Source organism: Rhinolophus sinicus, linkage group LG07, assembly GCF_036562045.2.
Source record: "Rhinolophus sinicus isolate RSC01 linkage group LG07, ASM3656204v1, whole genome shotgun sequence".
NCBI lineage: Eukaryota > Metazoa > Chordata > Mammalia > Chiroptera > Rhinolophidae > Rhinolophus > Rhinolophus sinicus.
The window spans coordinates 95,705,586-95,849,764 of NC_133757.1; the positions used below are offsets into that span (position 1 = coordinate 95,705,586).

At 41.4% G+C, this 144,179-nt stretch overlaps 4 protein-coding genes, 3 long non-coding RNA genes and 1 pseudogene across 25 annotated transcripts in view; 4 read left to right on the top strand and 4 right to left on the bottom strand.

Moving 5' to 3' along the window:
- The first annotated feature begins 209 nt into the window (after nt 1–209).
- Nucleotides 210–109,800, top strand: SAP30 (Sin3A associated protein 30). 18 transcript variants are annotated; one of them, XM_074338320.1, is made up of 8 exons: nt 210–1,416; nt 3,077–3,202; nt 3,606–3,704; nt 30,173–30,261; nt 87,213–87,269; nt 89,825–89,929; nt 104,765–104,974; nt 109,552–109,666. In XM_074338320.1, the coding sequence occupies exons 1-7, from the start codon at nt 1,099–1,101 to the stop codon at nt 104,928–104,930; spliced, it is 960 nt and encodes a 319-aa protein (XP_074194421.1). In that variant the 5' UTR covers nt 210–1,098; the 3' UTR covers nt 104,931–104,974; nt 109,552–109,666. The 18 variants fall into 18 exon arrangements, 14 of the variants coding, with proteins under 14 accessions (XP_074194421.1, XP_074194422.1, XP_074194423.1 ...); XM_074338321.1 differs by lacking the exon at nt 109,552–109,666 and adding an exon at nt 107,873–107,977; XR_012498127.1 differs by lacking the exon at nt 109,552–109,666 and adding an exon at nt 97,898–98,066 and having other exon boundaries at nt 214–1,416; nt 104,765–104,853.
- Nucleotides 16,278–26,643, bottom strand: SCRG1 (stimulator of chondrogenesis 1). Its single transcript, XM_019733179.2, has 3 exons — nt 26,485–26,643; nt 18,902–19,157; nt 16,278–16,511 (listed from the first exon to the last, which is right to left on the bottom strand). Exons 2-3 carry the CDS (start codon nt 19,141–19,143, stop codon nt 16,457–16,459), a joined length of 297 nt encoding a protein of 98 aa, XP_019588738.2. The 5' UTR covers nt 19,144–19,157; nt 26,485–26,643; the 3' UTR covers nt 16,278–16,456.
- On the bottom strand, nt 62,080–104,765 carry LOC109448162 (uncharacterized). 2 transcript variants are annotated; one of them, XR_012498129.1, is made up of 7 exons: nt 104,670–104,765; nt 92,801–92,872; nt 84,802–84,947; nt 83,535–83,677; nt 80,776–80,888; nt 64,759–64,849; nt 62,080–64,067 (listed from the first exon to the last, which is right to left on the bottom strand). It is a non-coding gene; the product is annotated as an uncharacterized LOC109448162 (long non-coding RNA). The 2 variants fall into 2 exon arrangements; XR_012498130.1 differs by lacking the exon at nt 84,802–84,947.
- Nucleotides 67,207–67,907, top strand: LOC109448105 (large ribosomal subunit protein eL38; annotated as a pseudogene).
- Nucleotides 109,801–118,415: 8,615 nt separating the features above from the next.
- Nucleotides 118,416–130,721, bottom strand: LOC109448106 (uncharacterized). Its single transcript, XM_074338722.1, has 4 exons — nt 130,667–130,721; nt 128,044–128,169; nt 127,672–127,761; nt 118,416–119,426 (listed from the first exon to the last, which is right to left on the bottom strand). The coding sequence occupies exons 1-4, from the start codon at nt 130,719–130,721 to the stop codon at nt 118,783–118,785; spliced, it is 915 nt and encodes a 304-aa protein (XP_074194823.1). The 3' UTR covers nt 118,416–118,782.
- On the top strand, nt 120,308–127,247 carry LOC141572721 (uncharacterized). Its single transcript, XR_012498131.1, has 2 exons — nt 120,308–125,768; nt 126,728–127,247. It is a non-coding gene; the product is annotated as an uncharacterized LOC141572721 (long non-coding RNA).
- A 5,281-nt stretch (nt 130,722–136,002) lies between the features above and the next one.
- On the bottom strand, nt 136,003–138,391 carry HAND2 (heart and neural crest derivatives expressed 2). The gene is made up of 2 exons (XM_019733092.2): nt 137,837–138,391; nt 136,003–136,484 (listed from the first exon to the last, which is right to left on the bottom strand). The coding sequence occupies exons 1-2, from the start codon at nt 138,389–138,391 to the stop codon at nt 136,386–136,388; spliced, it is 654 nt and encodes a 217-aa protein (XP_019588651.1). The 3' UTR covers nt 136,003–136,385.
- A 1,049-nt stretch (nt 138,392–139,440) lies between these two features.
- LOC109448095 (uncharacterized) overlaps nt 139,441–144,179 on the top strand; it is a 7,189-nt gene continuing 2,450 nt past the window's right edge. The window contains exons 1-2 of the long non-coding RNA XR_002137462.2: nt 139,441–139,634; nt 140,041–140,152. This is a non-coding gene — a long non-coding RNA (uncharacterized LOC109448095). The remainder of the gene's footprint in view (nt 139,635–140,040; nt 140,153–144,179) is intronic.

Here is a 144,179-nt window from a genome sequence, read left to right on the forward strand (position 1 = left end):
TCATTTCAGGAGAAGTGGAAAAGGTCGGGGGTGGAGGCGAAAGAAGCCCTGTTATAGTCAACTACTCTTTAGCTCCACCTCAGGAAGAGGCAGACTGCGCGCAAGAATAAAACGTGTTCCTTCAAGGAACACGCAAAGATTTACAAACGACCTTCAGCTGAGGCATTTGTGAGGCTGCCCTGTCCATGTTGAGATTGGGATGGGCGTTTTCCCCTAATCAGGCACTTTTATTAACAATTTGGTGCGTCAGCGAATGAAGTTGCTCTTCAGCCGCAGTGTTAACTGCCGGACCTCCAAACCCCGCAGAACGCCAGCTCGCCTGAGTTCTTGGTTTCCAACAAAAGCGTGGTCACACCAAAAACTTTTATCGCAGATAGGAAAACGGCCCTGAAACTTTCTTTTCCCGAAACCCTCACTCCCCTCCTACCCCACCCTCTGCGTTATGTGCGCCGCCTCTGGAGGTGAATAACCTCTTCGTCTAGAATGCCAGCTCTGCAAAATCCCAGGTACTAAACACAACCCGAGTAACCAACCTCCTGGGATAGAGCAACCCCCATACACAAGCCGCTGTTTTCCCCGAGGTTTGTTTTTTTGTTTTTTTTTTAAAGACAACCGTCCCATCGCCGCGCAATGCATACTAGAATAAGTAGTTCCTTCAACCGGCGAGGCCTGAGATCAGTTCCGAGCTCAGGTTGAGTCCCCGGAACAGCACTACAATTCCCATCGTGCCCTACGGCAGCATGGAAGGGGCGGAACGGGAGGGCGCGTCGCGCTTGCGCGGGTCGAGAGGCGGTAGAGTAGGAGAGGCTGCGGTGGAACTGCTAAAGCGTCTCCATGTGACAGTGATCTGGGTCCCAGCTCCAGGCGCCGCCCGACTCTGGTTTCCGACCCCAAGAACTGTCCACTGTCCCGGCACCAGCAGACACCAGCAGACGGGGGACACTTGGTGTTTTGGCGGTGCCGTCCGAGGACTTGGTGTGCGGAGTGAATTGTAGCCGCCGGTGCAGGTGCCTGAGGGAGCCCGCTGAGACCCCTACGTCTCCAGAGAGAGGCGGAGCGGGGATTTCTGTCAGCGCCGGCGCCTCTGAGCGCGGAGTCATGAATGGCTTCACGCCTGAGGAGATGAGCCGCGGCGGGGATGCGGCCGCCGCAGTGGCCGCGGTAGTTGCTGCCGCCGCAGCCGCAGCCGCTTCGGCCGGGAACGGAGCCGGGGCGGGCGCCGGGGCTGAGGTGCCCGGCGCCGGGGCCGTCTCGGCGGCTGGGCCCCCAGGAGCCGCTGGGCCGGGCCCCGGGCAACTGTGCTGTCTGCGGGAAGACGGTGAGCGGTGCGGCCGGGCGGCAGGCAACGCCAGCTTCAGCAAGAGGATCCAGAAGAGCATCTCCCAGAAGAAGGTGAAGATTGAGCTGGATAAGAGTGTAAGTGACGGCGGGACGGCCCTGCCCTGCCCATCCCCTAGGGGTTCCGGGAGCGGTGCAGACAGGGGTTGTTGGGCGCGGTGTTCAGGGGTTCCTCCCGCCCCCGACCTTGCTGCAGTGCAAACCCCTTGTGGGGTCTCTGGTAGGAAGCAAATAACAAAGTCGCAGCAACTGCGACCACTGCCCGCAACAGACACACACTTGCAAGCAGTGGTTTCTCTCCCCGCCCCCCAACTCCCCACCCCCCCGCTGCCTGCGTCGCTCCCGCTCACTGTCTTCCCCCTTCCTCCGTCGCAGAGATCGGGAAACGAAACAAAGGGAACAGGCGCACGGAGTGTCGGGGGTAGTTTAGTTGTAGCCGGGCAGCTCTTTCTGGAATGGAGGCGCCGCCTTTGTTTTGCTGTCCAAGCTGGCGTTTGGCCCAGGGAGTAGTTCCTCTGGTCTAGGGAAAGTGGAATCCTACAAGGACCTGACACCGCAGTCAGGAAAAATCCCTAGTATGGAGTGAGGGAGGCCGAGCTCGCCCCGCGCCTTGCAGGGAGCGGGCGTTGTGAACTGTGGCGGCGGTGTCAGCAGCCAGGGCAGCTGCTCCGAGCGTGGGGAGCACGTAGTCTCTGCGGCTTTGCCATTCGTTTGGCAGCCATCAGGATTTCTTTTTCCCTCCTTTTGCTTGTCTGTTCTTTGGACCGTCTACGAGGCTTTTAGAAACAACCATTGCCACTTTTCAGAGCTCTGTCTGGTGGTAAATGCATAACAAGATCTCAGAACCTCGCTTATGTCCTGCTTATTTTTAACTTGCACTGAGCTTGGAAGTTAACAGCCTATTAGCTGAGTCTTTAATTGTTTAGTTTTTCTAAGGAGTAACTGTTAGTATATGAAGTCCAGTATTTCAAATGTTACTATACAAGTTCTCAAGACTGTAAATAAAGTTTTTGAAAAGTTTGTGATCCTTTCTGACTGTTTATACAGTCTGCAGTCATGTTCATGAGAAACTTTTCAGTTAAACTTGAGTAATTTCACATTGCTTTGGTTGAGTTAACGTATTACAGATAAATATATTCATTTAATACGCAGAAAAGTTTATAATTTCAAATTTAAGTAGGGTATGAAATCAATAGCTTATTTGTAAAAATGAATAGTTTTGCATCTGGGTTATCATTTGGGTATTGAATTAGAAAGACTAGGAAGCATATATCATGCTACTAACCTATGCTCTTTAATAGAGAAAATACTATCGTGTAGCAACACTGGGCAACATCATCATTACCTTCCTTGTTAGAAAAACAACATGACCTAACTCATCTATTATAGTTCACCTTCACTGCAATTTGATGACAAAATCCAGAGGGTTGGAATTTCTCATTCTCCTTCTCTGCCTCTCTCCCCTTCCTTACTGCCACCCCTCCCCACCCCACTTCCTAATCCTCTTAACAATATTGCTAGACATGGTATGTTTTAACTGGGTACAGGACTTTAAAAAGAAACATGCCCTTGTCTTAACAATGGAATTGTTAAGACAAGGGCATGTTTCTTTTGAAATTGATTGTTTCAATTTGATTGTTTTTATATTTAATAATTCACTGGTGGCCTCTGTATTTTATTAATATATAGACACATTTTACTGTAGTCATAAGTAGTCTGTGAAATTTTTCTGTTTCAGGTAAGGCATCTTTACATTTGTGATTATCATAAAAACTTAATTCAGAGCGTTCGAAACAGAAGAAAGAGAAAAGGGAGTGATGATGATGGAGGAGATTCACCTGTTCAAGATATTGATACTCCAGAGGTAGGGGAAAGTTTTTGTATGTTAGATGTAAATCCTAAGTACTAGTCCATTATAAAACTTTGATGAAAATATATGAACAAATTTTTTAAAATACTTGAAACATTTGAAAAATCTGAAAATGAAAGCAAAAATAAATATAGCCAGGTAACGAGCATTTCTACAATTTGACTTGTTATACTTTCAATTGACAATTCTTATAGTTCTATTTTATAACTTTTCCCCCCAATTTTTAATGTTTATCCTCAAAAGATTAAAGTGTTTAATACATTTATAGTTTTGATTATATAAAAGGCTTTTTAAATAATGGAATGAAATTTTTATTGTGCTGCAATTGAAATGTTGTATATATCAAAGATAAGTTTTTAACAAATTGCATGAATTAATTCATGTTAATTTTTTCCAGGTTGATCTATACCAGTTACAAGTAAATACACTTAGGAGATACAAAAGACACTTCAAACTACCAACCAGACCAGGACTTAATAAAGCACAACTTGTTGAGGTATTTATGAGTTTTAAACTATTTAAAACTTTAAATGAGCTTAGTCATACCAAAAAAAAAGGTCATTAAATGCTAATGAAATTGTTAACATAGTGCATGTAACAATATATTTTCATTAGAGAGATCAAAATTAATTAACAAAATCTATTGTGGAAGAATCTAGTTACCTAGAAATGTTTGTCTACCTCTTAGGAAATTTCTTTATGTAATCACTACTCAATGGATTGTATGTAGTTTTCTAAGCATCTTCTAATACTGGCTTTCAGAAATATTGAGTGAAAATTTTTTATTCTCATTCTAGAAATATGTTTGTTTTAAAATTTCATTTATTCAGTAAATATTTATTGAACACGTAAATGAGGTATAATAAAATAAATTAACAAGCTTTGGCATCTTTATTAGAATTTATTTTTTAAATATTCTGATGGAATAGGTCTTACAGGTAAGCCCATAAACAGTAGTCCCATAACTTTCTGATTTAACCATTTCAGAATTTGTCCTTGTTGATGTTTGTTTTATTTTAGGCATCCATGTGTTCTTCATATCTAGAAGATACAAAAATGTATATCCAAGCTTTTACTTAAATAGTTTGCTTTGATATAGGACTTCTAGTCCTTCAGTGAATTTTGAAAAGTTGCATGTGTATGTGTTCTCAGGAAATAATAGAACCAAGAAATCTGTGCATGATATTAAGATGTTTATTGGTAATATATATTTATACTTTAATCGTATTTAAAATAGAAATGGTTAACCCATTTGACAGAATAGAAATGTTTATATAAATTTTCTTATATTCTTTAGCTTGAATTTAATCCAACGTTTTCTAAAATGTGCATATTAAATAAGATAAAAGATGAATAGAAGGTACAGTTCTTTGGCAGAATGCTTTTTAACATTGTTAAGATCCAATATTTAAAAAAAAAAAAAAAGATCCAATATTTTAACTTTTTAGCCAGAATTTCTTCTTCCTTCTTGCCTTGGCAACAAAATTCATTTTTTTCTTTAAATCTGATTAGAAGATCTAGTCCTTTGGATTGTATAGCACATTACTATAACATAAATATAGATATTACCTGCCATGATAGAACTGTATTGATATATACAAACACTAATTGAGTGCGAATACTTTTGCTCTGGGACAAATGAGAACCAAAGAACTGATTATTATAAATGTTATATTTAAATGACATGTTTTTAAATGCATAAACCAAACTTGAAGTTTTGAATAATCTGATGTTCTTAAAAATTTTTATATTCTAGGGCTATTTTCTGTATTAGAAATGAGAAATAGCCATAATTCAAATAGCCGTGAATGTTATAATTTACTTAAGTCAGAGATCCAGATATTTATGATTCCAGAGTTGAATAACTATCCTCCTTACATCTCGTAATTATCATTTAGATAACTTTTGTTTAAGAAGTTTTATCTTCTAGACTAAATATGCATAAGAGCTACCCCAGTTTAGTCTATTGTACTTCTTTTGGTAGCTGCAGTGCACTTGATAGATTAGCACAGTGAAAAGGCAAGAAAGCAGGTAAACATTCTTCAGCAAACATCCCTCTTTCCCCTCATTTTCCATTCATAATTTTTATTCATAAAAATTGTCAGGAAATCTTAAATACTGCCAATAAATGAATGAATGTAAGTTGTAACAAACATATTTGTAAGGTATTTCGTGGTTTTGTTTCTCTAGTAGCAAAACTTTTTCAACTTCATATTTGTCCTTTTTCTCTGAGTAGGGTCTAAACCATTATTACATGGTGCATGTGGACTCATACATTCCATTTTATTTCATTGATATTTAAAATGTCAACCTAAAAATACTTACTTCCTAATCTAGATTCCAGTTAAAAAATTTAAAATAAGTAAAAGGAAATACACATTCTAATTAATGTATATTTATTTGAGTGGGCTGAAGGTCCCTTTAAAATCACACTGTTTCTTGTTCATAACATCTTATTCTTATATGCTTTTCACCCTGTTCGTATTTTGTTAAATGCAATATATTTTTAAAAGGAAATAGCTCTTGTCATCACATACCACTTTTTCTTTTGATGAAAGTGTTTTTTACCTAGTTTATGAAATCTATTAATATCTATAATTTAATTTCCTCAATTTTTTTTTTCTTTATAGATAGTTGGTTGCCACTTTAGGTCTATTCCAGTGAATGAAAAAGACACCTTAACATATTTCATCTACTCAGTGAAGAATGACAAGAACAAATCAGATCTCAAGGTTGATAGTGGTGTTCACTAGGAGAGATGGAATTGAGACTGAGACTTGGATATTCAGATGTTAAGACTGTTGACTGTTTTTTCACATGTAGAAATAAATGTTCCTTGTGTATTTTTTCTACAGAGGATTTTCTCTGATTTTATTTTCTTTGTTTCTGACTCTAATAATTAGTTGGAAACTCATATTAAATGAGCTTTCCTAGATTAACACATATTTTAAATAAAGGTTATTACTATTATAGTTGCTTCAGTGTATTTATTTTGTGAAACTTGATTTTTATTTTAAACTGACCTTCATGGAACAGTATTAATTGAGATTTTAATATAAAGATCATTTTGTCATTCCCCCACCTTTTTTTTTAATTCTGAGTAAGAAATTAACAAGTTAAGGAGAAGTAACAAATATAGTTCATTTGCTTTCTCTGGGACAATCTGGTTTGAAATTAAGGATACCCTAAATAGCATTATTTTGTAAAGCGCTTTTTAGTGTTAAGTTTTAAAAAATAGACTTCCTTTGGGATGCAATTTCTTTTTTATTTCCTTTTTTATTATTGCTTGATGAAGTATCAGGAAGAAAAAACAGTTTAATTTAATGCCTGCCTCTTTCCAAAGACTTAATGTGCCATCAAAAGTCAGCACAGTGCTACAAGTTCAAATAAGAACATAGAATCAAATAGTTTTAGATGTTTCTTTAAATTTTGTCTTAGAGAAAAGGAGTTTATATGGCATGAATATAAAAAGAATCTCAAAATGCCGCTTAATTTCAGTCGTGTCCTGTGCTGTTTACATTGCAAATTAAAACTAATAAATTGGAGAGATCTAAAAGTCTAACAAGATCGTTGGAATTTAGTCATGCATAGCTGACTTGATTTATATTTTATTTCCTTATCTCCTTCTCTGCCAGTTCTCTACTGAATATTTTTAACCTCTGCTTTTCCTGGATTGTATTACTTACCCAGGTTCTTAAAATTATAAGTGAAATTTACATTTTGTGACATCACAACAAAGCAGTCTGGAGTGAAGTGTTCTGAGATCGTGGTGTAGATTTTAGGCTGGAAATGGATGAGACCATTAATGTAACTCAGGGTTTCTCAAAGTTGACAGTTGTGTCTGATAATTCTTTATTGTGAGAGGCTGTCCTCTGTGTTGTAGATTTAGCAGCATCACTGGCGTCCACACACCAGTGCTAGTAGCACTCTGAAGGTGTGATAACCAAAAATACCTCTCACCATTGCCAAACATCCCCTCGTTGCAAAATCACCCTTGGTTAAGAACCACCTTTGTAGCTAAATCTCTACAGCACTGGTTCATTAGAAGGTGAGTCTGTCTGGCTGAGTGTATTGACAGCTAGAAAATACGGTGAACAACAAAGTAACGCCATTGTTTTTGCTGTGACCATTTAAACATTTACTTCTTTACTGATGGGTAGAAGCTGTGATAATTGGTATTATAGAATCCTCTCAGATCTGGCATTCCAGAAATCTCTCTGAAAACTTTTGTCTTAGCTATATGAAAATGAACCACATAGTAACAAGATGTTTATTTGAAGAAAGTATTACTTCCAAATTTTATATTTTTACCTAAACTTACAAAGACTTAATTTTTTAATAAAAACTTAACTGTAGGCTTACTTTTTCCTGTAAAAAAACTCTATTCTTGTGAAAAAAGCTGGAAATTATTTGCTTACATTAAAATGTCTGTTTATGAGTATAACCTTGGACTAGCAATGTTAGTTTCATATAGTTATTTGCATAAAATGTAGTTGAATAAAAAATGAATTAGTGTTCTAGGTGTTGATTATCCAATAAATCCTTGTTAGAACAATTTAAAACAGGAAAAACTTAGAATTTAAGAACCTCATCAAAGCTGAGGAACTCAAAAAGTAGTAATGTAAAAGTTGGTTTTATATAAAATGTTTAATTCTGTGCTGTTGTGTTTAAAAAATTGTGAATTCTCTAGAAACCATTTGTATCAAAACAAAAAGTCAATGGAAACTCATCTGTAGAGCTGGGGTTACTTTTATTGTTAGAGTATCAGAAGATTGACTGCCTTTGGGGTAGAAGAAAGAAAACAATGATGTGTTCAAGAAATAAGTCAGTTATTTGGTGACTGAACAATTTAGGAAAAGGCTAAAAATTAATACCTGAAATATATTTAAGAAAACAAGCTCTATTATTTGTACATAAAGTCTTTTTAACTGAGGTGAAATACACATGATATACAATTAACATTTTAAAGTATACAATTTGGTAGTATTTAGTATACAGTGTTATACAACCACCAGCTCTAATTTCAAAATTTTTTCATCACCCCATAAAAACACTCATAGGTAATCCCAATTCTTCTCTTCCCCCATCCCTTGGAAATCTCTAATCTGCTTTCTGTCTCTGGAGTTGCCTATTATGTATGTATCATATAAAGGCAATCATACAATACAGTTAACTCTTGAATAACGCAGGGATTAGGGCCATGGACCCTCCTTGCAGCCAGAAATCCACGTATAGCTTAAGACTTGTCAAATACATACTTAATTATTAATAGCCTAATGTTGAACCTTAACTGATAACATACATAGTCGATTGACATTTTGTAGTTATATGTCTCATATACTGTATTCTGAAACTAAGCTAAGCTAGAGAAAAAATGTTACTAAGAAAATCATAAGAAAAAAATACATTTACAGTATTTATTGGGGAAAAAACCTGTATAAGTGGACCCACATTGTTCAAACCCATGTTGTTCAAGAGTATAAGTGATTTTGTGTCAGGGTTCTTTTACGTAGTGTAATGTTTTCAAGGTTCACCCAAGTTGAAGCACTTAAGTACTTGGTTATTTTTATGGCTGAATATATATATATATATGTATGTATGTATGTATGTATGTATGTATGTATGTATGTAATGGTATATACAGAGGGTGACAAAAAAAGTTTGCACAATTTAAGAAAGGAAAAAACTATTAAAATTGTAATAATATCACTGATAAAAAATAAATACAAGTCACATTTGACTCCCCAATTACAAGAGGTGCTCAAAGTGGTTACCATCAGCATAATTTTCCTTTCTTAAAATGTGTATATATTTTTTTGACACTCTGTACATACCACAGTTTGTTTACCATTCATTTATTGATAGACATTTGGGTTTCTGCCTTTGGCTTTTATGAATAATACTGCTATAAACATTCGTATACAGTTTTCTCATGGACATGTTTTCATCTCTTGCATATAAACCTAGGAGTAGAACTGCTGAGTCACATGTTAATTCTATATTTAGTGTTTTGAGTAACCTCCAAATTTTTCCGTGGTGGCTGAACCGTTTTATATTTCCACCAGCAATGAACATGATTCCTATTTCTCCAAATCACCAATACTTATATTTCTTTTTTTTTTTTAATAAAAGCCATCCTACTGGGTGTGAGGTTCTACCTCATTATGGTTTTGATTTGCATTTCCTTAATGACCAATAATGACAATCTTTTCACGTGCTTTTGGCCACTTGTATATCTTCTTTGGAGAAATGTCTATTCAAGTCCTTTATTCTTCTTTTAATTGGATTTTTGTCTTTTTGTTGTTGTGTTTCGGAGTTCTTTATTCTGAATATTATTCTGGATATTAAATCCATAGCCGATATATGATTTGCAGATATTTGCTTCTATAGATTGCCTTTTCACATTCTTGATAATGATCTTTGATGCACAAGAGTTTTTAGTTTCTAGGTAGTCCAATTTATTGAGTTATTTTTTGTTGTTATAGCTCAGACTTTTGGTGACACTTCTAAGAATCCATTGCCACATCTGAAGTTTGGAAAATTAACCCCTATGTTTTTGTCTAGGAATTTTATAGTTTTAGCTCTTAAGGTTATTGACCCATTTTTGAGTCAGTTTTTGTATATGGGGTGAGTTAGAGGTCCAACTTCATTCTTTTGCATGTGGTTATTTAGTTCTCCCAGCACCATTGGTTTCATGAAGACACTATTTCTCTACTGCATGATTTTGGCACCCTTGTCAAAAATCTATTTGCCATACATGTTTAGGTTTATCTCAGTATTCTCAATTCTATTCCATTGGTCGATATTTCTGTGCTTATGCCAGTACTACACTTTTTGGACTGCTGTAGTCTTGTAGTAAGTTTTGAAATCAGAAGTGTGAGTCCTCCTACTTTGTTTTTCTTTTTCAATATTTGTTAGGTTATTTGAGCCCCCTAGAAGTTCCATATGAATTTTAGTATGGGTTTTTCTATTTCTGCCAAAAAGACCCTTAGGATTTTGATGAGGATTATATTGAGTCTGTAGATCACTTTAAGATTGCCATATTCAGAATGTTAAGTATTATTAATATAATCCATAAACATGGAACATCTTTTCATTTATTTAGTGCTTCTTGAATTTCTTGCTACAATGTTTGTAGTTTCTAGTATACAAGGCTTTCACCTCCTTGGTTAAATTTATTCCTGATATTTTATTCTTTTTGATGCTAATGTAAGTGGAATTATTTTCTTTATTTTTTAGATTGTTCATTACTAGCGTATAGAAAAACAACAGATTTCTGTACATTTACCTGACAACTGCTGAATTTGTTTATTAGCTCTAGTAATATTTTTGTGTATTCTATGAGATTTTCTTTATATAGACTCATGTTACCTAAATAGAGGTAATTTTACTCTTCATTTCCAATTTGAACACCTTTTATTTTTCTAGCCAAATTGCTCTGATTAGGACTTCCAGTACAATGTTGAATAGAAGTGGTGAAAGCAGCCATCCTTGTTCTTCTTTTGTTTTTTTTGTTTTTTAGGAAGAGAGCTTTCAGTCTGTCACCACTGAGTATAATGTTAGTTATGGATTTTTCATAAATTCTCGTTATCATGTTAAAGAAGTTCCCTTCTATTCCTAGTTCGCTAAGGGGTTTTATCATAAAAGTGAAATTTTGTCAAATACTTTTTCTGTAACTATTGAGATTATCTTTTTTCCCCCTTTGTTCTATTACATCAAATGATTTTCTTATGTTGAGCTACCCTTGCATTCCTGGGATAAATCTCACCTGGTCATGGTATATAATCCTTTTAATGTGCTGTTGGGTTTGGTTTGTTAACACTTTGTTGAAGATTTTTGCATCTGTATTCATACGGGATATTGGATTGGAGATTTCTTATACTATCTGTCTGACTCTGATATCAGACTAATGATGGCCTCATAGAATGTGTTAGAAAGTATTCCTTCCTCTTGCATTTTTTGGAAAAAGTTAAGTAGGTTTGATGTTAATTTATTGTAAATATTTGATTGAATTTACTAGTAAATCCATCTGGTCCAGGATATTTCTTTGGTGGAAGATTTTTAATTACTGATTTAATCTCTTGTTATAGGACTGTTGAGATTTTTTGTTTTTTCTTGAGTCAGCTTTGGTAATTTGTGTGTTTCCAGGAATTTGTTCTTTTCATCTACATTATCTAAGTTGTTCTTATACAATTGTTCATGGCATTCTCTTTTAATTTCTGTAAGGTCGGTACTAATGTCCCTCCTTCTAGTTCTAATTTTAGTTACAGTTATGCCCTGCATAATGACATTTTGATCGATGATAGACCACATATACAATAGTGATCGCGTAAGATTATAATGGAGCTGAAAAATTCCTATTGCCTAGTGACATCACAGCTGTAGTAAGGTCACAGTGCAATGCATTACTCACATGTTTGTGGTGATGCTGGTGTAAACAAGCCTACTGCACTGCCAGTCACTAAAATATAACATACAATTATGTACAGTACATATGCTTGATAATAATAATCAACTTTGTTACTGGTTTATGTATTTGCTATACTATACTTTTTATTGTTATTTTAGAGTGTATTCTTTCTACTTATAAAACAATTTGCTATAAAACAGTATGGTGTGTTACACTGGCAACAGTCTCATGCATCTCATGTTTACCCCATCGCTTGATTGCATCATTTGTCTTGTACTTGATTTAATCTCATTTTATTTTCTATAGTAACATGCTATAAGGCTTGTTGTCTAGGGGCAATAGACTATACCATATACCTAGGTATGTAGCAGGCGATATCATCTATATTTGTGTATAAAGTACACTCTGTAATGCTCACACACACACACACAAAAAACACCTAATGACTGTATTTGTATCTTCTTTTTTTCTTAGTAGTATACTTAAAGGTTTGCTAAATTTGTTTATGTTTTATTTGGTGTCATTGATTGTATTTTTTAAATTTTCTATATCCTTTATCTCTGCTCTAATCTTTATTATTTCCTTCTGCTGGTTTTGGATTAAATTTAATCTTCCTAGTTTCTTAAGATGTAAATTTAGATTGTTGATTTGAGAACTTTCTTCTATTTTAATGTAGGTGTTTACAGCTTTGAATTTCCCTCTGGGTACTTCTTTCACCACATCCAATAAGTTTTCATACATTTTACTTTTGGTTTCACTCATCTCAAAGTATTTGCAATTTATTTTGTGATTTCTTCGGTTCATTGGTTGTTAAGGATGCACTGTTTAATTTTTACATGTTTGGAGATATTCCAGTGTTTATTCTGTTATTGATTCCTAGCTTAATTCCACCATGGTTAGAGAAGATAGTTTGTATGATTTCAATTATTTTAAATTTATGGAGAATTGTTTTATGACTAATATCCTAAAGAATGCTCCATGTGCACTTGAGAAGAATGTGCATGTTGCTTTTGTTGGATGGAGTGTTCTGTATATATCTTTAGGTCTAGTTGATTTGTAGTGCTCACGTCCTCTATTTCCTTATTAATCTTCTGTCTGGATTTCTATTAAGGTAAGGTAGCGAGGTCTTCAACTATTATTTTAGAGCTGTCTATTTCTCCCTTCAGTTCTGTCAATATTTGTTTCATATGTTTTCTGGCTCAGTTTGATGTCTATACATTCATAATTTGTATATCTTGTGAATTGAGTCTTTTGACAATGCAAAATGTCTTTCTTTGTTCCTTGTAACAATTTTTTATTTACAGTCTATTTTGTCTGATATTAGCATAGCCACCCTAGCTCTCTTGGCTATAATTTACATCAAGTTTAGATGGCAAAATTCAGATTATGATATCTAGGTAAGTGATGGTGATTCAAAAATAAATTTTTGTCATTGTATATTAATTTATAGAGTTAGTTTAAAAATGTCAAGCATTGTCTTGTGTATATATATATGTGTGTGTGTGTGTGTGTGTGTGTGTGTATTTTTCATAGATTAGTACTGTTTAGAATCCATCCTTTGAGATTATGGAATTCCTTATATTTCTTTCTAGCTGAAAGTTGATGCTTTGAACTTTATTTTATGTGTCATGTCCTAGTTACATGGATAGTCTACTGGTCAGCTTTAGTCCTCAAGTAATAGTTGTATTAATTACTATATTATCATGTATGTGAATATACATATGTGTGTGTGTATTCTTTTTAATGTATACTTAAGGCATCAAATCAATTTTGTGCCCATAATACCCAGTAGAGATTTTTTACTTCTAAACCTCTGGCAATTAGATCATATATGCTCTTTGTTGAAAATTGACTGTAGATTTTTATTCGTAAAGAATATATGGGCTACATATATGCCACACATTTCTCTGTAGATATACCACCCTACAAAGATGAACACAGTATGGTGGTACCATTCTGTAGAAGTAAATTGAGAAAGCTAATTCACTACCAGTTTACTATAATTTTCTAATATCAGTTTCTCTTCAAAATCTTTGAGAGAAAAATTTAGGCTTAGGCTGTTAATGCAAGATGATTATTATAAACATGTAAATTTGATTATTGTTTCCTTTTGGGAAAATTATTTTAAAGCCTGTAGTGCTTTACTGAGGATTATTTACATGTTAAAAGCATCTGCCACAATATATTTTGCAAAAATGATTTATTATGGAAAGAACTCGTGTGTATCTGTTGGCAATTATAAGGAAGTTAAAGTTGCAAAATGATCTCTGAATGTTCTTATCTGTCCTCCTCTTCCTCCAATAGTTGTTGCTCATTGTTTTGGTTCTCCATATTGCTTCCAATTCTCTAATAATCCTTTAGGATTAGTACCAAATCCTAGCACACAAAAATATTCAAGGAATCCCTATGGATTATGATGAGGAAAAGAGAAATTTTATCAAGAAGACATGCGCTATTAGTATTACTGTCAACTTTGTGCTCAGGATCATTGGATTCATAGTGAGAACAAGGATATAGAAAACTAAAGGAAAAATACAGAAACTTATTCAGTAAGCATTTAGGATGTATGAGCTATCCGAAATGAACAATGTATTCCATACAAGTAAAGGTTTGCTTTCCTAAAAAGAAAATAGATTAGATGATGCTATTAAATAATGTAGTAGTTAACACTCTAGATGCTAGAGGGAGAATGGCCATATTTAAAACCTGGGTCTACTGCTCTGATAATGTAACCTTAAACAAGCTATTTAATCTCTCTAAACCTTGGCACTTTGGCCATAGAACAGGGATCATGACAGTATGTACCTCATTCAGTTGTAAGACAGTGTTTAGAACAATAGTAAATTTTTAATAAAAGCTTAGTTGTCTTGTACCTGAAAGCTATTGAAAAAATAAAGGGCCTATTCATTAATAAGACTGAATGAAATTCGGCTTTTCAAAACATAATGACCTAGTCAGAAAATGTTGCATAAGGTAAGTTGTGTGAATATTCATTTTTTTACATTTATTTGGTCGTATAAGAAAGAATGTATGCTTCTATAATACAATAATTTCTAAAAGAATGTAATTGAATTTCGTATTACAAAGTTATTTCTGGAAAGAATATGATGAAGAATAATTACTATAATCTATAAAATTCCATTTATTAAATATTTAGCTTTTTTTCAAATACTATTTTTCTCATCAGGTTTTAATTGTAGTAATAAGGGATCATTTATTCAAAAGCCATTGTTGCCTCACATATGCCCTCACTCTGTTGTGTCATTTCTAGAGATACTGAATCTTTACCACTTATTTTCTCCCTTAAAGAGAGGCTATACCAAGTAGATAATGAAACTGGTTAACTAATGATTTTCTTTATTTACCTATTCTATGCACTGTTCCAGAAAGGATATAAGACTTTCATTATTGAGGTAGTCCGATTTTAATACCAGTCAACTCAGTGAAGAAAAAAAAGCCCAATCAAATCATGTTATGTTGAAAAAACAAGTTTGATTTTTTTTTAACTGTTCTACTTCATGCATTTTTGTAGGAGGTCTTACTATTTGAAAATATGTTCTGGCTTATGTTTATGCAGATTTTAAGAGGAACTGAATTCTGACTGCCTCAAAATTATTTGTTTCAGCCCAGTAACACTTATTGAACACCGAATAGATACCAGATACCATAGGTGTGGTCTTCACAAGCAGATTAGGGATCTCCAAGGATCTATTTCCATTAAATAATGTCACTATTATTCACAAAAGGATATCTCCTAGATTTACTACTGGTATGGTGCTTCTCCAACTTGTCCCCACAGCAATATTTTGTATAGCACCCTATACCTCTCCTGTCACAGGCTTCACATTTATAAATAATTATTTGCAATTATTACACTTTTGATAGAATACAAATTCCAAGAAGACAAGTCCATCTTATTCAGTACTACATCCCCCGATCTTAATAATAGCTTGCACTTAGTGATCGTGTAATAAATTTTTATAGCATGAAGGACTTTCTGAAATCCCACTATGGGGGCATAATCAAAGCTGTTTCTAACAATCAGAAAATACCTTTGAAGGCATCTGTTTTATTTACTTTTAAAATTCATGTGACTTTTTAATTCTCATCCATTAACATGGTGTTTTCTTTTAAATGTATGTTTTGTTGTTCTCAAGAAAAATTGATACATTGGGATAGGCCTCAGAGCTTTAAGGATACAACTGTGTGTGTGACTGTGTGTAGTATATGGGCTTTGGAATTAGGACTCTGCTCAAATTCTTGCTTTAATTTTTGGCAAATTCTTAAACTTGAGTTAGCAGCCAAAAAATGGGTTTAAGAATACTTAGCTTGAAGGTTATTGTTATTTTTAAGAGAGTAAAATGAACATGTACTTAAAATAGTGCATGCATAATATACTCAAATATTGGCACCTTTTCCCTCTTACTAGAAAACTTCTAGTTTCCCTTCTAAGAACCTCAATTTGTATCTGATTCTTTCCATTAAGTATTAGATGGTCAATAACTCAACTAAGAACTAAAGATTCTCAGTCTTTGAGCCAGGATTATGGCTATTCATCTGGGGTACAGAATTCTTTTACTGAACATAGTGAACACTTCATAGATGAAAATTTTCTAGCCAGAATTTTTAACCAGTGCCAACAATGTCCACAGAGAATAATTAAATTGAATTAATTTTTATTACTACTTATTTAACACAAGTTTGCTTGTCTTGGACAAGTAAAAATTTATAGAATCTGTGCTTCATTGCACTGGATAGAAACTAGAATTGCAGTTACACTGATATAGTGCAGTTTCTGGGAAATTAAGGGTGGTGTTCTCCAGAATACATGAAGATTCTCAGTGATTGTTGCAAGGGATCACAAAAGAGATCTTTGGTCCAAAGAAGACATCTCTGAAAGAAAATAGAACATCGGTTACATTTAGCTGAAAGCTAAGATATGTATTATTCTTTTCTGGGTTAAAAATGGACAGTGATTTCCAGGATTTCAGATGACTATTCTTTTTAGGTGAATAAAGTACAAAGAGAATGAATGGGAGGACTTGCCACAGGAGACACAAAGACCAAGAAGGTAATCAATTCTACTTTACACTATTTGTCACTGATATTACAGTACCATTTATTTATAAATAAAAGGAAAATTAGTTGATGTCAAAACCTTATAATCATACAAAAAAAAACACCTCATTACTTTGATATGAGTGGGATGGGCCATGAAGTTTAAATCTATAGATAAGACAGAAGATTAAGCATCTCTTAGAAAGTCAGTAAATAAATTTCTAGTTTTTATAGGGAAGGAGAAATGTTAAGCTACTCTACTCTTGTTGAAAAGATCACAAAAGGTAATGTATAAAAATGTATGGAGAGGGTGGCTGGTTAGCTCAGTTGGTTAGAGCGCGATGCTCGTAACACCCACCAGGGTTGCCGGTTGGATCCCCACATGGGCCTGTGTGAGCTGCGCCCTCCCAACTAGATTGAAACAACTACTTTACTTGGAGCTGATGGGTCCTGGAAAAACACACTTAAAATAAATAAAAAGTTTTTTAAAAAATGCATGGAATAATATAAAATGGTATATATGATTATGGCTTATTAGAAATATACTTAGTGTATAATGTACAACATGATAACTATAATTAGCACTGCTGTGTGGTATTTTTTGAAATTTGCTAGCAGAGTAAACCCCAAAGGTTCTAATTACAAGGAAAAATTTTTAAAATCTTGGTAACTATATGAAGTAATGCATGTTAACGATAACTAAACTTACAGTAATCATTTTGTAATAGGTTTATGTCTGTCAAGCCATTATGCCTTGTACCTTAAACTTATACAGTGCTGTATGTCAACTGTATCTCTAGAAAAATGCAAAAAAATAGGATGTCAAATTAAAACTTGTGTTTACAGGGAGAAAAAAATATGTACATATATAAATATAAATATAAATATAAATATAAATATATATAAATATATATATATATATATATATATATATATATATATATATATATATATATATCAAAATAAATTTATTGCTCCTGGGGAAAAGATAACCTCAAATTACATAGAAATTACTTTTATATATTCATACTTTTATTCTCATTCATTAACACAGCTAATCATAAAAGTGTATCATAAAATAAATACAAGCACATTTCTGTAAATTGGATTCAAACTTTATAATTACAAAAAAGCAAACATGGTATTTTAATATTAGATGGTATTTCATTTATATAGTCTGGGGAAAATTAAGTCATTTTGTGGAATCAGTTAACTCACGTTCTTGAAATTATCATTGAGTACCGTGTTTTTCAAACTTGTCATACATCAAAAACACCTAGAGAGCTTGTTAAGCCATGATTGCTGCTCCTCACCTCCAACATTCCTGATTTAGTATCTCGAGCCCAAGCGTAGATACACATTGTTAATAAGAATTCAGCTGATCCTGAAGCTGCTGTTCTGAGAACCGCACATTAAGAACCAATTGGCTTGGTAGAAAAAACAGTCCAAATCAGAAGACCTGGTTTCTACTGTCAGTGCTGATATTAACTAGTTAGGTGGGATGGTGCTGGTCATTTTACCTCTCTGTACCTTTCCTTGATAAGATGATTATATCTGCTCTTTCTACTTCACAGGTTTCTTAGAAAAATGAAAATTTGATGACATGTTTAAAGTAATTAGAAAAAAACTTATTACGAAATAGCCCAGACCATAGTATTTGAAAGAGTCCTCGGTAACCAGGAACTAAAATCAAGAACTAAAAATATTTATTGGTTTATCTACTATTGTATTAAACTTAAAATAATCTACTTTCCAACTTAGTGGATAATTTTTATCTAGTTCATTGATGGTTAACTCATACATAGAGCTAGAAAGTCTTTGACCGTTACCAACCTTTTGTCCAGTTAATTACTTGATCCTGTTCACTGGAATCTTTTATCTAAAGCCTTTTATTAATTTTCATATTGGTTTAAAGTATCGACCTTGAAGTTGATCTCTGCTACTGATGGATTGTTTTGTGGTAAAAATCAGATAGGGAATTTAGAATGTAATAGATTGGAGTGTTATTAATTTTCTGGATTTCATTTGGTTTTATTAAAATCTACCAAACTCTGTTTCTTAAATTAAAACATTCAGTTCCACACACAATGGCGATAATTCTATAAAATAGCTGAGATTTGAACAGGATTTTACTAAAAAGGGTGAGTAATTTCAGCAAACTCATTATAAAGGTGTCTTTAAAAGAATTGTTATGCATACGTTTCATAGCAATATACTTTCCTTACTTTGGGCAGCAGAGCAATTCACTGAAGTTGCAGTAACAGATCATCTCACATCCCTTCCCATCCCAGAAATGATCCTGGGCGTTCACATCAATCTTTGTCAGGTCAGCTACTCCTTCAGGAAGGTTGTGACAGTTGCGATCTTTTAGTATCTTTCTGTAGCAAGAGAGTCGATTTGCAGGCATGGTTTGGACTCCTAGCAGCAAAGTTAGCCCAACGGTGACAGCAAGTACTATAAATTTCATGTTGGCTTTTGGCCCTGAGAAGAAAATCCAAAGTGTGTCAGAGTTTGGTTTTCTTTGTTTGTTTGTTCGTTTTAAAGATGGAATTCATCTACACATAAAGTTCTGTAGCATTCCCATAAACTGCATAGGAAGGAGTTGATTTTGTATTTCTCCAAGTTTTAAAACCATCTACAATAAAAATCACTTAGAACGTGTGTTAAAAATTAAATGCCTGTGATCTATGAGAAATGCTGGGGGAAGGGAAAAGGTGGTGGTCAGAGCTATAATTTGCACTTTAAGTACCCAAAGTATTTTGTGTGTGTGTGTGTGTATTCAGTAGAGAAAAACTGCTTTGTAAGATAGTAAAAGTCTGATAAATTTCTATAACAAATAGCATCATCCAGTACAGTGGTTCTTGACGTTGCACATCTGAACAATACTGTCAAAGAACTTGAGTTCCACTCTGATGGAAACAAAAAGCCCATTTATGCTGACATTGACAGAAAATATTCTATAGATATACTTATAATACAATTAAGTTTTTTAAATCTTTCAGAATTATTTCTGGGACACATTTTTGTTGCAATTTTTTCATAATATTGTGAATTTTTATTTCTACATAGATTGTTTCATTTTAGCTTCTATTGGAAACAGAGGCTTGAATTCCCCCTAATAAACATATAGCCTGTTCTTAAACACTTACAATGACGGGGAACTCATTATTGGCTAAGTCAACATATTCTACTGATATAATTCTAATGTTTCCCTTACTGTAAAATATTTTTCTGTAGTTACTGTCCACCAGTCCTAGTTTGAACTCTTGGAATTGTACCAAACAAGTCTAATTCCTCCTCCAGGAGATAACTCTTAAGTACAGCATTTGCATACAACTGTGGACTATTTATCATCTATTTAATCAGGCCTTTCTGCCTTCCATATGAGACAGGAAAAGAATGGAGGCTATTTTAGTAGCAAAATAGTGGAGGAACCAGAATCAGCATCCACAGCCATTCAGTTTTTATCTTGTTGACAGGTGCCAAAGTATCTTTGCTAGTGTGGAGTATTAAAAAGAGGGTAAGATAGATATGTTCATTGTATTAGGTTAGTGCAAAAGTCATTGCGGTTTTTGCAATTTTTTAAAATCTTTTAAACCGCAATTACTTTTGCACCAACTTAATACTTTGAAAGAAAACAATATTGTTGAAAGGAAATTTTAGTATGAAGTTTTCAGTGATTAGATACATCTACCAAGGCAGTAGACTGGAGGGAATTGTAGGGCTCACCTCATTTATTTCCCATCTCTCAGGAATCCGTATTCTTCCTTAAAAATTCAGTGTTTTGGCAAAAGTCGTGTTATGTATTGTCGGCTTTTTGTTGTTTTAAGGGAATGGATAAACCTGGTTCTTGTTACTCTGTTTTGGGCAGAAGCAAAGTTTTTTATGTCACTCTTACTATTTGTAGCTATTTTGGGAGGAATATGAAGGACATATACCCAAATCTTATAGAGCCTAAAAATGAACTGCGTGGTATGCTGGTAATTTTAATACTTAAGCCAAATTCTCAGAACTATGTTTTTCCCTTCTTTTACTCCTTTTCCCCAATTAACTTATGGCTCCTCTGACTCCCATTTTTTTGAATAGGGTAAGTAGCTATTGGGTCCCAAAATACAACAAATAAGGCCCATTATGGTTTGCACAAGGAGCCATTCAGGCTGCCCTTCCTACTTCTGGAATGATGCTTGTTTATTTTTTCTAGATGAAACAGGCTGCTGAAATATAGCCTGGAATCATTCCCTTATCTTCAGGTCCAAATCTTTACATACTGTCTCAGGTAACTTAGAATCTCTCTGCCCATACCAAGACCAAACTGGCAAGGGTATTCAGAAGAAAAGCAGTAAATATTGGTCAAGTGACAGAGTCAGAGAATAGCACTGATGTGGGGCTCACTGATAAAGTGATTAAGTAATTATGTGAGAGACAGGAAAACAGGAACAAGCTGGTTTAATCTGGTCCCATTTAACCAACTTTTCTTGAGTGTTTCCTTTATGCCAGGCACTATCCTAAGTACCAGGAATATCAAAGGAAAATATTAATAACTAAACCTATCCTCGTCCAAAAACTCCAGTTCATTTGCGAAAAAGCTACAATCAGTGCAGTGGCTTCCATATGCAATCTGGGTCCCCATTACCTCTCTGAAAGCATCTACCGTTCCTCTTGTTCATTCTATTCCAGCTATTCCTCAAAAATACCAGACCCGTTCTTGCTTTAGGGCTTTTGCACTGGTGATGTCCTCTCTTTGAAAAGCTCTTCCACCAGATGTCTGCACCTGTCACTCCCTCAGCCTCTTCAAGTCTTTCCTTACTTTGTTCCTCAATAAGACCTGCCCCACTATCCTATTTAAACTTATAGCTCTCCTCACACATTCTCAATCTGCCTTAGTGGCTCTACTTTTCCGTGGCATTTATGAACCTCTAAATTGTTATAAAATATTTTTATTATGTCTCCCCAGACTTGAATGTACACTCCAGGAAGGCAGAGTTTTGTCTGTTGTGTATCCCAAGCACCTGAAACAGTGCTTGGCACATTAGTGAAGGAATAGATCATATATCCTATCTCTAGATACTTAGTATTCTGACTAGAATACTAAACTCAAGACCTAGTTGCAGAGAGCTGTTTATTACTGAAATAGGTTAGTGAGCTGAAACAGTGCTTGGCAGGTTAGTGAAAGAATAGATCATATATCCTAATCTCTAGATACTTATAGTCAGAGGAGTTTCTCAGAATACTAAACTCAATATCTAGTTGCAGAGAACTATTTATTACTGAAAGAGGTTAGCGAGCTGTCAAATCTTTAAATTTACATGTCATCAGGTACTATTGTTTTAATTGTATTTAATTTTTTATAAATAATCTGATTTTAAAATGTACTTCCCAAATTCTGGTTATTTTCTTTTTTTTTCTTTTTTGGTCATAACTAACATTTATTATGGTCAGATATCTCATACCTGACTTAAAATATGTATATTTGTATGTGGTGTACATTTATCAGAAGCTTCAACAACAACACACACCATCTGCCTTTTCTCTAACCTCTCTCACTAGATTTTTCTCTATCAAAAGTTTGGGTCTATGGGAGATATAGGAGGAAAGTCATAAACTCATTTTAATCTTCTTGCCTAATGGATTTAAAGAATTTTTTTACTATTATTTTAAGTCTTTGGTATTTTAAAATAGCTTTTATAGCTTCGATCTTCCTACTTTTTTGTTATGTAGTAATGTTCTTATTTTTGGTAATCCAGCTTATTTGTCTAATTTTTATGGCTGTTGGATAAACTCATGCATTTAGCCAATTTCTCATTACCCTTCTTATATTTCCTGCATATAGTTATTGTTTGTTCCTGAACTCATTTTATGACTGTTAACTGCTTGTTTTCTTTCCATTAGATTCTAATTAGAGACATAAACCTGATTAGATTTTTTAAAAATATTTTTTTCTCGATAAAAAGTAATAATACCCAATGTAAAACATGGACAATACAGAAAATCATAGATAGAATAAAATTCAACCAGAGTTTTAATGTAGAGAGTACTGTTAACATTTGATGCCTTTCCTTTTGGTGTGCATAGTGAAGGTGTTAAGAAGGAGAAATTGATCTAGAAAAATGAAAGCTAACCTAGTAACAGAAAGCAGATCAGTGGTTGCCTGAAGTGGTACCAAGGAGGTGAGGACGGGAAAGTGTACAGAGGAACATGAGGGAATTTGTGGGTGATGGATAAATTCACTATCTAGATTGCGATGTTGATTCTTAATTATATACACATGGCAAAACCTTTCAAATTGTATACACAGTGCTAAACAAGCCAACAAAAATTAAGGAATAAAAAGTATTTGCTCTCCTGAAAAAAAAGGAGAAATTGAGAAGGCCAGTGACAGGATACTGGGAAACTCTAACATTTATGTTAGAAACATCATTTCTTTAAAACTCTAATTTCTTTCTCTGACTTACCTTCTACCACCACATACCCAGTGGCTAATACAATGCTTGGTCCATATTTGTAGTATTAAATGAATGCTTCTCTGAAAACACATTTTTAACCCTGAGCAAGAACCTACAGAAGTTTCATGTTACCCAAAAGACTGAACTTCTTTTGGCTAATCGTCCGGTCTTCTTTCCACTTGCCCTCCATACCTGTCATTCACTACTGCTGAGCTAATCGAGTTAGTCCAGTCATCTCTTCAATCTTTCACCTGTATCTTTACCTTGTTCTTCTCATCTCTTTCCTTTATGTTAATTTCTGACCAAACCTCAAACTCATCTGTTCTCAGAGGCCTTCCCCGATCTAGCACATACCACGCTAACAGCTTCCTTGCTCTATTTTCCCATAGCACTTATGTAGGATCTGTACTACAAGAACTGTGAATTTGGCTGAATAATGCCTTGTCATTGTCAACATTTTTCCTAAGCCAGTTAGCCATATGGAGAATGTGACTACCTACAGCTGGGAGTGGGAAATTCACTAAAAGCCATTTCGCCATTTAGTGATGGTCATTTTGTGAATTTACCTAGACCTGGGAAGGAAGATCAGGAAAGATCATAAAGGGCCTTATAGGACACGATAAGAACTTTAGATTTTTTTGAGTCTATTGGGAAACGATTGGAAGATTTTGATAGAATAGTAACATGATCCGATTTATGTCTTTAAAAACAATCTTTTTTTTTTTTTTTTACTCTATAAAGATGTGTTGTGGTGAGACAAGAGTGGAAGTAGAAAAAGAGGCTATCGGTGAAACTTGGTGGAAGATATGACGCAAGAGGGAAGGAATCAAGGTTAACTCTTTTTTTAACCTAAATGCTATTCACATTTATTGAGCTGAGAAAGAAGTGGATGCAGTCAATTTGGGGGAAATTCAAAAGTAAATGTTTGGACAAGTTTGAGATGCCTGCTAGACGTCCAAGTAAAGATGTTGGGTAGGGAGTTGAATATGAGTCTGAAGGTCAGGGCTGGAAATGCAAATGTGAGAGTCATCCAGATATTCACTGATAGTATTTACAGCTATTTTTTCTGGCAGGGTAGTGAGTATAGGTTGAAAAGAGAAGCGGCAAAGGACTGAGGGCTAGAGGGAACCAACATTCAAAGGACTGCAAGAGGAGATGCAGCAACATAAAGGCAAGGACTCTAACTGCTACTTTTTCTGCATCTCTCAGAATGCCCGCTTCAACGCTCGGCTCACAGTGTTCAGAAAATATTCACTGAAGGAATGAAAACTAAATTGCTGGAAAAGTAAGTGGGTATGTTGCCATACCATGCACCTCTCCTGACTATGTCCATGCCAGAGCATAAAATAGTGTTTCTGTCACAGTCTCAGTCACATACAACGATGGAAAGTTCCACACCTGGCAAGCACTTACTGGTAGTTTTATTTTTCTTTTTAACTCTTTAGAAATGACATGTGTAAGCTAGTCTTCTTTCTTTATTTAAGTGCAGATAAATGGTTTTAATTTTTATTTAGCAAGAGGAAAAAAACGTCTGAACCAGTATGTTCCTGTGATACATTGATTGGTTTTAACATTAGAAGACACCAACCTTAATTCTTGGCAATCCGTCAAAACCATATATTTTTCAAGTTCCAACAAGATGAAATGACTGGCAAATTTGAAGCAAATTACTCTATATTTTTTTAAGCACATGCACTTAAAATTCCTACTGGAGTATATCCAAATTATAGAAGAAAATAAGGCTGAAAACGGAATATCTGGAGGAATAAGCAAGACATCCTCAGTTATCCTTTTTTTAAATTCAATTTTATGTAATTAATGCTGTGCCTAATGTATGATACCATTCATATTCCAATAGTGGCATAATATTGAAAAGATCAATGCAGAGGATACAGAGTTATGGGCAATATGTTTCCAGTTAAGCAATAAATCATTGCCACCATCATATAGGTAGGGAATTGCAAATCTTGATTGTGTGAGGGTGTTTGGCACCAGAAAGCTTCTGACTGGTTGGAGTTAAATGGAGACTTAAAAAGAAAAGGTATTAATGGCCAAAACTAACAGGGCTCTGTAGTTTTAAGTGCTGAGACATTTATGGTGCAATGTTCATATAGGCAACTGATGTCAGTTCTGGGAACTGGTATTAAAAGAAGTGGAATGAAACTGAGTTGATGAATTAGACAGAAAGAGCAGTCCATTTTCAGATTTCTTTCAAAACATAGCAAGAGAGAAGCAAAAGCTACAAAAGTAAATGAAAATTACAGCCCAGAACTTGACATTTAAAATATCAAAATTATAGTTGCACGAGATTAAAATTGCTGTCCAGTCTGTGATGTTTTTCCATCTTTCTTAAGAGGATGAAAACCACTGTTATTTCAAAACTTCTCTCTGTTTCTTATTAACTGTGTCAGAAGAGGTTTGTGTTAGAATGACTGAATCCTGAAGTGAAACTTCTCAAAGTGTATGTTAAAGGAATTGAAGTGGTATTAGAAAGTGGGTAAGCCTTTCGAGCATCACTAAAACAAGAGAACTTCATCAGTAGAAAACTAAAGTCCATATCCTCCCTGAAGGTGATCTGGCTTCAGGCCTGTCAGAGAATGCTAGAAAATGATATTAATATTAATATTCAGTCTTGCATCATTCTTATTGTTTTTCTGACCACAATAGATCTTTATCGTGGAGAAAAGGACCAGCATTTCGGAGAGCTTTTCACAGACTGTGTAACTAAGTTAAGGAATTTAGGAGAGGAATTTTTATAAGCCCCAAAGGGAAAAAGGGTTCCCTTTATCTTAGCAGTACAGACAGTGCTGTGTCTCATGGCCGAGACACCAAGGATAAATTCAATGAATTCCCTTTTTGTGTCACACATTTATACCAGTTTCTTTTCAGGAATCGGGATTTTTAAAAAGCAAAAACCGTTTGCTTTCTTAGACATTGTAGTTAACGTGATGTCGAGTACATATTATAGAGATATAGCTATTGCATTTTTTAAAAATGATATACTTCATCATTCTCACATAGTTCTGAGAGATGGACTAATAAGCTCCTGTTATGTCAGACTAGATTCAGAGTGGATGTGTGTGTTAATCAGAACTAACAGAGAGGAAGCTGCCTCTTTTTAAAACTTTGATGAAGTGACTTTCCCAGTTAAGGAATTTACAGTTTCTCTTCTCTTTCAGTCTGATTCTTTTCCTTTATTCTAAGAAGCATCTTCTCTTTCAAAATACATCCGTCATTTCTTTAGAGGGTCTCTTTCTATCTTTCTCTTATGACTGAACACATAAATACATTTGCTCTATTCTGTAGCACTAGTTTGGAACAGAATAAATGACATAAAATGATTTTTAAGAAAAAAAATTACATACCTTTTCTTCTTCTTTCCTTTTGGTCTTCTTGGCAGAGGAATCTTTTAAAATGCTCCAACCCACTGGGTGAGTTTGGGCAAAAGGAGAAGAGAGGAGGTGCTGGAAGGAGGTTCTTCACAAACGAACCTTTGTCTGCCTTGTCTCTCGCCTGGGATTGACAGACTTGCTGCTCCAGCCAAAATTGGGGGGGGGGGGGGCAGGATGGAAGAGAGACTGGGCTGCACAGACTGCCTCCCGTGGGTTCTTACAAACCAGGCAAAGATGAACTAAACAGCTTCTTTACAGAGGGAAATAACGAGTCTATACAAGAACCCCAGAGAGGCAGACTTGGAGCAATAAAACATAAAACCGAGGGATTTAAAAAGAACACAGAGAGTGATTTTTGCCTTAAGAGAAATGTGTGTGTGAGAGACAGAAATGGAGAAAGAGAGAGACATTGAGACAGATAGGGACAGAGAGACAGAGAGTTAGGGAGAGAGGGAAGGAGGGAGAGAAGAAAAAGGAGGAAAAATGGCTAATACGATTTAGGAAAATAGCTGAGCACCTCGTCCTCTTCCACAGTTTGTGTTTTTTCACCAAGTTTTCCTCACCATCTGGATCTCTTATTATAACATTTTGGTTAGAGATATAATCCAACTCTCCAACTCCTCCCCCAAAAAGTCATTACCAGACAATGAAAAGCAAAAAATAAAACGACTAAAGAAGAAATCTATTGTATGTCTCAGAAATAAAGGCCCAAAAGCACTCTGTGTTGCGTGTTAGCACTGTATTGGAAAGTTAGCATCTGTTAGGTGTCCTTCACTTATTGGGTTTTTTAAAAATTCAATTTGGGATAGTGTTGCTGGAGTTGGAAATATTATAATAGAATAAGGATTATGTAGACAGAGAATGGAGGGAAGGTCATTCTAGGTTGTATCAATAAAGGCATAAAGGTGAAGGACAGGGTAACAAGTTTGGGAATTATAGGCAGTTTTGTGTCCTGGAACTAGGGAGGGTGGAAGATAAAAGTACAGGGCCAGAAAGAGACAAGTCGATGAAGTACCTCATATGCTATGCTAAAAATTGGGGGTTTTATCCTGAAGGTGAATGGACAGATGATGAAAAATATTTAAAAGGATGCACCCCTGACTGCAGTGTGAAAGAAGGATGGTATGAGAGGAAAGAGACTGGAGGGAGGGGGCTCTTGCAGTAATCCAGGAGAGAAGAGAGTTAGGAAGCAAAACTGAAAAGATTTGGTGACTAATTAGGTTTTTACGTTTAGGGTAGGTGTCGTTGAGAGAATGGTAGGAAACTTTATTAAATAATTTCAAAGGCTTGGCCCTTTGGATGGATGGTGCTCTTCTTCATCTCAGAGAAAGAATACAAGAACAAGAGCAGTTTTGGTTGGAGTCGGAGTGGGAAGACAGAAATGAGTTTGTTGTGAATGTTGAATTTAAGGAGCCCTAGATGCAATTGGAAATGTTTAGCTGGTTAAATGGACTTGTAACTCAGAAAAGAAGTATCAGCTAGAGAATTAGAATTTATCAACTCATCAACTAAATATTAGCTTAATAACTAATCTAGTTATTCAACTAAATGATAGTGGAAGCCATGGTTATACCACTTCAAAGCTACTGAGCACTTACTGTGTGCCAGGTACTTCACTTATTTACTCCTTCTTCTGTCCCTATGAAGTAGATACTCTTATTAGTCCCGTTTTATAAATGAGGAAACCTCAGAGATGTTAGAGAACCTGCCCAAGATCTCTCTCTCTCTCTCTCTCTCTCTCTCTCTCACACACACACACACACACACACACACACACAGCCAGAAAGTGATAAGACCTGAAAGTGGTCCTAGTGTCTAGGCTCTTCCCCTATTGTATCTCTTAGAAGGGATTATACGTAGAGTATAGAGAATACCGTAGAGGAGAGAATAGGGCTAAGATCAGACTCTTAGGAAGCACCGGCATTTAAGGCATAAGTAGAGAACCAGAAGTAGTGGAAAAATTAGGACAGTGGTGTCATGGAAGTCAAAGGAAGAGCATTTCAGGAAGCACGGAGGTGAGTGGAAGGCCCCTGATGACAGCCATTTTAGGAAAGCCACACACGCACACCCCAATGTGGAGGGAGGTAGAGAAAAGGGAAGACCAACAAAACCAGAAGCAGTTACCAGCCCTGAGGGAGATCAAGTCTCTGGTCCCCATTTCATTGAAGCTGGAGCAAGTGACAAGGAATTGAAGAGAAGAGATGAGAGGCATAGTACAGTTGACTGCACATTTCCTTTGAATGGTTATAAATAAGTTTCCTGTGATACTTACTAAATAAAGATTATGCCACAGGCAGAGTAAATTTATTTGTACGACTTAAATGTGTAGAAATATGTGAGTATGAGGGGAACAATGGAGACTATTCAGCCTTTACTCCATCCTCAGAGCTATCTATCCATCTTGCTTACTCCATGTTGATTCAGGACGGAAGTATGGTGCTGACACAAATCAACTTTCCTGTGGATGAATTCTCTCTTTTCCTCTTGTTGAACCCTTCTTTCCCTGTGTGTTTAGTTCTTTGGTTTCTTTGTATTTAATCTATGGCTGTTCAAAATAGTGGATTCATTTTTATATTAAGCAATATTCAAATCCATACTATATATCTGTCACTGGGTTTGTTGCATGCCCATTTCAAGTGGCACACAACAGCTGTTTGGTAACTGCCTAGTGCTTCTGCATTACATTCCTAGTCACTTAGAAAAGATTTCCCCTAAAAAGCACATTGGGATCTTGGCTTCCTAGTCCCTCGTTGTGTCTCATTTACTTTTCATTAGCTGGACTTCCCATGATTTCAAGGGAGAATTGTTGGACATTGTTAAATTAAAAAATGTCTTCTGCTATTCATCCTGATGTCCATTACACAGAGTTAGCCATTTGAAAAGCAGCTGAATTATAAACCAAGGCCTGCAATTGGACAGGCTGCCCTTGTGACTTTTAATTTGGGGCTCATATCTGACACCACCATTTGTTTTCTTGTATATGGAAACTTGGGCATTGTGTTTTGTTTTGCTTTTTCTCCTGATGGCCTGTTACTCAGACCTATTATTGAACCCTGGTTTATGTTGCTCTGGAGACCATCTGTCTCTTTGAGACAGCCTCTGGAGCCTCCCAAAATAAGCCTTTTATATGAGGTACGTAAGGCCATTCAGATATGCTGCCCAGATTTCTAGAAAATATGTCCTGTATTTTTATGTGATACATGCTGCCTGTGTGTGTGTGTGTGTGTGTGTGTGTGTGTGTGTGTGTGTGTTTGTGTTTTATTTGCATAGATATAAATGTTATCATTCTTGTGTCTAATCAGGTTTGTTACAAATAGAAAATCCCCACAAATTAGTGATAGAGCCAATTTATGAGTAGAGAAACATTTAATATAGAACTTAGGCAGAAAAGGATTCATGTTAAATTTGAAAAGTGAGCTGAGTAGTATTTCCAAGAAGACAAACAAACAATAACAACAATAAAATCCTTCCCATCAGATGAAGCTTCAGGAGAGGTCTTAGATATAAACAGTTTTACACATTGGACATCTTAAGCTTGTGAAAAAATGGGAACACATAAACTCTGCCTCTGATTTCCACCTGGGAGCTGATGCATATGACCTGATTTAGAATCTGTGGCTCCTCTGTTCCAGAATTGACCCCTTTCTCTCATTTCCCTCAGGCTTACATCCTTCTGGAGTCACTGAGAGTGGCAGTGTGGGGAGAAGCAGCAGCTGGTTTCAACCTTCACAGGTTCCTCCCAGGAGAGAGGTAGGACCTGCTTTATGTGCATATCCTTGACAAAAGACATTTCTAATAATTACGCTAATTGAAAACTAATTCACAGTATGTTTGTTGAAATAATGAGCTACAGGCAAAATTACCTTTTAAAATTCCTTTAAAATCAGTTAAAAAGAAACAATTAACTTGCGTTATTAAGTATCTTTGAACTCAGTAAAGGAGTATTCTTTTTGATTAAAACTATTTAAAGTTTCTCTTAAGACTTCCTCTGAACTTGGAACATTTGTGCTTTGAATGGTTTTTTTGCAACAGGGTTGAACAAGATAACCTCTATCACAAATACTTAGCTTTCTGCCACTGAAGTGAAACATGAAAACAGACTCCACTGAGGAGTCTCGAGTGAGGCCCTTGAGGAGAGAGCAGAATTAACAAGAGCTGTTGTGTAAGATGTTGAATGATGCAGGAAGAGAACTGCTTCCTAAAGGCATTCGTCTTGAAATGCAGTTTCCAAGGTCTGACGTACTTGGGAACTGCTAGGATTTCCAGACAGGCAGCCTTGGCTCCAATGAGGATTGTAGGGGGCATCTTCTTGCTCAGAAACTTTTAGTCAGAAGAGCCAACACAAGCCCTGTTTTACTTGGGCATAGAGAGTAAGGCACCCACTGGGAGTGCTGGACTTTTTCACAGCATTTATACATAGAGGTTGTAAATGCCCTAAGTAACGTGATCTTTAAATATGATAGAAATAAAGGCAGAAAAATGAACATCGGGAGAGAAGTGTGTTAAAGAAAACTATGCAGTTTTAGGAGCCCATAGAATATTTAGAATGAATGATAATGTTAATGTGAAAATAGACGTTAGTAGGAAAAGAAGCCAAGAAGGAAAGGAACTTGAAAGTAACCCTGTGGATGAATTTGTTTCCTCACTGTCTAAAGGAGGCATTGGACTGACAGTAAATAGAATCATAGCCCAGATCCCAACAATAATGTTGGGGTTTGTTGGACACGAACCACTCATCAAACCTAGAAAGATCAAAAGATTGATTAAGTGTACAGACATATATTCTTTTGTAGATCCTGAGTTATTGCCCTCAGCTTCCCACAGTTGTTTTACAGGTACAAGCATCTGGTTGGTTGGTAATGATACCAATAATTGTAATGATACTAGTAATAGTGTCTGTCATTGCCAAGTGTGCTGAGCTCTTTAGAAATGTTGGCTTATTTAATCCAAGCAACATTCTTTTATGAGGTGATTTTCACATGGGGGAACTGAGGCTCAAAAAGATTAGGCAACTTGGCCAAGATCGTGGAACTGAAACTGGAAAGCAAAAGAAAACTCTCTTCTTGGCCTATTGTCTCAATAAGTAGTAAACATAGAATGAGAGGCTGGAGAATCTAAGCCAACAATACTGTTCCAAAAGGTTGCAGCCCATGACTGAGTGTAAATGAACCACACATACATACTCTTTATCTCATAGAGCCATCACTCACTTAGTGTGTCTCCTCAATCTATTTTCTGTTGATACTGGGCTTGAAACAATTCTTCCTTATAAATTTGAGTCAGCGAAATAGAGTTTCCTACAGTGTCAAATATGTAAAATTGCCCAAATGTCAGTCATTTGGATTGAGTTTCCAAGGGATTATAATTCTAGAAGTAAAATTGTGGCGCCACTCAGTAAGTACTTGTTAAATGGATGAATGAGTATATAAATGAATGAGTAAATGGATGAAATACTTGGGTAGAAGGTAGGTTTGGGAGAATTATTCGCCATTCGATAATTATTTATTGAGTGTCCACTGTCTTTTATGATTGACGTTTAGTGTCAGGGAGGATGAATTTCAGTGGCTAGCTACCGTTTTCTCAAGGTCCTCTCTGAAGAGCAGGCTGCTAAATCCTACTATCAATCCTCAGTTTCCTCCCTTGTAAAAACAAATGGTTTAATGGATGGGCTTTATGGTGCCTTCCATTTCCCACTTTTTATGAATGTGTGATTCTCAATATCTTTTTAAATAAACTGTTACATTTTAGGATAGTTTTAGATTTACAGAAAAAATTGTTAACAGGACAGAAACTTCCTATATACCTTATACCCAATTTCCTCTATTATTTAACATCTTACATTAGTGTGGTACATGAATTACAATTAATGAATCAATAATGATACATTATTAACTAAAGTCCATAATTTATTCATTTTCTTCGTTTTTACTAAGAAATAAATGTCCTTTTTCTGTTCAAGGACCCCCTCCGGGACACCACGTTATTAGGTTCACTTGTCTCTTTAGGCTTCTCTTCTCTTGACCGAGACAGTTTCTTAGACTTCCTGTGTTTTCAGTGATCTTGACAAGTTTTGAGGAGTACTGGTTAGGTGTTTTGTAGAATGTCCTTCCACTGACATTTACCTAATATTTACCTTATGATGGAACTTGGGTTAGGTGATTTTGAGAAAAAGACCCCGAAGTTAAAGTGCTCTTTTCAGTACATCTTCTCATACTGTAAACATGACGTATCACAGTTGCCGTGGACCTTGATCACCTGCCTAAGGTAGTGTTTGGCCGTTTTCTCCACTACAAAGTTACTCTGTTTCTCCCCCTTTCCATATTGCACTCTTTGACAGGAAGTCACCATGTGTACCTCACCCTTAAGCACTAGGGAGTTATGGTCTACCTCCTGGAGGGCAGAGTGTCTACGTAGATTTCTTGGAATTCTGTGTGTAAAATGTGTCTATTCTCCCTCATTTGTTTATTTACATCAATATGAACTCATGGATATTTATTTTATACTTTGGATTATAATCCAATATTGCTGTTGCTTAAACTGTTCCAGCTTTGGCTATTGGGAGCTCTTTCAGGCGTCTCATGTATCTTCTTGGTATATACCCTCATCAGGTGTTTTGTTTTGTTTTCCCCAACGCCTCCTAACTTTCTGGCACTACAAGATGCCCCAGGCTTATCTTGTACATTTCCTGTCCCAGTCTTAGAATCAACCATTTCTCCAAGGAGCCATAGTTCCTTCTATTGGTGAATTGGTTACAAACCAAGATCCAGGCACTAGATGGGCTCATTACTACTGGTGTGTCATAACCTCTAGGCCCTCTCAGCTGACAGAGCGAGGAAATATATATATGTACTAATCTGTATATGTATACATATCTATACGTATTTGTCTATGTAACCATTTGTACCTATAGCAAATAAACATGAGTTTTATACTGATGTCTCCAACTCTAATCCATTACTACATGAAATGTTCTAGCCCCCTCCCCTTGCTTATCTGTAACCACCCACTCCAACAGTGAGAAACCTGTCTCCCACCATCTGCCATTTATTTAGTTGTGCAATTCCAGTATACACGGACAGCAATATCAGAACTGTTGACTCATGTCCTATGATACATTTATCAACTAGAGCACAGTGTTGACAGTATTTTTTGACTTCAGTTTTATAGACTCCATTTCCAAAGTTACTTAGGTCAGCACCTTTCCTTCTACCACACCCTTCAGTGAGGTGGTTTCATTCATTTGTAATACGGTTAGAGTGTTTTGTCACATTCTGCATTCCATGCAGGGAAAACCAACCGCTTAAATAAATAAATAAATAAATAAATAAATAAATAAATATATGTATACATATATATGTATATATATAATTTAAATATCATATATAATAATTTAAATATTATATGTATTTTTTTAATTTGCATGCATTGAGGTTAAGTATCTGTGCTGTAAAGGTCTATGGGTTTTGTTAAATTCGCAGTGTCATCTATCCACCATTACATTATGATGCAGAATAGTCACACCACCCTAAAGTAGTCACCTATTCAGCCTTCCCCCTGCCTGGGACTCCTGCTAACCATTGATCTTTTTTACCATTTCTATAATGTTACATTTTCCAGATTGTCATATAATTGGAACCACATAGTATATAGCCTGTATAGACTGGCTTCTTTCATTCAGAAATATGTAGTTAAGAGTCACCCACGTCTTTTTATGGCTTGACAGTTTACCTATTTTTATCACGGAATAATATTCCATTATAGAGATATGCCAGTTTTTTGTTTTTTTATCCTTTCACCTGTTGAAGGACATCTTGGTTGCTTACAGTTTTTGCAATTATGATTAAAGATGCTATAAACATTTCTATGTAGGTTTTGCAGGGACATAAGTTTTCAAATACACTAAGCATCTTTTTAACATTTAGTTTTCTTCTTGATTGTAATTGTTGATTTGTAATATTTAGCTTTTATATGGCTTCTCAAATATAGCTGTTTAAAAAATAATAAACACATTCACATAATAAATCTGTTCAGAATCAGGCACCATTTTTTACAAAAGTATAAACAATGAATCCATAAATATTTTATGGAATAAGAGAACTTTAAATATAGGGCAATTTAGAAGTATTTATATTTGATATTCTTTGAAATATGAGCAGATCTGTGTCTGTCAAGGCCATTTCTTCGATGTCACAAACAGGGAAATTTATAGGCGTTAGATTAGTTGTAAAATTTTTCTTTGTTTCTCTCACTAATAGAACATGTTAAAAATGACATGTTTAGAGATTCAAATAAAAGCATTTGCAAGTTAAAGTAGTAAATGCAACACAGTATTAGGTAACTAAAACCAGCTCCCTTAATGTGTGTACATGTCAGATAGAACACATGAAATGCCAAGAATTGTAAGCAATGGAAATATTGTCCCTGGATATTTCATCTCTAAACATGTGATGTGCTTTACGTATAGTATAATCCTGTTAAAACACAACTTGTTATTGTATACAATATGGGTGTGCATTAGAGTGGGAGGCAAATATGTTCACTGAAGTCTAAAACATAACAATTTTACCCCCAAAACACAAAAGGCATTTCTATAACACTGTCTTCAACAAAAGGTACCTTAGTCTTTGCCTTTAATACAAGTATTCTGAAGAGGGTCCTTTTTTGAAGATGGGTTAATAAAAATTGCCCCCATATTGTTACCACCTTACAGAATTTTCACTGCTTTTCCCCACAGTATCCAAGTGACTTGTGCTAATTGGTGCAATAAGACTGAGTATAAAATATCCTGGTATCAAGAAAGCTTTAACAGTGTATACTATGTTTTATTTTGTGTCTTAAGTCACTTGAAGTAAAATATTTGAGGAAATGGAGATAGCCAAGGACCAGTAAGAATAAGAGGCTTAAGGATATCATACTAGCTCAATGTATTTTTCCTCTCCATAGAAATTATGATCTTTTTAGTATCAGAAAAATTAATGAGTCTAAAGCCATGTTGGCAACTGCTGGGGTTTTCTTGCCTGACCTAAAAGGTTCTGATATTTCTCCATGAGGAGCCTGACTCACTGAGAGATGAGGACTGGCTTACCAAGAAGGCTGAAGGGTTTTAGCGTTTTTTCAGTTTTTTAGTTTAGTTTTTTTTTTTTTTTTTTTTCTTTTAGTTGGACGGAATTCAGGAGAGAATTCTTGGGAGTCTATCTCTGAAGGAGAACATACCTTATGATGCATTAGAGGGGACTTCCATAGATAGACAGTACCCTTTTTAATATACAAAATCATAACGGAAAAATCTTCCTCTCTCTTTCATTGTTCTTCCTTTCCCACGTGACAGGGGGCCCTCCGGGTGCTTAATTGCCTACAATATCCCAGCATGTCTTTCGGTCCTTTGCACCCAGGAAACTTTATAAGTGGTGTGTTCTATATCCTTCTGGATTTTAGCTACCTCTCAAATAGGAAGAAACCTGATAAACAACTTGGGCCAAATGATTCATAACAAATGATTTTTAAGTATTCCAACTTCCCAGAAACATTTGTAGTGATTTGAAATTTAATGCGTATATTTAGTGGAGAAGCAGCATGGCAGAATAAGACCCCCTGGATCTCCTTTGATAGTTTCCTGTATACACCTAATTATGTCAATACAAGGTGAGTCCATAAACATGTCTCTGGAGAAGGGATATGTACAAAGACTTTTGTTGCTAATGTCTCCCTGATATGCCAAATCAAGCTTCCCTAGGGCTAAGGATCCTCCAGAAGGAAAGGGATCAAGACCCAATCTGCTTCCCTTTTGAGATTCAACTTAATTAGAGCTTTCTGAAGGTCTGAGATAGCCCTGATGGGTCCCCTGATAGCAAAAAGCATTCAAGTTCCCCCAAGAAATAAAGGGAGTCTGGCTCAGTGACTTAGGCTCAACACTAGGGTCTGGAGGTTTGTGGGAGACAGCGTGTTCTAGATACAGTGTGTAGCTGTGCTTTAAAACCCCATTATAACCAGCCACCTGGGCAAAGCTGTCGTGTTTGAGGAACAGTGGCTGATTCCACTGAGTATAAATCCAATAAGCCTGTCACCTTGGGAATCGGTGTCCTCAAGTGCCCCCCTGCTGCCTGCACAGGGTTCTGCAGCAGAAAAGACATCCTTCGGGCAGCACAGGGACTCATTAGGGCCTGTTGAAACCAGTTTTCAACAGTGACACCATGTAGAAGTGATTAAAATCAGAAGTTTTAATGAACTGATCAGTTCTTTCCACATGCCACTTTGAAACATGACTGCTCCAAGCTGTGTTTGGACTAAGGAAGTTCCCAGGGTTCCTGGACAATTTGGGGAATGGGAAATCCTTAAGAGAGAGATACTGCATTACCTTCAATATGAAGGAATGGAAACTTACACAAGTAAGTCATTAGAAAAAGAGAGAGATGCCCAAATTTGGAATCCAAAACCAATGGAGGTCACACGGATTATATTTAATACGCCAGTTCATCATGAATCTCCAAGAGCTAAAGTGTTTGCCAAATGTGTTTAACCACTGAGCCTTTTTTTTTTTTTTTTGGTAAAACTAAGCGTTTTGAGGGACTAGATTCCAAGGAACATTTGTTGGAAAATGTTTCTCAAATGGCAGAACTTTGAATACTAAGTCATAAGAAAGGAGCAGTAAATTTGGAGCTGGGGTCCTTTCCTGGGACCCACCCACATGATTGCTTAACTGTCTCAGAGTAGAGTAGCTCCTCAGTGCTGCGGTGTTAATCCCAGTGGCCTAGCTACTACCCCAAGGCGGAAGAGTGTGCAGGAGAGGGTGCTGAAAGGAGAGCCCGACTTTCTCCTTGGTTCCGTCAGTCCTTTGTCTTTGAATAATGACCACCACCTGCAACCACGTGTTGGCTCCACGGTAGGGATTTTCATCTATTTTATTCTGTTACATATTCTCAGTGCTGAGAACGCTCCCTGGCACAGTTTAGGTGCTCAATAACTATTTGTTGAATGAATGACCTTCTGGCCTTCCTGCCCTGGCAAAGTTAGTGAAAGCCTACCAGTGCCATTTCTTTTGCCTCGTTTGCATCTTGCAGCTGCAGCGCAGACCCTTCTGAAGGTTCAGGAAGTATGAGAAGAGTAATGACTGGGAAATCTTGACTGGGTTGGTTAGATCCAATCCTGAGCAACAAATGGAAACTAACATTTCATTTGTAAATCAAATGAAACCCATATTTGCCCAAGTCAGACCAACCTAGGATACAGGCCAGGGGGAAATGAAGCCATTTTAAATCCCATGAGCCGAATCACTATGCCTCCAGTTCCACACTGCCCACTCTAGGGATGGTACTGAACAACCTGTATGTCAGTAGAAGTTTTATAAATAAATGTAATCAACACATAAATAATCAGTCTGTAAATAAAGATTTAAACTATTTATATTCTCTAAACTATATATCATGAAACTACTATGTGATACAAGGTTAAATGGTCATCAAATTATTCTAATTTCTAAATCATTATTGATGTGTGGAAATTACTGGTGTGGTCTGATGTTTGATAAACTCAGAGAACTAAATGCTGCCTATCTCTAAGCTACAGTTTTATGGAGGGAACTGCACCAAACTCTCCCAATGTCTTCCCCATTAAATTGATGGTCATTAGCTCTGGACCAGGCACTTGCTGCAGTGGGAGGGTGACGAGGTGGGCTCTCCCTCATGATCAGGATGCCAGCGCTTCTCACATAGCCTGTACCTGGAGGGCCTTTGCTTCTACCTACCCCTACCTACAACACTACCACAAGCAGGGCCTGTCCCACCCCTCGGCCAATCCTGGGCCCACCCTGAGCAGCAGGCAGGGACTGCACCCCCTCCAGCTACCACCTCTGTCTGCTCAGCTTATGCCCCAATGTCCAGAGGCACCAGGCCCAAATCCCATTACCACCTACACAGTGGCCATTGGATGTTGTCATTCTGTGGCATATGGTCTAACTTAAGCGATTTACCAACCATCATGGCAATATTTCTATATTTTAACCTATAGTAACACCATGTCAGTGTGTATTGGCTGAATATCAGCCCTGGCCCAATCCCTTCTGAATAGTTCAGAAAGTCTCAAAGTCTTCTCTCACATATGTTAGAGTAAGTCATGAATGCTTTTCTTCAACTCATGATATCTACCATTTCTTCTACTGTCTTTCACCTCTATAAAGTAGCTGCCATATTTACTTGTCGGTTCGTGGAAGCAGCTACTAATTGTGCTTTATCTTTTAAAGTCAGTCAAGTAATGTTGCTCTTGCTGATGCCCTATATCTGCGCTAAAGCACGACAAAAGGCCCTCCATTGGCCTGAGTGGCCCATAGTTGCCAAAATAGAGCTGCCTTCTTGTCTTCGCGATTAACTCCTTGCTCCAACTCCGAATAACAATGTCAGAAAACAATCTGAGCATCATACCACCCTCAGTTCACTGCTGCCTCCCACAGCTCATCACCTTCCACATTAAGCCTGTATATTTTTTCCTAGTTTTATTGAGCTGTAATTGACATACATACAGCACACTATAAGTTTAAGGTGTACAGCATAATCACTTGACTCACCTATATTGTGACATGATTACCCCAAGAAGTTTAGTTAACATCCATCATCTCATAGAGATACAAGAAAAAAAAGTTTTTTTCCTTGTGATGAGAAGTCTTGGGATGTACTCTCTTCAACAACTTTCAAATATACCATAACAGCAGTGCTAATTACAATCAGCATGTTGTACATACATTATATCCCCAGGACTTATCTTTTTTTTTTAATTAAACTTTATTGGGGTGACAATTGTTAGTAAAAGGACTTACTTATCTTATACCTGGAAGTTTGGAGCTTTTGACCACCTTTATACAATTCGTCCACCACCTATGACTTTTTTTTATTTTTAAGATTCCACATAAAAGTGAGATCATACAGTATTTGTTTCTGTCTGATTTATTTCACTTAGCTTAACGCCCTCAAGTCCCATCCATGGTATCACAAATGGCAGGATTTCGTTCTTTATTTATGGCTCAATATTCCATTGTATTAATATACTATAAGTTCTTTATCTCTTCATACCTTCATGGGCACTTATGTTGTTTCCATGTCTTGATTATTGCAAATTATGCTGCTAGGAACATGGGGTTGCAGATATCTCTTCAACATAGTGTTTTCATTTCCTTCAGATATATACCAGAAGTGGAATTGCTTGAGGAACAAAACCCTTTGACCATTTTTAGTTGAGTTATTTGATATTTTTGCTATTGAGTTGTATGAGTTCTTTATATATTTTAGATATTAACCCCTTATCAGGTGCATGATTTGCAAATATTTTTCCCATTCTATAGGTTGTCTTTTCATTGTGATCATTTCTTTTGATGTGCAGTCTGTACATTTTGAAACTTTCTGCCCTGGGTAATTTTTCCCCCAATAGTTTGGGAGCTTAAGAAGAGGTCTCTGACACCTAATGGTTTAGAGGAATTGTTCGCAACATAGCTGGGCATCAGAAGCAGCCAGTTGAGTGGGACCAAGGCATGAAGACTGAAAACTACATAGTTGAATTGGATCTTCATCAAGGGTTGAGAACTCTTAGCTTAGGGCAGGGGTGTCCAAACTTTTTTCAATGTTTTTTTCCAAAGGCCATATGTGGTAAAATATACAAACAGCTGGGCCACTCACTCGAGGTGAAGTACGTATTGCCTCACCTGGTTTATTTAAGTAAACTAAATGTATTTTTGGAATTTGCTGTGGGCCAATTAACAATGAATTGCGGGCCGCAGTTGGCCCGCGGGCCGCAGTTTGGACACCCCTGGCTTAGGGGATCTGTTTTGGGTCCAAAGCAAAAACTCAATTTTTCTTTCCACTTATCAGGCCCTCTGCTGGATCTAGCAACATGCCTCAGTGGTATTTCTTAGGATATTCGTATACAGTTTCGTTGTTACTCTGAGACTCTTGCCACTCTAACCACTCCTGTGAACAGTGATGCACAATTTCCTTCAAGTTAATTCCATAAGTTGCGTTAAAAAAAAAAAAAGAGATCTGACATCACAACGAAACCACTTTTAGTTGCTCCATTTCCTGGAACCTACAGCTGGCAAAATGCCTGGGACAAGATGTGTTCAATTCAAGTCAAAGCAGAGCTGTGTTAGGAGAAACAGATGGCCCACCTAAGGTGAAAAAATTACTTTCTCGGGGGAAGAGGCAGGGTGGTTTATTCACCTCTTCCTCTAGGAAGGCAGGAATGTGTGGCGGCAAAATAAATAAAACACGTTACAAACACATTCCACAGATGAACAGAATAATTGGTGCTGAACAAGGCTGTGGGAGGCATCTTTCTGCCTCCAGGCAGACTGTGGGAGCTTGTCACGTGCATATTAAAGTGCCCCCAGAAGTTGAAAATAATTTCATCAGAGGAAGCAATGAGAACCAACACATAATTGAAGAGACCAACCATCAGGAACCGTCTCTGTGGGCTGGTCATGAGGGACGGAGAAGACTGGGATAGTTAAGATGAGCCAGGTGTAGGTTCAGGAAAATGACTGGATGTAAAACAAAGCGGTGAGAATGGTATTGTGCTCCATCTGAAGAAAACTAGGATTAATATCGTTGGAGGTGTGGTAGATAGGTAATCTGCATTGGTTTAGAAAAGGGCAGATTAGGCAGTGGGAATTCGGTGCTGATAGCTTAACACCTTCCAGAGGAGAGAGACACTTTTCCTGGCGGTCGGTAGTGCTCAGATCACCTGGAAAGCACGTTCCACTCAGAAGGCTTCCCAATACCTGGATGAAACACCCCTTAAACGTATCCAACTCTTTTGATTCTGCATCTTTGTTTAACAAGGTAACATGAATTGGTCTCCCCGCTACCCTGATAATGGGCAGGATTACAGAAACAAGTTAGGGAGGTCACTGAAAAGGTTTGTTATATACCTATTACACATAAATACATTTGTGTTTTGTGTGACATGTCAATCTTGTGAGGGTTTGGTTAGCATAGGTGAGGCCCCCAAACTCACTGCCTAGCAGTACAGACAGAATCCATTCTTTGGACCTGCACAGCTGAGTGCCAGAGCCCAGAACACTAGGACCCGTCCTCCGCGTTGCCGTCCTGGGAGGCTCTACTTACCTGACATCTGCGCATCTCTTTCAATTCATCACAGACCATCCCCAAATGTCATCTCCCTACTTACCTCTTTAAAATCAGCCTAGGATAATTCTAAATTATTGTCTGTAATGCATTCTAGTGTCTCATAGCCCTGAACCTTAGGAAACACATGGCATTATCTGTAATCATATTGTGACCATGTAGATTCACCAGGTAATAAACTTAACATCACTCGTGGTCCTTGCTGTCCTCCTCATCTTGAGAGCGTGGGCCATGGGGAGGCCACATGATGATGTACTGAGGGTTCTTCAGCAGGGGCAGGAAAGCACAGATGATGCTGTCAACCACAGTTCCCACCCAAACCCCTTCGTGCCCCACGACCAAGTAACTTGAAAGGGAGAGAGATTTGGGTTAAGTCAAGACAGGGTAGAGTGTTTTCACCTTTTCTTCTTCTTTCTGTCAGCTGTGCTCACTGTAGCTGTGGGAGGGTGTAGAGCTTTGCCCATTTCCCCTCATCAGAGAGAATATATGCTTCTATGACTTGCCTTGGCATTCTCATTCATAACTGCTATGAAGGTAGAATGCCATCTGTTACCCATGCATAGTCGTCTCCATCCTAGGGAGTAAATGGTTGATATCTCTTGGTGGATAGTGCGTATTTATTGTTTGCTTTAGGGCATTTGATCTTTTGGTGACCAGTAGTGTTTGCCCATCTCCAGAATGAGATGGAAGTAGCAGTGACTCAACTGTGGAAATTTTTGTGCTGGCCTTACATCCCAGAAATTGCTTTGTGTCCCTTGAAAAGAGCCAACTATCTTCCCTTTAAATGCAAAATAGGAAAATTAACATGGCATGTTTATTTCTTCTTCCTCCAATTTGGAGTGTTGGCCAAAGGACTAATAATGATGACTATGATAAAAATTCTCTCTAAATAGTCATTCCATAAATAAAACAAGAGATACATTCACTGCAACTGAGATTTATAAAGGTTCTGTGAGACAGCAAAATGGGTTTTGCAATTCAGGATGATGTTTTCTCTCAGGGGTTGTGGCTAATCTCTTATGAAGCAAGCTTTCGGTTGGGCAGAGATTGAGTAATGAGAACAGAGATACGTTGTGTAATTCCTTCTTCCCTTTTATTTATTGTGGACCAGTGAATATCCTGTCTCAAGCTATAGGCCAGCTTAGTAGATTTAATTTTTGAGTCTCTCGCATCATGAGTGCTCAGTCAGCATTTCTTATAAAAAGTGGCCATACATAACCAAGGCCATTATATCTGTCTCTGATGTTGAATTTGTCTGACAGATTCCCCTAAGGGCATCCTAATAGCCTTTTCTTTAAAGGGAAAGAGAATTGACGTTTATTGATTACTTACTCTTTAGCCACACTACCTTTATTTCTCAAGGAAAATCTAGGAGATTTATATTATTTCCCCTGTGTTATGAATGGGATCGAGACTCAGAGACATTAAGTAAGTTGCTCAAGGCGATAGAGTACTTAAGAAGCCTAAAACAAACTTGCTCTCTTCTGGTCGGGTTTATACAGGGAAAATGAGGAGATTATACTGCAGAGCTGGAATTTGCGATGCAAACCTAGCCTATCTGACCCCAAAGCCACTGCTGCTTCTGCCGTACCATGTAACAACATTGCCACATTAACATACAAGAGGCTAGAAAAATGCCACTAGATATTTTCTTTTCTTTCAGTTTTGTTTGTGTGTATTTTATTTTCAATTTTTAAAACTTATTGTAAAAAAACACATAACATACAATTTACTACCTTAAGCATTTTTAAGGGTACAGTTCAGTGGTTTTAAATACATTCATAGCATTGTGCATCATCACCCCCACCCATCTCCATAACTTTTTTCTTGAAAAATTGAAAGTCTATTCCCATTAAACAATCACTGCTCATTCCTCCCTCCCCCACAGTCCCTGGCAACCACCATTCTACTTGCTGTTTCTCTGAATGTGACTACTCTAAGTACCTCATATAAGTGGAATCATACACTATTTGTCTTTTTTGACTGCTTTGTGTTAGCATAATGTCCTCAAGGTTCATACATGTTTGTAGTATATTGCATAATTTTCTTCATTTTTAAGGCTGAATAATAGCCCATGTATGTATTAGTATGTACCACATTTTGTTTATCCATTCATCAATGGACACTTGGGTTGCTTCCATGTTTTATCCATTGTGAATAATGCATACCCAGGAACATGGGTATACAAATATCCTTTTGAGACCTGTTTTCAATTCTTTTGGGTTTATATCCGTAAGTGGAATCATTGGATCAAATGGTAATTCTTTTGAGTAACCTCCATATAGTTTTCTACAGTGGCTATACCATTTTAAATCCCCACCAACAATACACAAGGGTACCAATTTCTCTACATGCTTGCCAAAAAAAATCAGTTTGTTGTTGTGTTTTATATAGTAACCATCTTAATGGTGAAGTGGTATCTTACTGTAGTTTGAATTTGCATTTCCCTAACAATTAGTGATGTTGAGCATCTTTTCATGTGCTTCTTGGCATTTGTATATCTTCTTTGGAAAAATGTTTATTGAAGACCTTTGCCCATTTTTCATTGGGTTGGTTGTTGTTTGAATCATTGAGTTTAAGGAGTTTTCTATACTTTCAGTATATAAATGCAGATATTAATATTTTCTCCCATTTTGTGGCTTGCCTTTTTACTCTAATAGTGTTTCTTGATGCTCAAATTGTTTTTAAATTTTCATGAAGTCCAATATGGTGTCACATCCACTAAATCATTGACAAATCCAATGTTGTGAAGCTTTTGACTTATGTTTTCTTCAAAAAGTTCTATTGTTTTACGTCTTACAGTTAGACCTTTGATTTATTTTTATATATGGTGTTAGGTAAGGGTCCAACTGTATTTTTTGCTTGTGGATATCTAGTTTTTCCAGCACTACTTGTTGAAAAGACTGTCCTTTCCCCACTGAATGGTCTTGGCACCCTTGTCAAAAAAATCAGTTGACCATATATGCAACGGTTTCTTTCTGGCCTCTGAATTCTATTCCATTGATATATATGTCTGTTCTTATGCTAATACCACATTGTTTTGATTGTTGTAGCTTTATAGTAAGCTTTGAAATCAGAAAGCGTGAGTCCTTCAGTTTTGTTCTTTTTTTTTTTTCTCCAAGATTTTGTCTGTTCAAAGTCCTTTGAGATTCTGTATAAATTTTAGTGGGTTTTTTTTCCCTGCAAAAAAATGTCATTGAGATTTTGATTGGGATTGAATTTAATCTGTGGATCACTTGGATAATATTGACATTTTGAAAATATTAGGTCTTCCAATTCATGAACATAGAATGTGTTGTGTTTATGTCTTCTTTAATTTCTTTCAGTAATGTTTTATAGCTTTCATTGTACAAATCTTTCACCCTCCTGGTTAAGTTTATTTTTAAATACTTTATTTCTTTTCATACTATTAAAAATGGAATTGTTTTTGTGATTTCCTTTTCAGATTGTTCAGTGTTAGTATATAGAAATGCAAATAATTTTTGTGTGTTGACTTTGTATCCTGTTACTTTGCTGAATTGATTTATTAGTTCTGACAGTTTCTTTTTCTGTGTGGAATCTTTAGGGTTTTCCACAGAAATAATTTTACTTCTTCCTTTCCAAGTTGGATGCCTTTTATTTCTTTTTCTTGACTAATTGCTCTAGCTAGAATCCAATACTATGTAGAGTAGAAGTGGTGAAAGAGGGCATCCTTGCCTTGTTTCTGATATTAGAGGAAAAGCTTTCAGTCTTTCACCATTGAGTATGATGTTTGCTGTGGGTTTTTCATGAATGGCTTTTATTGTGTTGCAGTAGTGTCCATCTATTTCTACTTTTTTTAGTGTGTTTTACGATGACAAGGGTGTTGAATTTTGTCAAATGCTTTTTTATGCATCAATTGAGATGATCATGTATTTTTTTCCTTTTTCTGTTAATGGTGTATATTACCTTAATTGATTTTTGTGTATTGAACCATCCTTGCATTCCAAGAACAAATCCCACTTAGTCATGGTGCATAACTGTTTTAATATGCTGTTGAATTTGATTTGCTAGTATTTTGTTGAAGATACTGTTCATAAGGAATAGTGGTCTACAGTTTTCTTTTCGTGTCTTTGGCTTTGGTATAAAGCAAATGCTGGCCTCATCAGATGAATTAAGAAGTGTTCTGGGCCGGCCCGGTGGCTCAGGTGGTTGGAGTGCCTGTGCTCCTAGCACTGAGGTCTCCAGTTCAATTCCCATAGGAGCCAGTGAGCTGTGGCCTCTACAGCTAAGATTGCGAACAACAGCTCTCCCTGGAGCTGGGCTACCGTGAGCAGCTGGAGGTAGGCATGAGCTGCCTTGGCTGCTGTGTACTGTCGCGGGGCACCATGTGCCGCCATGAGCATCCAATGGCCAGCGTGAGTGGCCGGCAGCCAGTGTGAGCAGTTGGCAGCTGGCAAGAGCTGCCGTGAGCTGCTGTGAGCAGCCGACTGACAACTGGCGACCAACTGCCTCAGCCGGGGGAACCACAAGGCACATAATACCAGCATGGGCCAAGGAGCTGTGTCCTACACACTAGACTGAGAAACAACAGCTTGAACCAGAGTCGGGGTGGGAGGGAGACAGAAGAAAGGGAAAAAAAATAATTAATTCATTAAAATTTTAAAAAGTGTTTCCTCCTCTTCAATTTTTAGGAAAAGTTTAAGAGGGATTGATATTAGTTCTTTAAATATTGGTTTCTTTAAATATAAAGAATTCACCAGTGAAGGAATTGGGTCCAGGGCTTTTCTTTGCCAGGAGATTTATTATTGTTATTGTTATTATTATTACTGATTCGATCTCTTTAATAGTTATAGGTCTATTCACATTTTCTATTTCTTTGTGATTTAGTCTTGGTAGAGTTTGGATTTCTAGGAATGTGTATATTTAATCTAGGATATGTTGATATGCAGTTGTTCATAATACTCTCTGTAGAATCAAGTAATGTTGCCACTTTTGTTTCTGGTTTTAGTAATTGTATTCTTCTATTTTTCTTAGTCCATATAGCTAAAGATTTGTCAGTTGTGTTAATCTTTTAGAAGAGCCCAGTTTTGGTTTCATTGATTTTCTCTATTTTTTTAGTTTCTATTTTATTTATCTCTGCTCAAATTATTATTATTTCCTTCCTTCTGCTAGTTTGGGGTTTTATTTTTTCTGTTTTGAATTCCTTAAGTTATAAAATTAGGTTGTTGATTTGAGATCTTTCTTGTTTTTAATGTGTTTACTATAAATTTCCTCATTAGCACCACTTTTGCTGCATTCCATAAATTTTGGCATGTTATGTTTTGTTTTCATTACTCTCTAAGTATTTTCTAATTTCTGTTGTGATTTCTTCTTTGATCTATTGGTTGTTTAAAAGTGATTGTTTAATTTCAACAATTTTGTAAATTTTCCAGTTTTCCTTCAGTTATTGATTTCTAACTTACCCATTGTGGTCACAGAAGATACTTTATATAATATCTATCTTTTAAAAATTTATTGAGACTTAATTTGTGACCTAATATGTGGTTTATTTTGGGAAATATCCTGTGCATACTTGAGAAGGATGTGTATGCTGTTTTTTCTGGGTAGAGTGTTCTGTATATGTCTGTTAGATTTAGGTAGTCTATTGTGTTTACTGTCTATTACTTTACTTCTGCTTGTTCTGTCCATTATTGTGATAATGCATATTGAAGTCTCCAACGATTACCACAGAACTATCTTATTTCTCCCTTCAATTCTGTTAGTTTTTGCTTCATCTATTTTGACGATCTCTCATTGGGTGCTCAAATGTTTATAATTGTTATATCTTCTTGCTGTATTGAAACTTTATTTATTTACTTATTTATTTATTTTTAAACTTTTATTTATTTAAGTATATTTTTCCAGGACCCATCAGCCCCAAGTCAAATAGTTGTTTCAATCTAGTTGTGGAGGGCGCAGCTCACAGTGGCCCATGTGGGGATCGAACCAGCAACCTTGTTGTTAAGAGCACCGCATTCTAACAACTGAGCTAACCAGCCACCCCTGAAACTTTTATTAGTATATAATGTCCTTCTTTGATGCTTGTAAATTTCTTCAATTTAAAGTTTATTTTGTCTGATATTAGAATATCCACCTATGCTCTCTTTTGGCTGCTATTGCATGAAATATCTTTTTCCATTGATTCGCTTTCAGTCTATTTGTGTCTTTGGATGTAAAGTGAGTCTCTTGTAGACAATATATAGTGGGATCATGTGTTTTTATCCTTTCTGCCAATCTCTATCTTTTGATTAGAGAATTTAATCCATTTAAATTTAAAATAGTTACTGATATGTCATTTTGCTATTTGTTTTCTAAATGCCTTATAGCTTTTATTATCCCTCATTTCCTGTATTACTGTCTTTTTATTCCTCATTTCCTTTATTACTGTTGAGTTTGTTTTTTGTAGTGAAATGTGTAAATTCCTTTTTCATTTCCTTTTGTGTATATCCTATTTTTTTTATGGTTACCAGAGAATTACATTAATTACTTAAAGTTATAACACTATAATTTGAATTCATATGAGACTAACTTCAATAACATACAAAAACTCTGCTCCTTTACATCTTCATCCCCACTCCTTTCAGCTTTTGATGTCATAAAATTATATCTTTGTACATTGTGTACCCCAAAGCATATATTACTAATTCTTTTAAATGCATCAGTCTCAAATAATGTAGAAAGTAAGATTTGCAATTACAAATTGCAATAATACTAGCTTTTAGACTACTTATTTTTTTCTTTAAATGTATTAGTCTCTTGAATCATATAGAAAACAAAAAGTGCAGTTACAAACCATTGTTACAATAAGACTAGTTTTTATAATTTTCCATGTATTTATCTTTATTGAGATCTTTATTTCTTCATATAGCTTTGAGTTACTGTTATAGCTTTGGGTGCCCTTTCATTTCTCCTATAGGACTTCTTGAGCATTTCTTGCAGAGCAGGTCCAGTGGTAACAAACTCCCTCAGCTTTAGTTTATCTTGGAAAGTCTTAATTTCTTCCTTACTTTTGAAAGGACAACTTTGCTAAATTCTTGGTTGACAAGGTTTTTCTTTTAGCACTTTGACTGTATCAGCCCAGTGCCTTCTGGCCTCCAAAGGTTCTGATGAGAAAACTGCTGATAATCTTATTGAACATCCTTGTATGTGATTATTTGCTTCTCTCTTGCTACTTTTAAAATTATCTCTGTTGTTGGCTTTTGAAAGTTTGATTATAATGTGTCTTGCTGTGGTTCTCTATGAGTTTATCTTACTTGGAGTTTGTTGAGCCTCTTGGATATATATATTCATATCTTTCATAAAGTTTAGGGGGTTTCCAACTATTATTTCTTCAAATAGTCTCTCTGCCCCATTCTCTCTCTCCTCTTTCTGGGATACCTACAATATAGATGCATGTTGATCTACTTGATAGTATCCCATAGGTCCCTAAGATTCTATTCACTTTTCTTCAATCTTTTTTCTTTCTGTTTCTCAGACTCAATAATTCCTATTGTCCTTTCTTCGAGTTTGCTGATTTTTTTCTTTTGCCTGCTCAAATCTACCTTTAAATCCCTCTGGTGATTTTTAAATTTCAGTTATGTACTTTTCAGCTCCAGAATTTCCCTTTGGTTTCCTCTTAGGTTTTCTGTCTCCTTACCAATATTTCCATTTGGTTCATACATTGTTTTCCTGATTTTCTCCACATCCTCCTCTAGTTCTTTGAGCATCTTTAAGACAGATGTTTTAAAGTCTTTCTGTTAACAGATCTTTTTCAGGGACAGTTTCTATTGATATATTTTTTTTCCTTTGAATGTACCACACTTTCCTATTTCTTTCTATACCTTATGATTTTTTTTATTGAAAACTGAACTTTTGAATCTAATAAAGTGATAACTCTGGACATCAGATTCTCCTCCTTTTTGGGGGCTTGCTGTTTAGGTTATTGCGTTTGTTTGTTTCCTTTTTTGTTTATTGCATAGGCTGTTTCTGTGCCAAGGGTCAGCCTCAGGTGTAAACTTAAGGTCTCCTTACATCTTTTCTGAGACTTTCTCTGGGCATGCCTGGTCACTTTCTAATATTCCTTATATATGCAGTTGTTTTTTAATGTTCTAGTCTTTAATGTCTGACTATCAAAAAGGGGAAAAGAAATATGAAGGAGGTTAAAAAAGGGGGAGGGGGAGGCACTGGCCCTTTAAATCTCCTGGTTGTCACTTAGCCAGATGGGGCAGGACTTGTATTAATGAAGGAAGGCGCAACAACAATGGCTGCCTGCCTCATTGTCTTCACCTCTGTGATCAGAAGCCACATTCAGTGATCAGAGCGCAGATCCCTGATGTTTGGAGGACAGGGTCCTTTATTGCCCACCCTGGCTCCTGCAAGCTGCATGCAAGCTGCTCCAGGAACATATGCACAGCTGCCTGCCTCATGGCTGAGGGTAGGGAATGGGTAGCTGCTACTGTGCTGAGAGCTGAAACGGTCCAAAGTTAACTGTCTAAGTCTACCTCTGGACGTTACAAGCCTTCAATAAACTGTCCAGAGATCCAAAATAGTTATATCAGACAGATTCTGCCAGTACAATTGTTGTCTAGTGGGGGAGACAGATTCTTAGTGTTTCCTGTTCCACCATCTTCCTAGAATCCTCCAAGGTTTTTAAAAATAGATTTTATTTTTTATAGCAGTTTTAAGATCCCAGCAAAACTGACTGAAAGGTACAGAGATTTCCCGTATATACCCTGACCCCACACAAGCATAGCCTCCCCCATTACCAACTGAGAAATGCCTCAGGATTTTAAACTACCACCAGCAAAATCATGTGTAAGACATTTCTTGAGGAAAGGCCAATTGTAATATTGGATTGTTTCAATACTCTCCACAGCAGGCAAGTCCAGCAGGCAAGTCTGGCCCTTGTAGGATGAACATTTGTATACCAGGAGGTGGTCTCATACCTAAGATAGCAGACACATTCATGGTTTCTTCTCAGTGTATATGAGAGGTGCAGGAAGGCTGCCATTCTAAAGTCCTTTTACTACTTCCTGTCAGTGGCCCTAACATTTTCCTAGTCATTCAGGAGTCCTTCCATAATGACTCATCCTACTTGAGGTCTCTTTGTGTAAATAACTGCCAAGTTCTAGAGAGTCTGTCCCTGCGACATCTTAACCCTTTCTGTGCTCACTCCCACCACTCAATCCCAGACTCTGGTCTTTTGTAAGAGCCTCGTAAATAATTCTCCCCCTTGGTAGACACTCCTAACTTCTATCACAGGGCTACTAGATGTGTCATCCTAAAGCACAGCTCCAATTATCTCATACTTCTGCTAAAAAAGAGGGAAGCTCCCAAATTCCAAAATCAAACTCTAGAAATTGTCTGGGGCAGTCCCCAGGCGCCTGGGGTCCTCTCCCGAAGTATGAGGTTCTAGGACTAGATTATTTTGTTTTTGGAGGCCGTTTCCTTAAAGTTTTCTTTCTGAGGAACTATCGAATGCAAGGGTTCAAGTTATAACAGTCTATAATAATAATAAAATAATAGTCTAGAATTCTTCAGTCTTTACCACAAAAAAGCCTTTGTCTTTTGCCTTTAAGTTGTTTTCTTGCGCCACCTGGTGTTAAAACTAAACAGTGGCTCTGGAGAGAAAGCAAGAACCTACTGTTAATGTTTGATCCCAAGTTGAGGATCTTTAACACTGGACAGGAACCTTAGAGAGCATTTAAACAGCTGTCTCATTTTATAGATTAGTAATTTATCCAGGATTTAGAGGAAGAACTGAATCTAAATTTCTTGAATCCCAGGCTGCTCAGTTTTCCACACACCCTTACAGACTCTTAAGCCTCCAAAGAAATTGGGCCGGAGTGATGACGCCACCTTTGGAAGAATACCAAAAAAGACTACTAACATTTACTTACCAATCCCTTGTTATAGACCAGTTATTGTGCTACCTCCATTTACAAGCATCTCATTTATTCTTCACAGGTAGTTTGTTCTTATTTCTGTTTCATAGATGGACATGTGAGATTCAGAGAGGTTGGGTGACTCATTAAAGTTATATTGTATTATCTGTTCACAATTATTCATTCTCTCCTTGTCTTTGCCACACTTCTGGGTACGGACCCTATATATACTCCCTGCCTCCAGTGACTTTCCTTGGTCGATGAAATGTCAACGGACCTGATAGGTGCCACTTGTGAGCAAAGCTTTAAATTTCGGGGTTTGGTCTGGCGCACTTCCGTCCTGACTGCTTCTGTGAGAACAACACGCCTCAGAGAGCGGTTGTTCCTTCATCCCTGGCTCCTGAAATGAGATAACACATGGATCCGAGTTGAAGCCACCTGAGCTAAGCGCCTCAGAGTCATAACCAACCCACAGTTAACCCGCAGTCCTCATGAAATGTGAACAAAAAAATCAGTGTTTTAAAACACTGAGAATTTGGGGTTGTTTGTTGCTCCCGCAGAAGCTGACCAATACAGGGTTTGAGCACAATTCTGACTGACTCCAAAAATCTCTCTGGAACTCGCTGTAAAACAGAACCCTGCTCCCAGGATGATGTCTAATTTAACTAATTCAAGAACCTGTATGTTGGGGCTTAAGTCGCTGAGGTTCTCCCTTTCCTTCAAGTCTTTGCCTAATTCGACTCTCTCACCGAAACTTGTCCTGCACACCCAGCTTAACTGTGCAACCTGCTTCACTGGCTTTGCCTCCTCAGGACTTTTGATTCCCTTTAGCTTGATTTCCTTTTTCTCTTTTCAAAAGCACTTATTACCTTCCAACATACTCTACAATTAACTGATTTTAATGCATATAGTTTAAATGTCTCCCCAGCTGAATTTTGATAAGGGAGGTGTTTTTGTCTGTTTTGTTTACCTGGCTCATAGTAGGTGCTAACATGTATTTGTTGAATGAATGAAAAGACGGAAACACTTCTGAAAGAATGATAGCTGTTGTATTTGTTGTATTTTAATAACATGACCAGTAGAGGTCAGAGAAGAGTGCTTTCAATATCTTGGTCTGCAACGACTTTTATAGACTGTGTTTGTACAAGGATCTATCTGTTCACTCTGGAAGTCTCGGGGATTAGTGTGGTTGGGGCCACCTGATCCATTTGGTGGTGGCAGTCGGTATAGAACATGAAAACTCTGCTGGAAAGTAAAACCTGATGATACCTCCGATTGATGCATCTCCTCCATATATGACCTTGAGAGCCAAGCAGAAAAAAAAAGGCAACTAGAAATAGAAAATAGAATGCAAGACGGGGCAGAAAGTGTTGGCTTTAAGATCATGTCTATTTACATAAATTGCTTATAAATAAGTTAAATTCAGTCAACCAGAGAAAATAGTAAACGCTTATTTTCAGTTGTAAAGCTATTTGCTTAGATTAACAACACAACCCACTAAAAGTATCTGTGTGTGTGTGTGTGTGTGTGTGTGTGTGTGTGTGTGTGTGTACAGATACAGCTTATTAATACTAGGACACTTGACTGACCTTTCTTCTCCTCTTGTGCAAAAACAAAGAAAACAAAATGGCAGCCAGGAATCAAAAGCCATGACTCTGCCCGAGTGTAGTTTATTCTCCCTGGCTCAACAGGTCATGCCTGAGTGTCACAGTAACTACACAGAGGGAGGGTTTAAAGGAATGATGACACTGGATGGGAAGCAAATCGTTTTCTTTAGATTGAATATGGGTTTTGATTGATTGATTAGCTGAAGGATAAAAATTTGAGAAAGAAATGTAAACTTATTTATTGCCTCTCACAGTGCCTGATGATAAGCAGTTTCACATGTTATCTCACTCACTCCCGGAAGTGAACAGTGTCAAACACCTAGAACTTAGTAGAAGCTCAATAATTACTGAATAAATGAATGAGTAAGTGAGTGAATAAATGACGGTTAGGAAAAAGATCTATTTCTTTGTTTTCTTTCGGTTTGTTGGAGGGGATTGATTTGTTTTATTTCTTTGATAGAACTAAATTCAATTTAAACCTGAAATGTGGGTACATTTCTGTTCAGTATTCTTTATTCATTACGTATGCCCATTCATTGGGCACTAAAAAGTACGCATAGACTGTGGTTCTCTCATGAGACACCGAAGGCAGGCATGGATGGAGACCTAAGATGAACAGATGGTAATTCTGCTGCGACACTGACCTTTCCTTCGATTCTATACCATGAAAATAACAATTATATAATTCTTCCCTTTTCTACTTCACAACATGTCATGAGATAAATATGAGATACCATGTTTGAAAGGTTTTGGGTTAATTACTGGGAAAGTTAGGCAATAAAGGGGAGGTTAATGAAAATTTTTCTATGACGCCCCTTGGGGATGGAGTGTGACAAACTCCATCCTGTAAGACATGGTGCTATGGCTGTCTTTACCTAAATGAGTGGACAACAAATCAGAACGATAATCTCAATCTCACGTACTACCTACACCTATTCTGCCTCTGGGTGCAGACTGAAGAACTCCATTGGGTTAGAATATTAGAGGTGGCTGTTTTCTTGAGCTTTGTGTTGGTAAATAGCCAGATAATACAGTTTTATTCTATTACGAAGCTTGTAGCCAGATAAACGCAAGGGTAGATTCTCTCGTGTGATTATGTGAAAGAACATACACAAGTTACTCAAGTATATTTTTAGTGTGGGGTAGGTCGGGTGGGAAGGTGGGGAGCAGAGTTTATGGAGGTTCATTCTCACTCCAACAGAAGTAAAATAAGACTTCTTTCTTCCTTTCCTCTCTCTTTTCCTCCCCGATTGCACTTAGAGCTTTAGCTGACTGCTCGGCATGTAATACATTCATTGCAAGCAAAGCCACCACGCAGAATGCAAAGATGCCAAGTGTGCATGAACAAATTAGAGGTTCTTAGTCAAATCCAAACAAATAAATACCTGATAATGGCTTTGGCTGAAGTATATTTTTATATTTTATAGCATGTTCACATTTGCCAGTGGTTAGCAAAGATTAAGCTTGCCAAACGTTACTGTGGTACAAATGCCATGTTCAAGGCAAAGTAAGTGGATTGTTACAGGATCTGGCAAATCAAAAGCATTATCAACAGCTGTGGTTTTCAAATGCTTAGTGAGACTGGAATAATAAGCACATGTGCAGTTAGAGTCAGCATTAATTCTCCCATTAATTTTTTAAAATATAACTTATGATCACTGGTAGTGTCGTAGGTTTTATAGTTACAATCAACTTCTGATTAGATGTGATAAGATCCCAAAGGCAAAAATTAATCACGTCCCTAATTAATTATTAAGAATTTATTGGGACAGTATTATGTTCAGGGTCATACACTTGGTGTTAATTGTGGCCAATAACTTCACAGCCCTCCCCATCCATTCTTTTGCCAGGATTGTCGTGAGTATAAGTGTTACTTCGAATTTTACCTCTTTCCATTTATCACCATTAGAGGACATATCTTTAGAAATGAAAAGGTCAAAAGGAAGGAGAATTGTCATAGGGGTAATGAACAAAAACAGTGATTCTAAGTTGTTAAATAATTGACCTCTATATAGTAGGATTCTATATTATGATTCCAACTACCTGATGACACAAACCATTTGAAAAGTGACAGAAGATTGCCATTTTGCTTTGTATGGTGACTTGAATTGATAAAGTTGCCCATTAATATGACCATTTTGACACAGATCATTATTTATTGATATCTTGGCTTTTCATTTTATATTTAAAAGTCAAATCCACTCTCCATAATTACAACTCTGTACAGTTTATTAAAAATTGCCTCTCAGACATCATCTAAAGTTCAGATTATCTGTGTATGGCCAGAATTTACCCTATTATATTAACATAAGGAGCAGGCTCAGAGGATCATGCCTGAGGGTCACAGTATGTAACTACATAGAGTGAGGGTGTTGGTGCTGGTGTTGGTTTCAACCACCCACAAGAACACGTGAGTAATCCTGGTTTGCTTCGCAAAACCATTAAGGAGAAACTACCATGAACCTCATGACATGAGATTGGTTGGGAAGAAAAAAACGAAGCTAAATTATTAAAATACTAATTGCATATTTTATTTTTAAAATCTGATTTCATTAATTTCAAATATTTAATATTATTTAATATTTTAGATAACGTATTTGACTTCATCACCGAGATCATTGCCTAGTAAAAGTTCTTTGACGATGTTTTTAATGCAAAGGTAAGACTTGATCCAAGATTCGCAAACCTAAGTTCCTACATGGTCTAGATGTTCAAGTCGTCATTATTCTCCTAGAGGTCAATAATTTAACTGGACCCATCTTTTTTTTATTTTTTTTTTATTTTTTTTATTGAAATGATGCAATGTTCCTAAGAAGAATTGCTCAGCCTTTTCATTACTTTAACCAGTCTTCCCTAATCAGTATAGTACTAACTTAAATAGTTGATGAGGAAAATGTTTTCTAAAAATATTAAACTTTAGGAAATCTGGGGGAAATATTCTAAACTTGAAATTTAGTTCAAATATTTAAAGAAAACCTTATATTTGTATTCTCCTTTAATGTGAATAAATATTTTTTCATAGTGTAATTCTCTTTTGGTAATATTTTCCTAATAGTATTTTGCTTTGAATAGAATCCCTCTGATGGAAATTTAACACACAATTAGTTCATACTTGGGGAGGCTCTTAGGGCAGAACTTGAGCAGACCACAAAAACTTTAGCGATCTGAGGACAGCATAAACTGCTTACTTAGCTGTGCTTTATGGTGTTTCATACTGTTAGCAGTTAGCTATTCGGTTTTATGTTCCATTTCTTAACAAAATAAAGTTGTGTCTTTTTCTCAAAAGGCAAAACGGGTGATGTAAAGAGTTTACAGGGTAACAATTCACTCTACTACAAAGAGGTGTCTCTGTTTTGTTTCAGCATGTCACTAAAAAATAAAAATGATGATTAGCTGTTTCTTTTACTCACCCACGGTAGCCTCACGAAGGCAAATAATGTAAACTTGGGCTCTGTCGGGTCAGGATGCATCTGATTAGCACAAAGCATTGCTCTAAAGAGCAGCTGAGAGAGAGTTAACCTTCTGGATCATCAATATGCAAAGCTGCTTTCTACATGCACTGAGCCTAAGAAATGTGTGAAAGTCATCACACTGGGTGATTTTACAAATCAAAGCAGACAAGATGCTATGTAGAAATTGACAGTCATCACCTATTTCTGCCAATTTTGCAAGTTCCTATGCCAATCATCAGAAAGAAAATTACATATACACTTTACGATTTCTCAGCTGACAAGAACTTGCTGCTATGGAAATACTTTCATGGTTCTGTAACATCATTTGTAAATTTTAAGGCTAGGCGAACCCAGAAGTAAAAGTATATTTTAAAGAAAAATTTAAAAGTAGAGTTATCAGTAAGTTGCCAATTTCGTGACCACCATTTTGAAATTGATTTTTTTGATCTTAGGACGTTCTTCTCATTTTCCAAAAGATTTCTTGTGTCTAATTAGGAGCATTTAGCCATCAACTCAGAAGGCACAGCTGTTCAAAAAGATTGCTTTTCTTGAGTTTCATTCAACAGCAAGGAATTTTCTGGTTGTTTTCATTGGTACCTGGCTTTCCAGCAGTGTTCAAATGCAGTAATACTATTTCACTGCACTTAATTTAAAAGACATCCATTTCTGTGTGTCTCACACATCTACTGGATCTCTTCTTGTTTCCCCGAAGGGGAAGTATGGTGGGCTACTGTATTTCCCAGCCTATAGTTCTTTGTGTTGCTGGAACTCTGTATTCTTTTATTCCACTTGCTCAAGGCCCATTGAGACACACAAGAGGGCTGGACGGGGAACAGTCACTCCTTAAACCAGCAAGCCTCACCAATCTTTGATCTTACATATGCCTTGCCAGTGCCAATCCACCCAAGAATAATAATAGAAGCCCTAGTTCTTCTCTTCTTGTCTGCTGCACTCCCTGACTGCTACATCCTTCCCAGAGACCTAAAAGGGTGTTTCACAATTGCTATAATGATAGGTAATATTTATTGAGCATTTACTGTAGACCAGACAATCTAAGACAATGTAAGAATTTCACAAACTAAGAACAAGCATGCCTCCTTAGGCCTTGCTATCAACACTCCTGCTGCTACTTCTGTGCCATCATTCCCATGCCATTGGGGGCTGGGGCCCCAAGTTAAAAGTTCCTCTAGGATAGGGCTGCCAGATAGGGCAAATAAAAACACAGGAAGCTCAGTTCAACTGCATTATAGATAAACAGTAGGAAAAAAATTAGTGTTATATGTCCCAAATATTGCATGGGAGGTACCTATATTTAAAAAAAAAAATTATTTGTTGTTTATCTGAAATTCAAACTTAATCAGGCTTCCTGTGGTTTATCTGGCAACCCTCTCTGGGAGCCCTTCTGAGCTGCACAAGGAACAGCCATAACCCCGGGGTCCTCAGCTTTCTCCACACCCATCCAGATGTGTGAGGTTGGGCCTCAAAAGAAATGGGGCCGAGAACAAAAGCATTGGTATCTAACTTCCTCTTCTCCTCTCTTCCTCCACTTCTTGGACTTTGCCTTCTTCCACCTCATATGTTCCTTTTCTCTGTTCCAGGTGCTTAAAACTCTGTGATCTAGTCAGCCAGTCCTCTTCATAGGGTTTGCTCAGAAAAAAAAACCACGAAAACAACCGTGGATTTCAAGGATTACTATCTTGCAGTTGCCTTAGAAATCCTATTTGGATGTCAGCAACTAAATATTAAATCTTTAAATCATTTTGCATTCCTACTGCATTACTGTATCCCCTTCCTCATTCCTTGGCCAATAGATGGCTCTGGCTAATAGGAGAGATAGCAAGAAACGCAAATGAGAAATGCCTACTGATGTATTTGTGGGAAGAGGGATTTCACCCATTAAATTATACATATATTTTAGCTTATTGCCTGTCTTTTCCCTTTCCTCCTACTCCAGTCTAGAACTTAATCTCTGTGAGAACATGGACCTTGTCCTGGGAATACTGAAACAATACCAGGCACATAGGAGCCACCTAGTAAATATTTGTTGGATGAATGAACAAACTCTCATTTTCCAGTGAGGAAAATGAGACTTAGGAAGTTAATTTGTCCAATTCGCACGGCAGACCTGGGCCTTGTACGTAGATCTCACTTACTGCTGGGCCCCAGCACTTCATCTCTGCCTGTTTCTGCCTGTCTGCCGTCTAGCAGTTCCTACAGGCCTCCCGGTGCATTTCTTCTCTTGAAACTGGTTCCAATGTGAAAAAAAGCAAAAACACGGATTGCATTTGTTGACTTAATTCAACAAAAGGGACTTTCCAACAATAGCAAGGAAAGGGAAAGAAAAACTTTAAAGGAAACAAAGAAAATCTCGAAAGCATAAAACCATCATGTTTATGAAGTACTGCTTTCTGATCGTACAATAACCAACAAGCTCTGCTTTATTCCACAGAACAGAGGAATGATCTGAGGGTCTGATCCAAATGCCCCAATCTTGAGATAATGATTTCTTGGTCAGGGCCACAGAGAGCTTACGGGATGCCTTTGTGTGAATTAGAAAAAAGATGCACATTTTGCTGACCAGGCCCAGAGCAGCTCCATGGCACACAGCTTGGAAGGGACACTGCAGGCTGAACTTCAGCCCCCATTCACCTCCCTGACCAAGCACTTTCCACGCCTTGGTAGGTGATGGCTTCTTTCTCGGCATAGCTGGCCCTTGGACTAGAGTCTTGTTAAAAGTTGGGAAATCTTCCTTTCCTCCTGCATCTTTACCTGGGTTTTCTTTCTTTCTTTCTTTCCTTGTTACCACCTGCTTTCTGGGTATCTTATTGCCTGCCTCCCTCCTAACTTGAGCTGGGATCCTCTCCCAGGAAAATTACTCAGAGATTTCCTCCCATTCCCATGTCCAACCTCAATCAGGCTGACAAGCACAGTCTCCCACTTCCGAAAGCCCTCCCATGCATGTCTGGTTTCACCTTTCCAATTCCCCACTGATGTGCAGGGCAGGGTAACTGTCACCCTTGGCACCAGTGAAAAACCTTGTCTTTCCTAGATCAGGTCAATGGCCCAGTCTTACCTCTTAACCTTTCTGTGATAACTCACTCCCAAAACACAGAAAATTGGTCTTCAAGATGAAAAACTAACTCACAACTTACGTTTGGAGGCAGCATGATATAGTAGAAAGCACTTAGGCTTTGGAACAAAACAGATCTGCATGAAATGACAGTCGTATCACTTACTACCTGTATGACTCTGGGTAAGGTTTTTAATCTTTCAATGCCCCAGTTTCCTTGTTTATAAAAAGAGACTAAGATTTAAATTGTAGAGTTGTGCATTCGTTTTCTAGTGCTGCTGTAACCAAGTACCACAAAGTGGGTGGCCCTGACCGAAAAATCATTATCTCAAGATTGGGGCACTTGTATCAGACCTTGCGATCATTCCTCTGTTCTGTGGAATAGAACAGAGCTTGTTGGTTATTACAGGATCTGAAAGCAGTACAAAAATGTATTGCCTCACAGTTCTGAAATCAAGGGGTAGGCAGAGTTTGTTTCCTCTGAGAGCTGTGAGGGAAGAATCTGTTCCAGGCCCCTCTCCTCGGCTCACAGATGGCTGTTTTTATATTTGCATGGCCTTCTCCCTGTGTGTGTGTCTTTGGGCCCAAATTTCCCCTTTTTAGAAGGACACCAGTCATATTGGATTAAGGCCCACCCTAATGACCTCCCTTTAAACTAATTACCCGGTAAAGATCCTCTCTCCAAAGAAGGTCATATTTTGAGATACTGAGAGTTAAGACTCCAACATATATTTTGGGAGGACACACAATTCAACTCATAACAGATTGCTAAAATAATTAAATATGGTAACTTATATAAAGCACCTAACAGAAATCCTGGGTTATAAGAAGTGCTTAGTAAATAGTACCTGTTATAGTTATTATTAATGGTTTTGTCTTCTGTAATGATCTTATAAATACACGGTGACTCTCTGGGATTATGGATATATATACAGAGGGTGCCAAAAATATGTATACACATTTTAAGAAAGGAAAAACTGTATTAAAATTACGCTGATGGTAACCACTTTGAGCACCTCTTGTAATTGCAGAAGTCAAACGTGACTTGCAATCATCTTTTGTTATCAGTATATAGTGAGTATTACAAATTTAATACAGTTTTTTCCTTTCCTAAAATGTGTATACATTTTTTGGCACCCTCTGTATATGGAAAGAGGGTCTATGTGGGGAAAATGTGTAATTATCCAGAAAACGTTAGACGTAAGAATCATTAATTGAGAATAAAAGACTTGATATATGTTTTGGGATAGAGGAGAGGGAAAGAGCAGGGATACAAGATAAATATTGAATAGAGGTGATAGAATTTAATTATCCAGATTTACTTAATTTTAAATTGATTAACATTCCATTTTACTTTAAAAAGAGAGTCAAAGAGAGATAGAGATGGAATCAAAGTGTATCCTTGAACAATATGACTTGTGCCAGAAATGGTCAGAATTGTTGCTTTTAGAACAAAAAAGGTCATTAGAGAATCAGCCACTTGATTCTGATGACAGAAAAACTTAGGCTATAATTATTGCGCAAACATCATTACTCAGAAAATGTTTACTAAAGTAACATTTTTAAGCCTCTGTGGGATTTAAAAGTGATGTATTTTTTTGTGGCACCTTTGGTTTCAGTGTGTTATTTGAAGAGAAATTCTCGTTGCTAATGAAACTAAAAAGGAGAAATTATGTTTGTTAATTCATGAAAAGAGAGACATCTTGTTTGATCTTGAACTTTTCCCTTCAGGATATCCTCCATGGCGGCTGGGTAACTAAGACAATGCAATGGAATGCATAGCTGAGTGGGTGGGTCTTCAGGAAGATGAAAGGTTATTATGTAAGAATCTGGTCTCCATTAGAAATACAACAAGAGGAAATATGTTTGATTTGCAGAAGGAAGAATTTAGGCTAGATCCAAATACTCTCCGTATTGGTAATCAGTAAAATAAATGCCCAAGAGAAGCTAAGTAATACCATTCCTAAGAAGATCTGTAAAATTAGGATAGAAATTGCATTGTTAATAGTTTTCAAAAATCATAGGACCTTATGAATATTCTATCCAGCATATGAGATTTGCATTACCCTACCCAATTTTCTGATATTACTTTCTTTTATAAATAATCCTTTTGGTGACTATTACTCAATTCAGTAAAATAATATATATTTTAAAACTAGATGGTTGAGTTCTATTAAATTGATCAAATTAAAAGTTAATTTTGATTAATTTTGATGTTATAAAGGCATGGCCTTATAATTTTCCCCCTCAAAGATTTCCATTAAAGTCAAGCCAAAGAAAAATTGAAAATGAAGAGATTTTTAAATATTAGATTTAAGGCGTAAATCCTGATTATCCCAGGGAGAGCACAGATTTCTTTGAGGATGAGGCCCTTTCTTCCTTCTTTCATTCCTTCCTTCCTTCCTCCCTTTCTCTCTCTCTCTCTCTCTCTCTCTCTCTCTCTCTCTCGTTTTTTCTTTCTTTCAAAACTGACTCCAAAGAACCTTTCTCATAAGGAAGCATTCATACTCTCTGCTTTGTTTTGGAGAATACCAGAAAACTTACGAACTGTGGTTGGGAGAGTTGAACGGAAGGGGGTACTGCACTCTCCATATGGATTGTTTCTGTTGATTGAGGCTGGCAAATAAATTCACAGATCTTTCCACTTTGCCTAAGAATATATTTTCAATGTAAGTCTATACGGGATCAAAAGTGGTTATCAAGTAAGTCCATTTTCAGAAGTGATTTTATACAAAAAGGAATCTTGACAGATAACAAGAACAGGTATGTTAAAAGTATAAATACATGAAAAATAACATAGGACTTTTATTTCTAGCAATATTGCTGACTAGATAATCTGAAAACTTTCTTACTAAAAATCACTTAGATACACTGACTAAAAATATAAGAAGTATGCTTCTAAGTGCTAATAAGAAAGTAAAGGAAATACTCCAGAAACTGACCTTTTAACAGTTCTGGATTTATTGTTTTGCCATCTGGTTAACAATGAGTTTGGTTTTAATGGCTATGAAAGTACAGGAGACAAATTTTGGGGTCCATGAAGGGCACAAATTTGGATCTAAGATCCTTAAATAAAGAACCCTTGAATACATCTGTGAAAGGGAGAACTGAAAATGTTTATCCCCTCCCAAAGAGAGGTTTAAAGAAAAATCTTTGGGTTAGCCTGTTTGATTGGGGAAGAGGGAATATAATAAAAACCCCAAGAATCTGAAAAAACCTGAGAAGGTCAGGCTACCCTCACTCAAGTTTAGGGTTTGAATTTATAGTTTGGAGGGCCTAGATTCGCCAACAAAATGGTATGAAAAGCAGTCGCAGGCTTGTAATACTGGTACCCTCAATAAAAGTAATTCAAAGCCTTCTCTAGAAAGGCATGTTTCCAACTCTTCACAGGATTCCTATAGATAAATTCCCACAAACATGAACTCACAATTTTAAATTAGAAAATATATGAAGAAACAATCCAGAATCATCAGCAAAAACAACCAATATAATTAGATCCTAAGAACTTCAGAAATAGCTTATAAGTATATTGAAAATTGTTAGAGAGAAAAAGCAAACACTGCTGAAATATTTATACTAAGAGTAATTTTTTAGATCTATGAAAGGGTTAATTTGTCTGCTCTCCCATAGGTTGTTTCACTTATGAAATATCTCAGGGTCAGGGTTCTGCTTCTGGGACACCACCTCCTGCATAGACTGGGGTTCAGTGAGCAGAACTGAATATGGGAATGGGCACAGCTGCTAGCCTTCAACTTTGTTTAGCCACTAAACAAAGGGAAGTTTGAATCTGTATTCCAACTGAAGTCAAGTTTGGAAAGCAGACTGATTAATTCCAAAAGGGTAGAAAAAGCGAGAACCAAATGAAAGAAACCACGACAAAGTCAGTGTATTTAGAAGGTGAAGGACATGTTGTTCCTTAAGGCAAAATAATACAAATGGAAGCAACCATTTATAGGTCACCTTCCAAGGAGGCTGTGGTTGGGACCTGGCTTGGGCAATATTCAGAAGTGTTGTTTTGACTGTGAAATGAAGCCAGATCCAATGAAAGAAATCTAATTTCAGAAAGAGACTGTGTCTGCTAGGAGATTTTAATCCCTGGAACTATACATATTTTGTTGTTGTTGTTGTTGTTGTTGTTGTTGTTTTTCAACTATACATACTTAACTGGCCTTGGTTTCTCCTGTCTCTGTCCCAGGAACTTCTGTCCTTTGTATATGGGTGTTGGAGACAAAACTACCAGAAGTCTTCTGTCTCAACTGATCAGCTCCCAAATGAATGGGACAGAAAACTTTCCCAGAATTAGAATTGGGTCTTAATGTTTTCATATAAATTTAGTAACCTGTCAGGTCTGCAGGTGACACATCATGAGGAAGGAAGTATGCCAAAGTCATATGATGGTGACTTTCATCTATATTCAGTTGTTTGGAGCTTTTTAATACCTGTTTTTAGGATGAGGAATGGAACAGACAGATAAATCAATTCAAACTGCTTTTGCTTAAGACATTTCCAGATTTCCAAATAGGAATCAGCTGTCTTTATGAACAAAGTCCAACTCAAAAGTAAAAACCAGATTAGCATAATATGATGGAGACACTACTATTAGTTGGACACTGTGGTGTTATAAAATGAGGGAGCTGGGAAATCATCAAGCAGTTATTTTTTTCTTCCTTCCTCTCTCCCTCTCTCCCTCCCTCCCTCACTTCCTTCTCTTCTCCTGTTTATCCTCCCCCCCCCCCCGCCTCCTCCTTCCTCTCTCTCTCTCTCTCTCTCTCTCTCTCTCTCTCTCCATCCTGGTTGTTGCCTTTACAGACAACCCTTTTTACCCACTCATCTGCATCTCACGTGGTGGCCCCAGCCCCATCCGGAAGTTGTGCTGTGCTGCACTGTGTTTTAGTGTGTGTCAGGTGTTACAACCCAATGCCTCTCCAGCCTGAGGCAGGTATAGAGAAAGTAGAAAAACTGTAGTCCTGAAAGTTCTAGAAAGATAGAGCGTGGAGTTTCTTTTTATCTCCTTGAATAGAAATAGAGCCACTCTGCCCTGTGGGATAATTTTCAAGCTCCCCTGTGTGGTTAAGGACAGCCCCGCATCCTGGACACGCGGGATGATTCGTAGTTTCAGGTAACACTTACCCTGTATCTCTCAGATTGCGTTGAAGCTGGTGGTCTTTGTGATAGGTCGTGGTTCGTGATTCTTCTGGGAGTTAAGTGAGGAATTCTTTTCCTAATAACATGGCAAAGGGCAGAGGAGGATGACCCTTTTACAGATATCAGAACACATGAATGAGAAATAGTTAGGTTTAATACTTTGTAGATAGAACTCTATTTTCTCCCAAATTCACTTGAATTCCTTCTTCTTTTTCTCCAGCTTTAGATCACAGGTTGAAAAACAAAACAAAACAGTTTAGAACATCATTTACAACACAGTTTGCATGTTCTGGGGAATATTATACCTGCAAAAAAATAAGGAATTCTCATTACATTACATTTTAGAAAGAATTAAACAACATAAAGCAGGGTCCTTTACTGCTGGATTTGTCATATGCTTTAATATGCTAATGGGCATTGTGACACTTCAAGACTGAATTAGAAATACAGTTTTCTGAAATGTATTTGACCATCAGAAAAACATAGTTGTGGAAACAAAAGCTTTTAACTTTGTTCCTGCCAATGCCAGTTTCCCTGCTGTCTTGATCCAAAGGATTGTCTGATACTATGCTTACTGAAGATGCTACCTCCCAGCTCCCAGTGTTCCCTTCTTTCCTCTGCCTGTGATGCAGGCCACGACACTGGGAACCACACTGTGCTTTGGTCAGCTGGCTTCCTATTGGGGTGGTCATGAGGGGGACTGTGCAGCAGGAGGCAGGGAGAGGAATTTTCCTTCTTTCATTTTGTTCATGCTACCTGGGGGTCACGTTCTCAGAGGGCTTTCACTCTGCTGCAATAGTCAGTTGCTGTCTTCAGCTCTCCTCATGCTCCCGGAATCTCACTGCAATCTGTCTGAGAGAGCAGTGGCTCCAGGGAGTGCCCGCGTTGTGGGTCAGAGCTCCAGATCCTAGAGGCCTCTCCTCCAAGTTCCTGAGGGACCAGCAGTGGCACCTGGGTCCCAGATCTGTGGGACAACTTCCAATTCTGGTAACTCCAATCTCTTGAGAGTAGAATCTGTCCCTACCTGTATCTGTTATCTTAGCATTCCTTTTTGCTTTTTCAGCCCTTCAACATGCAACAATGCCCCCCTGTCTAATTCCCTCTGTTAAAATACCTAGTGTGGTGTCTATTTTCCTAGGTAGCCTCAATGGAAAAAGAATAGAGAACTTCTCCTCCACCGGAGTGGCTTTGGAAGCGGGGGCAGGGTGGGAGGGTGGGAGAGGAGGCCCGGGGAGGAAAAGCCTTGAATTCTTTCTCTGAATCTAAAACAGTGTTTTTCAAACTTTAGAAATTAAAGTGAACTCAAAGGGATTTATTTCATTTTGAAAACTTTACAGCATCCCTTGATGGAATAGGAGACATTGTGGGGTGTTAATAAATCCTTTCTCATCTTTTGACTTATGTTACTCAGCAATTTTAGTAGAAATGGAAGGAAATGAATCCTTCTGCAGGGCTGTATTTGCCACAACTATAAACCACGCAGTGGCCATTCGAAGACAGTGGAAGGAGATAGCGTGACTTGGTAGAGTATTGGGAGTAAAATGCAAACAATATGTTCCAAACGGAATCTCCAAAGATACATTTAAAAATACATGGTTTAAAAAAAATAACTAAGACTCTGGTTCTCAAATATTGCTGATCATTAGAATCATCTGGAGGAGCATTAAAATGACGAGTTGCTGAGTTTGACCCCAGGACCAGGGAGTCAGATTCTCCTGGGTTGGGACCCTGGAACTGGTATTTTTTAGAAAACCTCATGTGATCAAGGGATTCTGATGAATAACAGGTTTAGGATCAATTCATATATAGAATAAAAACTTAAAAAAAATTTTTTTTTGAACTTAGATTCTAAATTCAGTGTTTTGGTTTTTTTCCATGAAAAGGTCTGAGCTGGGAGTACCATGGTGTTGACAGTCTCTGTCCTGGCAGGGGGCAGGGGGGAAACTCAGGGTTGGGAGGGAAACAAAGACAGTGGAGCTATCCTAGGAGGGTGATGTTTGAAGGGCTCTGGATCCTCTCCACCCAGTGTCAGAGCCAATCATTGGGCCTCAGAGCGAGGCGGCGAGGCAGGTTCTGTGTCCACACAGACACACCATCCCTGTGCACTGGGGCTCCGAGGGGGTGCCTGCTGTCGGGACGCTGGGATTTCCCTTCTAAGTGGGCCTTTGACGATCAATGCGGAGCTCGGTCCAGGTTGCTCCCTCTGTGGGAGTCTCAGGTAGACGGACCAGGCATCTGACTTCAAGAACCGCGTATATCCACAGATACAGTCAGGAACTTAGGAAGAACATGGAAACGAAATAAATGAAAGAACATAGCCAAGGTCAGCAGCAAAAAAGTCTCATTTAACTTTAGCCAGGGTCAGTTCTCTTGCTTTGTGCCTTTGAAATGAAATGCAGATCAGAGGAGAGCCTCAGGATTTTTTAAAAAAACTCTGGTGAAAAGGGCGACTCTCGGGCGGTACGAGTCCTCTCCCTGTGTGCCCCCTCGTGTCACATCTGCAAAATTGAGGAACTCAAGAACTTTCTGCTCACAGTCAGGGGGAAGGATGTCAAATCTATTAAGATCAAGAATAACAAAGGTAATGTGAAGTTTAATATTCGATGCAACAGATGCCTTTACCCCTTGGCTGTCATAGACAAAGAGAAGACAGAGAAAACGGAGGTAGTCCCTGCCCCTGGGTTTTGCAGTAAATGAGCTGAAACGAACCAGACACACTGGTTTAACTCTATTAAAAATTTAAAAATTCAAACAAACAAACATATAAATACATTTTTTTAAGGGGTGAAAAAACTACTTGTTTTCTGGTTGATCCCATCACCCAATCACCCAGTGATGTCCTGTGGGGGTCATGTCATTGGGTTACTTCGTGTGGAATAATGGGTCCTGGATTTGATCAGGAAATGCACCAAGCAGATGGCCATTCAAGAGTGGAATCTGTTGACACGAAAAATCCTCAGCACACTGGGTGATTCAAGTGCCCTTTTACAATTTGCTCTTATTTTTACCCCTTTTCTTACTTCCACATTCCACAAGAATCCATCACTCCTCTGAATTATGTGCTGCTCGGGACTGATGCTCATACCACCCACTCAGGGAGGGCAACCTCTGCTTCTCCAACTCACAGAACCTATTGTTCCGTCCCTTTCTTACCCAGCGCTGTCACTGCAGCCCTATACTCCAGCTGGGAGGGCAGGGAAATGACTCCCCTGAGAGCCATTCATCAGGGTAATAAATGCTCTGTGTTATTACTAAGTTCCATCAAAGTTCACCTCCACGCCGAAGCAAAACAATCGTTCTCTATGCATTCTTTTTTTGTATCAACATATATACTGCCATAAACGTGCATTAACTATTTTTGTGTGTGTGTGATGGGTAAACTTGAAGCTGTGTGCACATCTGTACACAAAGTGTGTGCGGGCGTGTTTGTCTGTTTTTCAGTCTATGTGAACATCTGGCCATTATTCTCGGACTGAAAAGACACCTTGATGCCTGGCTGAGCCACCACCGTCATAGGCTTCACGTAAATACAACTGCGTATGTGCTTGGATTTTCATTAATTACTCTTCTCCAGTTTTCTTCCCAGCCTTCCAGGAGCGTAGATTTTAATTGCTTCACTCATTTAAGTATCTCCAAAGAATGCAATAGATTAGTTAGCAGCCGAGCCTGCTGCTGGCTTTCCCTCCTCTCCCCCTTTTTTTGCCCACACACCCAAATTAACCGGAAACAGTCATTGCTCAGTAATGAGGTTGGGATTCCTCTCTGTGGAGTCCAGGAAGACATAAAAGGCAAGCTGTCTTTATGTTACCATCAACTCCTGCTTTCATGGTCTTCTTTCTACTGTTTACTCTCTGCCAACTTACTTTAGAAAAGAAGCAAATATTCCCCCTCTTCCCGCATGCAATCCTGTTGAGTAATCTTAGAACAATTTACTATATAAGACACCCCGAACAAAACAACACACACACACATACATACTATATGTCAGAACAAAACCGTTTGGGCATCTTTTTCTTGTTTTTAAACCTCATTTGCTCAATGGTACTTTTTAATAAAGCATACACCAATTTATTTTATCTGGCAATATTTAATGCAATAACTGAAACCTCAAAAAGGGCCTAAATATTTAGCCACAGATGTCATCAAATAAGGGAAGGTTTGTAATACTGTCGTGTAATTTAACATTTAGATTTTAAGAAAAGTCTTGTTCAAACAAATAAGAAACAAAAACTCATAGACACAGACAATAGTTTAGTGGTTACCAGAAGGTAAAGGGGGAGGGGGTGGGAAATGAGCATAAGGGGGATCAAATATATGGTGATGGAAGGAGAACTGACTCTGGGTGGTGAATACACAATGTAATATATAGATGATGTATTACAGAATTGTACACCTGAAATCTGTGTAACTTTGCTAACAATTGTCACCCCAATAAATTTAATAAAAAAAAGAAAAAAACAAAAACAAACAAAAAAAGTCTTGTTAAGAAAAGTGAAAGGGCTTTATTAACTCATTTGCCTTCCTTACTTTATTTTTGAATTGATGGAATAATACTCAATTAGAGAGGCAATTTGTTGGGTCAGACATTAGCTGAGAGAGAGAGAGAGAGAGAGAGAGAGACTGAGAGAGAAAAGAAAAGCTATGGCAGAAGCTAGGAATTACCAAAGGCTTATCTTGTTTGAGTTAGGATCTGATATTTTTTAAATAGGCTGATGACAGTCTGTCCCTTTACATATTAAAGATAAATGACTTAGATATATTTCCTGCCTGGCTATCTTAATCTTAATTGCAGGAAAAGACAATGTGAAACGAGACAATTACATAAACAAACAAAAAAACAGGCTGTGCCAACACGCATAAAGAAAGAACAATTCTAAATATTGTGCTGAACTTCACTTTCTTTCAGTTGATCTATAAGGGCTGCCACACTACGTCATTCAAAGAAACATCAAAACTTTGGGGGATTTGGTATGGATGCTAGCAAAAGGTTTAATTGATTTGGTCAGCATTGTGGTGTTATAGACCTATCAATTCTCAGGACAAAAATGGGTAACCAGAGGTTGACAATTAAGCTTTTTGTAAGGGAATCTGCTGTTTACAACTAAATCCCACATTAAAATAGCTGTTGTGTGTTATATTTACATTTTTTAAATTCTAAACTTTGGAGAGAAGAAATTTTTTTATATAAAATAATGCTGAGAAATGTATTGATTAATCATATTAATTACAAGCTTCTTAGTAATAAAACATCCAGGAGAAAAGGAAAAACATCCAGGATATAAAAGGAAGGGGTTCTGTATTAGTTTCCTAGGGTGGCTGTAACAAATTACCACCAACTGTGTGTCTTAAAACAACAGAAATGTATTCTCTCACAGTGCTGGGGAATTAGAAGTCCAAAATCAAGGTGTCAGCAGGGCCATATTGCCTTAGAAAGCTCTCAGGTAGAATCCTTCATTGCTTCTTCTGGCGTCTGGTGGTTGTTGATAATTATTGTCATTCTTTGTCTTGTAGGTAATTATTGCCAATCTCTGCCTCCATCTTCACATAGCCTTCTCCCCTGTGTCTGGGTCCAAATTATTTTTTCCTTGTGAGGACACCAATGATACTGTAGTGAAGGCCTATCCTAATCCAGTATGATCTCATCTTAACTTGATTGTGTCTGAAAGATCTTATTTCTAAATAAGATCACCTTCACAGGTGTACAGGAATTTTGAGGGGACACTATTCAACCCAATATACGTTCCTAACCCAGATGAGAACATGGCAGAAGGATGATCAAAGGATCAGAAAAAATGATAGCAGAGCTGCATCCTGAAGGGTGAATGAAAGTTAAAATAGAAATAAGATGGTTTATCATCTAAACACGTGTGACACCATATAAAGCAGATTAAAAAATACCTTCTTACACAGAACATGTTATTGTGTTACTGTTTTAATTAAGATGAGGTTCAGTCGAAACATTTACTTTGTCTTTCCCCATAGCCATGCCTCCCTCATCGCTCTAATCCAGGCAGTCCTACTTTGTTCTCAACTGTGAAATATGTAGAGGCTATGTATTAAATATTTATCAAATTAACACTTCCTGGTGCAAGTATCTCTCTGTAATCCCAGCTCCTTTGGCCTTATTCCAACTGTGTACGTGGAACACCTGTAGACCTCTCATTCTCCTCTAATTTTGTGTCTAGGACTATCCCTCATCCAGAAGGAAACATAAAAGAGGACTGCAATAGAAACAGAACTAACTTCATTCATTCATTTCACTTATTCATTTCACAAACTTTTTGTGTGATAACTGTGCAAACCACTGTGCTAGGTATGGAGAAGATTAAAGAGATAAATACAATATATGTCCTGTCCTCAAAAAGTCAAACATCTAATCTAGTAGGAGAAAGAAAACATAAGTAACGGATACAGTTTCTGGCATACGATAATTACTCAAGAAATATTTGCTGAATTGACTAAGAAGGCTTAAACATTGTGGAACAGGAGGAATTATTTCTAGTCTTAAACTCCCTGAGGTCTAAACTCTAGGCCCTTGTCTGCCTGGATCTTTAAAATGTACTCAATTCCTCAAGACTGTGAGTCATTGTGAGTTTTGAAATTCCGAACTTAACCCTGCTGGGCTCCCTGCCACCTTGTCTCATTTTCCTTGTGAATCTTACCCTGTTTTGTGCAAATTCTTAGGAACAACCATTGCTCAGATGTGCCTCTCAGAGCTTCCTGCTAATCATTGGGAGTCACTGCTGGGGCAAATACACATACATCCGTGACCACTCTTTCCTTCAAACTGCTTAACTGCTTCCCTTCTACTTTTTACCTCATGAAACTCATGACAAATTGGAAGTCATCACCTTAACTTTAAATTTAGTGTTCTGAGGAGTCCTGTATGACAGATGGACTAGGAATGTGAAGGCTGTTTCTCCATATTCTTATATCCTATTAATATTTAGCTTTGAGCACAACGCTTGGTGCATAATAATGCACATTTGACATATCAGGTTAGGAAAGTACCTAAAAGTGGTAATTTTGAGGATAATGAGAAGTCACAGATTTCTTTCTAGTTTTTCTCATCTCTTTCAGTGTAAAGCCTCTTGACTAGAGTGAGGCTTCTAGTTTTACCTTTATGCTGCTTTCAGCCCCCTTATAGGACATTCTAATAGGTGAGAACAAGAGAGAAGTACCACAGAATAGGAGGGAAATGATACAGGACTGGTATCAACAAGGCTGGACAACAGTGATACAATTCTTTTTACTTGGAAACAACCCTGGTATTACGTAATGATTAAGTCTAAGGATGACATAAGGAAGCCTAGGGGGATCTCCTTTACAGAGCCTGTAATACTAGCGTCATGAGTGGAAAATGCTAGACCAGATCTTCACAAGCTGCCCACCTGTCTTTCAAGAGTGAACGCCAAACCTCAAGGAAGCTGAGTGGTCTACTCAGACCAGCATTCTAAGTGTTGACTAAGACATTTTAGGGAACATTCATGTACTTTGAAAATATAAAATACATTGAAAATATGTATGATCTGAAGTTCTTATGTAATCATAATTCCTACACTGTTTTTACTGAAGGGAGTATAGAAAACACTCCTGCAAGTCACCGAGTCCATTAGGATTTTAGGGGATGTTTCGCAAGACTTTGAAGAAACTTTTAGGAGATTTGGGCCCACATGATAAATTCTTAAGACATTATTCAATCTCCCTCCACTTTTTTAATGGAGACACATTAAATTGGAGGTCCATTTTTTTTTCTTTTCTCATTTTATTCTAAAAGTCACACAGGATCATTTTTTAAAATTCAGCTAATACAGAAGTAAAAGTAACAGTTCCCCCCTGAATGCCCGTGAGGATGCTCGTATTTCTTTTCTCATTTGTGATACTTGTAGCCAATACAAACATTATATTTCAGGTGGTCTATGAGGTCAAAACCATTTTCATAATTATAATAAGACATTATCTGCCTTTTTCACTGGGTTGATGTTTGCACTGATGGTGCAAAAGCACTGGTGGATGAAACTGCTGATATCTTAGCATGAGACGAGGTGGTAGCATCCAACTATACCAATACTCATCGTACTCTTCAACCCCATGCTCACAGGATCAAAAGCTTGATTTCAATTAAAAATGTTCCTGAAGAGCTGTTAAAAATGACTACATTGATCAAATCTCAACCCCGAGTATACATATTTTAATCTTCTGTGAAACAAAATGAGACCCTCACACAAAGCACTTTTGCTGCATATCGAAGTCCTGCAGTTGTCTGGAAGACCAGTACTTGTGTCATTATTTGTGGAGTGAGCTTAACTAGCCTCTTTGGTCCTACTATGCCATTTATACTTAAAAGAGTAACAGGCAGACGATGATTATTCAGATTGAGCTTTGGAAGATATTTTCTCTAAAATGACTCAAGTGAGCTGTTCACTTCAAGTCATGTTGCTAATGGTAAAATTCAAGCTTTTGGGTTTAAATTGGAATTTTGGGAAATTTGTGTCTGCCATAATGAGCCTGATGGCTTCTCAATACTTAGAGACATTTCTGATGAGATCAGTGGTGTTATTAATGTTATGAAATCACGCATGGGTAAGAGATCCATTCAATGTACAAATGGACCAGTGAATTTTAATGAAATGGGAATACAAAATTCATTGATATGGTTTCAGATAGCACATTGTAAGTAACCTTTAAGAAACTACCACTTGTCCAGTTGTGGTGTAGTGTCTAAAAAGAATAGCTATAATGATCTGAAAAGGCTACTAAATACTCCTCCCTTTCAAATGACAGATCTGTTTAAGTATGGATTTTCTCATATATTTTAACCAAAACAACATATCATAATGGATTGATTACAGAAGAAGACAGGAGGATCCAGCTGTCTTCTGTGAAGTCAGACAGTAAGGAAATTTACAAAAGTGTTAAAACAATGCCATTCTTCTCCCTGATTTTTTGGGGAGTATAGTTATTTTTCATAAAGAATATTGTTAACATAAAATGAATAGTAAATATATATTTTAATTTTTTCCATTTTAATTTCCAATGTGGTTAAAATCGATAGATAAAACTAACATAAACAAAACTTCTTTGGGGTACTCAATAATTTTTTTTCCTTTTTTTTTTAAATTTATTGGGGTGACAATTGTTAGTAAAATTACATAGATTTCAGGTGTACAATTCTGTATTACATCATCTATAAATCCCATTGTGTGTTCACCACCCAGTCAGTTCTCCTTCCATCACCATATATTTGTTCCCCTTTACCCTCATCCCCCAGCCCCCACTCCCCTTACCCTCTGGTAACCACTAAACTATTGTCTGTGTCTACGAGTTTCAATAATTTTTAAGACTGTAAAAAGTTTCAAAACCAAACACTGATTTAGAATAATACTTACTGACACATGAAAATACTGGAAATACAATGTCAAGGGGTAAAAAAGCAGAATATTGAAATGTGTATGTAGTGATTTCAATCACATAAAAACTGTATGTACACAGAAAAGGAATAGGATGAAATACTACAAAGTAATAATAATTTAAGTAATTCAAGTTTTATTTAATTTTCATGGATTTTCCAAGTTTTCTACAATAAAGCTTTTTAATTAAAAAATATTTATGTTTATTAAAAAGTTTTGCTTTTATAATCTGGAAGAATAACATTTCAGTTCCAACCACAGATCATACGTTTGCCCTATAATAGTGACAGCCCTCAGAAGAACATTGTTTTCCTTTTATTGGTAATGTATAAGAATTTACTATGTCCGCCTATAAGACAATAAGGTTTTTAAATAAAAAACTTTTCAAGATCAAATAAGCATATTTATTCCTAGAAGTTCCTTTGAATATGCTTATGCAAATGATGCTTCTTGGAATCCTTATTGAAGAATTGTCTATAGAGAGAGTCAGCCACAGAATAAATTAATCTTATGTCTTTATAAAGATACAGCATTCTCTCTCCCTCCCTCCCTCCTCTGCCAGTGGAAGCTAACAGTGTGGTTGTTGATATTGTCGGTGACAGTTGTTGGGGAGGGCCATGGGGCCACTTGCAGGGGAGGAGCCCACAAAAGTCCCCCAGACTCCAAATGAAAGCACATCTATTTGTGGATTGCAAGCCTCTAATAGCCAATAGAGGTTTATTTGGCTGTTCTCTATAAAGATGAATTAAAAGAAAGTGAGGAATTCATTGCATTTTCCTTTTTATTCCTACTCTGTACATACTGTGTTTCCCTGAAAATAAGACCTAGCCAGACAATCAGCTCTAATGCATCTTTTGGAGCAAAAATTAACATAAGACCCAGTCTTATATTATAGTAAAATAAGGTAACAATCTTATTTTATATGTTATATTATATTATATGTTATATAATAATATAATATAATATATATAACATATATGGAATATATTATAACATATATAACATATAACAATGTAATATAATATAATATAATACTGGGTCTTATACTAATTTTTGCTCCAAAAGACACATTAGAGCTGATGGTCCGGCTAGGTCTTATTTTCAGGGAAACACGGTACAATGTACACAATGTTATCAAGGTATATTAAGGACATTTAATAAATTCTTATGTTAAACCAGTATATACAATTATAAATATTGAATTATAGTAAAATAAGACCGGGTCTTATGTTAATTTTTGCTCCAAAAGACGCATTAGAGCTGATTGTCCGGCCAGGTCATATTTTCAGGGAAACAGTAGCACAATGCTGAACACGAAACAAAGGCTCAATAAATAGATATCATCTGGGCATCTATGATGTTGTACATAGCACTGGTCGGAACCAGACTGTTAATACTGACTTACATTCAGCAAGAGAGAAGCTAAGAATTATAAGTTCCTTTAGACTAATGGATAGACTAAAACCTGGTCATCTACTAGGGCGACCATTCCAGTTTGTTCAGGACTTTTCTGGTTTTAGCACTAAAATTCAAGCATCCTAGGAACCCTCTCAGACCCAGACAAACTGGGATGGCTGGTTACTCTTTCCTGCAGTGACCCGACTTTATAATAATGCAAGTTTTTCATTTTAGTTGGCCCTGGCTTTTCTAGCCAAGCCTATGAGCCCAAAGCCATGTAAGCTGGACGGAAACATCTGGCGCGCTGGCCATCAGACCCACTGCTGTACGTCTTTGTCCTACAGATGAAGAAGACAGAGAACAAAGGGCCTATCACTGCACAGAGCGAGGTCCCCAAACTTCTAGCATTGTGATAATTTTCCCAGGAAAGCCTTGGGATCCTGACTTACCCATCTGCTCCTTTTAAAGAACGACAGCATTTCAGGTTGAGTCATCTTTTCTATTTTGCCCTACTATTTACGGAAAGACAATCAGATGAGCCTAAAATGACCCTCCTAAGAACCGTTTTATGCCAGGATTTGACCTGCTGGAAAACCTGGGTCCCTAGCAAAGAAACCCCAGATGTAACATCAGCAAAATGAAGACTTATTGTTATTTATTTTTGCGGAAAGAAATGACAATTGTCATCCATGTCCTGGACACATCTTAATTTGTAGATTTTTTTTTCTTATTTAACCCTCTTAATTGGATGAAAGTATGCTGCTGCTGATTTATGGATCTCCAGTTGTGCCAGCCATCATTTTAAATGTGCACAGCTGCTCAGCAGTAGTTTTACTTGGCAGATAGTATTAAACCATTGAATTGTGTCATTTATTTGTATATGCATACAATAGCCTCCTTGTGCAGGTTCTTCAAAAATCCTTGCAGGCATAGTTTGGAATCTCATAGAGTGATTTATTTTTTTGGAAGCTTTTCCAAGTTTCCAGAATGAAGAATGAGATATCATTTGATGCCATTGATAAGTTCCCAGGGGAATCATAGAGACAGGCTAAAGTGGAGTGGTTAGCAGAGTAAGAGGTCTCGAGCTTACGTTTGGAAACTCCAGTTCCAGTGGTTGTTCAGGCGATGTAGGACATGTTACTGCTGACAACAGTCTCACTTTCATTCTGACATGTCCCAGGGAAGCAGCTAAAAGAGGGGGGTGATCTAATACAAGTTGTTGCGGCATAAATAACTTGAGAAGCTCTGTTGACAATAGAAAATCTGGCATCCACAGTCGTTAACAATGCTATCTTCCAATTCAAAGAGCCCTGAGATTTGTCACTGTTGTCCTTTGTAGTCAAGGATGACACTGTTGACACTGTGGTTATCCCTGTATGCAAGTGTGGCTGAAAATACCCAAGTGTGACAGATGATAAGGCCTTTCTGCAGAGAATCCGTGGAGAACCTTTTTTTGGTCTGTGTGTGTCGGCTTCCCAGCACATAGCTTGCCTTGTCACAAAGGCCTCGTGTCTCCGCCTGCAGCAGACCCAGCTGCTCTGGTCACGGCCTCTTGGCTCCAGCGTTCCACAAATGTCTCCATTGCGGGAACATCCTTCCTCTGGGCTCTTGTGACGATTATACCTCTACTTGATCTGCTTACTGTCTCCCATGCCACAGCTTGCCAGGCAGCTTTCTATGCTGTGGCTTGTGAACAAATCACTTTGAGGTGGGCTGTGTGCCTCAATAGTTTTGTCTATTGGTGATTTTATTTTGCCACTGGAAAAGTGACTGTTTGTAACTGTTAAAAGCTGAAAGAATTTCCCCCATTTCTTAGTGTTTTCTGTCTTAGAAGAGGAAAAAGCAGAGGATGTGCTTTTGGCAAAGGTATGCCTTTTCTCTAGGTGGAGTAGGTGGACGCTTATACAGTTTGTTGTTTTAAAGAAATGTTTTCACACCAGCCTACACTCAAAAAAATGGAAGGCTAGAAATTCCCAAAGTGTCACCTCTGAAGCCTATGAAGGGGAGTGTTCAGGAGCCGTTGTGTATCTCAGAAAGCCTTCCTGTGTGTCTGCTTGGGTGACTTGCTTTGGGCAGCTATTAGATCAGGCCAGGGTGAAACACCGGTGAGCTCATGCTGATAGCGAGCAGTGTTTGTCTGCTCACTACTTTGCCTCTTTGGCAAATACAATTCTTTTTACACATGGTTTCTGGATGAGGGTCAGAAGGATAGTAAATGGGCTTCTTAATGGTGTCTTAGCCTTAACATATCCTACATGAGGAAGTACAAGTTGTCTTAGGGAGTGAAACCCAAAAAATCTCTGGTTATTTAACCTCTGAGTGAATCGCCTTATCCGATCTTTGAGAAGTGTTTGAACTGAAGGTAGCTTTATGCGGAGGACAGTTTGGATTTGGATAGTAATGTGATGAGAGGGACGAGAGCTCAGACTCAGCCTGGCTCATTGGGCTTCCCAGAGGGGAAAAGATTTCACCCAGCGCATGCATGACCAGCAAAGGGATGCTGGGTGACCGAGAAAGGACATTTCATCAAGAGAGAGAGGGGGCCTGACATTAGGAGGGGGGAGGAACTGAAAACCTACTTTGCCTACTTCACGATTTTACCTCTTTGCTTTGAGTTCATCCAACAATATAGTCCCATCTGACACAATGTTTGAAGTTGTTTTTCCAAGGAATGTCTCTGAATCAGCTTTCATCTCTTCTTGGTCCTTCAAGAATGCTAGAAGTGAGGCACAGATTCCCCAAAACTCCAGTTGTCGTAGGAACAGCCTCAGATTTTCTAGTTATCTTACTTTTTTTTTTTTTTTTTTTTTTTAGAGGAACTAAGAGGAATGGGATGGAGAGTAAGGAAGCATCTAGTATGATGAATGTTTTGTTATTCCGATTTTATAGATGAGAAAACTGAAGTTCAGTAATTGGACCACAATCATGTTGGTCTAAGTAGCAAAGGAGCTAAGTAGCAAAGCTGGAATCTAAACTGATACCCATCTGTGAGGGGTGAGCAGGTCCACACATTAGCGCAATTCCGAGAGCTTCCTGAGTTTTCCTTCTAATTCTGTCTCAGAACAGTTTGACCCTTGAACAACACGGGTTCAAACTGCACGGGTCCACTTATACACAGATTTTTTTTCAATAAGTATATTGGAAAATTTTTTGGAGATTCCCTTACTACTGTGAAGCCACTGTATCGATTACACTAGGCTGCCGTAAAGCAATCATATTGCTGCTTCTTTATTATCAACACATGAATCGTTATACCTGTAAATAAATATGGATTTCTTTTTTCACACTATCTTTTCATTTTTGATGTCTAGTGTTAGTGATACATATAACATCTGCAGCGTTTTGTGTCATAGAAGACAATATTGATGTAGGTACTGACAGACGACCCATCTTATAAATGGATGATGTAAACTTATGGTATTGATAAATATACCACAGTACGATACATGTATTTTCTCTTAGTAATCATTTTCTTCATAACATTTTCTTTTCTCTAGCTTATTTTAAGAATACAGTATATAATAAATGCAACATACAAAATACGTGTTAGGTGACTATTTGTGCTATCAGTAAGGTTTCCAGTTAACAGTAGGCTATTAGTAGTTAAATTTTGGGGGGAGTCAAAAGTTATACATGGACCTTTGACTGTGAAGGGGTCAGTGCCCATAATGGCCACGTTGTTCAAGGGTCAACTGTATTTCAAGGCTATTCACTATAGAAACAACCTTGTAAAGATAGTCCAGAATAAAGGTAGTCAGTGTCTCTGCTTGCAAGATGTGCAGACCCATGGAGAACCGTCTCCCAATAGGTATGAGGCAATGCATGCCAAGTGCTGCACAAGGACGAGAAACACTAAATATTACAACCATCCCCTTGTGAATGAGAAGTGAGCACTGGAGGCTGAGCAGTCTGGGAAAGAAGCTCAGCTTTGAAGGGAAGAGAGAACCTGGACCAAGAAAGAGGAGAGAGCTTCTACTTATGCAGGCAGGTGAGGAGACAAACGTGATGAGGTATTTGCCAATCTACAGCAGACGGTTTGGTTGAAGGGAACCTTTATTTAGGAAAGCTGTGGGGGTGGGGACCAGTTTCTAGAGGGCCTGGAATGCCTAAGAAACTTCCCTACAGTAATGAAGAGGGACAAGAGCAACACTAACAATGCAGCATAGGATGGGCCAGAGGGGAGGCGATTAGAGGCAAGGCAAAGAGTCTACTAGAAGTTTATTGCAATGATCTGGGCATGAAGTGTTGAATACTTGAATTTTTTCTATGTAGCAGGAAACCATACCTATGGTTTTTTCAGTTGTTTTCTTTGCAGTAGAGGACAAGGCAAACTTTCTAGGTAACTTTATGTGTACGGATTGATTTATAGCATCGTTAAGAAATCTGTTACCTTTAGCGGCACTTTCGTAGACTTTCTCATTCAAGAGGGTGTCATCCAAGTGTATTCAGTGCTGGCTTCTCTCATGCATTTTGGGATCAGGCCATTCCCTGACAGTGTCAGGGATCGGGTCAAAGGGACTTCAGGGGATCCTTTATGGCAAGGATGAGAGAAGGCTTTGGTGTGGGTGCAGATTGATAGAGGTGATGCCTGTTGTACATGGGCAGCCAGGTATAATTTCAGCTGTCAAAATGAGAAAACTAGTGCAAAGATAATGTGCCCCCCCAAAAAAAAAAAAAAAAAACAGGGTACTAACAAGCAAGTGGCTTGAACAGAGAGAGCTCCTTGACAAAGTAAGTGCTAAACAGCCTGTCTTTAACCCTAAGATTGGAAATTGAAATGTCCTGTTGTAGTTTCTTATTATTCTTATGTAATAGTCTTGGCTCCTTGATCTTGTTGTAAGAAACATAAGCAAGTCTCACACCTGCCTCTCCACAAATGAATGAAGTGCCACCTTACATGTTCCTGGGCTCCCATCATCCTCTCTGGGCCTCCCACAGTCCTGGGTCCTCAGCAGTTCCGCAGTGAGACCACTAGATCATCATCAAAGGCTTTGGCAGACCACCATGTAAGCCAACTCCTAAATATTTTTAACAGAGCCCATGGCTGACAGAAGTCAAACTTTATATATTAAGGGACTCTTAAAAACACAGCTATTTCCAATAATTTATTATGTACATGCTCATAAACACATTACACGTGTCACGGAACATATACCTATAGTAGGCCTTCCAGAAGGGAATAAATAACACTTACCTAATGAGAAAGCTGATGTTGTTTTGCAGATGTCAGGTGGACCAAGTTTCCAGCGTTGAAGCAGAGTCACAGTTGGCAATCTTTTAATGGGAAGTCCTCTGACCATTGGCCACCTGTAGTGTATAAAGCCACCAGTTGGGAATCCCTGTGCTTGGCAAAGGAACAATGTCCCTATGGCCTTATTTAGACCCATCATTAAACTGTTCCCTGAAAGTAAGCCTAGAAGTTTGAATCACCGAATTAAAATTTGTATGTTAATAAAATTCACAGGAGTGAATAAGAAACATCACACAGTATATTTTTACATTCAGTTGTAGATAATTGTGTGAGCTGATTTTGTCTTTGAATCTAAAGATCTGATTGGGTCTCAGAAACATTCCAGTAGCAGCAGTTCATTCGGTTGTCTGCTGTCACCTAGAACACACACGTGTGGACATATACACATACAACTATTGCTATAGTTAACACTTTGAATTGTTCTGTTATGTTAAAAAAACAACGTTTGTGTTATGTAATGTGTACTGATTAGTAAACTTCTCTTACTGAAAATTACATGCATTGCAGGTGGAAGCCCTGTACTTCCAGCATTGGCAAGGCAATAGGTGTGTATGTTAAACAGCTAAGAATATGTATAAAATGAGGTAGGAATGTAGAGAAAATAACTATAAGGGTTTAGAAAAAAAAAGTAACAAGAGTAGGAAAGGCTGTACTGCTCCAAAGAAAACAGAAAGGTTTTTATTTGGTGTCCTAGCAGATGACTTCCCTTCCTTGCGCTTCATCAGAAGGTGTCAGGGTCCCTGCCTCCCAGGGGTTTTCAGCCTGAAAATTAATCTTGATTGCTAAAGAAATGTTCAACAGGTGACCTGCATCTCAGAGGTGCTGTGAAAGGGGCTCAGGGAGGCGCTTTTCTCCATCTCGACACTGGAGGCCAGAGAGGTGTAGAGGAGAATTGGGAGCCAATGAATTTGTTTCCTTCTTAACCAAACTAGCTTCTGAATGTGCTGAAGGCAGAATAGCCTGAGCTCTGCCATGACCCGGGTGGCTTAGAAAAGCCTCCTGCAGGGCGAGGGGTAGCAGGGCAGAGAGGGCTCACTACTAAGCCCAGACCACAGCCTGTGCAACTACAGAGGAATGAAGAAGAGAACTCTTGCAGAAAAATGCAGCAAATTCTGAAGACAGACACAAAAATGGTGTTTTGCTAGGATGCTGATAATGCTTATGATGCCACAGCAAAGGAAAAGAGAGTTTTCCCACATTTCAGAAGACTTGGGGAGTGAAGTCAATTTCTTGTGTCTCTTTGTTGTTATGAGAAAAAATACCAGGGGTGCCAAAAAAAGTACACATTTTAAGAGATGTTATCTATGTATTACTTTTCTAAGTTGAATTGTATTACGGTAGCAATGTGTAGTATGACGTCCCCTCAAAAGATGGCGTCAATCAAATGAATGCTAGCGTCATTCTTTGTATTACAATTTTAATACAATTTTTTTCCTTTCTTAAAATGTGTGTACATTTTTGCTTTTGACTTGAGTTTGTCTGTTTTCCACAGAGAGTCATACCATTGGGTAACCATCCTTACTCATTAAAAGCATGATTGATCCTTAGAGCCTGGCCTGCAGACAGTTCCCCCACCCACTTCCCAGTGAGGTGTCTGTTCTTCTGGATCTGGGTTAGCAAGGCTTGTACTCAGGACTGTGGGGTCACCTTGGGACCTATCACTTGATATTCTTTCGTTAGTCCACTTTTAACTCAGGTTCTATCTACGAGACTACATGCCATGTGTAGTATTGTAGGCATACGTGCCTGCTAAAGCAGTAATCATAATCTTGGAGTAGCTATGCAGTGTGTGAAAGTTATGCCTACTTTCCCTGGCTAGTTTGAGTCATACATAGGTTCTGCTCAGCCTGTGTTTCTGTCCCATTTTCCCTCTTGCTGCAGGCTCCCACGCCTCCACCCCACCCCCTCCCCTGCTCTACCCCTGGCATCTTCTCCCTGTCTCTCTAAAAGAATCCGTGTTCCCTGAGTTAAAGCATTCCATCTGTGTAAGGTCTGTCTGTGTTTCTAAATGCAGGGGACCGTGGGGTGCCTGATGGGGCATGAGGATACTCAGGACAGGCCTTCGCTGGGCTGTTAACAGAACGTTCTCTGAGTTCCCCAAATGGGAATGGGAATCTCAAGATCCCGAACTGCCCTTAGGATTGCCAGAACTGACTGAGATGACACAAATGCAGGGCTTGAATGTGCACCTAATAGGGCCATTCGGGGCCTGGGGGATATCAGGGGAAGTGCAGCCATCCTGACACTATTTCAGGGGAATTTAAGTCTGGTCAGTGAAAAACAGAAATCAGATAAGTAATGACTGATTGTTCAGTCCTACACTTGTCCTATAGAAATATAATGCAAGTCACACATGTAATTTTCAATGTTTTAGTAACCACATCAAAAATAGTGAAAAGAAATGGGTGAAATTAATTTTAATATGATATTTCATTTAACCTAATATAGCTAAAACATTATCATTTCAATATATAACCAATATATTTCATGAGATAGTTCACATTTTTTTTATACCAGACCTTCAGACTGTGTATTTTACACTTCGAGCATATCTCAATTCAGACCAGCCACGTTTCAAGTGCTCTATAACTATAAGAGGGTAGTGGTTCCCAGGTTAGACAGCAAAGGTTTCGTCAGCGACTCAGTCTGTCAATTTTGTGGCCTTATCTGCTCAGTGAAGTGGTTATTAACGGTTTACTAACCTTGTCCTGGAGTCTGTACATACGAGTATCCTATTCATGATTTTTCATACAACCAGCACTGCTTCAGATACTTGGGCTATGGCCTCCCTGACCTTTCTGAACAAGGTCCGTACTCTCCAGGAGTTTACATCCTAGATTCTGACCTGGGCAATAAATTAATAAACAAACAAGAATATACAGTATTTGCTGCTAGTAAGAAGTGATATGAAGAAAATTAAACAGGGTATTGAATAAACACTTTTTCAGGCTGTCTGAATTCTTGGCAAGGCTGAACTTGCCCTTTGCCTTGACAGATTTTGCACTCTGCCCTGAGGAAGGCACAAGTATTAGCCCTGGGAGACAGGGACGGGGCTGAGAACACTTCCTGGGTCCCGCGAGGTAACACAAACTTCCCAGAATACAGTCTCTCAGTGAACAAAATGGCCACCAAACTAATAAAAAAATATGGTTGTAAAGAAACACAACCAGAATAGTATCTCTCTTTTGTCAAAGTATCGTTTTCAAATTGTTAAAAATATATGAGGCATACATCCCTTCGTATGACTCTTATCAAAAAAAAAGGAAAATATTAAATGTCAGTGAGGAGAAACTAGAAACCTCATACACTGTTGGTTGTATATAAAATGGTGCAGCTGCTGTGAAAAGCTACTTGGCAGTTTCTCAAAAAGTTAAACATAAAATACCCAAAAGAATTGAAAGCAGGGACCCAAACAGATACTTGCACACCAAAGTTCGCAGCAGCAGTAGTCGCAATAGCCAAACAATGGAAATAACCCAAGTGCCCATCAATAGATGAATGACTAGACAAATGTGGTACATACACACAATGGAATATTATTCAGCCTTTAAAAGGAATTAAATTCACATACATGCTACAACATGGATAAACCTTGAAAACATTATGCTAAGTGAAATATGCCAGACATAAAGAATAAATGTATGATTCCATTTTATATGAACTATATAGAGTAGTCAAACTCAGAGAGACAGGAAGTAGAATAGCGGTTACGAGAGGCTGGAAGGAGAGGAGAGTGGACAGTTATTGTTTCATGGATGCACAGATTCAGTTTGGGAAGATGAAAAAGTTCTGGAAATGGATGGTAGTAATGGTTGCACAGCAGTGTGAATGTACTTAATACCACTGAATTGTACACTCAAAAAAAGTGAAAATGGTAACTATGTTGTGTAATATATATTTTACCACAATTTGTGTGTTTGTGTTTGTGTGTGTGTGTGTGCACACATATAGACAGTACAATGTACTGACCTTGCTTTTGTGCCTGGGGCAAGCGGTCCATCTTTCCTTAAGGCTTCTAAAGAGGAAAATTAGCAATAGGGAAGACTTGGGACTAACATAAGAGACAGGCCTCCTTCCCCTTGGTTTAAAGAACATTTATGGATGAAATGGCCAATCTGAAGTTAAAAAAAAAAAAAAAGATGGGGGATGAGACAGATTGAAAAAGAAAAGGAAGATGGTGGAGGAGGAGGGAGAGAAGAAAAATCTTGTGAAACTTCAGAGTACTTATTCTTGTAGTTAAATGGAACAAGTTTCTTTTTTATTTGGTATATAAACTTGAACTAAGCAATGCACTCAAAGCAAGAATTCCCAAGCAGCAGTACTGGGTATGGAGTCATCTGTCATGTTAATCATGATATATTTTCTTGCCTTGAATAGCGTCAGCTGGAATATGTTACATTCCATCCTAGTAAGGGAATCCAAATGAACAATTCCCAACAAACAATTGGTCCATCTACAGAGAGTGAAATCCTCTAAGTTCTTTCATTACTGTTCACAACATTTTTCCATGATCTCCTGTTGCGGAGATAAAATCAAATGGGAAAATGAGCATTGGAACCTTATACAGAGTTTTGGAACCAACATGGTGTTGGTGTTAGAGGAGACCAAGATTTCAATCAGAAGGCAATGCTGGGTTTGGTATAAGGTATTCACTTAAGGAGAATGGAAAAAATAATAAGTCAGGCCTGATAAATATTTGACATAAAGTTAAACAGTCCAAATGCTCTCAGTCTCTTTCCCAACTACCTGAAATAGATGGTCTAATAATGAAATTTTAGCATGCAGCCATGTAATATTTGACAAAGTAATGGAATTAATACCAAAACCTGCAAAAGAATAGTGAATTAGAAAACTGAAGATCAATTTGAAGACTACAATGGATTTTAAATGTAAAATTTTATAATTCTGAAATGTTATTATGTTCATTTACTTCATTTGAAGTAAGACATGCCAATATTCTTTTTGACTCAACAAATTTGATACAGCCACCTTATCCGTGAATAGCCACAGGAAAAAAATGAATTTGGCTATAAACTAGTTTTCTAGTTTCTGAATGTTATCAGTGATGTGTTCTCACCTTCTTCCAAATTTGGGCCTAATATTAGTACAGCCTGGGATATATGTATCTATACCTGAAAAGTAGGAAGCTGGGAATTTTCTGGATCATTTGGATTAGCAAAAAGATTTTTCATGGAATATACAATGAATTGAAGTAATATTTTTAAAGAAAATGTATTTTTCTTAATTATAACTTATTAAGTTAATTTCCTCTACCTGTCCTTGTTTGGCTGTGAGTAAATGGTCTACTGACAAAAGGTATTTTCTTATTGTACTAAAGGATCACATCGTCTAGTGTTTTGGCCTTGGTCTAGAATCTAGACATCTTTCATATTATGCAAATAGAATCACTAGACTTTAACCCACGTGACTACTTGACTCACTAGATTAGAAGTGAATGAATCTACCGAGGAGACAAGCACAGGTGCAGAGCAGTTAACCCTTGACACACTAACTGTGGCCTTTTGAGTTCATGTGAATGTGAGAAGAGTAGAAAAGACTGAATTTGTTGGCAAAAATTGCTAGTCACCGAAGGCCAGATTCTGTTTCTTGGATTGTTTTGGGACACCTTTGCCAACAATTTAGAAAAGATGATAACTTGGATATTTGCCTATAATTCTTATAACCCTTCCCAGCTCGAGCTAACTATTAACATTAAATAAAACACTCATGTTAAACTGGCTCTCCGAGGTTTAGTATATCTAGGCTGACTGAATCTGCTCCCAATTCCGCTTCACCTGACTTCTACACACTACATGTGTTCTGATATTCCAATGGTGTTGAGTTACATCGAATCAGGCAAGCCAGCAAGCTTTGGGAGTTGGTGGAGGAGAACATTCTGAAATAATCTAAAAAGAACATGCTTGTTAATTATAAGAGGGTGAAGAAGGAGGAGATTTCTCCCCAAGTAATTGGACCCACATGGAAATGAGGCTTTGCAAAAATTGAATTATTAAAAAATATCAGTATAATGATGTCTAAATATTAGGTCAAACAGTGGCTCCCTACATATTTTAGCCCAAATAGGCCCACAAAATCCACCCATTTATTCATTCACTGATGAAAACTCTTGCTGTGTGTTTACTATGTGCCAAGTACATGGTTGGGTATTAAACAACACTTGATGTGGAAGGGAAATGAAGAAAAAGTATCCTGTGACGTACCATTCTCAGAGATGGCCCCAACCAGAAAATGGACAACTACCTGTGTGCCATGTAGTCTCTCTTACCACTGACATTTCCTTATAGGCAAATGTCCAAAAGGAGGAGGTTGTGGTTCCGAATGGCCTTTTAAGTATTTCATTGATCTGTTTGCATTGACAGGCCTCAGAAAGACATCTTGACACTGAATAGTCAAGTTGACGACACAATGCATGGCTTGTAAGTAAACTCATCCCTGTTTTGAAGCCCACTGATAAAAACAAACTTTTGCCTCTACAGACACGGTGATATGACGGTTCTAGAACCTGTACCAGCAAGGACCACCAAATTGGGGACAGAACCTGATTCACCTTTGTATTTTCAGCATTGTGTTTTGTTCAGAGTAGGTGCTCAGAAAATCTTTTTTGCATCTAAAGTGAATGGAGGAGAAGCCTTCTGCATGGGGACGTACACAGCAGAGACGCAGTAGTCTCCCCAGTGCACTGATCCATGTAACTTAAAGTTAAGTTTGCCACCGTGTATAAACAAAGTCCGCCCGAGGTATTTTCATTTCATTTAGTTTGGAAGTCACTCAAGGCAGAGTTCAGAATGAAGAAATTAGATACTATCTTGGATATTGGTGATGGGCCATGAAAAATAAAATAGGTCCTTTAAATAGCAGGTATAAAACAAACTCAGGAATTATCCAGAGAAAAAAATGGCGAAACAAATTTTAAAATAAATTTTTCTGTAATCGAATCTTTCTGGAATTCAGACAATATTATCGACTCAGAACTTTGTTGTAAAAATAAAACTGCCAAAATAATAATATAAAATAAATGTCGAATACTTCATTTTTATGAATTTGTTTTTTCAAAAGAAAATAGAGACTCTGCCAATTTATCCCTCAATAACCTTCCAACTGTGTAAAGCACTAAAATAATACATGCTATTTAAAAATTATTAGGAACCCATTAAATTGGCAAGTACTCAGGTTTCATGTACTCAAGATTTTGCTTTGGTGGGAAGCACATTCTATAAACTCCCTACTGGAATTATTAGATACTTTTGTATGTGAGCAATAGTTTTCTGAGGGGAAATGTTGCATAAATAAGAGTAAATAATACATTTTTGTCTACTGAATTCTTCTGTTAACATAAGACACCAACAAAACAATCCACAGGAAGAAGAAACCTTCCTCCCACTAATGGATTCTCTCTTCAGAGGAGTTAGATAGACCAAGCTGAAGAATTCTTCTCCAACTCCTTCAGACTTTATGGCCACATCAGGGAGGCTTGTTACTTGCTGCTGGCTTTATTGTCTATCCAAGGACACTGTGTCCCCTGTTAGGGGCACATGATGTCACATACCACAGACTCTTTGTGTGTGTGTGTGTGTGTGTGTGTGTGCGCGCACATCTCTCCAGTAAATAAATAACAGCCTTTCCGGGGAGTCGTATCTTCTATTGGGAGGCTGAGTATCTGACCCAGCCCAGGCAGAGAACCCAAACAGAGTCAGGAACAAGGGGTATGCTCATAATAATGATCTGCCCCCTTTTATCTTTTTTCCCTCTTCTGGTTTTCTCCCACTTATCATTGGTAAGCACCTCCATATATGTTTACCAAGTGACGTACGTTATTATAAGAACAGAAGGTAATGAAAATTTTAATTTGTACAGAAACATGTATTGGGTATCTTTTACATGCAATCTACCGTGCAAGTGATAAGGGAGCTGCAAGATGAATGAGGCATAATTCCTCGTTCTTAGACTTTACAGTCAGAGTGAGACCAGCTCACAGGTGATTGGGTGTTTCGGTCATATTGATTTGTCAAATAGTGTTTGGTTGCTGAGCAAGTGGTCATAAAGACTGTAAAAACAAACAAAAACAAAAAAACAGACATCAGCCATCAGGCAAAGCAAATTAAATAATGAAGACCCAAATGGGGTCATGTACCAATTTCTGTTTTAAATGTGTTTCATATGAACATTTGCTTATTAAGAGGAGTTTTTGTTTTATATAACATTAAAGAAGAAGCCATATGACTTTTTTCTTTATTTCTTTTTAATTCAGTTCAATGAAATATCAGGATTCAGCACCTTGATTTGCTATTGTTTAGCATTGTGGGAACTTTTGGAAACACAGCCATCCTAGCAATGGAATGTAAGTTTTATTTGATGATTTTTAAAAGTTAGATATGTTCAAAGTTTAGTACAAAAAGGTGACTAAAATGAACAAGTCTCAGGAAATATCAGTGGATTCTATTAAAGACATTTAAAAAGAAAATCCTCTGTGAGCAATAAACTTTAAATGCATTTTCTCCCAAAGATCAAAGGATACAAGTGTAGATGAAATAAGTAAAGTCTTAAAAAGGAAGGGAATTCTGACACATGCTACAAGATGGATGAAGCTGCAAGACGTTATGCTACAAGTTAGTGAAAGAAGCCAATCATAAAAGGACAAATATGGTATAGTTTCCCTTATATGAGGTACCTAGCGTAGTCAAATTCATAGAGACAGAGAGTAGAATGGTGGTTGCAGGGGCTGGGGGAAGGGGGCATGAAGAGTGAATGTTTAATGAGGACAGAGTTTCAGTTTGGGAAGATGATGAAGTTCTAGAGATAGATGGTGGTGATAGTCACACGAGAATGTGCTTAATGCCGCTGAAAAATGACCCCGAAAAATGGTTAAAATTGTAAATTTTATGTTATGTGTATATTACCACAATAATAAAAAAAAAAGCAACTCAATGGTGAAGGCAGCCTGATGTTGAAAGCAAGTCTTTTCTGCCCATAGTATGAAAAAAGGATTCCTCAAGCTGGGAGAAGAAAGAAGGGAAGCAAAAATGAGAGGAAGACAACGATGGGTTCCTGAGAAGGGGTCCTGTACCCTGCTTGTGAGGTACGGGCAAACCCCTTCATAGATCTAAAATAGGGAGAACTTGGCCCTCACTTCTAGGATAAAGCTGGTGTATGGTAAGAATTCTGAAAAGGAAATTCTATGCCTATGTGCTATGTCTTGGCCATCCGGGTCTTAGCCTCACAAAATCCCCAGGCCCCAGTGGGTGTAAGAGCAGCATTGTAATGGCTGTGTGCCCCAGAGTGGTGACGAAATGGCAGAAAGAGGCATGGGAACTGAAGGGCAGGCAGGGGGAGCTGAAGAGGACCTCACAAGATTGAATTTCTGACCAGGGACAACCCCGGTTGTTGGGTAACCCGGTGTCCCCTGAGTGGACAGACAACATGGAGAACAAGATGAGCCTCTCCAGAGCCCTGGCTCTGTGCATGCCACCCCAGAATTTGTATGTGACAGCAGGAACAGAGAGTGTTCCTGAATTGAATGAATGAATGAAGGCTTGACATAGAATTATAGTTGTATCATAAAGTTACATTTCTTGCACCCTGAATCTCCAGCCCGATATCAAAAGCCAGCCATCTTTACACTCTTTCCAGCTCTCCAAAGGCTATCCAGACACTTAGGGCCTTCATAATAACACTCCATGCTAATTTTTCACTTGTATGAGAATTTCCATCTTTCTTGACTTCAGTTAGCATCACTGGGTGATGCCCTATCTGTTCATTCTTTATTTTACCTGGAACAGAAGGAAGATATTGGCTGTCTAATTTATAAGAATTTGAAGTTGAAAATGGCAGCACTGCATGTAAGTTTATTCAAATAAACAAGCAGATAAAAGGTGGAAGCTTGAGACACTGCCTCCTATGGCTCTTCTAGCCACGCGCTCTTCAGCAAGAAGAAGGAAAATTGTAGTTCAATGCGTGTTATTTTCTTATGTCCCATACTTGCAGCTTCCAGAGGGAGGAAATCCTGCTGCAATGAGCTGCTGAGTAAATAACTGTCTGAAACACATGTGTGGTCGGAGAGTTGAACTCTTCCTAAAGGTGTGACTTATAGCTTTCTGAGAAAAAAAAGGGAGGGCAGGGAATTCACTACATCAGGAACAGGAAAGTTTCCTTCCTGTTTTCTCTTCCCTGTTAGGTAAACGCTTTTCCTCTGTCATTCACAAAATGTTTGGGTACAGTGTCAGGGTTGGAGGTGCATCAATAGCACACGCACCCATGGACAGCTGGGACATTCTCCCTTCCCAAGGCAGCAGGGCCCACACAGAAGCAGTTGTCAACGGCAGGTGACTATTTTCTATTCGGGTGTGGAGAGAGGAAGGTGAGTTGAATGAATATGATTAAGTTCCAGGCCTGAGACATTCAGCACATGGCCTGTTTTTTGTTTTTCTTTAAAGGAATGATTCTAAACCCTATTGACTGGGTTTGGCTCCCCAAAACACCTGGATTTTAGTATCTGAAAACTGAAGCTAATTAGAAAAACCAAATTCCTACTTAATAAAGCTGTTATATGCTGATATCATTTAATATGATTTTCCCAGTGTTCATTTTAAGTTCCAAATAGAGTCTCCTGTAATAAGCGGCTCACATAGAACCCCATCTCTTCCCGTCACTAATCCTACTACAAATAAGTGTTCCCTGGGCTCTGCAGACAAATCCTTGTAATCCTGGGGATGTGGTCCTTAAGTAACTAACTAACCTCTTGTTGGGAAAAAATACCAGTCCTGGTCTTCATCACTTTGCTATACTCTACCGAGCCCAGGTTTGGGCAGTTTCCAGTGTTCCTGTGTCTAGAGACTTCAGCTGCCTGTAAGACTTCTGAATATTCTTGTTTTCCCCACATGTCTGTTGGTGAGCGACTCACAGTTCTAGCTCTCCCTCTTGCTGGCTCTTGCGCTCTCTCTCTTTCCCCTCTCACCCTGGGAATTAAAGGTATGCGCTCTGCAGTCTCAGTAACACTGGCTTTTAAGTGAGACCACAGTCCAAAATAATAAATGAGATTTTAAACAATGTTTGAAGTGGGTATGAGCCATGTTGTACATTTCAAGACTGATATTCTTGCAGAAGCCATTGTGGAAGATGATGAAAGGCAAATGAATCACAGATGAGGGTGAAACAAAAACAAATGAAATAAAGAAAATGAACAGACACCGATTTTAGAAATGATTTTCTATTCCTAATTAGGCTTGATACCACCATGTTTGGTTACTGGTGTGTTTTCACTCACGTCTTTCGACCTTCTTAAAAAAGGCAACAAAGAAGTCACTTCAAGGCAGCCACATTTCAGTTGCAATGTGTGGTACAATTAGTTCAAGTATGAAAGAGCAGCCACCACACCTAGAGTAACACCTGGATTCTTGGTAAACAGTGTGCTGCCCGGATCTCATTTCATTACGCATGACAATATGACACTCACTCCCACAGCGTTCTACATTGAACTTGGCATGTAATAATTATAAAATGAGATGAGTGGATAAGGGAACCACAACACACTGCTTGGGAACCCACTAAAGCCCAATTTACTAGCCCAGGTCTGATGACTACCCCAATTGACAGAGGTCTGAGCAGAGAATGAATAATTATCTAATGGCTTCATGCAGACATTGGTTTGTTTTCATAATTTTAGGCTGATATACACAGCTTGATGAAAGCTTTGAAAAACTGAGGATAATTCTTTATGAAAATCAGAAGTACAAAACAATGAGTTATGTTTTATTTTATTTTTTTAAACTAGGTAACTGGATATTTTCATGGCACCAAATTACCGCCCCACTGGTGACTTGCTAATTAACAAAGAGAAAATGCATTTTACTAGTGAAGAGAGTTGGGGTTGCCATCATCTTAACTCAGTGATCAAACTTGGCATCACCAGTAGTGGGGCAACCAGCCTTACTGTGCTGCCGCTGTCACTCACTGTGAAGTAGGTCGTCTCGCATACGGAGTGTCCTTCAGAATGTGTAAACTGAATCTCATCAAGAATTTAGATCTAAAGGATATACAAAAGATAGGGGAACAAGTTAAAGCACCACAAATAAAGGATCCCAAAGTCCAGAATTGGGGCACTCTATCAGACAACTGTCCTGGCCTCTTCAAAAAGTCAATAGCATGGAAAAGGGTGTGTGTGTGTGTGTGTGTGTGTGTGTGCGCCATTCTAGATTAAAAGAGACTGAAAACATAACACAGTTGACCCTTGAACAATGCGGGACACCAGTCCCCACACATTTGAAAATCCACGTATAACTTTTGACTCCCAGTTGTGCCTCAGTATCCTCAGGGGACTGCTCCCCACCACCACCAAAATCCGCAGATGCTCAAGTCCCTTATATAAAATGGCGTAGAACAATCCATAGAGTTGGCCCTCTGTATCCACGGATTCCCAATCTTGGGAAAATACTGTTTTTGATCTGTGGTTGGTTGAATCTGTGGATGTGAAACCCAGGGATAGAGGGCCAACTGTATATTTATAGAAAAAAAATCTGCATATAAGTGGACCTGCTCAGTTCAAACCTGTGTTGTTCAAAGGTCAACTGTAATTATAAATGTGCTCCTCAACTGGATACTAAATTGAAAAAGAAATCTATGAAACCAAGGTTATAATTTGAATATGGACTGGGTATTACATGATACTAGGAAATTAATACTAACTTATTAAGTGGGATATATTGGAATTTGGTTATGTAAGAGGACATAGCCTGAAGTGCTTGGGGTGATTGACTTTAAAATGGTTGGACAACAACAAAATAGAGGTCAGCAAATGAAGCAAAGAAGACAAAATGATAATTTTTGATTAAAGGTATTGGTTATGGGTGTCCATTGCACTATTTTTTCTATTTCCCTACATAGTTGAACTTTTTTATGATTAAATATTTTTTAAAACCTTATCTTTATTACTTGATTTCTGAAAATTGGATGTTTCAAAGCTTATTAGTTTCTCTCTATCCATTTGGACCCAATTAGCCTGTCAAATTCACCAAAATATAAACAAATAAACAAAATACTTATAATTTTTAAAAGTTAAGTAGAACCTGCAGCCCTCACATAAAAAGTCAGCCACTGGCAAAAACAACAGAAAGGCAATAACTTAAGATAAACCACATCAATTTCCCTTTAATGATCCTTCTCTTATGAGGAAAAAACCAAAAACTTGAAGTGGTAATAGTGCCCGGTTTTTAGTTAAAATCAGTAAAATTGATTATTTACTGTTCTTATCAATGAATGATTTTTAACTAGGTGGTTAAACATGAAAACAATCTTGCTAATTGCAAATTGTCCATTGTTATCAACTTTTCAGTGTTGTAACCTGTTGTAATCAACTTTTTGGTTGAAGCAAAGAGAGTACCTGTCAGAAAAAAAGGCAGCTAGACTTAGGAAACTGCCCATAATTGGTGAATAATTGTGCCAGTTTACAAATTAATAAAATAATTTACTCCTCACATCTATTTTAATCAGCTCACTTTCCTAACTGGATGGATGTGTAGAGGATTCTAATTAAATAAAATATTTGTATTTTACTATATACTTTTGACTTAAAAAGCTGTCCTGATTTGGCAGTCAAATATTGATTTATAAAATTGCTGAAATCCATTTCCTGTGATAATAAAGTGAAAATGGCACAGGACTGGGAGTTATGAAACCTACATGATAAGCCATCCTTATATGCTTGCATACTAAATAAATAGCTATTTGACTTGGGCAAGCCTCTAATCTCTTTGGGCTTTAATTGCTTTATTTTAATATGCCAGTGATTAGAATAAAGGCTTTTAACTTAGGTTGGAAGGATGTATGAATCCTGTGAAATTAAATACAGTCATGCACGGCTTAATGACAGGGATACATTCTGAGAAATGTCATTAGGTGATTTTGTCATTGTGCAAACATCAGAGTACACTTACATAAACCTGGATAGTAGTATAACCTATTACACATCTATATATGGTATAAATAGCCTATTGCTTCTAAGCTACAAGCCTGTACAGAATGTTACTGTACAAAACAACACAAGATTAAATCAAGTACAAGAGAAAATGATGCAACCAAAAGACACACGAGATGTATGAGACCGCTGCCGGTATAACACAGTTTTACAGTAATTTTTTATAAGTAGAAAGAGTACACTCTAAAATAACAATAAAAGGTATAGTATAGTAAATTATATAAACCAGTTACCTGGTCGTTTATTATCAGTATCAAGTATTATGTACTGTACATAACTGTATGTGCTATACTTTTACACAACTGGCAGTCTAGTAGGTTTGTTGACACCAGCGTCGCCACTAACACAGGAATAATGTGTTTTATTATGGTGTTATTATACCTACAATGTCACTAGGAAATAGGAATTTTTCAGCTGCATTATCTTATGGGACCACCCTCGTATATGTGGTCTGTCATTAACCCAAGCGTTGTTATGTGGTGCATGACTGCAGTTCATGTCTGATAGTGTAGAAGCATTTTTCTGAGAAGTTTGGTAGATTAGATATGGGAGTTGCAGCAACTCCCATCTAAAGGTATTGCCTATTTCCCCATCCCTTGATCTGGGCTGGACTTGTGGCTAGCTCTGACCAACAGAATGAGGGAAAAGTGATGTTCTGTGACTTCCAAGATTTGACCTTGAAGCTTCTGCTCTCATTCTCTTGAAATGCTGCTCCCGCCATGTAAATTAACCCTAGCTGTCTTGCTGGAGACAAGTGGCTCAGTTGACAGCCAGCATCAAGCACCAAACCTGTGACTGAGGCTATCTTGGATCAGCTAGCCTCAGTTAAACTATCAGATGTCTAAAGCTGTCTGAGTGATCTCAGACAAAACCAGCAGAAGAACCACCCCGCTGGGCCTAGCACAAATTGCAGAATTGTGAGCAAATTCATGGTAGCTATTTTAAGCCATTCAGTTTTGTGATGGTTTGTTATACTGTGATATCTAAATACTTCAAGAAGGTATTTAGTTTTCATCTAATTCTCAAAGGTAATGAATTACTGAATTTGAATTAGATTATTTAAAAGTTTATGATTCCTTGTCTCTACTCTTTACATAAGCTATGCTGTAGGTAATATTTATCTTGGTAAATCTTGCATTCAAATGCATTTAAAACTGCATTTTAAAACAAAGTTTAGAATTATTGAACAGAAGAATCAGCAGGTCTTTGAGTCTGTAGTTCAGGGACTTTTCCACTTTCTTTTTGAAAAAAAAAAACACGTGGACAGTGTTCAGGCACTTCTTTCTCTTTCTTTCTTTCTTTCTTTCTTTCTTTCTTTCTTTCTTTCTTTCTTTCCTTCTTTCTTTCTTTCTTCCTTTCTTTATTTTATTTTATTTTATTCTTTTATTCAGGCACCTCTTTCATTCTCCACAGTTTTTAAAGATTAAAGCAATCTCATCTGAAAATTCCATTAATATTCTGATTTGTTATAAGTTGTTTGAACTTATTTAGGGTAGTTAGCATTTGCTTCTAAGTGATCTTACTCTTTAGTTCTGTCTCATCAAACTTAGCTCCATGCTTTCTGATCTAAAGAGTACAACAGTGTGAGGGTGTGGCCACCTGTATCTTCCCCATTGACGTTATAGTGACAAAACGCCAGCACAGTCCTGCAGGGAGCCTATACTTGCTTTTGTTTCAAACAGCCCTCTTCATCATCTAGAATGTTAGCCTCCTTCTGGATTTAGTCTTTCTGACTCTTTCTCACAAATTCTTGACAGATTTGTTTGTATCTATACTTGTTTTTCTAGATCATCGTTCACATTTTACATACATCGTTAAAAAATATATCAGATCTTAGCAGACAGCTTCCCGCATGAAGATACTAAATCTTTTTGGCTACCTTCTTCCGTTTTCTTTTCTTGTCCCCCGTCCCCACCCCACCTCCCTTCACCCCTGCCTTGCTTTGGACCATGTACAATAGTAGCATCAGAATTTTATTTTGAGGAATCGCCTCTGCTTCTTTTTGGAATCTCAGACTGGGAGGTCAAAATCAGGCTTTTATAATTTCCTGAGATATTTTAAAACTCAAACTAACTGAGTGTGTGTCTGGCAGTGACCACATCCCTATGGAATTTTCTGATGGCCAGGTGGCCCACGTCCAGGACTCCTGTCACTTCTGATTTTCCATTCGGGGCCTCTGAGTTGGCCAGAATTAGAAGCAGGGTGTTAATCCTCTTCATCACTTCCTCTCCCTTCTAAAAGATGAAATTCTCATGTGGGTTAGTGATTCCCAACCTGGCTGCACATTCAAATCACTTAGGGCACTTAAAAAAAATGTCTGGGGCCCTACCGTGCTTTAATTAGAATGAGTGGAGACTGCCTATCAATTTTCTTTATAATTCTGGGATTATTCTAACATATAGCCAGGGCTGAGAACATTAATTGAGGCAAATTGTGGATTTATTAGATGTTCTGAGTTTAGAAAATGAGACATCTGGCAGATGTCTGGATGTTGACGTTCCCATCATGAAGATTTTGAATGCTTCTCTTCTCTAGTCCGTTAGGTTTCTACAAAAGCAATCTAGGTCTAGCACATCTAAACAGGATAACAACAATCAGAATCATGATATTACTTTCTGATTGTTGATATTAATCTCAACACAGCTCTAACATCTCTAAACAAGATGAAGCTAGACAGACGAAAGTCCACTAAAAAATTCAGGGGACAGTTTGGGACATTTGCTTTTGCTCTTGATGTTTGTTCTTATTGGTAAAGAGAATAATTTCAGAAAGGAAGTATATTTAGAGTGAAAAAAATAGAAGTGTTTTTCTCCTTCTTTGGTCAGTTTTCAGGATGCTCATTCTTTGTTAGCCGAAAGGAAACTGAGACGTCAAATACGTAGGTTTTTAAAAAATTCTCTCTCACTACATATTGCACACACCACACATGGGGGCTTTTTAAAATTTTAAATTCTATATTGTTAATGATTATCATCAAATATGCAAATGCAATATTCCACGAGGCCATTTTTCTCCTATCACAATAGAAATGGCCTTGTTTCTGGTTAGAGGCAGCGCTGATTTTGGTGTCATTCTCAGAGGTAAGCCAAGGGTCGGCCAACCCGAACATTGAAGAATAAGCAGCAAATCAATACTGAAGCGACACGACTTGAACTGAGCATCTCTTTGAACAACCTACTGAGGACCTGGCTGCACCTTGGCAATCACATCACATGCTGGGAATGGACCAGCATGGTTATGCAATTTGGTAGGTGCTGTTAGACATTGCGGGCATGCAAAGGGCATTCAGCCTCCTATGAATTAGAGATGACCGTGAGAGAACAGCCAATGCTTACTCAAGGTATAAAAGGCATAAAACTCTAGCTCTAATCTGTTGTGAGTTAGCTGTGTAGAAACTGCTATCTGGGGACAGTAGAAGTCCAGAGGTATGTCTGTAGGAATCTAAAAACAGACAACAGAATGAATAAGCCATATTCTCATGTTGAAATACTGCAACTGCTTTCAATCACGCAGGCCCTTTTGGAATCATATGCATTTTTGTCAATATTTCAGTTTTGCAAATGTTTTGCAATAGGGTTTCAGCTGACAAACTCTCAATAAGGTATTTCTCCACTTTCTAAAGAAAACACATGTAGAAAATGGTATAAAATAACATTTGTGTTTTGAAATTGTGGACACTAAGAAAACTAGTGTTGGTTCTGTCTCCAACTCTAACTCATGCCATGCACACCTGGGATTACAGGAGTCTGAAAACAATGCATGAGAACATAGCAGAATTTAAAATAATGCCTGACAAAACAAGACAGTTCACAGCAGAGTGAAGACCACTGATCCAGAGTTTCCTAAAATTGATAGACTTAACTTTCAGGCCACACCGACTGATTTTAATGTCTCTTTCATTTTACTCAGATGGACCTACCTAAATACACACAAATGCTTCCCCATACACTACCAAATATCAACACTGAAAACAACGTCTACTTTTGTTATGTATAAGGGCAAAAAATAGCAGATTCGTGCACAAGTGTTTACAGAAGTTAAAAAAAATAATCAAATCATATGTCTGCTCTTACCAAAATTGTAGTCTTTCTAAACAACACTGTTGACTTTCTGGGAGAAAAGAGAAGATTCCCACTGCTTCAAATTAAGGTCCACGTATTAGCAGAAGAATTATTGGTTATGACTGATTGAAAACAGATTGGGTTTCCTTGAATTAGAAATAAGTACGTTCATTTTATAAATGGTTTGCCATAAAAAAGCAAGCACATTCAGATCTCAGGTGTACATCATGGAGCCAGGCCTTCCGAGCAAGGGCTGTCTTGGCAGAAAGTCAGTTATATTAATGTTCAGACCCTCAGTTCCCATTTACTATGGAGTCATGGCCCTATTGCAGCAATGTGCTAATAAATTACTTTTATTAAATGATAATGATTAGGAGTGCCATTGCTTTTTCCACCTCTTTCTTTAGTAGTGCAGGAAAAACCATACTTACTATCTCTAATGTTTTGGTTTTGCGTGCAATATGATCAATCTCCTGATTTCATCCTAAACCAGTGGGAGTTCCTATTTAGGTACAATTCAACCAGGATTGCACAAGTGACTGGGATCAAAAGAAGACCTTGTACCTCTTCACTTGAACTAAGTCAGTGTGAATTAATTTAAAATGTCAAACTTGATTTCGATAAAACAGGCTTCAAAAACAATGCTGTTTGGGTAAGAAAGAGGTTAATGAGGAAAATGTAATCCCAACTCGAATGCCATTGGAATGCAAAGCCACATTTATTTGCATGTGTGGTATCTGTAAAAGGTCCAAGGAATTTTGTTTTTGGTGTTTTGAATTGTTTATAATGTATTCTCTTTTTATTCCATCTACTAACAATTCCCAGAAATGATGTAAATCAAAAGATGGAAAAATGTAAATGCATTTGGGTTCTAAGAAAATTACCAGTTGCAACATCAGCTCTAGCCACAGTTTATAAAGCAGGTGATTATGGGGACAATAAAGAAAAATGTTATTAAATCAGTAACAATCCCTTGAATGTTGCCAATTCTGTGATAGCGCCTAAAAGTCTGAAACTCCAAAATAGTCCATGCCAAATTTTGCAATAAAATTTCACGAATAATGAGGCTCATTTGCAAGCATATAGTTTTAGATATTCCAAGCTGCAGGACATGAAACACCCTGGATACTTTCTTTGACGTTGTTATGTTTTATTAAATCATTTACCAAAATAAAACAAGTCTATTATTTTAAAATCAATCCTGGAAGGGTCACTAACTTCTTCATAGACCAGTTTTTCATCACACTTGTAGATTATTTTCTCACACATTTCAGGGTCAGGAACTGCTTCATTAAGAACACTGGGTTTCAAAGCAACCCCATTTCCCTAAGGCCCAGCAGCCAGAGCCCAGCACTGTGCTGGGAGCCACAGGCCTTCAGTTAACAATGAGCCAGGTCCTGGGAGCAAGGGCCCTCTTGGCAGAAAGTCTGTCATGTTAATGTTCAGCCTCAGTTCCCATTTACTATGGAGTCATGGCCTTATTGCAGCAAAGTGCTAATAAATTACATTTATTTAATGATAATGGTTAGGATTACCATTGCTTAAACTTTCATTTCAGTGCCTTGATCTGTTACTTGAATGTTTCCCTTAGGCTTTCAAATATGCAAGATTAAAAATGAGACAAAAACTAACATTGTTAGGGTTTCTCCTAATATTTCCATTTCTGGCAAATTCTCTTAGCTATGTAGAGTGATATAATTCCACAGTAATGAAATCCCTTCAGAAACCTCTATTTCCCTTGCCTAAAGTTTTCAGGGGGTAGGACCTCCTTTAGAGTCATTCTTTGCACCGATTCCCTCCTCAACCAGGGAGGCGGAGTGATTTGACTGGTGCGTTTGGAAGAAGCTGAGAATGCCCAGGCTGGCCATTCGGCCCAAACTGTGGCCAGGATGGGAGGTATAATTTATTAGTCCTCTAGAATCCCAACCACTTCACAGAAGTGAATTAAGTAATACAGAATTAATGGTTTTAAAAATGTTTTAGCCACAGTCCATCCTGGATTCCTGCAACCCTGTTCCCCATTCACTCTGGGGCCCAGGCTGAGAAGCTGCCTATATCTGCATTACTGCTGACATGTGGTTAGAAGGAGTAGACCCAGGGCAGTCATTTCCACTCACACTTCATTGGCTAGGGGCAGTCACATGGTCACAACCAAGTGCCACTGAAGGGGGATGTCTCCTCACAGGTACCGTGCATTTGTGAACAACGACATTGTTACTAGAGCCATCAATTCCTTCTGGACAAGTATTAGTTAAATGATATATATTCAGTCTTGTCTCTGCTCAGGAAGAATGGATGAGCCAAAGAATCAGCTTCTGAATAATATCTGCAGGCTCAGTGCATCATGAAGTAGAGGAAGCGGCCCTACGGTCAGCTGCTTCCCCACAGATTTGCAATGTCCATCCAGCTCTCGGTTCACACTGAGTGAAGACGACTTGGGCTAGAAACCGAAAACTCACTATCTTCTCTTAAGTAGGTGACAATCTCATTGGAGAGTAAATGTCTAGAAATTAGAGCACAATACAGGGCAGCATACAATTAAGTATCACAATGGGCAGAACAGATAGCCATTGAGCGTTAGCAAAAATTTTTGTCTGCACTCTCTAAAAAAATTGCTGTTTTTCCTGTTTCTTTTTTTCTTTTTTTTTTTTTTTGCAAAAATCTGAAAGGGAGGCCAGGAGCAGTGAGGCTTTGTGGTGAGAGCGGTAGAAGGAGGTGAGAGTGATCCAGCACGCTCATCCCTTCAGCCTGATCGTCTGGATGGGGCTCACCACTCCCCAACGTTCCCCCAGCTGAGGACAGTCATCTCACCACCTGCAGAGTCTATAGGATGTGCCTGCACGAATCCAGACCTCAGGCACGGAGCACTCATGCTGCCTTGTTCCGTGTACCAGCCAGGAAACAAAACACTCTAGGTATTTCAAGCTCAGAGGGATTTAATACAAGTTATCAAGTAGAAGGGCTGGAGCAGTTGAGCCACGGGCAACCAGCAGAGCCCCCTACACCCACAAGGCTGGTAACTAGTCAGTAGGCCATGGAATTCAGTCACTGCCCACACTCATGCCTTCCAGATCCCTCGTCTGTACCTACACAGATAAAGAGAGTTACATTGAGTTTTCTGCCTTGCAAAGCCAATGTGACACATTTCACTGCCAGAACCTAAACTGCATTCTAAACTCTTGCTGCAGAGATGACTGGAAATGATAGTTCTTCCACTTCTAGACCCTGCAATGCAAGGCGGGGAGGGAACCTGGGCACGCCAAGTGCTGTAGACAATAACCAGCACAGCTCTCCTATGGGGACTTTGCAATGAATCACATTTCTCAGTGACCTGTCCAAGCATAAGGTGCACGCACCAAGACCCATATTTTCCTGAATTCTCCTCAAGATGGAGAGTCCCAAAACTATCCACTGAGAGCTCGTGTTATTGATCGAGTCACCCTTCTCCAGATCTGATCCCCTGGCAGCCTTGAGTGTTAGGGAGTTAGCTTATGGGGGAGGAGGGTTCATGGAATTAAGATGGTATTAAGGCCAAGAACTCAGGAGTGTTTTCCTCTTGCCCTGCCAGTCATCTTCCCATTCCACACCCTTCTCAAGATTTTACAGAGCAATGGTTCTCATGATCTGGATCTGTGCCAGCAGCATCTACATAGCTGGGGAATGTGTTAGAAATGCAAATTCTCAAGCCCCACTCCAGACCTGGTGAGTCAAAGGAAGGGGTGGAGCTCTGTAATCTATGGTCTATGGAGCTCTCCAGGTGATTCTGCTGCCTCCTAAAGTTTGAAAACAACTGCTGCAGGAAATTAGATATTTCTGGAACAATAGAAAATGGGCAACAATGCCCACTTGATTACTCGGGGCAAAACCAGCACATGCCTCAGTCAAGCTAAGATGGAACCCACGGCTAGGTCCACCTCCCCCAAAGTCCAAACCTACATCTCCTCTGGCTGACCACATGGCACAGGAACCTAAAGCCATGACCAACATGTTTTCAGGTGAACAGAGAGAAGGAAGGCCACACCCAAGCAGGTCTTGGCTCAGCCAACCAATCCTAGTAGCTGGAGGGGAACAGAGAGAGACAAGGTTGGCATTCCTGAGGGTAGGCTCTAGCAGGTCCACTTACCAAGAAATAGGAGAAAGAGCCAAAGAGCCTGTTAGAAGGCAATTTTTAACACAAAATGACCTGCTCTCTATTAAATATGTTTGAATCATTTTCCTGAAACTTGAACAATGGAAGTAGTATCTGCTCTTCTTAGACACTGGGACAGAGGAAGAGGAGGGACAGAAGCATTCCTTGCCCCTAACATCAATCACTGAGCTACTAAATTGCTTCCCATGGTTCAAGATTATTCTACTTTCCTCTGTTAAGATAATGAGTCCCCACTCCAAAATTTCTGACTCCAGCCATCTTCCTTCCACCCCTATACCCAGTTTGAATAAGCAGTCTTCTGCATAGGTCTTTGCTCCAAAGTTCCGATTCTGTCCTGCTACTGCCACCAGTCCTCTGAGGCCTGGGGCTTCGTGGCATTCTTTCTTGCCAGTTCTGTCCCTAGGGTTAGACATGATCTCTTACCCAGCATTACTTTCATAACCAGGAAAGAATCCACTGTGCCTAGATTTTAAAAACAATACTCATCTCCCAATAGCATCGTCACTAAGGGTCAGGCTCTGTCAAGTCTGCAAGGGGTACATACTCATTGTACATCAAGGGTCAGCAGAGCCCTCAGCCTTGCACCCCAAACCGGAAGAGCATAACACTGATGGAATCCCTGGTAGAGAAACATGGATGTTTCTAAATCCATAGCTTTCAAACTTCTTTTTAACGTAATCCATGATAAGAAATACATTTCACATGTGGCACATGTGTATGCATATATGTATATATGAAAAAGATTTGTGAGAATATTTATCCTTACCATCCTTCTGATCTTTCCTATTTCTTTTTTAAAATGCTGGTCACAGTATTACTAAGGGTTACGAAGGATTGATAACCTGCAGTATGAAAAACACTGCTCTAAAGTGCACACTGTAATAAACACACCACGGGCACCACTCTATAAAAAGCAGCATTAATAGCACACTGCCATCATTACTAATGTTGCTGAGTGCTCTGTGTGTCTGTATATGTGTTACTGTCATTTCAATTAAAATCTTAAAATTGCTATAGGCCATAATACCAACTCTATTCTCTTAGTATTCCAGTGAATAACAAAAAGAAAAAGAAACACTTTAATTGAATTCATCTTAACTTCAAATTTGGTGATGATTTGCACCAGCCGCACATGTGGATGGCTGAATTTTCATTACCAGATTAGCAGTTTCAACAAACATTTTTGTTCAATGAAGTTTGGTTTAAATCAAGTAAATCGATATAATCAATACAAGTGCATACTGGAGTCTCTCCCTTCTCCCTGTGAAATAACAGTAGTTCAAAGACAGGAAACATCTCCAGGATGAAAAATGAGGTTTGAAAACTGAAACGTATGCCTCCATATTTGATTCAGACCCTCAGCTGTCATAGGAGGGAACCTCAAAGCCCTCCTTTCACAGCTGGGAGGTTTTCTGCCTCTTTATAACCATGCACCCACTCTGTCACTGAGGAATAGGTAGGCCACCAAACACGACACCTAGAGCCCTGATCCTGTACACAGAGCCCTGCGCACACCGAGGAGCGCGCGTGCCCTCCCGGCTCCGCACGTCATCTGCAGCACAGATAGAGATACAGGATGCTGGCAGATTGGAACCGGCCTTCACCTCTCCTCGCTCTCTTTCCTCAAATCAAAACCCACCATAAGCACCGCGAAGAGCCAGGAAACCTCATGGTTTTAATTATTTCAATTCCCCAAGCTCCATGTGGCACACAGGACATCTCGTTACCCTTTAGGTTTGCCGTCTTCCTGCGAGGGGTGCGGAAAAAGAGAAAAGTCAAGCTCCATTTCCAAAGGGCGAAGGGCAGAGAGAACGCCAGCCCGGATTCGTGCTCTGCCTTCCACGGTCGCACTCCGCTCTGCGCCCGGCAAGGGAGCTCCTCCAGCTGCAGCAGTGGTTGAGAGTTGGCGCCACCTGGCTTCCTAGAAAAGAACAGAGGCAGGAGGTAGGTGTGGAAGGCCTCCCCCTCCCCACCCCCACCCTCTGCGCCTTCCTTTCCACCGCGGGCAACAACCGGAGGGAAGAAAGCCCGGGTGCGACTTCCACTTCAAAGCCCCCAGGGCAGCCGCCCTGCCTGGAACTAAGGTCTGCGAGAGGAGACGCAATTACCCTCCAGAGAATCGGGGGGGAAAAGGACCTTTCCTCGCTACTGATGTTAGAATAGCAGATTCCACATTTAAAGCAGATCCAAAGTGCAGAAATAACTGGCAACTCAAAGTAGTATAAACAAGCACCGGTTAACTTACGCATTGATCAGTTCTGACTCCTTTGTATCAATAACCTGTTCTACGAAAACTTCCTACACCGACATGTGGGAAAAGAAAGACAGGAAAAAGGGCATCCTAGGGTTCTGACCTCCACTTGGTTGCAACATTGGAAAGGAGGCAAGTTGTTAAACGAATCCCCTGTACCTCGATTTCTTCACATGCAAAATGGGGGACACATTGCCTTCAATAACTGCTCCAAGTGACCGATGAGAAAATAAAATGAAAGCCTAGCGGGGAAGTGCTTTCAACGTTACGATTATAGTAGGGAGGTAGAATAACAGTCGTAGTAAAAACGGTCATGGGCTATAATTACCCACTCAGTGCTCTATAATATTGCACTGCTTGTATTTGTGTGTATGGATGTAATGAATTCACAGAGTGACTGCTAATTGGAGCACACTGCTACAAACTGCTTTATCTATTAATAGAACCCAGACTAGTTATCAAAAGTAACTATCCACCTATCTCAGCATGCCTTTTAAAGGCATGTTATATTTTAAAACTGCTTTTCCATGTAACCATGCAGGTGCACAAACACAGACACATGGATGCTTGTAATATGTACACATTAAGTGCATGTATGAAAGTGTGTGTATGCATGAGCAATATGGGTTTGCATTGATTATAGTAATGACTCATGTACAGTGCTACACAGATTACAGAATACTTTGCATTCATTTAATCTTTGCAACATTAAGGACCATTGTCACTACCCATTTTACAGATGAGAAAACTAAGACTCAGAAAAATAACTTCCCCAAAATCTTGATGATACAAAGCTATAGAAACAAAGCTATTTATTCTAATTCTAAGCCATTTTCATATTCAGCAAGCATGTGAGGAACACTTACTGTGTGCCAGGCACTAAAATATTGTGGCACAAAGAGTAAAGACTTCGTCTACTGCCCTCAAGCAAATCACACCTAGTGGAGAAGAGAGAAATTATAATCCTGTAGGATATAAACTCTGTATCAGCCTGGGATTTAGTGAAGGCTTCCAAAAAGAGGAGACAGCCAGGCTAAATGTTGCAAGAGAAGTAGAATGAAGTCTGACGGAGAAGGAGGGAAGTGTATATGTCAGGCGGGAAGACAACACATGCAAAGACATGAAGGCAAAAGAAACTTAGGGTGTTCAATCTAGTTCAGCAGAGCTAGGGCTTAGCATGTGTGTAGGGGGAGTGGCAAGAAAGGAGACTATAAAGAACATTTTATGCTCAGCATTTGGGTTTTCTGGGTCTATGAAGAGCGAATAAAAGATTTAAAGTAGGGAAATCACATGATCAAATTGCATTACTCCAGCTGCTGTGAAGACAGACTGGATATCACAATGGCAATGGGAGAAATGATGGAATGATGCAGGCTAAACTCAGTATCTGTCATTACTAACGCAGGAGGTGGGGAGAAGCAAGGGTAGGTAAACTTGAAAGATATTTAGGAGGACCTGGTAACAGTTGCCCATTTACTGGCCTGAGCACCTGATGGGTGGTGGTGCCATTCACAGAGACTAGGAGAACAGAAAATGAGTGTGCATCAGGGACTAGAAATAAATTCTGTTTTGAGCATGGTGAGTTTTTAAAATCTAAGTACATGTCCTCCAGCAGGGAGTTGCACATTCAGGTCTAGCGTTCCATGAAAAGGTCTGAATTGTAGAGAGGTATGTCATCAACTGAAACCATAGAATGGCTGATAATAATACTTGCTAACATGTACCGAGTACTTACTATGTATCTGGCACGGTGCAAATCGCTTTTAGTAGATTTTCTCATTTAATCCTCACAACAACCTCAGGAAGTATTATGATTAAGTATTACCCAGAGAGAGGTTTTCATATAAGAAGAGTAAAGATCCAAAACAAGACGCTGAAGATTAAGAGAAATGGCAGGAGAGTTCTTTCTACTCTATTGCACAGCTATAGTTGCAAAGAACAATTTACCATCTAGCTTTAAATGCAAAAGGCAACATGTCTACCTCCAGTTGACTGAACTCTCAGCTCCATCCTTGTTCTATTCCGGCCTCAGACAACATCCTAGAGGGGCTGCCGGGGCTGCAGAGCCCATTCCCTGCTGAGGGAGACTCCCCTCAGACTTGGTGCTCTGCAGCGTTCATTTAGCCCCCAAGTCATCAAGGTCCCCCAGCCTGAAGGTGACAGAGGAAAAGACTGCTTCCATACAGAGACACTGCCCATTCTACTACACACCCAGGGAAAACATATCATGACTATTCCTCTGAAACACTCTGGAGACCAGCCAGAGAGCATCAATCAGGCCAGGTAAGGTCAACCAGGGCCAAGCAGGTAGGAGGGAGAAAGTGCCCTAGACTTAATTTTCAACATGGCAGACAATGACGTGGGTCATTTTCTCACATCAAGAAGGTGCTCCCCAAAAGCAAGAGCAGCTTTACTATCCTATTTTTAATGATGGATAATTCCTTAGTCAGCTCCTCCATCTGCCCCCAATATTTATAATTTGGGATTTTGTTGTGTGAGGGGAAAAGATATTATTGCATTACATTGACTTTACTTTATTATTATGTTACCTCTTTATTAACTTTGACCAGGGATTTTTGTTGCACTTACAGTGGATTCAAGACTCTAAAAACAAATGAGACTCGCTGATGTATTCCTCATTAGAAGAACCATTACCTTGTCGCAGGGACCCCAGAGGGTCTCACACAGTAGAGCTGGTATGTTTAAAGAAAGACTGCCCAAATGAAACGGTACTGACTGACTTTTGCTTTTAATTCCTACTCCTGGACCCAAGACTATTGTATTCTGGCCCAGTAATTCCTGATGAATGAGAAATAGAGTGAGGAGCGTGGACAGTCGGGGTTCTACAGGGACGTATCCTAAAGACTTGATCCATGCTCACCTAAACCTGCCAGAGACTGGTGGACCCCATCTTTGCAAGAACTTTCTCAGAGGAGTAAGGTGCTGAGCAGGAAGCCTACCTGGGCTCTCCAGCTCTGTGACCCGGGAAATCAGCTCTCTGGGCTCCAGTGTGCCCATCTGTAAGATGAAGGGGCTGAAGCATCTTTGAAGAGCTTCGCAAGGTTAACATTTTCTGAGTACTTAATACAAGAATAAGCAGACTTCTAGTGTTGGCTGTGTTGCTTCTCCATCTGGTATAGGTAAGGAGCTCATTTCATGTTGATACATATGATAGCGTCAGAGAATTTGAGCAAAGAAATTGGATTTATGGACCAACAGGTTATATATATATATCTTGAAAGAAGAGCGAGAGAGAGAGAGAGAGAGAGAGAGAGAGAGAGAGAGAGAGAGAGAGAGAGAGAGAGAGATCTTGAGATCTTGATTGGTCAAGAGGTGCAGTGGGTTGATGGCAAAGCCAGGCCTAAAGTCCAGATTTTCTAACTACTTGTCAGGTAATTTGCCCACTGGTCTCTGTGTATAAGTCATATAAGTCACTAGAACACTGGAAGATTTGATAAGATGGGTGTTTAATCAGCTCCATGTGTGGTGTGCTTCCTCCCCCTCACCCCCCCAATCATCGATACTGCATTAGAAAAAGCTGTAGGTTCTGGAGACGGCATGGATCTTCTTTTACATGGGAGCCCTAAGAATTTGCCCCTGCCTTTAATACTAATCCTACATGTAAATTTGCGGAAGGAGAACATCCTGAGATCATTTTTCAGAGGTGACGAAAGGAATCCATTTAACGGAAGAAGCTGGAAGAGAGGAAATGATCCAGCTTGTCCTTCCACTGAAGGCAATGTGGGTTAGTGAGCTGAGCTGGCACTAGGCATAGGAAAGAGGGCACTTCCCAGCTGTGTGCCCTGGCAAGTAACTATACCTTTTTGGATCTCAGTTCATCTTCAGGAAGTTCAGAAGTTGAACTAGATTACTTTAATAACCCCTAACATTTCGAGATTTCATCTTGAGAAATTCCTAAAGCAAATTGCCTAAACTTTTAGCCAACTGTCCCCTGCCTCTCTGTGCTAATTTGAAAACAACAACAACAACAACAAAACTAGGATAGTGATCTAGATAATAATACAAACAAATAATAGCAGCAGTTAATGGGAAAGAGGAGCTTTGCAACTGAATCTTGTTTAGACTGAAGTAAAAAAAAAAAGTGCTTTGCAGGCTATTGCCTTCACTTAGTTCATTCAATATGCATTCAGTAAAGATTGAAGTGCACCCTACACACTGAGCAATAAGCTAAGGCCTGGGGATACAGCCAGTGTATCTTGACCACATACATGAAGCACTTACGTACCAACAGGAAAATGTGTTTTTGCAGGTATAATGCCAAAAGCGACCTAGAGTCTCTGAATCTGATAATGCCTCAACTCTGCCACAGCTGCCTCTCGGGTCCTGGGCAAGTCCCGGCCTCTCCGGCCCGGCCCTGAAGCCCGCCCATCTTCAAAGTCCCTGCCTGGGCTACATTCAGTTCCTGAAAGGCCTCATTGATCGCCTCGGCACAGCCGCCAACTGCCTCACGTGAACGCAAGACGCCCTAGGTAATCCGAGCCTGCGGCTCCCTCCCATTTGAGGAGAAAAAAAATAAAAGATGGGGCGGGGGGCGGGGTGCGGGTAGGGCTCGGAAAAAAAGGAAAGAAGAAAAATACTGAGAAACATGTTTTGGCAGGCAAGGCCTTCGGAGACTACCATATGTGCTCCATATTGAGCAGCCCCTGGTCTTTGATGTTTTTTCTGAAACTAAAGACATTATTCTTTCTCAAACTGCGCCTAAGTACTACAGACATTAAAACAATGAGGCCAGAACGCGCGGACCGGGCTCTAAGTGTTTAATTCGCCCTTCACCCAAGCGCTGGCCACCGGTGAGCTCCCCAGTAAGCACCCTGGCCGCGGGCAGGCCTGCCGTCCCCTCCTGGCCCCATCCCCCTTTCAGGCCGAGGTTTGTCTGGCTGGTCGGACGCCCCAGCGCCAAGTTCGGAAGTAAGTACTTTCCCAAACGCCAGGCGAAAAAAGTCCCCCAGATGTTTCCTGCGTCACGGAAACGAGCCTAGGTTGGATCTGAAGCATTCTTACGACGGCAGGTCACGGGGCGCGCCCGGCGCCCGCGAGCCCGGCTCCCCCACGAGCTGCGGGGTGCGCCCGGGGCCTCCCGCGTTCCCCGGGTTCGCGCCCACCCCGGCTCGCACCGGAGAGGCCAGCAACGCCGGACATAAACCGGGAGGGAGCGCTTTTACTACGCGGGGCATTATGAATCACAACTGACGATCCCTAGTAAATTTACACTCTAATCTTTGGGGAGTTGATGAAAGTCACTCTTGCACCGATTGTAAATTCCTCCTTCTTTCTTCCTCCCTCTACCCACGGCCCGACCTTCACGAGGAACCTGAATCCACTCGGGGTCCCTGCTGGGGGCCCAGGGAGGCCCAGGCCCGCCGCCAGTGGAGGACCCAGAGGCGGGAAAGCCTCGGCGGAGGGGCACGAGGGTGGCGCGCACGCGGGATGGGCTTTCGTGCGACTCGAGGTTTCGCAAACTGGGGCCCCTCAAAAGTGCGCTGGGCGGGAGCACCCCCGGGAATAGCCGCGACCGAGCTCCCGCTGCTTCCGGGTCTCGGCAAGCGCTTCCGGGGTGCGTGCCCAGCGGCTGGTTTGGGCGCCTATTGATAGTGACAAAGAGCCGAGGGAAAGATTCGTGCCAGAAGAGAACAGTAACGACCGTGGCGGATAATAACGCCCGGGTGGGCGACACCAGGGCCCCTAGAGGGCATGTCAGCGTTTGCTCTCTGCCGGCCCAGAGAAGCGGCGTTGCTGAAGCGGCTCGGAATTTCCGGAGATCCGCGAAGCTTGGGGCCAGGGCGCCCCCTCAGCCTCCCCGCCCCACGCGTGGTCGCCGGCTCTCGGGCCGGGCGCGGCGCCCCTTTAGCAGAATAAATTCACTGAGCGCACGAGGTGCGGCCTTCTGCCCTCTGGCCTCCAGGGAAGGTCTCAGTTCTCGGTGGTCTGGAGTGAGCCTGGACTCAGTCGAGTGGACCCCACTCACTCTGACCCTGGAGGCTCAGGAAAGGAGCACCGTCAGGCAGGGGTGACAGTGTCGTCTTGACTGTGTTAAATGGGTCAGCTGGGGCGGCGTCCCTCGACGCCGAGGTACGGGTTATCCAGGAGTTGAAAGTGGGAGCCCGTCCTTCGGCGGTAATCTCGGTTGTGAGCCTGGAATTCACTGAACAGGCACAGGATACATACACGCGCGCCTTTATTTCGTGCCAGAAGAGAACAACTGTGGCGGATAACAACGTCTTTATTTACAACCGCTCTCAAATAATTGCCCCCCCCCTTTCCTTCGGAGCAAACATTCTGTCAACGAGGATCTATTGTCTCAGTGCCTACTGTGTGCTCAGATTTTCAGCAGATCCTTTCGGGGATACAAGGCCACAAAAAGCGAGGTTCCTGTCTGTGAACCTGGTTCAGGACTGGGAATTAGTGCGCTCGTGTTAGAAAGGGAGGGCGCCCATTAAAATTACTTCTTGTGTTACATTTTTTTTTTTTTAATGAATCAAAGGCACCCGGAGAAGAATATAATATTGTACGCCTTGACTTTGGGGCTCGGCTTCCTTTTTCTGACCCTTCCTCAACCCGGCTTTCCTCCCTCAGGAGATGTGGAATCCCCTTTACGGAGGGTGGGTGGGGAAACAGCCAGCCCAGGTAAGTATGGGAGCCACATGGTCTCGCGAATGGAAAAAAGGAAATCATCTCCAAATGCAACCAGGCAGGTGGGGGTAGATCGAAGCTGAGAGGCAAGAGGAAATCTATCAACCCCCAAGGCAGCAGACTCCGTACCGGTGGTGAGGTGTGAGAAACAGTCAACATTTGGAGCACTGGAGTCAGAAGATTTGGGGCAGCTGTTGGATAACTTCCTGGTCTGCAATAAAGTTCACGTGACCGAGAGGATGTTTCCGTAATTCCGTTGCCTGGATACCTTCCCCCCTCTCTCTCCAAGTGTGCAAGTTTAAGAGATTTTACTGGGTCCCAGTTGAATGGTGGTGCTAGCCAAAGATGGGCCTTGGGAGGAGTCCGGGCGGCAGGGGACTGCTCACGTTGGACAGGGGCAGTCCTGATCTCACTGACCTGTTGCCTCTCTCTCCAGCTTTCACCTGCACGGTGACAGAGAGGTCCCCATTTTCAGACTGGGGAATCCAGGTGCCTCCTTCCCCCCGCCCCCCGTCCCAGCTAACAACTTATCTGTTCCGGATCCTCCCCAAACGGTCCCAAACGAAACATTTTTTCTACATAAAGTTCCAAGCGTCTTCCGCGGTCCCGGCTCCCTCCGGCTGCAACAGCCATTTTTCTGGAACTCGATCTTTCATAATAAGGGCCTGACCACTATGGAAATATATGCAAGATGTTTACTTTTCTTTGTGAAAATAAAATAAAAGGGAGCCTGGCGAGCATTGCAGGACTCCTTGGGAAGCAGCGTGTTAAAGACGGGCCTAGCACCTGCGAACCTTGAACCCTTCTCCAACTAGGGAAAGCTCGAGGAGGGCGGGAGGAGCCCAGGCCGACGAGGCTCCCTACGGCCCAAATCCCTGGGTCCGGAGCAGTGCAGCTGTTCCCTCTTGGTCCCCGTGGCCAGCTGGCCCTCGCGTCGTTCCTGCTCCCACGCACCCTAGTCAAGTACACGCTGAAAGGCTCCCTCGGCAAGTGGGTAGGAGGAGGTCATGCTCCACGACATCACGAGTCCGGGGTTTTGCGTGGGTTCCCATCCTCTTCGAGGGACCATCCTCCCGGGCTGTCGAACATGGTCTTCCCCGACGTGCAACAGGAGGGTAACAGAACCCGCTGAAGAGCAAATGCAAGAACACAGGATCAGACCTTGCTCGGCAGGGTCGGAGACTGTAAACGCTGGCAAGTTCCAGAACCCGCTTGTGAGACCCCGGGTAAAAGACTTAAGAGTTCGCAGAGTCTAGGTCCGCTGGGGGGAGGGAGGCAGTAGGCCTACAGGAGGCCACACCTCGCCAAGGGAAGGGGGATGACAGCTCTATTACGTTTGCCGGGTTTCTAGGAAGAAAATACCGGTATTTTCCTGTAGACGAATAAACGCTCGGAGATCGCCAGCGCTGGGAGCGGCACTTTTAAACCCCTCATCGGGCAAACGTTCCAGTCTTGCAAATGCAAAAACAAACTTAGAGGCCCAGATGCTGGCTGGAAATCACAAAGCCAGTAAATCCAGAAGCCAAGACTGGGGGTTGGCTCCGAGATGCATTAAGCACTTGTCACTCAGCCTCTGATACACAGCTCAAGCGGGATTTTTGCAACGTTCCTAATTCTACAAGAGTCGCTGATCGCCCCCAAGTCCTGGTAGCTTTTGAAGGGGGTGTCATCCCTAGCAAAGGAGATACTTACCTTAAACCTGCTGCTGGGAGAGAAGGGGGAGGGGTAAATCTTATGCATGCCAGGAGTCTTCTGTTTTACGCCGACCCTAACTAAACACGGTATACTTTAAGTTTCACGTCACTGCTTTCCAGCCCTGCACAACTGCCAACTCCGGAGCTCAGAGACTAACCCCGCGCACCAATTCACCCGCCACCGACGGGTGCCAGAGAAGCAGCTGTAGACATCGTCAATCGGTGCAATTCCTCGCTTGCAGCCATCGCGAAGCCCACACTGCGCTGGTTTTCTCACTTGGATCCATTTCTTTTTTGGTCTTGGCTAAGAAATCATTCTGATCAAGTCGCCCGGGATGGCGAGGAACCCAGAGGCTCCCTTGGGCAAGGCGCGCCCCTCCGGTGGCTGGTGGGGAGAGGGCTTCGACCCGACCTGCCCAGACCTCCCAGGGCTTATCCCACCCCTACACCCTGCCGCTGCCTCCAGCTTTTCCTACCCTCCGCCAGTCGGAGAGCCCTCAGGGGACCAGACCCGCAAGTTTGCGAACGTTCCCTTCCCAGGCAATGAACCCCAGATACTGAACGAGGGAACTGGGCTCTGAAAACCACGCGGAGAAACCCAGTGAAGTGGAGACAAACAGCTGTAGCTTCGGTCGTTGGAAACTAAGGCAGAAATCTAAATGCCTTTCGAATTTTGTGCACATTTCCCTTTTTCTTTCCCTCTTTTCTTACAGTTTCTTGTTCTTTTAATTTCCCTTCTGAATTTCTTGATTTTTAGAGTTTTTAGGCCACCAGAGTCCCTGAGAAGAGAGGAGATGTCACTTCCAGGTCGTCATCCCGTCCTGGTCAGAGGAAGACCAAGTTCAAATCCATTGCCATGGTCTCCTGGGTTTCTCTGGTCAGCCTCTTGCATTTGGTGCTCTTAAAGTCAGGTGTGGTGCCACCGGCCACACGTAGTAACAGAAAGAATGGCAGAGTGTGGCAGAGGAGAAGTACACGAATACAGTGCTGCTTTCTTAACTTATTTTTTTACTTTCATTTTTAATTTAAATGTGTTTTTCCAGGACCCATCAGCTCCTAGTCAAGTAGTTGCTTCAATCTAGTTGTGGAGGGAGCAGCTCACAGTGGCCCATGTGGGGATGGAACTGGCAACCTTGTTGTTAAGTGCACCTCCGCTCTAACTGAGCTAACCGGCCTCCCATAACTTAGTTTTCACTTGTCTGTCAGCGTTGTTTGTCACCACTGAGTTAGATAATAAGTAACTGTATGGAAAAAAAATGCGGGGGCACAGGGACTTCCTAGTTGGCTCTTAGGAAAATATCATAGTCTTTCCCTCGCCCACTGCAAGGATTGTAAAATGAATGAATATACCCTGGTAGGGTTAAAAATCCCATTAAGTGACCACTCAGTTAGCTGCCTCCAGGTTTGGAATAGTGCTCCAGGGACAATTAGGGTCCAGAGAACTTAGATTAACCAGAACTTCAGGATATGCGTCTGAGGCTCCCAGAAATCCCCCTCCGTGCCCAAAGGGGGAGAGGGCGCAACAGGGATGGCTCCGGCTTCAGGGACTTTTTAACACCATTTGTCCTCACTGCCCTCCTGGAGTCAGTGCCCTGTGCAGCTGACTGTCCAAAGGAGATGGAGGTAGGGTCCTACTCCTTAATTCTTCTTGCTCAGGCTCAGCATCAGGACAGAAAAGAAAAGGGAAAGGGGAAAGTAGAGAGACAATGGGGAGGTCTTTGTAAGAAAGGAAAAAGAAAAAGGAGTTTCCCAAGCAACTCCCAAACGACAATGGCCTCCCCCCACAGTCTTCTTCCTTGCCTTCTGGCTTTGCCGGTCTGTCTCACCTCTCCTACCTTCTACAAATGCCTCAAATCCAAAATCTAAAGCATTTTCTCAAGAGTCTAAGTAAGCAGTCACCAGACAGCCTCTCTTTACACGAGTATGAAGTCCATGACATCAAGAAGCAACCACTGCAGGGCTGGGAGGTGGAAGTGAAAGTAACAATGTTTGGGAGATGGGGCTCCTAGAGTTTCACTTCCAAAAGTGGAGGCAGGGGTTTCCAGAGCCCTGCACTCCATCCTCCCCCAGCTTAGAGGTGGGTGGTCCCTTTTGCACACTGGACAAACTCTGGCCCTGACAAGTAGAGAAATGGCTGACGTGGTGATTGGAATTCAGGAACCAACTTAAATCCTCTTCTAGTTCTCCCCAGGCTTCTAAGCCTCAGTATTGGGGGGGGGGGGCAGGATTTGGGCTCAGTTTAGATATTAGTGGTAGGTATGAGCAGAAACTTAAGTCCAGTGAATCTGAATTTAAACCTTCTCTATCTTGGTGTGTTGGGGCAATAAAAGTAATACTGTGGGACACATGTGTGGTATACGCTGGGCTCTACTGGTTAAGAGAGTCCTAGTAACTTTGACTTTGCCATGGATATTTTGAAGGAACAGGTATAAAGGCATTACAGCTTAAAAGCTTCAAGTACTTAGAACCGGATTTCCCATCACATGTATCACCATCTAGGAGTATATGTTAGAGGCTCATGGAAGACAGCTCCACTCTCTCTTCAAGGTCACCAGGAGACCTGGCCCAAGTTGCAGGACCCCTCAGTGTGTCATCAACTCCCAGGATGGTTGCTAGAAGCACAGACCTGAGGAGGCCTGGAGTTTGTTTGGATGGATGAATCTATGGCTCTGGTCAGGTCCCTCCTCTGCACCTTGGTTTCCTTGCAGGCATGTGGGGTTTAGAAATACCCTCCTTACAGTTGGTGAAGATTAAACAATATGCAGCCTGTAAAATGCTTGACCCTTAATAGGCTCTCATTAAAAGTTAGTTCCTTCCTCCATATCCTGGAGGTAGGGGGCAGGCAGATTTTATTACTCTTCTTTTCTTCATGGAAGAATCGAAGTAGGGTCCTGGGGGAGCATCAGAGGGGCACCTTTAATTTCCCCTGGCTTCTCAGATCGAAGCCCCAGGGCCAATGGCTTCAGTCTGCTAAGGTGGCAGACTTGAAGTCCCCTCTCTGCCCCTGCAGTGCCCTCTAGCAGCCCAGGCACAGGCCAGGTTGGAGGTGTCTAGTACACCATTCTCCGCCCAGTCCACTGTAACTGGACGTTGAGAATCCGCTTGCCTTAGGTCCTCCCTGTCACAGACTCAGGAGCCAATGACTGCAGTGCACTTGACAGCCAAAGAGCAAGGGACTCTTGGTTTGAGGAATGGTGGCTTTCCTGAGCCAGCGTTGACACTTTCTTCTCTGCTCTTGAAGTGTTCCTTATGCCCTCCTCGGTGTATGGTTCTAACTGTCCCTACCCACCGCACCCCCAGATTTAAGGAGTAGCCCCGAATTCTCAGAGCTGCTGCATGGCGGCCAGAGGAGGCAGTGGAGAGCATTGCGCTCCGCTGCCTCGGAGTGCCTTAGTACCCAAATGCTACCTATTGGGCCTGGTGCTCCTGAAGGGAAGGTTGGAGGTGGTGCTTATTATGTAGACCAGGCCCTGAGCCTTTCTCAAGGCCAGGAGCAAGGCCTTGTTCTTTTAAAAATTGCTGATCTAGCCTCACACAATTACTACAATTCAGAACAGTCCCCAAATCCTTTTTTTCCCCCAATAAGCCCCCTCCACCCTCTTGAAGGGCCAGGGCTAAGACCTCCTTCATACCTGAGCGCCCCCACCCAGCGGCCATGACCAGCACCACCATACTTAGGGTCTGGAGGTGGATCCCAGGAGAGGAGAAAAGAAGAAGGAAGCCAACAACCCCTCACCGTGAGCAAGTTGTCTGTGTCCCTATCACCAGGGGAAAGCAGACGATCTGGAGCGGTCGCGGGAGGGCTGGCTTGGTGCAAGGAAGTATTTAGCAAGTTCAGTGGTATGACTACCTAACGGTGTGAAAAGTAATACGAATGTGAAATACTGTGGGAAAATGGAGAGTTTCCAAAGCAGGCAGCGAGGCCCCTCAGTTGCCTGCTTTGGAAGGCCCAGAGTCCCTGCTGCCCCATGCGTGGCGACAGGAGGCGCTACTGGCCCGGAACCAGAGGCAACAGGCGGGGAGGGATTAGGGGTAGGGGCTGGTGCTGGCAGAGATGACGGGAGAGAAAGGTGGGAACCAAACAGGCAGCATACGGGAGAAACCTCCGTAATCTCCTGTCCGCTGCTCCCACCTGGCTGCAGAGATTGACTTCACCACCTCCCCCCTAAACGTACAGAGAAGGCTTAGAGTCAAAAAACAGACAACGATCATGTTGTACGTTATACTCAAAACAATACTTTACTAATATTAGGAAACAATCTATCACTCTACTGGGTAAAGATAAAGGAGGTATACGGATGCTTTCTGCAGGAAGTGGAAGTGGAGGTGAAATGACAAGATCCTAGTTGAAAATTTCTCCAGCCGATTCTAGATCCAGAGCGCACAAACCCGACAAGCATTCCCACACTGCAGGACAGACAAGGACCCACTCCTTTCGGTCTAACAATAATCCCCATCCTCAAAACACACAGGGATTCGAACTTTTCCACCTCCCGGGCCTCAGCAATTCCGAATTGCCAAACCACAGGCCAGCAACAGGGGGAGCCAGACCACAGGCCGCGCCCCCGCGCGAGGTTGGTATCCTCGCGACTTCTCCTCGGGCGAGGGCAGGGCCCTCCAGAAAGGCACTAGAAAAGGCCTGGGGCCTGGTTCTCCCCGGTATATCGTAGATCTACACCTCAATCCCCATCCCACCCAGCCCTGAGCTGAGTTCTGAAACGTTGTCAGCTTTCCCAGATGCGAATGAGCTATGCGACCGCCAAGTGAGGAACTCCGCACACCGGGCGGGACTGGCTGGAGTAAGCACTGGTGGCCAGGGAAGCCGAGGTGCGAATGCCTCGCTTTGGGATAGGTGTCACTGCATTTGTTCGGCGCGTTTGCATTTTGGAAACACTTAGACCCACATTCTCACATTTCTCTGCTTTCAGGGCCTCGTGCAAAGCTGCAGAGGTGGCCTCCTTCTTTAGAACATTTCCCTAGGCTAAACTGCATCGGAGCAGCGGGTGATGGTGCAGTTGGCAGCAGATGGTACCAGGTTTGGAAACACACCCCCACGGCATATTACGTATTCGAATTCACAAGTACTAAGGGGTATTCAAGAATGGGTGGCCGAGGTCACCCTGTTTTTTTTTTTTCCATTTAAATAACTCAACTGTTTAATCGTAAATCAAAGCTCCAAGACCAGCTTTTGCGAGGGGCGCTGACGATTGAGAAAAGGGGAGAGAGAGAGAGAGAGAGAGAGAGAGAGAGAGAGAGAGAGAGAGAGAGAGAGAGAGAGAGAGAGGTGCGTGCAGGCAAGAAGGACAGAAGCAAAGGCTTCCACTGCGGAAGGGTGGGGAAGAACGGGGACGTGGGGGCTGCGTCCGCCTGCATAAAGCCCTCGGAGTCTGGAGTCTCCAGCTTCTGGCCTCTAGGCCTGAGCCTCGCCAGTCGCGCCCCGCGCTCATCCTAGCTCGGATCGCACAGGAGAGACTGCGTGGTTTGAGCTGGAGTGCGGCCCCGCACTTTGCCAATCCCGCTTGTGCCCCGGCCTCCTCCACGGCCGACAGCGGCCAGACCCGGGCTCGCAGCACCTTCTCGGGCTCCGCGCGCCTCCCAGCCTCGGGTCTGGCGGCTTCCCCAGTGGGCTCACATCCTCCCCGCGCCCTCCCGCATGTCAGCTGGGACGCGCGTCTCAGCCGGCGCGGTTGCCGGGGGCACGCGAGGCGAGGTGTGGGGCCTTTTCTGCGACCCTGGACTCTTCTTGGGGCGAGGTCCGGAAGCTGAGATTCCGCTGGGAGGAAAGGGGAAGTCGAAATCTCTGAAAAGAAAGGAAATGGCTTCATTCGTGGCCAAACGCTGAGCGCGGGGCCGAGTGCACGGAGCCCGAGGCCTGGCCGGGAGGTTCATCCGACGCCTGCTTGACTCGGGCCCAAGCAGCCTGCGTCTCTCTCCCTCCTTCCTTCCTTCCTTCTCCCCCGCCCCTTGTCCCCTTGTTTCTCCTTTAGTTTTCACATGTGTTTTAAAATTTCATATGTGGGCACGTTTAAAAAGCAATTTCGCATTTTAAAGTCGGCAGCAGCACAGGGAGAATTACAAATCGGATTGGATTTAATTAGCTGGTAATGCTCCTCTCATGCCCCCATAATTAAACAGAGATTCTAGTGGTGCTTCAGGGCCCACAAGTGATTATTACAAGCATATTTTACATTTACATTAAAATGCTGTCCCGGGGGTGTAATCCAAGATCTGGCACCATTCAAACCTGAGTACTGAGGCCAGAACACTGCTCCCCAGCCTTGGAAAGACGGCTTGTGGGGGCCGTTGTTTAGTTTCCGTGGCTGATTTTTGGTGCGGTTCTGTTTTCCGAGGAGTAAGGAAAGACAGCTGATGGCTCTCGAGGCCTCTTTGTATCCGGCCAGGGCTCTTTCAGCCTCAGACTCCACCGAGACCCACGCCAAAATAATAATTAAAAAAATTTAAGTGTGAATTTATGCAAAACCTAGAGCCACTTTTGTGGTTCCCTACTACACACAGAGGGGCATATCTAGCACAAGCGTTATCTTTAGCCCCGACAGCAGACCGACTGGTTGCCCTGCGGGCGGACTCTGTTACTCTGTAGAGATCCAGAGGCCAGGTTTGGAGACCTCGCAATCTCTCTCCTCTTGCATTCTCTTTTCCCCCATTTCATCTTTCTGTCGCCGAGATCTACCAACCTCTCTTCCTCTGCGATTCCCTGTGAATCGTCGCTAGTCCCCTAGCCCGGCCCAGGGACGCTGTCTGCCCGATTCGCTCACCTTGGGAGCCCGTTGTCCTACTTGTCCCCCGTCCCGCCTCCACTGCCTGACAATTTCCAGGCTCTACGCGAAGCGCGTGTCCGTGTTGTCACCAGATTCATGAGCGCTTTTGATGAGAGCTGCTTCCCTTTTGGAAACACATTCCTTCTCCCCAAGAGAGAAGAATCTATTCTCCTGGACTGGCTTGAACACACACACACACACACACACACACACACACACACACGCACATGCACACACACACACACACACACACAGCTTAAACACACACACAGACAGGGAAAAGTTTCTGTGGTGTGAAACATCAGCCTCTAATAGCTGTCTTGAAGTCCAATAAAGACTTTCAGGAAATAGAGATAGGCCTGCTCAATTAACAGACCCCCAGATTGTCATTTCAGGGGCTACCTTTTCTCCCATTGGCTCTCTACTTTATTTTTTCCTTCAAAACTGTCTACCACAACATCCTCCTTACTTATGCCCTTATCTTTTTTAAACAAGCAACTCCTGGAAATAACTACCTAAGGAGAGGAGAGGAACCCCCCTCCTGGTTTCATTAATTAGTGGCAAACGCTGGTCAAGTACCAGGAGCATCTTTGAGTCTGAGTCTTCTCACCTGTAAAGAAGTGGTTAGAACAGATAAACTCTAAAGATGCATTTCCACTCTTAAATGCAGGACTTTTAAGACAAGATTTTCTTCTGCGTTTCTGAATGATTGAAGATACGTATATACATTTCAGTAATGTTCTGTACCAAGATGCAGATGAAGAGGACATTGTAAACTTCTGAAAGTGCCATCGCAGGCTGGTTCCTCCTAGAGCAGCCTTCCTGTCTGAGCACAGAAAGAGCCCCCCAGGGGGGAGTCTCCTGAACACAGCCATCATTTAAATCCACTTATCGTCACATGATTCATTAGGACCCATAATCCTCATCTGACCATACACCACCACTGAAACCCCATAAAACTGGCCAAGAAGCTGGCCAAAATATGCATGCATTAATTAGTTAGTGGGCCTTTGGGTTCTAATCTGATGAACAGCTCCAAGGCTGCAGTGGGCAGAGGGTTTGGGATTTTTTTTTACCTACCAATGCCCGAGGGTCCTACCAGGACATCAGTCGAACACAGGGTTTACCTTGTCTCTTGTTAGATCTGACATCTAACCCCCTTTGGAGGTTGGCCTAACCACAGTAATTAAGGCTAAAACCTGGCAGTGGGTCCATAAGAGGGATGGGCAAGAATCCATTCATAGGAGGAAAAGAGAATCAGCAATGAGTTTTGTTACTGCATCTAGTATTATTATGAGAGCGGGGCATGGAGTTGCCCAAAGAGAAAGAACAGAACTTTTTGGAATTAATAGAAGGCAAAAATACTGAGCAACCCTCTCCCTGAACACACACACACACACACACACACACACACACACACACTAATGACTATAGTTTATCAAGAAGCTGAAAATGCTTCCAACCCATTTAGAAGGATAAGGGGAAGACTTGCTGAGGAGGAACGTGGGCTTGAGCCAATTTAGCAACCACAATTCTGGCCAGGTACCAGGAAATCACAGAACACCCCAGATCACAGAACTGGCCCCATCTTTGGCAGGGGGCCCTGTGCTTGGCACTTTCCCACAAGGCGTTTTTTCTTCTCTATGCACATTGGACCCTTACCCAGAGGCTTGTCAGGGTCACTCACTGTCGAGCAGGAAGACCCCTTAGCCTCTTTAAGGGCTGCACTGATGTAACTGAAGGTGCCACCTGCTCTGTATAGGGAGCAATCAACTCTGGCTTTACCTTGTCTCTTGTTGAATTGCAAAGGACAAATGCCTGAGGTCTGTTAAGTCTACATACACTTACTTATTACACTGCAGAATTTATCTTAGTTGTTTTCTAATACATGTGCATTTTCCAATCCCTTCCCGCTCAATTTATAACCCATACAAAATATCTACAGGTTAGAACATGGCAAAAACCCTCTTATAGTAGGAGAAGATTTATTTTTTTTACTTATTTGATGCATAATAATGTCATCCTTTTAAATTTAGTGGGGGTGACACACCAAAAAATAAGGAACGACATTCTTACAGTTCCAGAATTTGATAACCTCCCTCTTTCTGCTTGTTTTTCTTCCTTTCTTCTTTCGCTTCTTATTCTTTGGACTCAGCCACAGGGAAAAGACATCCAGTTTGGAGTCTTAGGGATGGTTTATTCTGCATGTGCCCCACCTTCTCTTTCCTGAGTATTTTAAATTAGAATCAGGAGGCATCTCATCCTGATGCCTCAGAATCAGGAGAGCAGATTGTGAGCCTAAGTTCTCCAATGCTTCCAGGGATGCCCCCCCATCCTGATCAGCAGAACAGACACAAGTGGAATAACTTGCCTCATTCTAGATCCATAGAGATTATATTCCCATTTGCTTTTCTATGCATTAGGAAGCTCTGGAAGGATGTGCAGGAAATAAATAACAATGGGAGAAGCAAATAGATATATATTGAAAGACAGACTATTCACATGCACATTTTGCATATTTTTGAACCATAACAATATACTGGCTAGTCACTGAAAATTAATATAGTCAGGATCTATATGAGAGCTGCCAGATGCTAAATATATTTATACATAATACCACATATCAAAGAAGAGGGTCTAGAAGACATCCACTGAGAATATGGGACTGAAATACAGTAATGAACTTTCTGTTCTGCTCAATGGGTTGTAAGTTGGAAATCTGGCTAGAGAAGAATATTGTTTATGCAGAAGTATAACACTTTAGGTGAGTCAAAATGCACACTAGCCAAATGCTCCTCTCCATCTGGGAATAGGAAGTTTGAAGTCATTTGCTCTTCCAGTTACATCGTGTCAGTGGACACAGACTTGCAGTAGTGGCCGGGCCCTCAGTCCTAAGTGGAAAGGCTAAGCTAGAACACAAATGAAAAAGGATAGACATTTCCTAATAGATGTTCAAAAATGGACAATTTCTTGTACAAGGAGGACAAGACCCTTCCCTAGAAATGGCTGCCTCTCAGTCCACTCCCCCTCCATGCAATCTACCCCTCTCAGAGCGGGCTGAACACCGTGCCCTAGAACATCTACCCCTTTCCCTAGGCTTTAACCAGGTGCAAAAGTTCTTGTCAGGCAAATTCTACACAGGAAATTTACTATTTTAAGGCAAAAATAGAAAAAAATCTGAGAGTAAAAATTCCCTTAGCAATGTTAACTCAGAAACAAAGGGGATCAACTAAGCAGCGAGTCGAAAAAGAGATCCACTCCACCCCCAGGTTATTAAATGCTCCCTGGATGCCAAAAAATACTTTAAGTTAGAACTGCTGTGCTCTTTAAAAAATATGCAAATAAACAACTCCACCCCACCAGGGGACGCAGCTGTTCAGCTCACACTAGTGTTTATATCTCCTGCAGCTTTTCCTGTTGCATAGTCCCTGCTAGTAAACAACTTAGACCGCTCCATGACAAAGGTCAAATTGCAAAATGAAAGGGACTTTAAAATATTCTTACTTAAAGGTATGATGTATAGAAAACCACATGGGGAATAATAATCTCTGCTCTGCCAACTCGTGTTAATAAACAAATCCTCCCTGGCACACAAAATTAGATCTCCTTTTCCCATAAAAACAGGTGGTTAGCTGTGTGATTTCCAAAGAGGCACACTCAGGAGAGATTCCAGAAGAGCGAACAGGAGAAAGAATAGGCCAATGGTTGTGAGACTCAAAAAGGTGGCATTTGAAAGAAACGTTGGGGCAGGAAGGAAAGGGGAGTTGAAAAGCTCTTGGTTTCCCCAGCTGTTTGCAGAAGTTGGAATATATTGGTACTAGGGTTTTCTAGAGATGAGAAGGTATAGAAAGTAAAATTATCCCCCCTCCCAGGGCATGATTTCTCCCAAATAAAGATACATCTCCAGGATGGAGAGAGACCTTTTCTCCTTCCAAAGGAAATGAGCAGAGGTCACTTAGAACCAATTCTCTTCATTTAGTAAAAATAACAGAGTGATTGTGGCAGCAGCAGCAGGAGTCAAGGTGTTTGTGCTAAAAAACTTCAAGATCGGGCCTGGACGGGAGTAGGAATATCCAAACGGGTTCTTCATATTTCAGGTTTTATAGACAGTCTTTTCCCTAAAGGATATACTTTCATTAGGTCATAAATGCACCAACAGATGAGAGAGGGAAAGAAAGGTGTGTGCTGGGTGTGTGTGTGCGTGTGTGTGTGCACGCGCGCGCGGCAGAAAAGCATGGGGTTATGCGGGTTAGTTAGACTGTGGTGGGAGTTGGGGGTCCAAGCGCCGAGTGTGTGCGCCCCTCCCCCGCCAAAGCAGAGGTCAGCGACGCCCTGTTGAGGCCGCCCTGGGTGAGGCTTCCTAGGGCTTCTGCTTGGCTTTTTTAGTTCCTAACGTTTCCCTTGGGTTCCATCGAATCTCCAAACTGCCTAAAGTCCAAAGGCCACGAGGGGGGAGGGGAAGGAGGAAAAAACGTGTTTTTTCAAGACAGTTTGTTAAAAATTAAACTCAGTAAGTTTATTAGTTGGGTCTTCAGTACCTGATCGTAGGTGGCAGAAAAACGGGTTGTCTGATGACTTTCCCTTGCCGCTGGACCTCGATTCCCGGACAGGAGAGGTGTACCTCCCCCAACACCCAAGGAGAGCGACTTGGTGCCCTGAGAAGTGAATGCTCGCCTCCCTGTTCCAGGCAGGAGAGGACTCTGCAGACAGAGAATCGCCCTGTCTCCACTAGCCACGTTGTCTTCCAGCGCATTTTTCAAAGAGTCGGAGTTATGCAACCAGCATCATTAGATGCCTGTATCCAGTCCCGGAGATTGTTTAAATCCACAGCATGGATTTCACTCTTAGAAACCGGTAGCAGTTTTGAAATTATTGTAAAACACCACTCGGAAGATAAATTGTCTGTCTAGGCCAGATTAGCAAGACACGCGCGCGCATACTCGATGCTTAAAACACACCCTGAAACGCGGAGAAAATGTTTCAGTGCGGGATCTAACTGCGAGAGAGCAAAATTGGAGCAATAATTATTTCCCTCTCTTTTGATTTCCTGCTTCCAAAGAAAGCATTGGTATCAAGGACGAGTTAGGTAATGTAAACTAAAAGGCAAGCAGGTCGCTGCCATTTAAACCCAATCACAGTTCGTAGTTCAAGGAAAACTGCCTTTAATTGACACTGTGTATATTCCTCTGCTCCTCTCGGGCTGCCCAGGCAGGGACGCCCCCAGGAGTATTTATTTCTAAGGCTTTTGGAAACAAAACAACTAACCCGGTCTGCTGTGTAAGAGAGCGCTCCAAGATGGACTGCCGGAGAAAGGCTTTTTGACCCCAGTGGAAATTAGTCATATTGACAGACGCCCAGGGAAGGTAAATTACCCCGCGCGCTGACGTTACGCAGAAGCGCGCCCAGTTGCGACTCGGCCGCGGCGCCGAGGGGGCCGGAGGCTCCCAGTTCGTTTCTCCTGATCCCTACAAAGCCTCACTTTGCTTCTGTTGGGCCTAGGGTTTCAAAGGGAAAGCGACAGAGAGCGATTTTTTAAAAAAAGGGGGTGGGGGAAGGTGCTAGAGAGGAAAAGGGCAAGAGAAAACCCAAAAAGTGAAGGGAAAGAGAAATGCTGTGCGCCGTGGCGCGGGCGAGCTGGAGGACCGCAGAGCAAACGCGCACAGTCCGAAGGGGAGGGAGAGTGGGAGGAGGCAGGCAGCGAGGGGACCGCGAAGCTCCCGGCTCCCAGGTCCGCCACTTGGGAGGTCCCGGCCCCAAAGCAGGCCGGGCCAAACTTCCCCCCGGGAGGCTCGCGGCTCGGGCGGGGTCACAATTACACCTCGGCTCCAGGCGAAGACTTAAAAACCGAGTGGCGGGGGCTGCAGTCTGGAAGCCAGGGCCTGCGGTCATCAGAGGGGGGCCGGGCCCGTGCACAGGAACATTTTACAAGGCATGTGGGTACAAGGAAAAAAAAAATAAAAATAAACCACTTTCATCCAGCGTGGGCAGTGAAAATAAAGCCGTCTTTTAGAGGGGGCGAGCGGGAGTTTTGAAATTCAGCGTGTGTTTTGCTTTTATAAAGTTTTGCGGTTTTACCTGATAACCTAGGGGGAAATTGCCTGGGAAATAACCGCTAGAATTTTTTTCCGGGATATTGCTGTCAAAAGGGTTCACAGGTTTGTCCCAAACCAGCTTGTGTCCCAGGACTGCCAGCAACTGCACACATCCATATAGATCATTATACAGACGTGTGTGTGTGTGTGGGGGGGGGGGAGAATACTTGCGTGACCGGATTATTGTTGACATAAAATAGGATCTAGAGGTACCACCCCTTTCTTTATAGAACTGAGTCTTTCAACAGAGTCTGCCGCGCGGGCAGAATGGAACTCGTCAAAAGTGTTGCATCTAATTTTACCAGAGATTGGACCGGAAATCTTCTCTAAGAGTAACCAGCGTGGGTGCAAAAGACCCGGGTCAGGGCGCAAAGACGAGACGAAATTCGCCTGGTGGGCTGCAGTGTGGACATCCAACGAAACCCGGCCTCGGCCCTTGGCTTAAAGGAAGGGACCCGACAGCTGGCCCGGCCCACAAGGTGGAGCAGGCAGCGACTCCCGCCAGCGCAGGGCACGGACTGGGGAGGCGGCTAGGTCTTCCCGGACCTTGGGCCTAGAGTCTGCGCTATTTGTAGCCCCTCTCTTGGTTCCCTAGAGGCTCTTCTGTAAGCCGAAAGGAGCCTCTCCTAACCGCCCTCAGTCGCGGGTGTGGGGGGTAGGGGGGGTGGGATTAGACAGAGCCTGCTGCACGGGTATTTTGAAGGGAAAAAATTGCTTATCTTTAAATTAAAACACAACTTGCTATCTCTAGGTTTCTGTCCTTCATTCTTTTTCTCTTTCGCCCTCCCTCCCAGGCTCGTGGGAACACGCCAAGTTCCACAGTTAAGAGGACCATGGGGGAATAATGGGTGGGATCTAGAAATCCGAGCAGAATCAGGGTGCCGTGCACTTCCTTTCCGCCTTTCATCCCCTCTCTCCAGGCCACTGCTGCTCCCCGGGAGCCGGCCTAGACACCCTTGGGAAGAAAAGGGAGGAGGGAAGGAATCTCCGTTCCCTCCAAGGAGGTAGGGACACGGGGCATTTGTTTATTTTTAAAATAAAGGTTTAAAATAAGTCCAGTTGTTTCTACAACGGAGTTTGCAACCGGATGTGTGTCCAGGAATGCGAAACTTGGGACCCACACTGGCGAATGTTTATTATGTAGAAAGCTGGGTCGCTCTGCGCCCCCTCTCACCTTGGAGATGTCCCAGGCCAGCTTCCCGGCTTGGGCCGCAGCCGGGACCTCCGCCGCCTCCCTTCTCCCCATCCAGAATCAGCGGGGCCCCTGCGGGCGAAGAGGCCCCAGCAAACAATCCTCAAGCCCCTTCTTAGGCTTTGCTCTGTCTCTCAGAATTGCTCAGGTTTGTGGGATGGCGCCCGGCTGGGGAAAACTAGGAAGGAAAGAGGGAGCCAGGCCCGGGTATTCTCTGCTTCCGCCTTAACGTTCCCTCCCCGCCGCGTCTCCCTCCCTGCTCTCCCTGCCCGAGTGTTCCGCGGTGCGATCCACCCCAGCTGCCTAAGGGACTCCAAGTTGCCCCCACATTCCGGACGCCGCGCCCCTACCCACCGGATTGCCTTCGGGGCCCCTCGGTGCTGTGTCGACGGCGCGGAGCTGTGGCCCGGCGAACAAGAACCACCAACCCCGCCAGGTCTACCGCTCTTAGCAGTCGGATAGCCCTGCGGGTCGAAGATGCTCAGAGGAGGAGGAAGTGCAAAGAAAAAATAGGCAGGGGGGAAAAAAAACAACTAACATACACACACGCACGCAAAACCAACTTTGGGGTTGGACCTTTTCAATTTCACACGACGCGACCTGGAGTATCTGGAGAAGGTTTTTGAAGACGTTTAGGAGGGAGGGTGAGTTTTCTGCTGAGAAACTCAATCTGCCATACAGTAGCGGCCCCATCTGGGATCTGTCACTGCTGACAGCACCACAGGGCACAGCCGTGATCTTCTGCACAGCCTGCACTCCCCGAAATACCCTCCTTAATCAAAGGATGTCTGCTCGCGCGATCTCAGCTGAACACGCCGGCGAATTCCACCCCCGGCCCGCCCCCTCCCCACGGACACAGTCATGGCCCCTCTCATCTTCCCAGCACATTAATTAAAAGCGGAAAAGAGACCGAGGCTGATGTCATTGCTCTCAGAAGATCATAAACGGTAAAAGAGTCATCCTGTGAGAATCCCTGAAAATGACTTTAATGAATAATTTCAGAGACAGTTATGGCTTTGGGTGATTACTGAGGGAGAATATGAAAACCAGATTTGCAAAGCGAAGGCGATGGTCAGGCGGCCTAGCCGCCACTTTCTCCCGTTAAAACTGCACCAGCTTTCCTTCATCGCCAAGCTCTAGCTACAGACTTAAGTTGCATTTTCTTCTTTAAAAATAAAAGCAACTAAAGCGTTTTCCCTGCGTTTAAGCCTTATGCTAAAGATTGAAATGTCAGCCCAAGACAACAGCAACAATCCACTTTAAGTAGAAGGCAATCATGCCCTGGCCTCAGTGGCCATTGGCTTCCATCTTTTCACCAAGGAGGTATTTACTGCCATCTTAATTTAGAATGATGTCTTTTTGGCATCTTCTCTAGGCTCTATACTTAATGAAGGTTGAAAACTCTCTCTGCTCCTAAGTCCACTGTTTGTTCTAAATCCTTTCAGATGGTGGAGCAGCAAACAAGCGTGCAGCAAATGACCCCACCTCTCACAGAAGAATCTACAGGTCTCCCTAACTCTTTAGTTCTTGTTCATCAATAGATGGCAAGATGATGTGGTGCTACAATAAGGAATGCTATTTTGAACACTCCATCTGGTCACAGGGAAGCATCAGGTTGTGGGTCTGGTTGGTTCATGATTAGTTGTGCATTAAATGTACTACTTCAGAAAACGGGGTTGTTAGATGGGGAGAGGGCTGGTGAGTACCCTGTGATCCTTTATATGAACAGTTTTGCTGCCTACAAGCCTGTCTCCTTTGCTTGGAAATATAAAATGGGATTCTCTGGGCCTCTGGCCCATGTTCCATCTAACTCAAGTAGAAGTTCATTTATGCTACTGGCAAGAAAGTATTAGGGGCAAAAGCAATGTGGGGTTTTTGTTGTTGGTTTTGTTTGGTTTTGAGTGGTCTGAATGAGTCAGAAAACTGCCTATTAGCCTGAGCAGACTCCATCACTAAAGAAGATCTTGGAGAAACCACTTGCCAGCACTGTGAGAAAGTACTTTGTGCAGCTATTGCTTGCCCCTCCCCCTTCTAGTAACACAGTTTCCTCCTCCAATCAGTAAGGATTTAGTGTCTAAAAGCCTCACTCTCTATCCCTAGCCCCCAAAGACTCCCCTCATTTCAATATTCCCTTCACCCCCTGCTGGGGATAGAGGTGGGTGGAAGTCCCACCAAGCTCTCTCAAATGTGACATTTTCATTGACTTAGGAGGAAATGATCCCTTTCCGCTCCAGATTACATGAAGACACTTTGGAGTTTGGTTTATTGATTTGCCTCAAAGAATTGAGAAGGGGTGAACATTTGGGAAATTTTCTCAATTGGATTCCCTGTTTGTTTTTGATAACCTTGGCCCTCCAAATAGACCTTCTTGTTACTACACTCAAATCATAGGCCATGACTTCTTTTCTCTCTAGCTAAATTCACTGTAGTCTCTGACTAAACACTCAGCTTGGGCTTTGCAGCCTGTGTGGAAATAAATAGCACCTCCTGGGTACGCTTTGAGTCCTTGCACTGCCCAATTAAATCGAGGTGTAGGACTGATCCATGATATGGCCAATTCTCTCCCTGGAGAGACTGTATATAATGCAGGCCTTCATAAAACCACCCCCAAACCATCCAATGTTTCGAATTGACGGTGGAGAGAGTGCCAAGGGTGAGAGACGGCTGTATTGGGTACGTGTAGCCTCAGGCTGTGGCTCCCAAATCCCCTGGGGGAGCTTTTGAAAACTGTAGACTCTGGGTCTCCTCCCTGACCTGCTGAATCAGAATTTCTGGTGAAGGTGGGGGTGAAATAAGGGCTGAATTTATAATCTTTTCAAGTTCTTCAGGAATTTCGGATAAGTAGCTACGTAGGTATGGGAAGCTCCAACCTAAACGGTTCTGGAATTGGATTCATTCCAGTGACCAGGATAGAGCACCAGAGTGCCAGCCTTCGATGTCTGGAAGATATATTTGTCCAGAAATTATACAAACATACCTAGACTCTGGCTGGGCATTGAGACAGGGTAAGGAACAAAGCTGCCGCCTGTCATCCTTGCCCTTGAGAGGTGTTAGTGTTTGTGCCAAGGGCAACTCTGGAGGGGAAAGGGGCGGGGAGGCAGAAGAGGGTCTAGCGCCTTTGCTCCTTGGATCCATTAGGTGCTAATAGCAGGTGCAAAGACGGGGGCTTGGAGAGACGTCCCGTTTTGTACTCAGCGTCGCCCTGCCACTCCACTAGGCAGAAACTCCCAGTGTTTTGACCCACGGGCTGTAGCCGCCAAGCATGTGCCAGCGCCGGAAGGGCAGCCCGGATCCGTAAGAGCCGCCCTCCTCCTCCCGGGCTGGCTTGGGTACCGCAGCACGGCCCGCCGCTGTTAGTGTAGGAGAGCAGCACGCTGCCACAGGAACAGCAGACAAGTGTCCACCGGTCAGGGCCGGATGTGGGAGGCTTTTCTAGGCGGAATGCACCAGACCAGAGACTTGGAAAAATTTGAAGTGGGGAGGATGACAATAGAAAGGTTAACCGGCTCCGCTTCACCTTAAACAAGAAAAACAAAAATGTCCTCTGGGCTAAAAATACGAATTTAGAAAGTCCCTATGCTCCGGCGGGCGGCGAGTTACAGCTGCCGGCCTGGCCCAGGGAAGACTTGGCCGCGCGGCCGCCGATTACACCCAGCTTGGCTGGGATGGCTCCGAGCCGTCTGCCCTGACGTCAGCGAGGCTCCGGGCCGCGCCGCCGCGAGATAGGCAGCGCGGCCGGGCGCGGGCGCGGCGCTAATCACTCCCAGATGTCCCTAATAGCGGAGATAAAGACCGACGGAGCGGCCGGGAATAAATTTGTAATCAGGGCTCTACCATCTGATCATCAAAGCGGCCCAAATGCCCGGAGAATTTGAAGGGAATGTGTGTGTAGGGGGGGTCGTGTTTAGGGGAGAGGCGGGGGCGAGCTCCTCGAAGGGAACTGACTTGGGTAAGCGAGACCAGGGAGAGAAGTCTAACTTCTGTGCGCGTGTTAAGTCAGATACCGGGTGCACTTTAACGTCCACGAGCCCTCCTGGCCGAAGCCGCTGGGCTGTTACAAGCCAATTAGACCCTGGCAGACAGTTGCTGTGAGCGAAGTGCGCGTTGCGCAGCGTCTGGATAGTCAAGCGGCCGGCTCAGCGTTGTCCGGCCCCCGGAAATGTGGGATTCGTTTCCTCTCCTGGAGTTGCCCCCTCTCCCTCCCCTTTCTAAACAGTGAAAAAAAATTCTTCGTCCTCCTACCCCCCACCCCGCCCCGACCTAAATTCTGCAGCATGGCTGTGCTCAAGCCGGGGTCCTGGGCCCCAGGCTGAGGGCGGCTCCAGCGTCCTTCTCTTCGACGGATCGGTGGGCTCTGACAGGCCGGGAGTCCGGTGCGTCCCGGAGATTCGGTAGCACCCCCTCCTCGCTCAGGGATCTGAATCACAGAAGTTGGGCCGGGTGGAGGGAATGGGTTTCCTTAGCCCAAAAGCTCCAGCAAAGACAGGGAGTGCCCAGATTCATCCCTCTGCGGGGCATACGCCACAAGCTTCCTTTCCAGTCTTGTCCGCTTGGCATCTACCACCAGTCCCTTCTCCAAATCCAGGCACGTGGGTGGGACTGGCGGGTAGGGAGAACGCACGGCAACTGGAAGAGAAAACCGCCAGCCGCTGGCGCAGCGTTAGACACAGCGTTTCCTTAAAGCTACACAAATAACAGAGGTTTCCCGCGCTTTGCAGACCCGCAGCGCAAATGCAGTCCCGGCTATTGTGGCATCCTTTGCCCATTTTACTGTTCCCTGCACACACACCTCAAGCCCTCGCAAGTGGCTCGGTTCTCTCTGCAAAGGTAATCTCGGAAGCAGGCCTCCTTCTGCTCCCTGTGACTTTGCACTTGAGCTCACGCTCACCCTCGGCACCCCTTCCTGTGAAATCCGCGTACGCACAACATACTCACCCTCCTGCTACCTTAACAACAGGGTGAGATACCAGCTCTGCGATCCTCACCACCGGGGGTGGGGGGGGCGGGTAGCAGAGGCCTAGGGGATGGAAAAGCGACCGAGCCACTCCCCACCCCTGAGTCTTGCATGTTAGCTTTCCAAGGGGCTGGGAAGCTGCCCTCTCTGGAGCCACTGCTGCACCCACCTCATTGCAGAGGATCAGGCTGCCTGGTGCTGCGACACCTGAGGAGGGCAGCCTAGGCCGGGAGGTCCACCCTTCCCAGGTTCCTGGCCTACTGGCTATCTCGATCGGACGCTGGAACTTCCCCCAGGGGAGGCCCCGGGAATTTAGAAGATAAGAAGAACCTCAGGTGATCTTGCTGTTATCTTCTGGGTCTCTTGGCCTGAAAAGCTCTTAAAACTACCGTCATTGTCCTGGCTGGGGGCGAAAGTCCTGGAAAACCTTCACTGGGAGCTGGACGTGTGCTCAAGTCATTCTGTTGAGTTTTCCAAATTACTTCCCAAGGAGTTGAGAATGGGTCAGTAGGACACACACACACACACACACACACACACACACACTCACACTCACACACGCACAGCGGCGGAGCACTCGCCCCGCCGGTGCTCCAGGGTTATCAGGCGCTGGGCCTGCGCGGCGGTCTGGGGCCGAGCCCTGACAGCCAGATCTACCATCAATTTACCTTCCGCCGCCCCAGCTTCCCATTTAGCTTTTAACGTCAAATCCTGCATTTTTGTCGGCTCCGGCCTGTCTAGAAAGCTTGTGATTTCGCTGCAGGAGTGATTGCTTTTAACAAAATGGCAGCAACCACATTATCCGAGCAATTAAAACAGAGACCTTTTAGCCGGTCCCGCAAGGCAGGAGCTTGGAAACAGTTTTTTTTTTTTTTTTTAAAGTAAAAAAAGAAATGGAGTTAAAAGAGAAAGAAATGTGTGCAGGAGAAAAGAATGGAAGCGAAGAAGAAACGCCTGCCCAAACCACTCACTTCCCTGGGACATGACAACGTGAGACAGGGATGTTGGGTGGCTGGAGTGACGCATAATCTGGGGTGTCTTGCCAGTGGAAGTGTCCCACCACTTAGGGTTCACGTTGGGTTAGGAGCTTCAGGCCCCTGGGGTGTCAGGTCTGCTGGATGTCTGGCGTTGGGGTTCCTGGCGGGTTGGAATGTCGAGGTAGTTGAGGTGTAGGGAGCTGGTGTTGCTGGGCCCGAGGAAGCCGCGCAGCAGGCAGGAGAGGAGAGGAGAGGAAGAGGGCAGAGCCTGGCCCAGGCCAGACAAAGAGGACGGGTTTCTGGAGCGCGGGTTTAAAAGCATGTGTAGTAGCAGCTGCCCCTTAGCGACGGTGCTGCCAGGGTCTATTGGTTCTCCTCTGCTGATGTTTAATAAACTACAAAAAAAGTGTTAAACCAGCAGAAATGCGTTAAGGCCCAGACGGGGAAGGAGACAGCTATCCAAGGCAAGCACAGGCACACATGCGTAACTCCTCTCTGGCTCCTGTTTTGAAAACCTCACCGCTTCCACCTCCATTCACTACACTACTTCGGTAAATGCTTTTCACCCACTCCTACGATTTGGTGTCTTTCTCTTGAACGGATTAAAGTAAAGACGCAAAAGGCGGCAGGAGGCAGGAGAGGGAGGGAACCACTCGGTCAAACCGACAGGGATCCCGAGAGTAATAGAAAATCAGGGCGCGCCTCCACCCCCCATTGGTATAAACAAAGGCAAGTGTCTGTAAACACAGCCCCGCGCCCACCACGTCGGCCCAGCGCCCGCTGACCCGAGGGGAGAAAGTTCAGATCGCTTTGGCCGAGTTGTTCTAACCCCTCGCCCTCCCGTTGTCAGCTGCCCGCAGAAGAGACCTGCAGAGCCACTCGCTGGTGTCTCCCCCGGCACTTGCGAATTAGCAGGCTGCAGGCGGCAGAGCTCCGAGTGGGCATCCGCCAGGCGTGGGAACCGCTGGGATATCGGGGGAGGGTCTGTGACCGAAGCCGAGGTGCGAACATCACCCCGAGGATGGGTTCCAAGATGGAAACCCTCTGGCAAGCCTCCCTAACACCAGATTTATATACATGGCGTTTCATGAAACAAACCGCTTTTTAATACGTTTCACCTTTCTTCCCTCTCTCCTCCTCACTCCTGAATCCCTCCCCTCTTCTCCCCCCTCCCTGGCTTCGTCCTTTCTGGCGCTTCAGTCTCTCTGGTTCCTAGAGCAGAGATTTTCGGGCTCTAGCCAAGCCCAAGGGCTAAGGAGGCCTCAGGGACTTCCTTCCGGGATGTGCTGGGACTCAGCGAGACCAAACCTCCGACGGGGTGAAGTCCCAGGCGGCTGGTAGCCGGGGGAGGAAGCCGCTTGCTCGGCTGGCTTGCGGCCGGGAAGACTTCAGACACCGCACAGTTAATATTGAGTTCCCTGTAACTCCTTGTAAATCTAACCCCCCCCAACCTCTTTAAATCCTTGGTCGTGTTCGAGATTTCTTACTTGACGTTACCTAAGTTCCTTATTACCTAATGAAGGACTTTTTTCAAAGGCTCTCCCTCTCCCCCGGCCTGCTCGGACGAGAATCCTCCCTCCCCCATGGAGACTACAAGCAAAAACTTCCTCTTTTCCGCTTTCCTTTTTTTCTTTTCTTAGATGAAAGCTCTATATTTTGAATTAAAGACTAACGCCTGGGATCCTCCTTAAACATCCTCCACCAAAACGCGCTCTGTAACCAAAGCCCCCACCGAATGGTATCTGGTTGTTTTCATAAAAACAAGGACACTTTTCACCTTCTGAGGAAACCACCAGGCCTTTCTCCGATTCAGACCCTCCTTCTACAGACCACTCAGCCTTCGCCTGGGAGCTGGGTGGTGGGGGCGAGAGCCCAAGCTCTTTGGCAGGATTTTCACCAAGGACCCTTCTCTTTAAAGGACCTCCTCACCCTGCAAGGATCAGAGCTCACGTTGATGATTGGTCGGAAGCACCGACTCTTTCAAATAAAGTTAGAGGCAATCATGATAATTTAGTTTACTTCTGAATATTTTAAATATTATGAAAACAAATATAACAGTTTTGTTTTCAAAACTCTTTTGAGGTATCAACTATTAAAAGATTAGGGTTTTTGTAAAAAAACACACAGTGGTTTATTGAATACTTACAACGTTTACACCTTCAATATTAATTAAATTCCACTTAATTTTAGAGGACGGAAGTGCACAAAACAAGTAGCTGTTGGAAACATCTTCGAATAGGGAACAACCACAGATGAAACGACAGCACTAGATACTGACCCTAACGGAAATGTTAGCGGCCCCGTTTTCTGCTTTGAAATAAAACTTTATAATCCCCAGGAATATTTATATCCAAAGGCCAAGGATTAAAGATACACTTCACATACACACTAATGTCCGCTGTCTTTATCTGGAAGGGGTTGGGTAGGTGGGGAGGGGGCCACGCTGGTGTCTACACAGCCAGGAGGGAACATTCACACACAGAGAATCTACAAGACGACGGGATCCCTTACCACGTGGGAGTGTCCTCTTCATATTAAAATATGGAATGCTTTTCTTCAAATATCCACTTTTTTGGAAGGGGAAGTGGGGAGCGGATGCCTCAAAGGGGGGCAAAGAGAGGGGAGGCAAATTGCACATAAATAAACCGAATGATTCCAAATGCAAGTAGTCCTTGGAGCTGAGCGCGGAGGGCTTGCCCGGAGTCCTGGGTCTGCATCCGGCTCCTGGGCCCCAGCTCCTCGCACTCTCCTCCTCCTCTTCCTCCTCACTGCTTGAGCTCCAAGGCCCAGACGTGCTGCGGCCAGCCCGTCCGGCCTTTGGTTTTCTTGTCGTTGCTGCTCACTGTGCTTTTCAAGATTTCGTTCTGGGCATAGGGGAAGCGAGAGGGAGAAAAGTGAAAAGAGAAATTCAGAGAGGAGACCTGGTTCCACGCCACTCGCGCGCTCCCCGGGCCGAAGGAGACAGTGGGACCTCGACCAACGGATGAGAGGCGTGATGGTTTCAAGTCCTAGACCCTGAAGAAAAGCTACGAAGGTTGGAGCTGCCCTAGCTACCTCCCAGGTCTCCACGCGCCTGCAACGCTCAACTACCGGATCCGCAAGTTTATAAACAACCACCCGTTTTCAAGTCGTTTATGGAGGAGCTGGGGGCCCTTTCTCTGACTCCAGATGTAGGGAAGCGAGCGGGGGTCGGCGCTAAGTCTGGTTTCCCTGTTTTCAATCGCAATCTCAGATTCACGCTGTTGGGAAGATGGGGAGAAGTTCCCTCCTTCCTGGCTTGGGCCTGGTGGCCTGCGGTTCTCGCCAGGCTCAGCAGTGCCTCTCTTCTAAGGCCCTTCTGAAATCCCTAGTTATTCTGGAGGTCACTCGATTATGTAGCCACAAGCTCCAAAGAAGAAAAATTCTACAAATGGCATTATTTTCCAGGCCCTTCTTGGCAACAGCCCAGCTCTGAACACTACCACCCTAAGGGCACTTGCTAGGAACTTGAGAAAACTAATTTTCAGTTATAATTCCGTGTTACTGTTAACAATAACAATTATCATAGTAATATTTACCATTTGTCTTAAAATGTGCAGGTCACTGCAAATAAAACAAGAAATACCCATGAAATATACTCATCTGGTAAGCTACATTTTAACCTCACCGTCAAAGAGAAACTGGAGCTGCATTTTGAAGTTGAAAGTGCTTATTTTATGTTTACCTTTACATCTTCCGGGCACAGTAAGAACAATCATAAAACTTTCTTAGAATCAGTGGCAACCTCTTCTCAGGAGGTGGAAATGGTATCAATAGCGAAATAACTGGAATTGGGCGTTTTGGGGCGACTCATTTTAGAAACGTTTGAAAGCAAGATCGGATTGGAGGCCAAATGAAGGCTCTAAAGGACACGGACTGAGGGGTGAGGGCCAGTGCAAAAGGAAGATCAATCGCGACCCTGAGTCCGCGAGGCCCGCCCTAAGTGCCTGGGGGAGCAGCGATAACCCAGAGGTAAGATCACCAGCGCGAAGCATCCCTCTTAACCTCCTCCGCCTGCTGACACCCTCCCCCCTTTCCTTTGCCTCTTCGGGAAACCATCCCTACCACAACCTGGTGCAAACTAGGCTCAGGACACAGCCAAAGCACGCGGGATACCACTGCTCACCCCAGTTGGAGACTGGGAGCACCGGTCCCCCGAACTTCGCACCCCCACTGCCCGCTGCACCCTGGTACTGACCAGCTCCTTCTTCCTCTTCTCTTCTTTCACATCTGTCTTCTTGATCTCAGCCTTGAAGGCCTCCGCCTCGCCGTTCTGGTCGTCCTTGGCCAGCAGGTCCATGAGGTAGGCGATGTAGCTGGTGGCCAGGCGCAGCGTCTTGATCTTGGAGAGTTTGGTGTCAGCGGGCACATTGGGGATGCACTCGCGCAGTTCGGCGAAGGCGCTGTTGATGCTCTGAGTCCTGCGCCGCTCTTTGCGGTTGGCGGTGCCCCGGCGCTTCACCGGGCGCGGCCCCCCCAAGCCCGGGGGCCCGGCGCCCGTCGGCACCCCCCCGTAATGGGAGTGGTCCAGGCCGGCGGCACCGCTGGCGTACTCAGGGCTGTAGGACAGGGCCATGCTGTAGTCGGGGGGCGACATCTCGGGGTGGCCGATGAGCCAGCCATGGAAATAGGGGTTCTCCTCGTGGCTGCAGCGGCTGGCGGCGGCGGCGGCGGCGGCGGCGGCAGCGGCGGCAAACGGATAGCCCTCATGGTGCACCACCGGGTGGTGGGGGAAACCCCCCACCAGACTCATCTCGCCCTCCGCGCCCCTCCACGCGCCCCAGCGTGCGCGCAGCCCCGCTGCGCCCTCCGCTCGGGCTCCTGCTTCCGCGCTCGGCGGCCTCCCCCACCCCCCACCCCCCAACCCCCGGGCGCCCGGGCCCGCCCGGCAGCCGCAGAGGGGGCTGCTGCAGCCCGGGCCCCGGCCCCCCGCCTGGCCCGCCGGGCCTGCCTCAGGAGCGCTGCGGCCGCCGGCTCCCCATGGGGCTCGGCGAGCTGGTCCCGGCACCGTGCGCCCTTGGCCGCCGCCGCCGCCGCTGGCTCCTTTCTTGCTCCACGGCCCGCGCGCCGGCTCCTGTTTCCCGGGCTGCTGCGGGGAGGCCAAATCCTCTGGTGCTCATGCAAAAGTGCCCGGGCTCCCGCGAGGCTGCTTCGCGGAGTCGCCGGGCTCCACGCCCCGGCCGCGCTCCTTGCGCGGAAACTAACTTGGAGTCCCGGGACGAGTCCGAGCCACAGTTGGAGGAGCCGGCCCGGCTCTGCAGGGAAGCGGCCGGGTCCACTGCTCACTGTGAAGCTACCTCCGTGCGACCCTCCCCTTCCCGCCCCTCCCCCTCCCCCCACCAGACCGATCTGTGTTCTTGGGCGCTTATTGTTTTAATGAAAATTTTGGTGGTGGTTGTTTTGGTCCTTGAATGTGATTTTAGCTGCGAGTAACGTGTCCTCGCTCCTCTCGGGCTCCCTCGGAGGGTTTTCAGAGAGGTTTCAGTGCATCCATTTTCTCAGATCCTCTCCTTCTTTCCGGGTAAGGATCTGGGGCCCTGCTGTCGACTTGGAGCGTGAAGGCGGCGGCTCAGGCTCTCGGAGGGGTCTGCGCAGTGGCCGAGGGAGCTCCCGGGTGGAGGCGGCAGCAGATCTCCCGGGCTGGACGCCGTGAGGGGAACAAGCGGATTTTCCCAGCAAGATCTCCATGTACAGCTACATCTTTAGGGCCGCTCGGGTTAATATATGTCGTCAGAGGCTCCTCACGCCAATCCCGGGGCGGCGGGGGCGGTGCCTCGCACTCTCCGCAATAAAACTTTTTGATGTTCTTGTTGCTAATTGCCGAGGTCCTCTTCCAGGATTGGCTGCCCCTTCATAACCATAAGATAATTAAAACGAGGGGGGGCAGGGTTAAAAAAACGTTTTTATCAGCCAGAGGTTAATGCAAGTGTTTAACAGATGCTTCATTATTAAAATATTTTTCCCCAAGTCTCAAATATTGAAGAATCTCAAACCAGGTACAGTATCACTCCGCTTTCTTTCTGGTTAAAAAAATAAAAGGAACGCAGATACTGCTTTTCGAAGTGTTTGGTATGTAACCGAGGCAAGAAAATCAGCAGGCAGCCGGGTGCAGTTTTGTGCGGGGCCGAGAGCAGATGAGGTGGGCGGCGAGGGCCCCACAAAGGGGCGGCTGGGCCCAGGCGGGCGCGGGGCGCGGGGAGCGGCGGGGAAGGCTGTTGCTTGGCCGTAGGCACAGGCTGGAAACACCCGGCTCGGGATGCCTTCACTTACCCACCACGTTACCCCGGCCCAGGCCGTTTGGGGTGGCTCATGTCATTGTGGTTGCCTTTGGAGATGACTGTTGAGACCCCCAGAGGAATGGTCTGGCCGATTGTAAATCCTCCTATTTCCATATTCTTCAAGGGACACCAGGTCCAACGAAGACCTTGGGCGATTTCAAAGCGCAGGCACCTCGATTCCTCGAATTTGTGGTGTGGCCGGTATCGGTGTTCCCCTGGTTTAACTAGCCTGTTTGGTAAGTAACTGAATATTTTTTACAGCGTGTTCAGAGCTTATTTTCCAGTTTTTATGAACAAACATATAAATATATCTCTGCATTCCTGCCTCTCCCATAAAAGCGGGCATCTGTGGAAAGCAGGTTTAGTTATCGGAGGGGAACCATTAAACACCAGTTTAAGAGGCAGGCCAGGAGGACGGCTCGTGGATGTTTAGACTGCTGGCCTTGGTGATCTTGAACGCATTATAACGGAAAATGGATCTCCACTTGTAAGTCACCCGGCCGCAGGGCACCCGGGCCGCGGCGCCCGCGTGGCGTGAGCGGCTAGAGAAGGATCCAAGAGCCTTGTTGGGGTGGGGTGGGGGGAGGTGGAAATAGATAGTGGCAAGAGCTGAAATTATCCTCCAGGGCTTGGCCCGGAGCGGGGAGGGGAAGCTGATGTGTAGATGAAGGTGGTAGATGGGGATTTCACCCGAATGAGTTCGCTGTGGAAAACGGTGTCAACAGGAGCCTGAGGGCCATAAATTAGAGGGATCCGAGGGCAGAATGTGCAGAAGCCAGTGCGGGCCTGGGCGGATGGGACTTCTGCTAGGCCTGGCCAGGGTCGCCCAGTGGAGACCAACGACTCCACTCTGGGTATCGTGGTTTGGAGGCAGGCAGAGGCTGGCCCCAGGCCACAAAGGGAGCCCCCAGTCAGTCCTCTCCTTGCCCGCTGGGCGCTTTCCTTGGGGTACATAGTAGCCCGAGTGTGGAAGGCAAGGTCAGGGCACATGGAGGGCAGGGTTGGCGGCGCCCAACTCAGGTGCTGCAAGGGATTCCAGGCCACTCCGGCCAGCCACAACCCCCCGGGCAGCAGCGCTGAGAAATATTTTTTTAGCTTTGCACTGCTAGGCAGTAGGATAGGGAAAGGAACTCAGAAAGGGAGTAGAAACGCAGGCTGGGAGTCCATGCAGGGCCCATTCCATCCCCTCTGCAAGAAGTCAATTTCCCTGGACGCCCCTAGCAGAATGTCTCCAGGCAGAGAACAGGGGGTGAGGAATAGCTGAAACCAGATCCAGTGATAAGTGCCAGGGGCTTACCTCTGGGCTCGGAACAAAATAGAGACCTGGAGCGTGGAACCTCTGACTTGGGTGGGTCTGCAGTTTGAACACAAGGCGAGTCTTTTTAAAGACCTTGTTCTTCTGGGAAAGAATATAGGTAGTGTGGTCAGGGTTCTGTTTACATTTTCTCGGGGAGGCCAACCCTGAATGTGTAAATACTGGTAGTTCAATCCTCTGACATTTCATACATTAAAAAAAGAATCTGTTTATAAAAACACATCTCGGCCTTGGGAACAGGTAGACAAAAGTAAGATGGTTGTACCCAGGCTGGGAACAGATAAAAATTCAGGGAGAGTGGTTAGTAGGCTGCTTTCAGACCCAGAGGAAGTTTTGGAAATTGAAAGGAAGAAGAGGTCAGGCAGAGGGCCGGGTTGGGAATCAGGACACTGTATCCATCAGACGCAAGTGGCTTCCGTGGTGAAGGCTTCAGAATTTGCCACTTTCAGCTTTTCTCATGCTCTTTTAATTGAAACAAACGAAAAAAATGAGCGAGTCCTTTCATGGTCCCAGATAGCATGACAAGTGATAAAGGAGATGGACAACATGGGACAGAAAAAAAATCGTAAACGATGCCAATCTGAGCATCAGTCCTCACGAACAATGTCATTATCAGTTAATTAATGTTGGCCAAGGGTCTAGGGCTTCATTTATCTCAGAAAGCCAAACCCAGAGGCTATAGTCTTAGAAAGGCCGCTTGGAGGTAGGGGACGAATGGGTGGTGAACTCTAGCGTCTTTAATTGTAGTTATTGACTCAGAGGCCAGACTGGTTGAGTTCCACTCTAAATTCTCAACCAAATATCCCCTTAGTGTTCTCTTTGGCACATTTTGCTTCAAGTCTAGTGGGATGCTGGATTAGCCTGCTGCTTTGGAGAGCTGTGAGGCAAAGATGCCATCTCAGGTTTGCCCCCAATTTAGGTAGCCTGTGCCTTCATCGGAGGGCATAGTGATGGAAATGATGAGATGGCAGTGTTAGAGGGGAAAAGAAGGGGGGAGGGATAAAAGGAAGGAGGGTGGAGTTCCAGGCTTAGATGTCAGCCCAGGTACCCCACCCCAGGGCTGTACTAGTGTGGCCTCTGCTCCCCAAAGGGCACATATTGCGAGTGCACTGAGGGATCCAGCAGCTGAGATGACGCTAGCTGGGGGCAGCCCTGGCGTCGGTGCCCACAGGAGGGATCCTGGGCAGGGCCTACTTCCGGCCTCTCCTTTTCAGAGTCTAGAGGCTGCAACTGGTGTTACCCTGGTCGGGAGACCGCTTCACTGTGGGGAAGCCCCGGTTGGGGGGAATGGTTGTGATTCCGTGCCCACCGTCTTCGTTGTAGCTGATGGAGTTCCCCCTTGCTGCGCATTACGTCTGCCTCCAGCTACACAGACAGAACCGGGTTCAAACATTTATCTTGTGCCCATGTCTCTGTCTCTTTTCCTTCACTCCCTTCCCCTGGAAAAGATTCAAAGAGCTTGGGAGAGGCTGAGCACTCCCTTGCAAACATTTTTGGTCTTGTGAGATACTACTTTTCAAATCAATCTGGTTTAAACCATATATATATATATATATATAAAACTCCAGTCTGCTTTTAGGGAAAATACAGATTTTTTTGAGGTATTTATTATTTCAAAGGCAGGGAAGTTTGTGTCTTGTATTTTGCTCATGAGAATTCAAAATACACTGGAGCTGAAATGAACCAAGCCAAAGGGCCATAAGTACACATTTTATATTTATGGGAATTATGGCTCAATTCCCTTCGTCATTTTTCAAATCTTGTTTTACCTTATTTTCCCAACAAACACAGTAGAAGTGACTGAGTTTTCACTTAAATGTCTGTAATACTCATATAAAGTGAACCCCAGATGTGTTAAGAACCCCAGGAAGAACATTAAACCCAGAAGGTGGCACAAAAAGCAATGTGTTCTTGAAGATGTAACTCCAGCCCCACCTACTCGAAGGACAGTGCTTCCTGTGACACCTGGATGGCTTTGCATTCCTGTCTGTACTAGGGTGGGATTGAGTCATTTTACACGCTAACCACTTAATTCCAGAATGTTAAGACATCTAGAACAAGGTATATTGCCTGAGTAGCGGCAAGGGTCTCTCTAACTGGGGTTTTGTAGTCCCTCACTTTCTTGTTTTCCTTTTGGGAAATAGTTGTTAACTATGGCAAGTGACAGTGGCTCCAGAAATGTGTTGTTGCTCACAGTTTACATCTACAAAGCACAATCAAGTTCGATTGGGCTTTTATGTTCTTTCAAAAGAAAGGGTTAGGAAAGCTGCCCTTAGCTCTTATGAGGCTTTATTTCTTTTGAGCAATTTCTTTTCTGGATTTTGGGATGAGGCAGGGTGTTTGGTGAGTGAGGTCTCTACCTTCCTCTTCCCCATCCAGAGCAGATCTGTGGAGAGGGGGGCGAGGGAGGGGCTGACCCAGCTGCAAAGATGGCTATGGAAAGGCTTATCGCTTATGACCTCTTCAGTCCAGTTATGATTAGGACACATTTAAGTCAGTGGAGAAAATTGGGACTTTCTTGGTGCCTGCAACCTACCCCCACCCATTTTACTTTTCTCTCTCCCTTTCTCTTCCCCTCACTCCCTCCCCTCCTCCCCTGTCTTCTAATTTGCTCTCCAGCAATCTTTGGGTTTACAAGGTTTTTGATGTCACTGAACCCGAAACTGGTGAAGATACTGGTTCAGCCTAACTTCTTTAAGAAAAAATATGTTTTTTAAAATTGAGATATTATTGACATGTAACATTATTCAGACTAAAGGGAGCAAAAAATACTGCAGGTGAAAGAGCATCACAAGAGACAGCAAGAGGTATACATGGGAGGTGTTCTTAATGTTATTATATGGGTCCTAAGAGGTACAGTAAATCTGATCTTTGCTACTTAGTAGTAAAATACAAAGTTTAGAGCAAACGTGGCATAAGGAAACACCCCCCACAGGATTTATGCTAGC

Coding starts and splice junctions, on each gene's coding strand:
- SAP30 (XM_074338320.1), top strand. CDS start 1,099: ATGAATGGCTTCACGCCTGAGGAGATGAGCCGCGGCGGGGATGCGGCC. Junction 3,203..3,605: donor AAGATATTGATACTCCAGAG/GTAGGGGAAAGT, acceptor AATTTTTTCCAG/GTTGATCTATACCAGTTACA. Junction 87,270..89,824: donor GACGACACAATGCATGGCTT/GTAAGTAAACTC, acceptor TTCTGCCCATAG/TATGAAAAAAGGATTCCTCA.
- SCRG1 (XM_019733179.2), bottom strand. CDS start 19,143: ATGAAATTTATAGTACTTGCTGTCACCGTTGGGCTAACTTTGCTGCTA. Junction 16,512..18,901: donor GAATTGCTCTGCTGCCCAAA/GTAAGGAAAGTA, acceptor ATTTTCTTTCAG/AGATGTCTTCTTTGGACCAA.
- LOC109448106 (XM_074338722.1), bottom strand. CDS start 130,721: ATGACAGGCGGCAGCTTTGTTCCTTACCCTGTCTCAATGCCCAGCCAG. Junction 128,170..130,666: donor AATGCCCAGCCAGAGTCTAG/GTATGTTTGTAT, acceptor TCCTCCTCTGAG/CATCTTCGACCCGCAGGGCT. Junction 127,762..128,043: donor GGGGCCCCGAAGGCAATCCG/GTGGGTAGGGGC, acceptor CTTCGCCCGCAG/GGGCCCCGCTGATTCTGGAT.
- HAND2 (XM_019733092.2), bottom strand. CDS start 138,391: ATGAGTCTGGTGGGGGGTTTCCCCCACCACCCGGTGGTGCACCATGAG. Junction 136,485..137,836: donor AGAAGAGGAAGAAGGAGCTG/GTCAGTACCAGG, acceptor CCCTATGCCCAG/AACGAAATCTTGAAAAGCAC.